This window comes from Spea bombifrons, chromosome 5 (genome assembly GCF_027358695.1).
Source record: "Spea bombifrons isolate aSpeBom1 chromosome 5, aSpeBom1.2.pri, whole genome shotgun sequence".
In the NCBI taxonomy this organism is placed as follows: Eukaryota; Metazoa; Chordata; class Amphibia; order Anura; family Pelobatidae; genus Spea; species Spea bombifrons.
In genome coordinates, this window is record NC_071091.1 from 2,213,848 (window position 1) to 2,337,135 (window position 123,288).

The 123,288-nt window shown below is 41.2% G+C and overlaps 186 non-coding genes across 186 annotated transcripts; all 186 read right to left on the bottom strand.

The window, feature by feature from the left end:
• Positions 1-17,076: 17,076 nt before the first annotated feature.
• Positions 17,077-17,159, bottom strand: TRNAP-CGG (transfer RNA proline (anticodon CGG)). Its single transcript has one exon. It is a non-coding gene; the product is annotated as a tRNA-Pro (tRNA).
• Positions 17,160-17,445: 286 nt separating this feature from the next.
• TRNAL-CAG (transfer RNA leucine (anticodon CAG)) lies at positions 17,446-17,528 on the bottom strand. Its single transcript has one exon. It is a non-coding gene; the product is annotated as a tRNA-Leu (tRNA).
• Positions 17,529-17,626: 98 nt separating this feature from the next.
• TRNAL-CAG (transfer RNA leucine (anticodon CAG)) lies at positions 17,627-17,709 on the bottom strand. Its single transcript has one exon. It is a non-coding gene; the product is annotated as a tRNA-Leu (tRNA).
• A 98-nt stretch (positions 17,710-17,807) lies between these two features.
• Positions 17,808-17,890, bottom strand: TRNAL-CAG (transfer RNA leucine (anticodon CAG)). The gene has a single exon. It is a non-coding gene; the product is annotated as a tRNA-Leu (tRNA).
• A 789-nt stretch (positions 17,891-18,679) lies between these two features.
• Positions 18,680-18,762, bottom strand: TRNAL-CAG (transfer RNA leucine (anticodon CAG)). The gene has a single exon. It is a non-coding gene; the product is annotated as a tRNA-Leu (tRNA).
• Positions 18,763-18,861: 99 nt separating this feature from the next.
• TRNAL-CAG (transfer RNA leucine (anticodon CAG)) lies at positions 18,862-18,944 on the bottom strand. The gene has a single exon. It is a non-coding gene; the product is annotated as a tRNA-Leu (tRNA).
• A 680-nt stretch (positions 18,945-19,624) lies between these two features.
• TRNAL-CAG (transfer RNA leucine (anticodon CAG)) lies at positions 19,625-19,707 on the bottom strand. Its single transcript has one exon. It is a non-coding gene; the product is annotated as a tRNA-Leu (tRNA).
• A 99-nt stretch (positions 19,708-19,806) lies between these two features.
• TRNAL-CAA (transfer RNA leucine (anticodon CAA)) lies at positions 19,807-19,889 on the bottom strand. The gene has a single exon. It is a non-coding gene; the product is annotated as a tRNA-Leu (tRNA).
• A 279-nt stretch (positions 19,890-20,168) lies between these two features.
• Positions 20,169-20,251, bottom strand: TRNAL-CAG (transfer RNA leucine (anticodon CAG)). The gene has a single exon. It is a non-coding gene; the product is annotated as a tRNA-Leu (tRNA).
• A 281-nt stretch (positions 20,252-20,532) lies between these two features.
• On the bottom strand, positions 20,533-20,615 carry TRNAL-CAG (transfer RNA leucine (anticodon CAG)). The gene has a single exon. It is a non-coding gene; the product is annotated as a tRNA-Leu (tRNA).
• A 99-nt stretch (positions 20,616-20,714) lies between these two features.
• TRNAL-CAG (transfer RNA leucine (anticodon CAG)) lies at positions 20,715-20,797 on the bottom strand. The gene has a single exon. It is a non-coding gene; the product is annotated as a tRNA-Leu (tRNA).
• Positions 20,798-20,896: 99 nt separating this feature from the next.
• Positions 20,897-20,979, bottom strand: TRNAL-CAG (transfer RNA leucine (anticodon CAG)). The gene has a single exon. It is a non-coding gene; the product is annotated as a tRNA-Leu (tRNA).
• Positions 20,980-21,077: 98 nt separating this feature from the next.
• Positions 21,078-21,160, bottom strand: TRNAL-UAG (transfer RNA leucine (anticodon UAG)). The gene has a single exon. It is a non-coding gene; the product is annotated as a tRNA-Leu (tRNA).
• Positions 21,161-21,259: 99 nt separating this feature from the next.
• On the bottom strand, positions 21,260-21,342 carry TRNAL-CAG (transfer RNA leucine (anticodon CAG)). The gene has a single exon. It is a non-coding gene; the product is annotated as a tRNA-Leu (tRNA).
• A 107-nt stretch (positions 21,343-21,449) lies between these two features.
• Positions 21,450-21,532, bottom strand: TRNAL-CAG (transfer RNA leucine (anticodon CAG)). The gene has a single exon. It is a non-coding gene; the product is annotated as a tRNA-Leu (tRNA).
• A 99-nt stretch (positions 21,533-21,631) lies between these two features.
• On the bottom strand, positions 21,632-21,714 carry TRNAL-UAG (transfer RNA leucine (anticodon UAG)). Its single transcript has one exon. It is a non-coding gene; the product is annotated as a tRNA-Leu (tRNA).
• A 99-nt stretch (positions 21,715-21,813) lies between these two features.
• On the bottom strand, positions 21,814-21,896 carry TRNAL-CAG (transfer RNA leucine (anticodon CAG)). Its single transcript has one exon. It is a non-coding gene; the product is annotated as a tRNA-Leu (tRNA).
• Positions 21,897-21,995: 99 nt separating this feature from the next.
• Positions 21,996-22,078, bottom strand: TRNAL-CAG (transfer RNA leucine (anticodon CAG)). The gene has a single exon. It is a non-coding gene; the product is annotated as a tRNA-Leu (tRNA).
• Positions 22,079-22,340: 262 nt separating this feature from the next.
• On the bottom strand, positions 22,341-22,423 carry TRNAL-CAG (transfer RNA leucine (anticodon CAG)). The gene has a single exon. It is a non-coding gene; the product is annotated as a tRNA-Leu (tRNA).
• A 122-nt stretch (positions 22,424-22,545) lies between these two features.
• Positions 22,546-22,628, bottom strand: TRNAL-CAG (transfer RNA leucine (anticodon CAG)). The gene has a single exon. It is a non-coding gene; the product is annotated as a tRNA-Leu (tRNA).
• A 281-nt stretch (positions 22,629-22,909) lies between these two features.
• Positions 22,910-22,992, bottom strand: TRNAL-CAG (transfer RNA leucine (anticodon CAG)). The gene has a single exon. It is a non-coding gene; the product is annotated as a tRNA-Leu (tRNA).
• A 99-nt stretch (positions 22,993-23,091) lies between these two features.
• Positions 23,092-23,174, bottom strand: TRNAL-CAG (transfer RNA leucine (anticodon CAG)). The gene has a single exon. It is a non-coding gene; the product is annotated as a tRNA-Leu (tRNA).
• Positions 23,175-23,273: 99 nt separating this feature from the next.
• TRNAL-CAG (transfer RNA leucine (anticodon CAG)) lies at positions 23,274-23,356 on the bottom strand. Its single transcript has one exon. It is a non-coding gene; the product is annotated as a tRNA-Leu (tRNA).
• A 98-nt stretch (positions 23,357-23,454) lies between these two features.
• Positions 23,455-23,537, bottom strand: TRNAL-CAG (transfer RNA leucine (anticodon CAG)). The gene has a single exon. It is a non-coding gene; the product is annotated as a tRNA-Leu (tRNA).
• Positions 23,538-23,636: 99 nt separating this feature from the next.
• On the bottom strand, positions 23,637-23,719 carry TRNAL-CAG (transfer RNA leucine (anticodon CAG)). Its single transcript has one exon. It is a non-coding gene; the product is annotated as a tRNA-Leu (tRNA).
• Positions 23,720-23,826: 107 nt separating this feature from the next.
• TRNAL-CAG (transfer RNA leucine (anticodon CAG)) lies at positions 23,827-23,909 on the bottom strand. Its single transcript has one exon. It is a non-coding gene; the product is annotated as a tRNA-Leu (tRNA).
• Positions 23,910-24,008: 99 nt separating this feature from the next.
• TRNAL-UAG (transfer RNA leucine (anticodon UAG)) lies at positions 24,009-24,091 on the bottom strand. Its single transcript has one exon. It is a non-coding gene; the product is annotated as a tRNA-Leu (tRNA).
• Positions 24,092-24,304: 213 nt separating this feature from the next.
• TRNAL-CAG (transfer RNA leucine (anticodon CAG)) lies at positions 24,305-24,387 on the bottom strand. The gene has a single exon. It is a non-coding gene; the product is annotated as a tRNA-Leu (tRNA).
• A 281-nt stretch (positions 24,388-24,668) lies between these two features.
• On the bottom strand, positions 24,669-24,751 carry TRNAL-CAG (transfer RNA leucine (anticodon CAG)). The gene has a single exon. It is a non-coding gene; the product is annotated as a tRNA-Leu (tRNA).
• A 99-nt stretch (positions 24,752-24,850) lies between these two features.
• On the bottom strand, positions 24,851-24,933 carry TRNAL-CAG (transfer RNA leucine (anticodon CAG)). Its single transcript has one exon. It is a non-coding gene; the product is annotated as a tRNA-Leu (tRNA).
• Positions 24,934-25,213: 280 nt separating this feature from the next.
• On the bottom strand, positions 25,214-25,296 carry TRNAL-CAG (transfer RNA leucine (anticodon CAG)). Its single transcript has one exon. It is a non-coding gene; the product is annotated as a tRNA-Leu (tRNA).
• A 281-nt stretch (positions 25,297-25,577) lies between these two features.
• TRNAL-CAG (transfer RNA leucine (anticodon CAG)) lies at positions 25,578-25,660 on the bottom strand. The gene has a single exon. It is a non-coding gene; the product is annotated as a tRNA-Leu (tRNA).
• A 99-nt stretch (positions 25,661-25,759) lies between these two features.
• Positions 25,760-25,842, bottom strand: TRNAL-CAG (transfer RNA leucine (anticodon CAG)). The gene has a single exon. It is a non-coding gene; the product is annotated as a tRNA-Leu (tRNA).
• A 107-nt stretch (positions 25,843-25,949) lies between these two features.
• On the bottom strand, positions 25,950-26,032 carry TRNAL-CAG (transfer RNA leucine (anticodon CAG)). Its single transcript has one exon. It is a non-coding gene; the product is annotated as a tRNA-Leu (tRNA).
• Positions 26,033-26,313: 281 nt separating this feature from the next.
• TRNAL-CAG (transfer RNA leucine (anticodon CAG)) lies at positions 26,314-26,396 on the bottom strand. The gene has a single exon. It is a non-coding gene; the product is annotated as a tRNA-Leu (tRNA).
• Positions 26,397-26,495: 99 nt separating this feature from the next.
• On the bottom strand, positions 26,496-26,578 carry TRNAL-CAG (transfer RNA leucine (anticodon CAG)). Its single transcript has one exon. It is a non-coding gene; the product is annotated as a tRNA-Leu (tRNA).
• A 99-nt stretch (positions 26,579-26,677) lies between these two features.
• On the bottom strand, positions 26,678-26,760 carry TRNAL-CAG (transfer RNA leucine (anticodon CAG)). The gene has a single exon. It is a non-coding gene; the product is annotated as a tRNA-Leu (tRNA).
• Positions 26,761-26,859: 99 nt separating this feature from the next.
• Positions 26,860-26,942, bottom strand: TRNAL-CAG (transfer RNA leucine (anticodon CAG)). Its single transcript has one exon. It is a non-coding gene; the product is annotated as a tRNA-Leu (tRNA).
• Positions 26,943-27,041: 99 nt separating this feature from the next.
• TRNAL-CAG (transfer RNA leucine (anticodon CAG)) lies at positions 27,042-27,124 on the bottom strand. Its single transcript has one exon. It is a non-coding gene; the product is annotated as a tRNA-Leu (tRNA).
• A 99-nt stretch (positions 27,125-27,223) lies between these two features.
• TRNAL-CAG (transfer RNA leucine (anticodon CAG)) lies at positions 27,224-27,306 on the bottom strand. Its single transcript has one exon. It is a non-coding gene; the product is annotated as a tRNA-Leu (tRNA).
• A 99-nt stretch (positions 27,307-27,405) lies between these two features.
• On the bottom strand, positions 27,406-27,488 carry TRNAL-CAG (transfer RNA leucine (anticodon CAG)). Its single transcript has one exon. It is a non-coding gene; the product is annotated as a tRNA-Leu (tRNA).
• Positions 27,489-27,768: 280 nt separating this feature from the next.
• Positions 27,769-27,851, bottom strand: TRNAL-CAG (transfer RNA leucine (anticodon CAG)). Its single transcript has one exon. It is a non-coding gene; the product is annotated as a tRNA-Leu (tRNA).
• Positions 27,852-28,504: 653 nt separating this feature from the next.
• Positions 28,505-28,587, bottom strand: TRNAL-CAG (transfer RNA leucine (anticodon CAG)). Its single transcript has one exon. It is a non-coding gene; the product is annotated as a tRNA-Leu (tRNA).
• A 99-nt stretch (positions 28,588-28,686) lies between these two features.
• TRNAL-CAG (transfer RNA leucine (anticodon CAG)) lies at positions 28,687-28,769 on the bottom strand. The gene has a single exon. It is a non-coding gene; the product is annotated as a tRNA-Leu (tRNA).
• A 99-nt stretch (positions 28,770-28,868) lies between these two features.
• TRNAL-CAG (transfer RNA leucine (anticodon CAG)) lies at positions 28,869-28,951 on the bottom strand. Its single transcript has one exon. It is a non-coding gene; the product is annotated as a tRNA-Leu (tRNA).
• Positions 28,952-29,050: 99 nt separating this feature from the next.
• On the bottom strand, positions 29,051-29,133 carry TRNAL-CAG (transfer RNA leucine (anticodon CAG)). The gene has a single exon. It is a non-coding gene; the product is annotated as a tRNA-Leu (tRNA).
• A 99-nt stretch (positions 29,134-29,232) lies between these two features.
• Positions 29,233-29,315, bottom strand: TRNAL-CAG (transfer RNA leucine (anticodon CAG)). The gene has a single exon. It is a non-coding gene; the product is annotated as a tRNA-Leu (tRNA).
• A 99-nt stretch (positions 29,316-29,414) lies between these two features.
• Positions 29,415-29,497, bottom strand: TRNAL-CAG (transfer RNA leucine (anticodon CAG)). Its single transcript has one exon. It is a non-coding gene; the product is annotated as a tRNA-Leu (tRNA).
• Positions 29,498-29,596: 99 nt separating this feature from the next.
• TRNAL-CAG (transfer RNA leucine (anticodon CAG)) lies at positions 29,597-29,679 on the bottom strand. Its single transcript has one exon. It is a non-coding gene; the product is annotated as a tRNA-Leu (tRNA).
• Positions 29,680-29,778: 99 nt separating this feature from the next.
• On the bottom strand, positions 29,779-29,861 carry TRNAL-CAG (transfer RNA leucine (anticodon CAG)). Its single transcript has one exon. It is a non-coding gene; the product is annotated as a tRNA-Leu (tRNA).
• Positions 29,862-30,137: 276 nt separating this feature from the next.
• On the bottom strand, positions 30,138-30,220 carry TRNAL-CAG (transfer RNA leucine (anticodon CAG)). Its single transcript has one exon. It is a non-coding gene; the product is annotated as a tRNA-Leu (tRNA).
• Positions 30,221-30,319: 99 nt separating this feature from the next.
• TRNAL-CAG (transfer RNA leucine (anticodon CAG)) lies at positions 30,320-30,402 on the bottom strand. The gene has a single exon. It is a non-coding gene; the product is annotated as a tRNA-Leu (tRNA).
• An 89-nt stretch (positions 30,403-30,491) lies between these two features.
• On the bottom strand, positions 30,492-30,574 carry TRNAL-CAG (transfer RNA leucine (anticodon CAG)). Its single transcript has one exon. It is a non-coding gene; the product is annotated as a tRNA-Leu (tRNA).
• Positions 30,575-30,673: 99 nt separating this feature from the next.
• TRNAL-CAG (transfer RNA leucine (anticodon CAG)) lies at positions 30,674-30,756 on the bottom strand. The gene has a single exon. It is a non-coding gene; the product is annotated as a tRNA-Leu (tRNA).
• A 278-nt stretch (positions 30,757-31,034) lies between these two features.
• On the bottom strand, positions 31,035-31,117 carry TRNAL-CAG (transfer RNA leucine (anticodon CAG)). The gene has a single exon. It is a non-coding gene; the product is annotated as a tRNA-Leu (tRNA).
• A 99-nt stretch (positions 31,118-31,216) lies between these two features.
• TRNAL-CAG (transfer RNA leucine (anticodon CAG)) lies at positions 31,217-31,299 on the bottom strand. Its single transcript has one exon. It is a non-coding gene; the product is annotated as a tRNA-Leu (tRNA).
• A 99-nt stretch (positions 31,300-31,398) lies between these two features.
• On the bottom strand, positions 31,399-31,481 carry TRNAL-CAG (transfer RNA leucine (anticodon CAG)). The gene has a single exon. It is a non-coding gene; the product is annotated as a tRNA-Leu (tRNA).
• Positions 31,482-31,580: 99 nt separating this feature from the next.
• Positions 31,581-31,663, bottom strand: TRNAL-CAG (transfer RNA leucine (anticodon CAG)). Its single transcript has one exon. It is a non-coding gene; the product is annotated as a tRNA-Leu (tRNA).
• Positions 31,664-31,762: 99 nt separating this feature from the next.
• On the bottom strand, positions 31,763-31,845 carry TRNAL-CAG (transfer RNA leucine (anticodon CAG)). The gene has a single exon. It is a non-coding gene; the product is annotated as a tRNA-Leu (tRNA).
• Positions 31,846-31,944: 99 nt separating this feature from the next.
• Positions 31,945-32,027, bottom strand: TRNAL-CAG (transfer RNA leucine (anticodon CAG)). The gene has a single exon. It is a non-coding gene; the product is annotated as a tRNA-Leu (tRNA).
• A 99-nt stretch (positions 32,028-32,126) lies between these two features.
• On the bottom strand, positions 32,127-32,209 carry TRNAL-CAG (transfer RNA leucine (anticodon CAG)). Its single transcript has one exon. It is a non-coding gene; the product is annotated as a tRNA-Leu (tRNA).
• A 276-nt stretch (positions 32,210-32,485) lies between these two features.
• TRNAL-CAG (transfer RNA leucine (anticodon CAG)) lies at positions 32,486-32,568 on the bottom strand. The gene has a single exon. It is a non-coding gene; the product is annotated as a tRNA-Leu (tRNA).
• Positions 32,569-32,667: 99 nt separating this feature from the next.
• TRNAL-CAG (transfer RNA leucine (anticodon CAG)) lies at positions 32,668-32,750 on the bottom strand. Its single transcript has one exon. It is a non-coding gene; the product is annotated as a tRNA-Leu (tRNA).
• Positions 32,751-32,849: 99 nt separating this feature from the next.
• Positions 32,850-32,932, bottom strand: TRNAL-CAG (transfer RNA leucine (anticodon CAG)). The gene has a single exon. It is a non-coding gene; the product is annotated as a tRNA-Leu (tRNA).
• A 99-nt stretch (positions 32,933-33,031) lies between these two features.
• On the bottom strand, positions 33,032-33,114 carry TRNAL-CAG (transfer RNA leucine (anticodon CAG)). Its single transcript has one exon. It is a non-coding gene; the product is annotated as a tRNA-Leu (tRNA).
• Positions 33,115-33,213: 99 nt separating this feature from the next.
• Positions 33,214-33,296, bottom strand: TRNAL-CAG (transfer RNA leucine (anticodon CAG)). The gene has a single exon. It is a non-coding gene; the product is annotated as a tRNA-Leu (tRNA).
• Positions 33,297-33,395: 99 nt separating this feature from the next.
• Positions 33,396-33,478, bottom strand: TRNAL-CAG (transfer RNA leucine (anticodon CAG)). The gene has a single exon. It is a non-coding gene; the product is annotated as a tRNA-Leu (tRNA).
• Positions 33,479-33,585: 107 nt separating this feature from the next.
• Positions 33,586-33,668, bottom strand: TRNAL-CAG (transfer RNA leucine (anticodon CAG)). Its single transcript has one exon. It is a non-coding gene; the product is annotated as a tRNA-Leu (tRNA).
• Positions 33,669-33,767: 99 nt separating this feature from the next.
• On the bottom strand, positions 33,768-33,850 carry TRNAL-CAG (transfer RNA leucine (anticodon CAG)). Its single transcript has one exon. It is a non-coding gene; the product is annotated as a tRNA-Leu (tRNA).
• Positions 33,851-33,949: 99 nt separating this feature from the next.
• TRNAL-CAG (transfer RNA leucine (anticodon CAG)) lies at positions 33,950-34,032 on the bottom strand. The gene has a single exon. It is a non-coding gene; the product is annotated as a tRNA-Leu (tRNA).
• A 107-nt stretch (positions 34,033-34,139) lies between these two features.
• Positions 34,140-34,222, bottom strand: TRNAL-CAG (transfer RNA leucine (anticodon CAG)). Its single transcript has one exon. It is a non-coding gene; the product is annotated as a tRNA-Leu (tRNA).
• Positions 34,223-34,321: 99 nt separating this feature from the next.
• Positions 34,322-34,404, bottom strand: TRNAL-CAG (transfer RNA leucine (anticodon CAG)). The gene has a single exon. It is a non-coding gene; the product is annotated as a tRNA-Leu (tRNA).
• Positions 34,405-34,503: 99 nt separating this feature from the next.
• On the bottom strand, positions 34,504-34,586 carry TRNAL-CAG (transfer RNA leucine (anticodon CAG)). The gene has a single exon. It is a non-coding gene; the product is annotated as a tRNA-Leu (tRNA).
• Positions 34,587-34,867: 281 nt separating this feature from the next.
• TRNAL-CAG (transfer RNA leucine (anticodon CAG)) lies at positions 34,868-34,950 on the bottom strand. The gene has a single exon. It is a non-coding gene; the product is annotated as a tRNA-Leu (tRNA).
• Positions 34,951-35,057: 107 nt separating this feature from the next.
• On the bottom strand, positions 35,058-35,140 carry TRNAL-CAG (transfer RNA leucine (anticodon CAG)). Its single transcript has one exon. It is a non-coding gene; the product is annotated as a tRNA-Leu (tRNA).
• Positions 35,141-35,239: 99 nt separating this feature from the next.
• TRNAL-CAG (transfer RNA leucine (anticodon CAG)) lies at positions 35,240-35,322 on the bottom strand. Its single transcript has one exon. It is a non-coding gene; the product is annotated as a tRNA-Leu (tRNA).
• Positions 35,323-35,525: 203 nt separating this feature from the next.
• TRNAL-CAG (transfer RNA leucine (anticodon CAG)) lies at positions 35,526-35,608 on the bottom strand. Its single transcript has one exon. It is a non-coding gene; the product is annotated as a tRNA-Leu (tRNA).
• A 99-nt stretch (positions 35,609-35,707) lies between these two features.
• Positions 35,708-35,790, bottom strand: TRNAL-CAG (transfer RNA leucine (anticodon CAG)). Its single transcript has one exon. It is a non-coding gene; the product is annotated as a tRNA-Leu (tRNA).
• Positions 35,791-35,889: 99 nt separating this feature from the next.
• TRNAL-UAG (transfer RNA leucine (anticodon UAG)) lies at positions 35,890-35,972 on the bottom strand. Its single transcript has one exon. It is a non-coding gene; the product is annotated as a tRNA-Leu (tRNA).
• Positions 35,973-36,071: 99 nt separating this feature from the next.
• Positions 36,072-36,154, bottom strand: TRNAL-CAG (transfer RNA leucine (anticodon CAG)). Its single transcript has one exon. It is a non-coding gene; the product is annotated as a tRNA-Leu (tRNA).
• Positions 36,155-36,253: 99 nt separating this feature from the next.
• TRNAL-CAG (transfer RNA leucine (anticodon CAG)) lies at positions 36,254-36,336 on the bottom strand. The gene has a single exon. It is a non-coding gene; the product is annotated as a tRNA-Leu (tRNA).
• A 99-nt stretch (positions 36,337-36,435) lies between these two features.
• Positions 36,436-36,518, bottom strand: TRNAL-CAG (transfer RNA leucine (anticodon CAG)). Its single transcript has one exon. It is a non-coding gene; the product is annotated as a tRNA-Leu (tRNA).
• Positions 36,519-36,617: 99 nt separating this feature from the next.
• TRNAL-CAG (transfer RNA leucine (anticodon CAG)) lies at positions 36,618-36,700 on the bottom strand. Its single transcript has one exon. It is a non-coding gene; the product is annotated as a tRNA-Leu (tRNA).
• A 99-nt stretch (positions 36,701-36,799) lies between these two features.
• TRNAL-UAG (transfer RNA leucine (anticodon UAG)) lies at positions 36,800-36,882 on the bottom strand. The gene has a single exon. It is a non-coding gene; the product is annotated as a tRNA-Leu (tRNA).
• A 99-nt stretch (positions 36,883-36,981) lies between these two features.
• On the bottom strand, positions 36,982-37,064 carry TRNAL-CAG (transfer RNA leucine (anticodon CAG)). Its single transcript has one exon. It is a non-coding gene; the product is annotated as a tRNA-Leu (tRNA).
• Positions 37,065-37,163: 99 nt separating this feature from the next.
• On the bottom strand, positions 37,164-37,246 carry TRNAL-CAG (transfer RNA leucine (anticodon CAG)). Its single transcript has one exon. It is a non-coding gene; the product is annotated as a tRNA-Leu (tRNA).
• A 99-nt stretch (positions 37,247-37,345) lies between these two features.
• Positions 37,346-37,428, bottom strand: TRNAL-CAG (transfer RNA leucine (anticodon CAG)). Its single transcript has one exon. It is a non-coding gene; the product is annotated as a tRNA-Leu (tRNA).
• Positions 37,429-37,535: 107 nt separating this feature from the next.
• On the bottom strand, positions 37,536-37,618 carry TRNAL-CAG (transfer RNA leucine (anticodon CAG)). The gene has a single exon. It is a non-coding gene; the product is annotated as a tRNA-Leu (tRNA).
• Positions 37,619-37,717: 99 nt separating this feature from the next.
• TRNAL-CAG (transfer RNA leucine (anticodon CAG)) lies at positions 37,718-37,800 on the bottom strand. The gene has a single exon. It is a non-coding gene; the product is annotated as a tRNA-Leu (tRNA).
• A 99-nt stretch (positions 37,801-37,899) lies between these two features.
• On the bottom strand, positions 37,900-37,982 carry TRNAL-CAG (transfer RNA leucine (anticodon CAG)). The gene has a single exon. It is a non-coding gene; the product is annotated as a tRNA-Leu (tRNA).
• A 99-nt stretch (positions 37,983-38,081) lies between these two features.
• Positions 38,082-38,164, bottom strand: TRNAL-CAG (transfer RNA leucine (anticodon CAG)). Its single transcript has one exon. It is a non-coding gene; the product is annotated as a tRNA-Leu (tRNA).
• A 99-nt stretch (positions 38,165-38,263) lies between these two features.
• TRNAL-CAG (transfer RNA leucine (anticodon CAG)) lies at positions 38,264-38,346 on the bottom strand. The gene has a single exon. It is a non-coding gene; the product is annotated as a tRNA-Leu (tRNA).
• Positions 38,347-38,453: 107 nt separating this feature from the next.
• TRNAL-CAG (transfer RNA leucine (anticodon CAG)) lies at positions 38,454-38,536 on the bottom strand. The gene has a single exon. It is a non-coding gene; the product is annotated as a tRNA-Leu (tRNA).
• Positions 38,537-38,635: 99 nt separating this feature from the next.
• Positions 38,636-38,718, bottom strand: TRNAL-CAG (transfer RNA leucine (anticodon CAG)). Its single transcript has one exon. It is a non-coding gene; the product is annotated as a tRNA-Leu (tRNA).
• A 99-nt stretch (positions 38,719-38,817) lies between these two features.
• TRNAL-CAG (transfer RNA leucine (anticodon CAG)) lies at positions 38,818-38,900 on the bottom strand. Its single transcript has one exon. It is a non-coding gene; the product is annotated as a tRNA-Leu (tRNA).
• A 281-nt stretch (positions 38,901-39,181) lies between these two features.
• TRNAL-CAG (transfer RNA leucine (anticodon CAG)) lies at positions 39,182-39,264 on the bottom strand. The gene has a single exon. It is a non-coding gene; the product is annotated as a tRNA-Leu (tRNA).
• Positions 39,265-39,363: 99 nt separating this feature from the next.
• Positions 39,364-39,446, bottom strand: TRNAL-CAG (transfer RNA leucine (anticodon CAG)). Its single transcript has one exon. It is a non-coding gene; the product is annotated as a tRNA-Leu (tRNA).
• A 99-nt stretch (positions 39,447-39,545) lies between these two features.
• On the bottom strand, positions 39,546-39,628 carry TRNAL-CAG (transfer RNA leucine (anticodon CAG)). The gene has a single exon. It is a non-coding gene; the product is annotated as a tRNA-Leu (tRNA).
• Positions 39,629-39,909: 281 nt separating this feature from the next.
• Positions 39,910-39,992, bottom strand: TRNAL-CAG (transfer RNA leucine (anticodon CAG)). Its single transcript has one exon. It is a non-coding gene; the product is annotated as a tRNA-Leu (tRNA).
• Positions 39,993-40,013: 21 nt separating this feature from the next.
• On the bottom strand, positions 40,014-40,096 carry TRNAL-UAG (transfer RNA leucine (anticodon UAG)). Its single transcript has one exon. It is a non-coding gene; the product is annotated as a tRNA-Leu (tRNA).
• Positions 40,097-40,195: 99 nt separating this feature from the next.
• On the bottom strand, positions 40,196-40,278 carry TRNAL-CAG (transfer RNA leucine (anticodon CAG)). Its single transcript has one exon. It is a non-coding gene; the product is annotated as a tRNA-Leu (tRNA).
• A 99-nt stretch (positions 40,279-40,377) lies between these two features.
• Positions 40,378-40,460, bottom strand: TRNAL-CAG (transfer RNA leucine (anticodon CAG)). The gene has a single exon. It is a non-coding gene; the product is annotated as a tRNA-Leu (tRNA).
• A 281-nt stretch (positions 40,461-40,741) lies between these two features.
• On the bottom strand, positions 40,742-40,824 carry TRNAL-CAG (transfer RNA leucine (anticodon CAG)). Its single transcript has one exon. It is a non-coding gene; the product is annotated as a tRNA-Leu (tRNA).
• A 99-nt stretch (positions 40,825-40,923) lies between these two features.
• TRNAL-CAG (transfer RNA leucine (anticodon CAG)) lies at positions 40,924-41,006 on the bottom strand. The gene has a single exon. It is a non-coding gene; the product is annotated as a tRNA-Leu (tRNA).
• A 99-nt stretch (positions 41,007-41,105) lies between these two features.
• Positions 41,106-41,188, bottom strand: TRNAL-CAG (transfer RNA leucine (anticodon CAG)). Its single transcript has one exon. It is a non-coding gene; the product is annotated as a tRNA-Leu (tRNA).
• A 107-nt stretch (positions 41,189-41,295) lies between these two features.
• Positions 41,296-41,378, bottom strand: TRNAL-CAG (transfer RNA leucine (anticodon CAG)). Its single transcript has one exon. It is a non-coding gene; the product is annotated as a tRNA-Leu (tRNA).
• A 463-nt stretch (positions 41,379-41,841) lies between these two features.
• TRNAL-CAG (transfer RNA leucine (anticodon CAG)) lies at positions 41,842-41,924 on the bottom strand. The gene has a single exon. It is a non-coding gene; the product is annotated as a tRNA-Leu (tRNA).
• Positions 41,925-42,031: 107 nt separating this feature from the next.
• On the bottom strand, positions 42,032-42,114 carry TRNAL-CAG (transfer RNA leucine (anticodon CAG)). Its single transcript has one exon. It is a non-coding gene; the product is annotated as a tRNA-Leu (tRNA).
• A 99-nt stretch (positions 42,115-42,213) lies between these two features.
• TRNAL-UAG (transfer RNA leucine (anticodon UAG)) lies at positions 42,214-42,296 on the bottom strand. Its single transcript has one exon. It is a non-coding gene; the product is annotated as a tRNA-Leu (tRNA).
• A 99-nt stretch (positions 42,297-42,395) lies between these two features.
• TRNAL-CAG (transfer RNA leucine (anticodon CAG)) lies at positions 42,396-42,478 on the bottom strand. The gene has a single exon. It is a non-coding gene; the product is annotated as a tRNA-Leu (tRNA).
• A 99-nt stretch (positions 42,479-42,577) lies between these two features.
• TRNAL-CAG (transfer RNA leucine (anticodon CAG)) lies at positions 42,578-42,660 on the bottom strand. The gene has a single exon. It is a non-coding gene; the product is annotated as a tRNA-Leu (tRNA).
• Positions 42,661-43,421: 761 nt separating this feature from the next.
• Positions 43,422-43,504, bottom strand: TRNAL-CAG (transfer RNA leucine (anticodon CAG)). The gene has a single exon. It is a non-coding gene; the product is annotated as a tRNA-Leu (tRNA).
• A 280-nt stretch (positions 43,505-43,784) lies between these two features.
• Positions 43,785-43,867, bottom strand: TRNAP-CGG (transfer RNA proline (anticodon CGG)). Its single transcript has one exon. It is a non-coding gene; the product is annotated as a tRNA-Pro (tRNA).
• A 281-nt stretch (positions 43,868-44,148) lies between these two features.
• On the bottom strand, positions 44,149-44,231 carry TRNAL-CAG (transfer RNA leucine (anticodon CAG)). Its single transcript has one exon. It is a non-coding gene; the product is annotated as a tRNA-Leu (tRNA).
• A 99-nt stretch (positions 44,232-44,330) lies between these two features.
• TRNAL-CAG (transfer RNA leucine (anticodon CAG)) lies at positions 44,331-44,413 on the bottom strand. Its single transcript has one exon. It is a non-coding gene; the product is annotated as a tRNA-Leu (tRNA).
• Positions 44,414-44,694: 281 nt separating this feature from the next.
• On the bottom strand, positions 44,695-44,777 carry TRNAL-CAG (transfer RNA leucine (anticodon CAG)). The gene has a single exon. It is a non-coding gene; the product is annotated as a tRNA-Leu (tRNA).
• Positions 44,778-45,492: 715 nt separating this feature from the next.
• TRNAL-CAG (transfer RNA leucine (anticodon CAG)) lies at positions 45,493-45,575 on the bottom strand. Its single transcript has one exon. It is a non-coding gene; the product is annotated as a tRNA-Leu (tRNA).
• Positions 45,576-45,674: 99 nt separating this feature from the next.
• Positions 45,675-45,757, bottom strand: TRNAL-CAA (transfer RNA leucine (anticodon CAA)). Its single transcript has one exon. It is a non-coding gene; the product is annotated as a tRNA-Leu (tRNA).
• Positions 45,758-45,855: 98 nt separating this feature from the next.
• On the bottom strand, positions 45,856-45,938 carry TRNAL-CAG (transfer RNA leucine (anticodon CAG)). Its single transcript has one exon. It is a non-coding gene; the product is annotated as a tRNA-Leu (tRNA).
• A 99-nt stretch (positions 45,939-46,037) lies between these two features.
• Positions 46,038-46,120, bottom strand: TRNAL-CAG (transfer RNA leucine (anticodon CAG)). The gene has a single exon. It is a non-coding gene; the product is annotated as a tRNA-Leu (tRNA).
• A 99-nt stretch (positions 46,121-46,219) lies between these two features.
• On the bottom strand, positions 46,220-46,302 carry TRNAL-CAG (transfer RNA leucine (anticodon CAG)). Its single transcript has one exon. It is a non-coding gene; the product is annotated as a tRNA-Leu (tRNA).
• A 98-nt stretch (positions 46,303-46,400) lies between these two features.
• Positions 46,401-46,483, bottom strand: TRNAL-CAG (transfer RNA leucine (anticodon CAG)). Its single transcript has one exon. It is a non-coding gene; the product is annotated as a tRNA-Leu (tRNA).
• A 99-nt stretch (positions 46,484-46,582) lies between these two features.
• Positions 46,583-46,665, bottom strand: TRNAL-CAG (transfer RNA leucine (anticodon CAG)). The gene has a single exon. It is a non-coding gene; the product is annotated as a tRNA-Leu (tRNA).
• Positions 46,666-46,763: 98 nt separating this feature from the next.
• TRNAL-CAG (transfer RNA leucine (anticodon CAG)) lies at positions 46,764-46,846 on the bottom strand. Its single transcript has one exon. It is a non-coding gene; the product is annotated as a tRNA-Leu (tRNA).
• Positions 46,847-47,127: 281 nt separating this feature from the next.
• TRNAL-CAG (transfer RNA leucine (anticodon CAG)) lies at positions 47,128-47,210 on the bottom strand. Its single transcript has one exon. It is a non-coding gene; the product is annotated as a tRNA-Leu (tRNA).
• A 99-nt stretch (positions 47,211-47,309) lies between these two features.
• Positions 47,310-47,392, bottom strand: TRNAL-CAG (transfer RNA leucine (anticodon CAG)). Its single transcript has one exon. It is a non-coding gene; the product is annotated as a tRNA-Leu (tRNA).
• A 99-nt stretch (positions 47,393-47,491) lies between these two features.
• Positions 47,492-47,574, bottom strand: TRNAL-CAG (transfer RNA leucine (anticodon CAG)). Its single transcript has one exon. It is a non-coding gene; the product is annotated as a tRNA-Leu (tRNA).
• A 99-nt stretch (positions 47,575-47,673) lies between these two features.
• Positions 47,674-47,756, bottom strand: TRNAL-CAG (transfer RNA leucine (anticodon CAG)). The gene has a single exon. It is a non-coding gene; the product is annotated as a tRNA-Leu (tRNA).
• Positions 47,757-48,026: 270 nt separating this feature from the next.
• Positions 48,027-48,109, bottom strand: TRNAL-CAG (transfer RNA leucine (anticodon CAG)). The gene has a single exon. It is a non-coding gene; the product is annotated as a tRNA-Leu (tRNA).
• Positions 48,110-48,208: 99 nt separating this feature from the next.
• Positions 48,209-48,291, bottom strand: TRNAL-CAG (transfer RNA leucine (anticodon CAG)). Its single transcript has one exon. It is a non-coding gene; the product is annotated as a tRNA-Leu (tRNA).
• Positions 48,292-48,390: 99 nt separating this feature from the next.
• On the bottom strand, positions 48,391-48,473 carry TRNAL-CAG (transfer RNA leucine (anticodon CAG)). The gene has a single exon. It is a non-coding gene; the product is annotated as a tRNA-Leu (tRNA).
• A 99-nt stretch (positions 48,474-48,572) lies between these two features.
• TRNAL-CAG (transfer RNA leucine (anticodon CAG)) lies at positions 48,573-48,655 on the bottom strand. The gene has a single exon. It is a non-coding gene; the product is annotated as a tRNA-Leu (tRNA).
• A 59-nt stretch (positions 48,656-48,714) lies between these two features.
• TRNAL-CAG (transfer RNA leucine (anticodon CAG)) lies at positions 48,715-48,797 on the bottom strand. The gene has a single exon. It is a non-coding gene; the product is annotated as a tRNA-Leu (tRNA).
• A 99-nt stretch (positions 48,798-48,896) lies between these two features.
• TRNAL-CAG (transfer RNA leucine (anticodon CAG)) lies at positions 48,897-48,979 on the bottom strand. Its single transcript has one exon. It is a non-coding gene; the product is annotated as a tRNA-Leu (tRNA).
• A 281-nt stretch (positions 48,980-49,260) lies between these two features.
• TRNAL-CAG (transfer RNA leucine (anticodon CAG)) lies at positions 49,261-49,343 on the bottom strand. The gene has a single exon. It is a non-coding gene; the product is annotated as a tRNA-Leu (tRNA).
• Positions 49,344-49,442: 99 nt separating this feature from the next.
• On the bottom strand, positions 49,443-49,525 carry TRNAL-CAG (transfer RNA leucine (anticodon CAG)). The gene has a single exon. It is a non-coding gene; the product is annotated as a tRNA-Leu (tRNA).
• A 99-nt stretch (positions 49,526-49,624) lies between these two features.
• TRNAL-CAG (transfer RNA leucine (anticodon CAG)) lies at positions 49,625-49,707 on the bottom strand. The gene has a single exon. It is a non-coding gene; the product is annotated as a tRNA-Leu (tRNA).
• A 99-nt stretch (positions 49,708-49,806) lies between these two features.
• Positions 49,807-49,889, bottom strand: TRNAL-CAG (transfer RNA leucine (anticodon CAG)). The gene has a single exon. It is a non-coding gene; the product is annotated as a tRNA-Leu (tRNA).
• Positions 49,890-50,170: 281 nt separating this feature from the next.
• Positions 50,171-50,253, bottom strand: TRNAL-CAG (transfer RNA leucine (anticodon CAG)). The gene has a single exon. It is a non-coding gene; the product is annotated as a tRNA-Leu (tRNA).
• A 463-nt stretch (positions 50,254-50,716) lies between these two features.
• On the bottom strand, positions 50,717-50,799 carry TRNAL-CAG (transfer RNA leucine (anticodon CAG)). Its single transcript has one exon. It is a non-coding gene; the product is annotated as a tRNA-Leu (tRNA).
• A 99-nt stretch (positions 50,800-50,898) lies between these two features.
• TRNAL-CAG (transfer RNA leucine (anticodon CAG)) lies at positions 50,899-50,981 on the bottom strand. Its single transcript has one exon. It is a non-coding gene; the product is annotated as a tRNA-Leu (tRNA).
• Positions 50,982-51,080: 99 nt separating this feature from the next.
• TRNAL-CAG (transfer RNA leucine (anticodon CAG)) lies at positions 51,081-51,163 on the bottom strand. The gene has a single exon. It is a non-coding gene; the product is annotated as a tRNA-Leu (tRNA).
• Positions 51,164-51,262: 99 nt separating this feature from the next.
• Positions 51,263-51,345, bottom strand: TRNAL-CAG (transfer RNA leucine (anticodon CAG)). Its single transcript has one exon. It is a non-coding gene; the product is annotated as a tRNA-Leu (tRNA).
• Positions 51,346-51,444: 99 nt separating this feature from the next.
• On the bottom strand, positions 51,445-51,527 carry TRNAL-CAG (transfer RNA leucine (anticodon CAG)). Its single transcript has one exon. It is a non-coding gene; the product is annotated as a tRNA-Leu (tRNA).
• Positions 51,528-51,626: 99 nt separating this feature from the next.
• Positions 51,627-51,709, bottom strand: TRNAL-CAG (transfer RNA leucine (anticodon CAG)). The gene has a single exon. It is a non-coding gene; the product is annotated as a tRNA-Leu (tRNA).
• A 241-nt stretch (positions 51,710-51,950) lies between these two features.
• On the bottom strand, positions 51,951-52,033 carry TRNAL-CAG (transfer RNA leucine (anticodon CAG)). The gene has a single exon. It is a non-coding gene; the product is annotated as a tRNA-Leu (tRNA).
• Positions 52,034-52,314: 281 nt separating this feature from the next.
• On the bottom strand, positions 52,315-52,397 carry TRNAL-CAG (transfer RNA leucine (anticodon CAG)). The gene has a single exon. It is a non-coding gene; the product is annotated as a tRNA-Leu (tRNA).
• Positions 52,398-52,678: 281 nt separating this feature from the next.
• Positions 52,679-52,761, bottom strand: TRNAL-CAG (transfer RNA leucine (anticodon CAG)). Its single transcript has one exon. It is a non-coding gene; the product is annotated as a tRNA-Leu (tRNA).
• Positions 52,762-53,031: 270 nt separating this feature from the next.
• Positions 53,032-53,114, bottom strand: TRNAL-CAG (transfer RNA leucine (anticodon CAG)). Its single transcript has one exon. It is a non-coding gene; the product is annotated as a tRNA-Leu (tRNA).
• Positions 53,115-53,395: 281 nt separating this feature from the next.
• On the bottom strand, positions 53,396-53,478 carry TRNAL-CAG (transfer RNA leucine (anticodon CAG)). The gene has a single exon. It is a non-coding gene; the product is annotated as a tRNA-Leu (tRNA).
• Positions 53,479-53,941: 463 nt separating this feature from the next.
• TRNAL-CAG (transfer RNA leucine (anticodon CAG)) lies at positions 53,942-54,024 on the bottom strand. Its single transcript has one exon. It is a non-coding gene; the product is annotated as a tRNA-Leu (tRNA).
• A 99-nt stretch (positions 54,025-54,123) lies between these two features.
• Positions 54,124-54,206, bottom strand: TRNAL-CAG (transfer RNA leucine (anticodon CAG)). Its single transcript has one exon. It is a non-coding gene; the product is annotated as a tRNA-Leu (tRNA).
• Positions 54,207-54,669: 463 nt separating this feature from the next.
• On the bottom strand, positions 54,670-54,752 carry TRNAL-CAG (transfer RNA leucine (anticodon CAG)). The gene has a single exon. It is a non-coding gene; the product is annotated as a tRNA-Leu (tRNA).
• Positions 54,753-54,851: 99 nt separating this feature from the next.
• Positions 54,852-54,934, bottom strand: TRNAL-CAG (transfer RNA leucine (anticodon CAG)). The gene has a single exon. It is a non-coding gene; the product is annotated as a tRNA-Leu (tRNA).
• A 99-nt stretch (positions 54,935-55,033) lies between these two features.
• Positions 55,034-55,116, bottom strand: TRNAL-CAG (transfer RNA leucine (anticodon CAG)). Its single transcript has one exon. It is a non-coding gene; the product is annotated as a tRNA-Leu (tRNA).
• Positions 55,117-55,215: 99 nt separating this feature from the next.
• On the bottom strand, positions 55,216-55,298 carry TRNAL-CAG (transfer RNA leucine (anticodon CAG)). Its single transcript has one exon. It is a non-coding gene; the product is annotated as a tRNA-Leu (tRNA).
• A 99-nt stretch (positions 55,299-55,397) lies between these two features.
• TRNAL-CAG (transfer RNA leucine (anticodon CAG)) lies at positions 55,398-55,480 on the bottom strand. The gene has a single exon. It is a non-coding gene; the product is annotated as a tRNA-Leu (tRNA).
• A 99-nt stretch (positions 55,481-55,579) lies between these two features.
• Positions 55,580-55,662, bottom strand: TRNAL-CAG (transfer RNA leucine (anticodon CAG)). Its single transcript has one exon. It is a non-coding gene; the product is annotated as a tRNA-Leu (tRNA).
• A 59-nt stretch (positions 55,663-55,721) lies between these two features.
• TRNAL-CAG (transfer RNA leucine (anticodon CAG)) lies at positions 55,722-55,804 on the bottom strand. Its single transcript has one exon. It is a non-coding gene; the product is annotated as a tRNA-Leu (tRNA).
• Positions 55,805-55,903: 99 nt separating this feature from the next.
• TRNAL-CAG (transfer RNA leucine (anticodon CAG)) lies at positions 55,904-55,986 on the bottom strand. The gene has a single exon. It is a non-coding gene; the product is annotated as a tRNA-Leu (tRNA).
• Positions 55,987-56,267: 281 nt separating this feature from the next.
• On the bottom strand, positions 56,268-56,350 carry TRNAL-CAG (transfer RNA leucine (anticodon CAG)). Its single transcript has one exon. It is a non-coding gene; the product is annotated as a tRNA-Leu (tRNA).
• Positions 56,351-56,631: 281 nt separating this feature from the next.
• Positions 56,632-56,714, bottom strand: TRNAL-CAG (transfer RNA leucine (anticodon CAG)). Its single transcript has one exon. It is a non-coding gene; the product is annotated as a tRNA-Leu (tRNA).
• A 59-nt stretch (positions 56,715-56,773) lies between these two features.
• On the bottom strand, positions 56,774-56,856 carry TRNAL-CAG (transfer RNA leucine (anticodon CAG)). The gene has a single exon. It is a non-coding gene; the product is annotated as a tRNA-Leu (tRNA).
• Positions 56,857-56,955: 99 nt separating this feature from the next.
• On the bottom strand, positions 56,956-57,038 carry TRNAL-CAG (transfer RNA leucine (anticodon CAG)). The gene has a single exon. It is a non-coding gene; the product is annotated as a tRNA-Leu (tRNA).
• A 281-nt stretch (positions 57,039-57,319) lies between these two features.
• TRNAL-CAG (transfer RNA leucine (anticodon CAG)) lies at positions 57,320-57,402 on the bottom strand. The gene has a single exon. It is a non-coding gene; the product is annotated as a tRNA-Leu (tRNA).
• A 99-nt stretch (positions 57,403-57,501) lies between these two features.
• TRNAL-CAG (transfer RNA leucine (anticodon CAG)) lies at positions 57,502-57,584 on the bottom strand. Its single transcript has one exon. It is a non-coding gene; the product is annotated as a tRNA-Leu (tRNA).
• A 59-nt stretch (positions 57,585-57,643) lies between these two features.
• Positions 57,644-57,726, bottom strand: TRNAL-CAG (transfer RNA leucine (anticodon CAG)). Its single transcript has one exon. It is a non-coding gene; the product is annotated as a tRNA-Leu (tRNA).
• A 99-nt stretch (positions 57,727-57,825) lies between these two features.
• TRNAL-CAG (transfer RNA leucine (anticodon CAG)) lies at positions 57,826-57,908 on the bottom strand. The gene has a single exon. It is a non-coding gene; the product is annotated as a tRNA-Leu (tRNA).
• A 281-nt stretch (positions 57,909-58,189) lies between these two features.
• Positions 58,190-58,272, bottom strand: TRNAL-CAG (transfer RNA leucine (anticodon CAG)). The gene has a single exon. It is a non-coding gene; the product is annotated as a tRNA-Leu (tRNA).
• A 99-nt stretch (positions 58,273-58,371) lies between these two features.
• Positions 58,372-58,454, bottom strand: TRNAL-CAG (transfer RNA leucine (anticodon CAG)). The gene has a single exon. It is a non-coding gene; the product is annotated as a tRNA-Leu (tRNA).
• Positions 58,455-58,553: 99 nt separating this feature from the next.
• On the bottom strand, positions 58,554-58,636 carry TRNAL-CAG (transfer RNA leucine (anticodon CAG)). Its single transcript has one exon. It is a non-coding gene; the product is annotated as a tRNA-Leu (tRNA).
• A 281-nt stretch (positions 58,637-58,917) lies between these two features.
• TRNAL-CAG (transfer RNA leucine (anticodon CAG)) lies at positions 58,918-59,000 on the bottom strand. The gene has a single exon. It is a non-coding gene; the product is annotated as a tRNA-Leu (tRNA).
• Positions 59,001-59,463: 463 nt separating this feature from the next.
• Positions 59,464-59,546, bottom strand: TRNAL-CAG (transfer RNA leucine (anticodon CAG)). The gene has a single exon. It is a non-coding gene; the product is annotated as a tRNA-Leu (tRNA).
• A 99-nt stretch (positions 59,547-59,645) lies between these two features.
• Positions 59,646-59,728, bottom strand: TRNAL-CAG (transfer RNA leucine (anticodon CAG)). Its single transcript has one exon. It is a non-coding gene; the product is annotated as a tRNA-Leu (tRNA).
• Positions 59,729-59,827: 99 nt separating this feature from the next.
• On the bottom strand, positions 59,828-59,910 carry TRNAL-CAG (transfer RNA leucine (anticodon CAG)). Its single transcript has one exon. It is a non-coding gene; the product is annotated as a tRNA-Leu (tRNA).
• Positions 59,911-60,009: 99 nt separating this feature from the next.
• On the bottom strand, positions 60,010-60,092 carry TRNAL-CAG (transfer RNA leucine (anticodon CAG)). Its single transcript has one exon. It is a non-coding gene; the product is annotated as a tRNA-Leu (tRNA).
• A 99-nt stretch (positions 60,093-60,191) lies between these two features.
• On the bottom strand, positions 60,192-60,274 carry TRNAL-CAG (transfer RNA leucine (anticodon CAG)). The gene has a single exon. It is a non-coding gene; the product is annotated as a tRNA-Leu (tRNA).
• Positions 60,275-60,373: 99 nt separating this feature from the next.
• Positions 60,374-60,456, bottom strand: TRNAL-CAG (transfer RNA leucine (anticodon CAG)). Its single transcript has one exon. It is a non-coding gene; the product is annotated as a tRNA-Leu (tRNA).
• Positions 60,457-60,515: 59 nt separating this feature from the next.
• TRNAL-CAG (transfer RNA leucine (anticodon CAG)) lies at positions 60,516-60,598 on the bottom strand. Its single transcript has one exon. It is a non-coding gene; the product is annotated as a tRNA-Leu (tRNA).
• Positions 60,599-60,697: 99 nt separating this feature from the next.
• On the bottom strand, positions 60,698-60,780 carry TRNAL-CAG (transfer RNA leucine (anticodon CAG)). Its single transcript has one exon. It is a non-coding gene; the product is annotated as a tRNA-Leu (tRNA).
• Positions 60,781-61,061: 281 nt separating this feature from the next.
• Positions 61,062-61,144, bottom strand: TRNAL-CAG (transfer RNA leucine (anticodon CAG)). The gene has a single exon. It is a non-coding gene; the product is annotated as a tRNA-Leu (tRNA).
• A 281-nt stretch (positions 61,145-61,425) lies between these two features.
• On the bottom strand, positions 61,426-61,508 carry TRNAL-CAG (transfer RNA leucine (anticodon CAG)). Its single transcript has one exon. It is a non-coding gene; the product is annotated as a tRNA-Leu (tRNA).
• Positions 61,509-62,142: 634 nt separating this feature from the next.
• TRNAL-CAG (transfer RNA leucine (anticodon CAG)) lies at positions 62,143-62,225 on the bottom strand. Its single transcript has one exon. It is a non-coding gene; the product is annotated as a tRNA-Leu (tRNA).
• Positions 62,226-62,324: 99 nt separating this feature from the next.
• On the bottom strand, positions 62,325-62,407 carry TRNAL-CAG (transfer RNA leucine (anticodon CAG)). The gene has a single exon. It is a non-coding gene; the product is annotated as a tRNA-Leu (tRNA).
• Positions 62,408-62,506: 99 nt separating this feature from the next.
• Positions 62,507-62,589, bottom strand: TRNAL-CAG (transfer RNA leucine (anticodon CAG)). The gene has a single exon. It is a non-coding gene; the product is annotated as a tRNA-Leu (tRNA).
• Positions 62,590-62,870: 281 nt separating this feature from the next.
• On the bottom strand, positions 62,871-62,953 carry TRNAL-CAG (transfer RNA leucine (anticodon CAG)). Its single transcript has one exon. It is a non-coding gene; the product is annotated as a tRNA-Leu (tRNA).
• Positions 62,954-123,288: the final 60,335 nt, after the last annotated feature.

Consider the following 123,288-nt stretch of genomic DNA (forward strand, 5'->3'; position numbering starts at 1 on the left):
AGATCTTTGCAGCAGACACTTGTGGGATCCTCAGCAGCAGCAGGGAAGATAAAGAAATATCTTGCTGCGTCCTTCGGTAGAGACAAAAAATCACCTATTATTTCTTCCACCTGCAGCAACACTTCTCTCTCGCTCCTCATTCTCCCTACCAACTGCAGCGAAGCAGCCTGGGAAAGATCCATTCACTTCCAATCGGTTGGGTTAGCATGAATGTGTACGTGTAAGCGTGTTGTTAGTATGTATGTGTAAGTGTGTGTGCGAGGGAGTGTGTGTATGTACGTGTATGTGTTAGCATGAATGTGTATGTGTTAGAGTGTGTGTGTATTTGCATGAGTGTGTTAGTAGGAGTGTGTAAGTGTGAGGTAATATCTGTACCGGTATGTATGTTAGTTACCCAGGTAGGGGCAAAGTGCCAGAAGGTGCCAGCCCTCCTCTGACTTATTATATTAATATCAAATTTATTTATTTTTTGATAACCGAAATAATGGCTATTTTTTCTAAAAAAAATTCATAGTCGCTTATTGTAATCTTATTCAAAAATGTAACACATTTCTTACTATTTTTATAAACTTCTATCTTTATTTTCTATTTCAGTTTATTTTTAATCAAATCGAGTTTGATTTGTCACGGACCAAGTAACATTTTTTTAAAACGCAGCTACTTGAACTTTCTGGGAAGTCTTGGACTCGACGTGACATGCAGGAGGAACCTTCTTCCTTAAAAAAAAAATCATTTTGGTGGAGATTAATAAACATTCTTTGAATTATTTTTTTGGTTTTAATACATTTTCCGCCTTAATTTCCAACTGCTAAATGACAGATTTGGATTTAATGTGGATGGGAATACAGAAAGCTGTTTCTGATGGATGGGGCCTTAAATAACCACATCACTTAGCGCCGAAATTCAATATTGGATATTGAAATTTAATCGCCGGGAAACAGTTGTCGATTATCAAATATTTTATTAATACAATAACAAGGTGATTTGTTTTCGTGGGAAATGTTCTGTAAAGGTTGATGATTCAGAGTAAAATCTGCTTTCTTTAACTAAAGCACAAAAAGGTTATTATACTAAAGGAATTCCCAGCAACTATTTCTATGGGAAATGATTTATATTCATGGTTTTACTTCCAAAGCATGTATTACATTTTGGTGCACCGGCGAAAAAAAAAAAGAGTATTAAAAAATTGACGTGGAACCGAGAGCAGAGGTTAAAAGAGCAAATAAAATAAATGATGTTATAGCTAGATAGGTAGATCAGAGGTTTATCTATCTCTGTAGCCACCGCCCAGCGCTCTCCATCCTCCAATGGAAAGTCGGGATATGATGTCATATCCTGTCGCGCTGTGTCTTATAGGCAAACAGCCCATGTGTTTACCTGTGGGATCGACCTAAGGCAGCGACCCCAACCACCACCCTTCAAGGTCTGCATCCCAAATACAATAAAAGGCGACGAGCACCCTTAACCCCTTAATGACAAAGTGCAAAAAATGCATTGTTTTCAATGGGTTTAGGGACCGCCCATTGTCCTTAAGGAGTTAAGAAATAGATCGCTGTGTATGATGTCATATCCCGCCTCCATAACAAATAGGCCAGTCGCAGAGTTCAAAGATCCCCTTGTGAGCTGAAACGAATGCCCAAAATGCCCAAAGCATCATGGCTGAAATATTTTGTATATATTTCAGGTGCGCCAGGCAAAAGTGAGTGAAAAATGGGAAGTTTCCATGGTAACTCTCATTTACTATTCAGCCAGCTCTACTCCCCATGCCTGTAGCTTATAAACAGTTTTTTATATAAAGAAGTACATTAAAATAACAAAATTACTAATTTGTACTGATTTGTCTCTTTCAATTGACCAAGGTGTCATTTTTAGGATTCATACATGATTCAACCCATTGCGTAATCCAAAACCCAAAGTTCAGCCGAAACACAGCATTTTAAATAATAAAATTTTACAAAAAAAATATAACTTTCTATTCTAAACTTCATAAAACAATCTACAAAATATTACATTATATTAATGACATTGTGACGATAGTTTTAATATTAATTTTATTATTAATACTAGAACAGTTGTTTTATTAATCTCTTGAAAATTAATATAAATCATTTTAAATTTCATATTAATTGAAAAAGATTAAAATTACATTATTTTCGTTAAAAAAAAAATGAAAATTCTTAATTCAGTTGAAAAAAGAACAACGTTATTGATTCTCAATCCAAATATATAAACCGTTTCTCATAGATCTGGGGAATAATTGAATTTTCGGTACATTCAAAAAGTTTACTGAAATCTGTCCACGTAATTTTCCATTAAGGGGAGGTCATGGAATGCAGAACAATGTGTCCTGCCATAAAATCAGCCGAATTAAACATTAAATCACAGAGAGCCATCAAAGCGAGTAACATGATGTTCGACACATTTCTTCTAGAGTTCAGTTCTTCTATACACCTTTTTTGGAGTCGGAACCTAAAATTAGCGGTTATTCTGAAATAATTCCCCGGCTTTGTCCAAATTAATAATTGGCATGGCAACCCACCCAAAACGCTCACTGGGAGGCTTCAAAAAAAAATGTACATTTTGAGTGATGGAACGATGTCCGATCTGCTAAACGTTTCTGTAACCGTTCATAATTCTTTGTTAAGAAATGTGTCAACAGAATGGACGATCGCTCAATTTATTGTTCTTTTCTTAAAAAAATAAAAATAAAGGTTCAAAGGAAGGCCGTTTTATATGAAAATTCACATTTACTTTTTTTTTATTTATTACTTTTAATTATTTTTCTAGGACCTAACGGATTAATATTATTATCATAATTATTATTATTATTATTATTATTATTATTATTATTATTATTTAAGCAATCATTCAATTTTGGGGCATACAAACATTTATTTGCATATGTTCGTTTCCTGTTAAGCGATCATGATTTGAAAAATGCCTTCTGATTGGCTGTAAAACCTAACTTTTTACTTATCTGTGTTCTCATTAATCTTGGTATGGCTCTTTATTTTAAATTAATATATTTTTACAGATCCAAATTCAAAATAATTTTCTCTAATCGGTGCCTTTTTTTTACCTTTAGGATATGAAAAGCGGCCTCATGATATTGGAGTGACCCCCAAAAAAGAATCCCGATTCCCACTCTCTTGTTCCAGTCAGGAGAATACAAATACCTCTCACCAAAAGATCAATTAATGTCTATTAATTTAACAAACATTATGAATTTCTATTAATTCCATCACATTTTGAAGGATAACATTTAACTCGTCTAGTCGCCCGTTTCTCCTGCTGTAAAGACTCAAACCTTAATCAGTCGTTGGTCTCGTCTTAGATTCAGGAGCCGTATGTCTATCCCATGCATGTTTAATACCCTCACTGTATTACCCTCTACCACTTCTGCTGGGAGGCTGTTCCACTTATCTACCACCCTCTCAGTAAAGCCTGCTTCATAAGTAACTCTTGCATGAGCAAGGTCGAGTAGTTAGGTTGATAGTTACATTTAGGCTTAATGATGATTTCTGCACATGCTCTGTAGCACTGCATTTGAAATCGATGGAAGTGACCGCCAGTCTCAGAGTCCGGTTAGTGTACATGGCATCAGTGGTCTTCTGTTCAGTTGCTTGCGCCGCGTCCTGGTGCTCATGAAGGACAGATACCTTGGTGTTCCTATGCCTTGAGGTCAGTATCTGATCCACCTGCTTATTTCTTTACATATTTGAATCACATGGTAAAAAAAATTACAAAAACTCAAAAAAGTAACCTCTAACTCGGGGAGGAGTGGTACCTTCTGGCCTGGTGAGCAGGTAAAACCAAGTGGTCCTGTCACCCCCCCTCAGACACACTTACACAAATTTACACACACTTTACAAATTTACAGACACACGCTAACACACATGAACACTTACATACACACATACTTACACTAACACACACTTACACCTGCTAACACATACGTTTACACATTCATGCCAGCAGACACTTACACATCCATGCTCACACACACACATTTACACATACACATCCATGCTCACACACACACACTTACACATACACATCCATGCTCACACACACACTTACACATACACAATCATGCTTACACACACTTATATATGCAAATTCATGCTCACACACACTTAAACATACAATGTCATATACATATACATACCCACTCCCCCGTCAGAACCTCGTGTTTCATGACCTCGCTGCGATCCCACCTCTACGGGCTGGTCCAAAATTCTTCACACACCCGTTTCGGTGTGTGACCCGTTCGGTGTGTGACCCGTTCCGATCTGTTGGCAATAGCCCCCTGCCCCTCGGGCCTTCTTGCCCCGGAAAAGAGATTGAAAAAAAAACAATATATATTTGCCAAACTGCCTTTTAATTAGAATTTCCACCATATTCCAAGGTGAGATTAAAGTGATTTTTGCTTCAGTTCCACTACTTTTCAGCTGCTAGAGACTCTAAACTGGTTAAAGTACTGAATGCTACAACGATTGGGAGAAGGTATTATACCAGCATACTGTATAAATCAAACAAATTTATTTCATTATAATTTAAACAAATATTATTAGATTTGGAAAGTAAAAAAGGCTCGGTTCTCGGGGACTCATTTTTGGGGCCTCTACTGAATAATTTGAAACTTCTGTAAAGTATTTCATTCTAATTTATTTTAGGTAAATACCCTCATTTGACATGTGAGTGCCATATACTTTGTTTGGACAGAAATGTATATCTTTCAGACATCTTCAAGCATTTAAAAATATCATTTTTCTAAACACAAGCAACCAGCAAAACAATGAATGCTTAGATATCCACAAACCCAGTTTTACAAATATTTCGAGGTTTCCAACCATTTTATATTTCATTTTCTGAATAAATGGTTTAGAGATGGAAACTGAACTTATAAGAGACAAATAATGTACTAAACAGGTTACAAAAACATATTGCTATTATGAAAAAAAATAATAAAAGAAACAATAATCATTTAATTATTAGAACCCAATAATTTTGGGTGCTGGAAATCGACCGTTTCCGGTGACTTTTAACGTTTCAAGTCTATAGTTTGTAATTTCAACCTCACGTGAGACGGCTACTGGATTGGAAATGAAAAAATAAAAATAAACTCAAACAACATTTATAGAAGGAAAGAAATTAGACACTTAAACCCACTTTTAACCCACACCCACTTAAAAGCAACTAGATTCCACCAATAATTCCACAACTGATGATTTTTTTTTTGTGAAAACTGTTTTTAAATATTGTTTTTCATCGGTGGGATCTATTTGCTTTTTACTGGATCTTTTAATTCGTTGAATTCTTAGAAGGTGAGGCTAGAAAAGTTTGTGATCCCTTTTAGGAGACCAACGGTGACAGAATAGGATGTAGAGTAAAATAAGCTTTCAAGATCTCAGAGGTTCCATCAATTCCTAGGTTTCAACATCAAGGTTAAAATGGCCTAAATTTAACCATAAGAAATAGGTAAATCCAAAGGTTAGAGCTCTGTGTACTTAAATTTGGAGCCACCCTAGGCCCGAACCTATGGCAGAGCCCCGGTACCCTCCACTTCCATGGTCGGCATCTCCGGTACAATAGAAGGCGCTGTGGAGGCCGTGCTGAGCCGGCGCTCTACCTATAGCATAAATAGGGTGATTGAGGATGTTGAACATCTGTCTTGTGACTGGACCATTGCATGGCAGGACACTGGGGGGTTAATCACCCCAGGCCGAAGGTATGATAAAAAAAAAAAAAAACGTATGGGAACATTTTTAGTCCATGAAGTCAACGATCTGGTTATGAGACTTTGTCACCTTCATCATATGGAGGCTGAGGAGACTTTCATCAGAAAATAACATTGGCTTATTATTCATCTCCCATTTATACTTTTTGAAAACAAAGTCCATACCTCATTGTCTCTAGTTGTCCGACTGATACGGCTGATGATGTAATCAAACTCTCCAGCCAATAAGATGCAGACTAATCTTCTCTCCCTGCTCCTGTAACCAGGAACACACCAGTTAAGGTTCCCTATTGACCTTGCAGGAGCAACACGTGGCGGTCGGCGACCAGATCAGTTTGCCAATAAGAAAGCAGCTTGTAAGTTCCTAAGTACACGCTGTTTTCTCAAATTTGTGGAAATTTCCCTTTAAATTCTTCACAAGAAGCCATTGCTATTTTAAAGTCTGGTGGCACTTTATGATACCAACCATTTTATTTCAAGGTTCCTTAACTTGATCCAGTTGTCAAAAAGTCTTACGGCCATTATGCCAGTATGTTATATTATATTATATATATATATTTTCTTAAAGGGTGCGCAAGAATTGGGTTTTGGGAAAATCTCGCTAAAGCCATGATGACATATTGAAAAGAATTAATCACACGCACATTCGCAAATTCTGCCAACGAGTCACTGGTAATCCACCCAACCATAACACAGGCCCCAATCCAAAAACCTATTTCACGGAAGAACTTCAGGAAATCGTTAAAATCCCCATTCCATTCCGTGTAAATACAGACACTAATGGTTGCGAGGCTTATGGAGACAATTGGAAAGTCCCAAATAAAGAGTGAAGTAAATCACCGTGAGGATCTAGCACCTTCAATCACTCGGGAACTGGTTTAACTGGAGCATTTGGCACGTAAGTCCTCTACAGTTTATAAAATATGTCCAACAGTTCCAAAAATATCATCCGAGTTTGGTATTCCTCTAACGGGTGGAATCAAAATATTAGTTGTTTTTTTTTTTTTGTAGAAAAGGTGACATTGAATTAAAAAGCAAATCTCCGTCCCCTAATCTTATCCAAGGACTAGGACCTGCTCCATGGGCTTACACATTAGATATATTTTGTTGATTGGCTTTGGAGGACTTTTAGGATACAGAACACCAGGATGTGACATCATATCCTTGTGCTCAAAAGAAGGATGCTTTGTTGATGGGGGTTGGGTGGCGACTCGTGATGCTTTTTGGGCTTAGACCTAGGGCAGCACCAAAAATATCTACGCCACTGACTGCATCTAATAGTTAAAGATAATCATGATGGCGTGAATTGAAGAAAACATTTACCGGTTATTCACTGAAATCACTTATGATGTCATAACAACCATTTCCTCTGACCATATTGGAAGCCAACAATTTACGATGTCTGTTGGTCAACAAGTCTTTCTTGCTAATGATTCTTCCTTACGCTTTTGGTTTATGTCCCTGGCATTCCCTTTCTGTATTAGTTTTATTTAATTTCCAACGTTTCCTGGGTTTTTTTCCCCCTCCTTTATATATTCCGTCCATTGTCTTTGGCCTCTGCGAGGGTTTCCTGAACTTCATTTTCTCATTATTTAAAAAAATTATTAAAGGCTTAATTGGAAGGAAAAATCACAAATACTAAAATGTTCTTTGGAATTTGGCGGACGAGTATTCTATAACCCCGAGTTAAGGCACTGAGCGGAAAACATTACAGATTTTAGCACAAAAAATGAATTTGATTTATCTATAGTTTGTGTTTTTTGTCGGCCAATCACTTACAATATTTTGCATTTCTTTTGTTTCCAAATGTCTCTGAGATCTGTGTCCTATGATATCAGCGCTTCTATTATCTGATCAATTTCCTATCCTGAACGTCTCTCCCTTCCCCCTCCTCCACCCACACAAAGGCTGCCTGAGCCAATCAGCAACAATCAGCAACTTAATAGAGGAGAGATAACTTAATAGAGAGGAATAATCCCGCCGATCCATGCTATACACATAATGCAAGAATGAGAAAGGAGAGAACTTCAGGTCATTATTTAGCTCATCCAGCAATTTATAATTTCTAAATACCGCGAAGACCCTAAATCCGGTTTAAGTCTAACATTTATTTTTTCAGAGTTTGGAATATCCCTCTATAGGTTGAACCATATGCAAAATGAAAATATCTGTTCCCAGCAGATTTCAGAAATGTTGCTTTTTTTTATAACCCGCCAGAACACCTAATTCTGGAAATTCTTTGTTTTATTTTGTCCATCATTTCTCGTTCCAAAAACATTGGGTTGTCTCGTCGAACGTCTCATGCCCTTGATTCTTAGCGGTAACAGGAACTAGATATTTTTAAGGCATATGCGTTATCCTCAAATATTTCAAGATAATATAAATCGCATTTTTTACACTTAATTCACGCTTTAAGTTAAAAAAAAAAAAAAAATAGATCAATTGTTAAAAGATGTTTGGCTAATTGAGTCATATTTTTACGGGGCTTGTCTTATCTATACATCCAAAAAAAAGTCATCCCCGATTCCCTATGATAATGATCCATTTTAACGTTTCTTGGCCGTTCTTTTGCCGTCTCAAAAAAACATTGCCTGAAAATTCCGTTCTGTATTTTCCACGATTCCGTCGGAGATGCGAAACATCTGAATTTAATTATATTTATATATATCTTAATTATGTCTTATTGTTGTAATATCTCTAATGAATGGAAAACGGTAACCTGGGCGAATCTCTTGTAATATTTGCGCTTTGTCCAAACTTATATTAGGTGCTGTCTTCAATGACAACGACTTGTTAATCCGCATTCCTTTTTAAGTCGAAATGAATCATCGGTGAGAATTGTCCTACGGATTCCAAGTCTGAAAAAGAAAAATAGAAAAAATAAGGGATCGGTCAAAATTTGATTATTTTGAAAGCTGTAACGCAGTTTTATTGAAATCCATCTTTCCTGCCCTAACAGCTTTGTGTATGAAAAAATATGGAGAGACGTAGAAATGAAAACATCATTTCTAATGTCATTAATAAGCCAGTTTCCCCTGGTTTAATCTCTCTCTACTCAGTAGTGGGCATTAAAGTATTTGTTTTTGTAAATTTGAACTTTTAAATATTCATGTTTTACGAAGAAAAAACCCAGAGACGGTAAAAGCCACCAACATACCTGGCCCAAGGATTCCGTAAGACTGTTTGACAATGAGGGGACCCTAACAATGAGGGGACATGGATAAAAAGACAACCTCCTAATGCGTTTTTTTGCCCCAAAGGACGCTTAATCATTGGCTCATTCGCTTCTTGGGATTCCAAATGGAGTCTTCAGTCGAAGGTGAAAACTGTTATTGGACCAGTAAACTTAAGGAAATATGGGACGGATCATTATATAGAAGAGGTGCTATGAGATAGAGACAGACTGACCTGCCAAGTCCTTCAAATATGAGCTTACAATTGTCCAAGAACCTCGGTGTATGCCCCGACGACAGCCGAATGTTGGCCAAAACTTACGTAGGCGTTATATGACCACCAATAAATTCATTTTACTACGTGCTTGACTTAGCGTGTGCTTCAAGTATTTTCTTGGGCCAACGCAGAAAAAAAAAATATATTGCGTAAGCTTTTGGGACCTCTTCTTTAGATGATTCTACGTCTTTTCTGTGTTGGCCCAATAAAAAGTTTGACTATGGGTTCGATCTTCTCCTTGATTAGTTAAAAATGCACAAGATTCAATACCGGAGCTTTTCTGATATCGTCTCATTGGTCTCAGAGAACATGGAATCGTTAGAAGGTCGTGATAACTTTTATTGGTCAATATATTGATAGAGAAGATGCCTCCAAGACCTTTGATATGAAGAAGGGATCACTAAGTTCTTAAAAAGCTGTTCCAACTGTATCATATCCTAAAAGTCTTGGACCGCTAAAGGCTCAGATATGTTAAGACAATTTGAGTAGAGATCCTACATCAAGCATTGGAAGGACATGGTCAAAGAAGAACCATGGAAGACAGGGTTTTAGCTTCAGCAGACTCCACGTTAAAAAATTCAATGTAAAAGTAATTCAATGAGCAGCGTATAAAAATAATTGGGAACTGTATTCATAAAAGATTTGCAAAATGGTCAGGAACGTCCAACAATGGTCTTTGAAGAGCTGACAGCCTTCTAGGACAATTAGCAGAAGTGGGTCAAGAGAGGCCAACTGTTTGGATCCTGCAGGTCAACCGAGGTTTCTACTGGCAGGATGGGAAAGCAACGCGCCAAAGATTCCTCGTTAGCCGTTTGATTACCCAAATCTCGAGGGTCCCGGAGAACGTTCTAAGCTCCAGGCAGGTGCTTTTTCTTGGCGTTGTTGAGGTTGAATGCACGTTCTGAGATGTCAGAGTCATCCCTGCCAGCGTCAACAGATAAGCAACCTGCTAAATCACAAGACTCCGTGTTTTAAGTCTAGAAAAGCAATGAGAATCCTATTTAGTCCCAGGTTACATTTGTTCTTTTGTGAGTATAATTCATCCCGTTGATTTACACAAACATTCCACTCCCACCGTATAATCCCATTTACCGCATGATATTCGCCTGGACTGTGTTTTATTATGTTTTTTTTTTTTTAAGGAATTTAAATCCGAAGACATATAAAGATGATCTCGTGCAGCAACTCATGGATTTATACCCAATATTTTTTTTATTTTTTTTTAATCTGCTAGGTATGAACAACAAATTCCAACAATATTCTGGCCAATGTTTACTTATTTAAAAAAGGATTAAAAAGATAAAATTCAGGGTAGACGTTCTCATTGTAAAGCATGAAATTTGATCTATGCATAATGGAAACAATTTGCAAGCACAGGGTTACGGAAAACGACCGTAAGTATTCTTTTCTTATCATATTAATCATCGTATCAAATACTTTGAGACTTGGTAATGGAAACGATCAGGGTGCACAGGGTGGTCCCTAATCTTTAATTTCTCAAAACCAATACGGAATATTTTGTAATGATTTTTGTATTAATTCTGTCTTGACTTTGACAAGATAACAAACCCCCATTTCCCCCCCCCCCAAAGAACAGCATAGTATAAGCTGAATAAATGATAAAATGGTACAATAAAGAAATATTGGATCCGTAAATATGTTTTAGTATTTGCTTTATTGAAAGGCGTTCATTCCTTGATAATTGGTGACTCGGCGGAATGTCAAATAATTATAATATATTAAATAGGGTGTAAAATATGATTTTCAGCAGAGTGTTTTGTGTACCCGGAAATGCTCAGGGGTTTTGCCCCAATCTCAGGGTGAAGGGGCAGATTCTCGGGGTCACACAGTCCTGCGCTGAGTCCTTTCTCTCCTACCCCCCCAGAATCATATAAAAGACTTCCAATGGGTCATTTTGTTCCTGCTATGGTTCAGCAACCCTGGAATCTGAATTTTTATGCCGTTTAAGCTTTTTTAGGTCGCGCTCCCCTTTCTGTATATTTTTTGTGAATATTTGCAGGTTCTGACCAAACCTGAGGGTTAACCCCCCACCTGCCACACAGGAGCCTCATTAATGGAGTCCAGAGAAGGCTTTAAGTTGCTTGAGAGTGTCAGCGGGGTTAAGGTGCAGTCCCACTGATTCAGCTCCTCGGTAAGCAACATAGCCGGGAAAAATTAGATCGGAATCGACAAGCTTGGGGTAATTTGACGTAGTGGCCGCCGAAGCCATATACGGTCATAAAGTGTGACGGAATCCCCAATATTTATGCCGCGGATAGATGTTTTTTGAATGGTATTCGCTGGGTATGCGCTGAATCCTTGCTTTGTTTTGTGGTATGGTTGATATGCCTGCTTGAATCCAGGTTGCTCTATTAAGTGTATTTTAAAGGATGACAGGTCAGGGTTTCCATTAGGGCTAGAAATAGAGTTATTTGGCATAGAACCTTCCCAATGGGCAATTAAAGGGTTAATACTTCAAGCGTCTCATCCAGACAGTTAGCAGGTATGATGCTACGGGAGTTTTGTTTCCTCGAGACGCTCCCAAAGCCCACCTTTGCAGTCTAAAAACATCTCCGGCTCCCGACGAAGCGTGGAGAACGTTGGAAGCTCCTCGTGATACCGTAACCTCCCCTAATCCTTTCTGGATGTCGGATCTGCTTCGGGTAAGCAAGCAAGTAACGAGTAAGCAGTAATTCGAGAAGCCGAACATGGACTAAATTGTATCGGTCAAAACGATACATATTCTGATTTTCTTTGGTTATGTTGGCGCTCGATGAAAAAGAAAAAAAAAAAAAAGCAGAAAGCTCTTTGGGGACAACAATTCCACATCTGACGGAACCTTCTCAAGAACCGTATTTTTCCTTCTGTGTTTTCTAAACAAATGCTACATAGCTAAGCGCGGCTCGGATAACATGCGCCGTTCTACACGATACGGCCACGGAATGTACGGGCACGCTGCCCACGGCTGTGGCTTTTAAAAAAGGTGAGCGCATGAAGACAATTGGCGGGCTCGGACGGATGATTTAATTATGTCGGATCCCTGTCTCCAGCGAACCTCTCCCTTCTTGCCTTAAATGATCTCATCCATTTGCCACTCAAGGCCTTCGATCGACACGCGTTACTTAATCCCCCGTCCGCAGACCGTCCTTTATGTCAAGCTTCCATTCCAAGATCATTTCATGGAAGTTATAAGGACAAGGTTGCTGAAATAATTACCTTCGCCTTTCAAAAAAACGTGTTTTGCTGAGATAGATATTTTTATATTTTAAACAGATTATGTCAACGCCGGCGGCGACTCCCAGAGACTTTCAAGTATTTCGCAACGCAGCATCCCGAAAGACGTTGGCATGGCGAACGCCGGCTTCCTCTTTTCGAATGACCCTTATAAATAATGTTAGTCCTCGAATGACACACTAAATGCATTTCATTCTGGGTCAAAACAGCGCTGTTTTGGGCAATTGGCGGAGGACATCTGTTTCTAATCCTCTCGTAATTTCCAGGGTAGGATGGCTGCATTCTGACTTTACATCATTGTTACAGACAATTTACATCTCATTTTCCTTGAGAAAAAAAAACGCCACTTAACCCATTAAAGGACAGGGAATGAAAACACACAATGGAAACTCCCTTAGGTTATTATTGAATGTATCTGATGAGCGCGTCGGGTAATAGATTTTGGGCTAAATCTCGTACTTTATGAAAAGAAGCTGTTTGTATCAAATGTTAGTTACTTAATTATCGTTTGCAGCATGGGGCGGTCATCATTTTGTTGATAAGTAATCCATCAATGTCAAAGAACATGTTTCTTTAGGGCAACATATCATTACATTACATAATCATACACCCCATAGGGTTATTTTAACATTAGTGTTACTCGGTGGAACAGAAGGAGTGGGGCCACTAGGTGGCTTTTATTACCCCAATGTCCTCTCTTTGTTATCGATATGGTTATCTAGCGATATACATGTAGTGTATAGAGTGGGGTTCAAGCCACCCACCCGAGTTATCCTGGGTCATCATGCGCGGGTTCGGCACGCCATGCTGGGTTCAGGCTTGGCTCCACCTTGATTAATGCCCCGCTAAAGCTGCCATCCCTACTGCCCCTGAGGGCCCTCAAAAACCATAGAGATCTGACCTTGTGATATATTCCATTCGAATCACCCTTCGTGTCATGAGGACAAAACCTAGGCCACTTTTTAAGGAGATCGGTTGGCGCGCTTGTCTAAAACATCTGTTTAATTATCTGTTAATTGTAGTCTCTAGTGTCACATCTATCATTTTATTCTTGCCACTGAAGCGTTACCACGGTTGTGTCACATGACAATTAAGTGTTCCTGGGAGAAATTACAGATAAGGTAAAATTTTACAAGATTAAAGAATCATTTCTGGGAACGGTTTGGACATTCAGCTGGACCAGGGATGATGCTTCTAATGTTGCATTTAGTTAGAAAAGGTGTTAAATTTAGCAGAGTAGAGATAACAGCGAGGTAAAGTGGATAAATCATTTAATCCATGTCCCTTTTTCATGTTCTAGAATGTTTTCAGTAATTACAGTTCCTAGAACGTCCAGTAGAGGTCAGTATAACACCACGTTAGGTATATTTTGTCTGAAATCCTTTGTAACAATGTTACTATGTTTTACAAAACAGATTGCATTTCTTGTTTAAATTTATATCAATTTGAAGCAATAAAATTATGGATTTAAAAAAACTACCGATACCGAATTTTCTAAGAATTCAATCGTCTAGAAAACAAAATTATTTCTATATACATGAAACTAACCTATTGTCAGAAACAAAATTGCTCACAGATACAAACATCAGTGAGCCGGCCCCTGTATAATGTATAGATAAATCAGTGAGCCGGCCCCTGTATAATGTATAGTTAAATCAGCGTGCCGGGACATGTATAATGTATAGTTAAATCAGCATGCCAGGCCCTGTATAATGTATAGTTAAAAAAGCGAGCCGGCCCCTGTATAATGTATAGATAAATCAGTGAGCCGGCCCCTGTAAAATGTATAGTTAAATCAGCGAGCCGGCCCCTGTATAATGTATAGATAAATCAGCGAACCTACCCCTGTATAATGTATAGATAAATCAGCGAGCCGGCCCCTGTATAATGTATAGATAAATCAGTGACCGGCCCCCTGTATAATGTATAGATAAATCAGTGACCGGCCCCTGTATAATGTATAGATAAATCAGTGAGCCGGCCCCTGTATAATGTATAGTTAAATCAGTGAGCCGGCCCCTGTATAATGTATAGTTAAATCAGCGAGCCGGCCCCTGTATAATGTATAGATAAATCAGTGACCGGCCCCCTGTATAATGTATAGTTAAATCAGTGACCGGCCTCTGTATAATGTATAGATAAATCAGTGACCAGCACCCTGTATAATGTAAAGATAAATTAGTGAGCAGGCCCCTATATAATGTATAGGTAAATCAGTGAGCTAGCACAATCAAACTAGAATACCTGGTTTCCATGGCAATAAGACCCCTTTACAAACATTGTATTTGCTTCAGGGAAATAGAGCACGTTAACATGACATTTATTGCACAAATTACAACGCTAAATTTGGGGTGGGTACCAAAAATGTCTAACACACAACATGATTAAAGATGATTACATCATCACTTCCTCAGTTTAACCTTTTAAACCGGGGGGCTCTCAGGCTGCCCTCCCACCTTGTTGTAGTTCGTAACGTGTAGTTGTTACAGTGGGTGTGGTAACATCTGCTCCGTCCGACCACTGATGAGGAACACATTGGAAACGGAGGAATTCAGGCACAGCTGTTATTTTCCGCTTTGAGCTTTGGGTCGGATTTATTCCTGCAGGTAGAGACCTTACAATAATATCTCAAATACGGTATATTTAGGCCCTTATGCAAAAACATGTTTTTGGAAGTTACAGGTTACAGGGCTTATGGCGTCTCACGATCACCTGACACGACTTGACTTATAGCAGGGTAGGCACACATAATGCAGGGTTAAAAGCCATAAATGTAGCAAAGGAACTTGCGCATCTTCAGAAGTATGCCCCTTTTTTGCACCAGGCGCACCCGCTCTTGTGGACTACAGCTACTGCGACCTTCATCATCATCAGCCTGGCTAATGGGAGTCGTAGGCTACAAAAGCGAATCTACCCTTTCCTGTGTACCGGATGGTCAGTCCGGGCCTGTTCATTACTGACGGCGTAGTAGCAACCAACCATTTTAGGCTGCCTGCTTCATGCGTTGATCGCTGCCTTTAGAGCACAGAACGATCCATCTTCACCTCCATAAGCACCATGCCAAAAGCAGTCAATGCATGCCATAAATGATTCAGTTGCCAGGACTGTCCTTGCAAATTCGGAACAGTCGCTTGCTATGAAAGCGAACACATTTTTTTACATTCCTTCACATCCCTGGTTGTGAATCAGAAGAAAATTCTCATCTGTAACACACAACTTTTCTTCCATTCTGCTCTTCTGGGAGGTCACCCAACACCCTTAAAATAACTTTACTCCATCCTTTTACGTGTATTTGTTAGCTGAAAGGGGATTAAATATCTTATATGAGTTTTTTTTTTATGTAAATTATTTTTAAGGTTATTATGGGGTTTTTTACAAAAAAATAATACTATTTTAAATATTGTTTGTCTAGCCAGATCCAGATTACTTGGTACTATAGCTGGTTTTATTTTAACCAATATCTAGTTTTCTTTCTAACTTTTTATAAAAAAATATATATATATAAAATGAAAATGTTCAAATCAGTTCAAAAACAATGACCTTTAAATAAAATAAGATACAATTTGTAATCTGTGAAATATAACGCTTTGTTAAAAAAAAGCAAATTCATGTATTTTACTGACATTTAGTGTTATAATAGGATCATTAGTTATGTCTTAGCCATATTATAAATATATTTTTTTGACCTCGGTCACAAGGCTTTTGACCTTCCTAAGACAGTTATCAGAATCTGCTGTTATCCCTTTAACTCCTTCCTTATCGCCATCTCTGAAACGGAAACGCGGCACACGACAGCAAAAAGACAATACATTGTAGTTTTCTTCACGACGATAAGGCACGAAAACAAAAATCTTAAAGGAAAAGGGAAATGGCACAATCTCATTTAGACAAAAGTTCAACCTCAATAATTTTGTAAATATTCTGAATTAAAAAAATAACAATTTTGTAATAAATAAACTAAACACAACACCTTCTAATACATATACATATATATATATACACACATATATATATATAAACACATATATATATATATATATATATATATATATATATATATATATACAGTATATATATATATTTATAAAGTATATTAAGTCTTATTTCATCATAAATGTTATAATTCAATTATTAATATAATAAAATCTATATTTTATAATATTAACTTTATATATATATATTAATATATATATAATGTATTACATATTATATATTTTAATATGTAATAAATAAGACCCGGGTCTAAATTCTAGCCAATTACAGTTCTTATATAGAAGGAAACGTCTACCCAAGTACCAAAGGGTTCTTCCCCACTGATATAATTTTGTGACACCGCGACCCAAACGCAACGCCTTAGACCGCTCGGCCATCCTGACTTGCTCTTGTGGTTTTGTGGAACACACCGGATTCCGTTATGAATTTGTCAATATTCTGTGCAGTTTAAATGTTCTTTCTTCATCATTAGAAAAATACGATGTTAGAAGTGGGATTTGAACCCACACCTCCAGTGGAGACTGCGACCTGAACGCAGCACCTTAGACCGCTCGGCCATCCTGACTTGCTCTTGTGGTTTTGTGGAACACACCGGATTCCATTATTAATTTGTCAATATTCTGTGCAGTTTAAATGTTCTTTCTTCATCTTTTGAAAAAAGTCAGAAGTGGGATTTGAACCCACGCCTCCAGAGGAGACTGCGACCCGAACACAGGGCCTTAGACCGCTTGGCCATCCTCACTTGCTCTTGGGGTTTCGTGAAACACACCGGATTCCGTTATGAATTTGTCAATATTCTGTGCAGTTTAAATGTTCCTTTTTCATCATTAGAAAAATATGATGTCAGAAGTGACATCAAACGTTGCGTTTGATGTCACTTCTGATGTTCACTTCTGGCGTTGCGCCTTAGACCGCTCGGCCATCCTGACTTGCTCTTGTGGTCTTGTGAAACACACCGGATTCCGTTATGAATTTGTCAATATTCTGTGCAGTTTAAATGTTCTTTCTTCATCATTAGAAAAATATGATGTCAGAAGTGGGATTTAAACCCACGCCTCCAGAGGAGACTGCGACCTGAACGCAGCGCCTTAGACCGCTCGGCCATCCTGACTTGCTCTTGTGGTGTGTGGAACACACCAGATTCCGTTATGAATTTGTCAATATTCTGTGCAGTTTAAATGTTCTTTCTTTATCATTAGAAAAATATGATGTCAGAAGTGGGATTCAAACCCACGCCTCCAGAGGAGACTGCGACCTGAACGCAGCGCCTTAGACCGCTCGGCCATCCTGACTTGCTCTTGTGGTGTGTGGAACACACCGGATTCCGTTATGAATTTGTCAATATTCTGTGCAGTTTAAATGTTCTTTCTTCATCATTAGAAAAATATTATGTCAGAAGTGGGATTTGAACCCACGCCTCCAGAGGAGACTGCGACCTGAACGCAGCGCCTTAGACCGCTCGGCCATCCTGACTTGCTCTTGTGGATTTGTGGAACACACCGAATTCCCTAATGAATTTGTCAATATTCTGTGCAGTTTAAATGTTCTTTCTTTATCATTAGAAAAATATGATGTCAGAAGTGGGATTCGAACCTACGCCTCCAGGGAAGACTGCGACCTGAACGCAGTGCCTTAGACCGCTCGGCCATCCTGACTTGCTCTTGTGGTGCGTGGAACACACCGGATTCCGTTATGAATTTGTCAATATTCTGTGCAGTTTAAATGTTCTTTCTTCATCATTAGAAAAATATGATGTCAGAAGTGGGATTCGAACCCACGCCTCCAGAGGAGACTACGACCTGAACGCAGCGCCTTAGACCGCTCGGATATCCTGACTTGCTCTTGTGGTTTTGTGAAACACACCAGATTCCGTTATGAATTTGTCAATATTCTGTGCAGTTTAAATATGATGTCAGAAGTGGGATTTGAACCCACGCCTCCAGATTAGACTGCGACCTGAACGCAGCGCCTTAGACCGCTCGGCCATCCTGACTTACTCTTGTGCTTTTGTGAAACACACCGGATTCCGTCATGAATTTGTTTTGTGGAACACACCGGATTCCATTATTAATTTGTCAATATTCCGTGCAGTTTAAATGTTCTTTCTTCATCATTAGAAAAACATGATGTCAGAAGTGCCTTAGACCGCTCGGCCATCCTGACTTACTCTTGTGGGTTTGTGAAACACACCGGATTCCCTTATGAATTTGTCAATATTCTGTGCAGTTTAAATGTTCTTTCTTCATCATTAGAAAAATATGATGTCAGAAGTGGGATTTGAACCCACACCTCCAGAGGAGACTGCAACCTGAACGCAGCGCCTTAGACCGCTCGGCCATCCTGACTTGCTCTTGTGGTTTTGTGGAACACACCGGATTCCGTTATGAATTTGTCAATATTCTGTGCAGTTTAAATGTTCTTTCTTCATCATTAGAAATATATGATGTCAGAAGTGGGATTCGAACCCACGCCTCCAGAGGAGACTGCGACCTGAACGCAGCGCCTTAGACCGCTCAGCCATCCTGACTTGCTCTCCTGGTTTCGTGGAACACACTGGATTCCGTTATGAATTTGTTTTGTGGAACACACTGGATTCCATTATTAATTTGTCAATATTCTGTGCAGTTTAAATGTTCTTTCTTCATCATTAGAAAAATATGATGTCAGAAATGGGATTTGAACCCACGCCTCCAGAGGAGACCGCGACCTGAACGCAACGCCTTAGACCGCTCGGCCATCCGGACTTGCTCTTGTGGTTTTGTGGAACACATCGGATTCCGTTATGAATGTGTCAATATTCTGTGCAGTTTAAATGTTCTTTCTTCATCATTAGAAAATTATGATGTCAGAAGTGAGATTCGAACCAACGCCTCCAGAGGAGACTGTGACCTGAACGCAGCGCCTTAGATCGCTCGGCCATCCTGATTTCCTCTTGTGGGTTTGTGTAACACACCGGATTCCGTTATGAATTTGTCAATATTCTGTGCAGTTTAAATTTTCTTTCTTCATCATTAGAAAAATATGATGTCAGAAGTAGGATTTGAACCCACGCCTCCAGAGGAGACTGCGACCTGAACGCAGCACCCTAGACCGCTTGGCCATCCTGACTTGCTCTTGTGGTTTTGTGGAACACACCAGATTCCGTTATGAATTTGTCAATATTCTGTGCAGTTTAAATGTTCTTTCTTCATCATTAGAAAAATATGATGTCAGAAGTGGGATTCGAACCCACGCCTCCAGAGGAGACTGCGACCTGAACGCAGCGCCTTAGACCGCTCGGCCATCCTGACTTTTTCTTCTGTTTTTGTGGAACACACTGGATTCCGTTATGAATTTGTCAATATTCTGTGCAGTTTAAATGTTCTTTCTTTATCATTAGAAAAATATGATGTCGGAAGTTGGATTCGAACCCACGCCTCCAGATGAAACTGCGACTTGAACGCAGCGCCTTAGACCGCTCGGCCATCCTGACTTGCTCTTGTGGTGTGTGGAACACACCAGATTCCGTTATGAATTTGTCAATATTCTGTGCAGTTTAAATGTTCTTTCTTCATCATTAGAAAAATACGATGTCAAAAGTAGGATTCGAACCCACGCCTCCAGAGGAGACTGCAACCTGAACGCAGCACCTTAGACCGCTCGGCCATCCTGACATGCTCTTGTGGTTTGTGGAACACACCGGATTCTGTTATGAATTTGTCAATATTCTGTGCAGTTTAAATGTTCTTTCTTCATCATTATAAAAATATGATGTCAGAAGTGGGATTTGAACCCACGCCTCCAGAGGAGACTGCGACCTGAACGCAGCGCCTTAGACCGCTCGGCCATCCCGACTTGCTCTGGTGGTTTTGTGGAACACACCGGATTCCGTTATGAATTTGTCAATATTCTGTGAAGTTTAAATGTTCTTTCTTCATCATTAGAAAAATACGATGTCAGAAGTGGGAGTCGTACCCACGCCTCCAGAGGAGACTGCGACCTGAACGTAGCGCTTAAGACCGCTCGGCCATCCTGACTTGCTGTTGCAGTCTTGTGGAACACACCGGATTCCGTTATGAATTTGTCAATATTCTGTGCAGTTTAAATGTTCTTTCTTCATCATTAGAAAAATATGATGTCAGAAGTGGGATTTGAACCCACGCCTCCAGAGGAGACCGCAACCTGAACGCAGCGCCTTAAACCGCTCGGCCATCCTGACTTACTCTTGTGGTTTTGTGGAACACACCGGATTCCGTTATGAATTTGTCAATATTCTGTGCAGTTTAAATGTTCTTTCTTTATCATTAGATAAATATGATGTCAGAAGTGGGATTTGAACCCACGCCTTCAGAGGAGACTGCGACCTGAACGCAGCGCCTTAGACCGCTCGGCCATCCTGACTTGCTCTTGTGATTTTGTGGAACACACCGGATTCCGTTATGAATTTGTCAATATTCTGTGCAGTTTAAATGTTCTTTCTTCATCATTAGAAAAATACGATGTCAAAAGTGGGATTCGAACCCACGCCTCCAGAGGAGACTGCGACCTGAACGCAGCACCTTAGACCGCTCGGCCATCCTGACATGCTCTTGTGGTTTGTGGAACACACCGGATTCTGTTATGAATTTGTCAATATTCTGTGCAGTTTAAATGTTCTTTCTTCATCATTATAAAAATATGATGTCAGAAGTGGGATTTGAACCCACGCCTCCAGAGGAGACTGCGACCTAAACGCAGCGCCTTAGACCGCTCGGCCATCCTGACTTGCTCTTGTGGTTTTGTGGAACACACCGGATTCCGTTATGAATTTGTCAATATTCTGTGCAGTTTAAATGTTCTTTCTTCATCATTAGAAAAATATGATGTCAGAAGTGGGATTCGAACCCACGCCTCAAGAGGAGACTGCGACCTGAACGCAGCGCCTTAGACCGCTCGGCCATCCTGACTTGCTCTTGTGGTTTTGTGGTTTTGTGGAACACACAGGATTCCGTTATGAATTTGTCTATATTCTGTGCAGTTTAAATGTTCTTTCTTCATCATTAGAAAAATATGATGTCAGAAGTGGGATTCGAACCCACGCCTCCAGAGGAGACTGCGACCTGAACGCAGCGCCTTAGACCGCTCGGCCATCCTGACTTACTCTTGTGGTTTTGTGAGACACACCGGATTCCGTTATGAATTTGTCAATATTCTGTGCAGTTTAAATGTTCTTTCTTCATCATTAGAAAAATATGATGTCAGAAGCGGGATTTGAACCCACGCCTCCAGAGGAGACTGCGACCTAAACGCAGCGCCTTAGACCGCTCGGCCATCCTGACTCGCTCTTGTGGTTTTGTGGAACACACCGGATTCCGTTATGAATTTGTCAATATTCTGTGCAGTTTAAATGTTCTTTCTTCATCATTAGAAAAATATGATGTCAGAAGTGGGATTCGAACCCACGCCTCCAGAGGAGACTGCGACCTGAACGCAGCGCCTTAGACCGCTCGGCCATCCTGACTTGCTCTTGTGGTTTTGTGAAACACACCGGATTCCGTTATGAATTTGTCAATATTCTGTGCAGTTTAAATGTTCTTTCTTCATCATTAGAAAAAAATGATGTCAGAAGTGGGATTTGAACCCACGCCTCCAGAGGAGACTGCGACCTGAACGCAGCGCCTTAGACCGCTCGGCCATCCTGACTTGCTCTTGTAGTTTTGTGGAACACACCGGATTCCGTTATGAATTTGTCAATATTCTGTGTAGTTTAAATGTTCTTTCTTCATCATTAGAAAAATATGATGTCAGAAGTGGGATTTGAACTGCGACCTGAACGCAGCGCCTTAGACCGCTCGGCCACCCTGACTTGCTCTTGTGGTTTTTTGGAACAGACCGGATTCCGTTATGAATTTGTCAATATTCTGTGCAGTTTAAATGTTCTTTCTTCATCATTAGAAAAATATGATGTCAGAAGTGGGATTCGAACCCACGCCTCCAGAGGAGACTGCGACCTGAACGCAGCGCCTTAGACCGCTCGGACATCCTGACTTGCTCTTGTGGTTTTGTGGTTTTGTGGTTTTGTGGTTTGTGGAACACACCGGATTCTGTTATGAATTTGTCAATATTCTGTGCAGTTTAAATGTTCTTTCTTCATCATTATAAAAATATGATGTCAGAAGTGGGATTTGAACCCACGCCTCCAGAGGAGACTGCGACCTGAACGCAGCGCCTTAGACCGCTCGGCCATCCCGACTTGCTCTGGTGGTTTTGTGGAACACACCGGATTCTGTTATGAATTTGTCAATATTCTGTGAAGTTTAAATGTTCTTTCTTCATCATTAGAAAAATACGATGTCAGAAGTGGGAGTCGTACCCACGCCTCCAGAGGAGACTGCGACCTGAACGTAGCGCTTAAGACCGCTCGGCCATCCTGACTTGCTGTTGCAGTCTTGTGGAACACACCGGATTCCGTTATGAATTTGTCAATATTCTGTGCAGTTTAAATGTTCTTTCTTCATCATTAGAAAAATATGATGTCAGAAGTGGGATTTGAACCCACGCCTCCAGAGGAGACCGCAACCTGAACGCAGCGCCTTAAACCGCTCGGCCATCCTGACTTACTCTTGTGGTTTTGTGGAACACACCGGATTCCGTTATGAATTTGTCAATATTCTGTGCAGTTTAAATGTTCTTTCTTTATCATTAGATAAATACGATGTCAGAAGTGGGATTTGAACCCACGCCTTCAGAGGAGACTGCGACCTGAACGCAGCGCCTTAGACCGCTCGGCCATCCTGACTTGCTCTTGTGATTTTGTGGAACACACCGGATTCCGTTATGAATTTGTCAATATTCTGTGCAGTTTAAATGTTCTTTCTTCATCATTAGAAAAATACGATGTCAAAAGTGGGATTCGAACCCACGCCTCCAGAGGAGACTGCGACCTGAACGCAGCACCTTAGACCGCTCGGCCATCCTGACATGCTCTTGTGGTTTGTGGAACACACCGGATTCTGTTATGAATTTGTCAATATTCTGTGCAGTTTAAATGTTCTTTCTTCATCATTATAAAAATATGATGTCAGAAGTGGGATTTGAACCCACGCCTCCAGAGGAGACTGCGACCTGAACGCAGCGCCTTAGACCGCTCGGCCATCCTGACTTGCTCTTGTGGTTTTGTGGAACACACCGGATTCCGTTATGAATTTGTCAATATTCTGTGCAGTTTAAATGTTCTTTCTTCATCATTAGAAAAATATGATGTCAGAAGTGGGATTCGAACCCACGCCTCAAGAGGAGACTGCGACCTGAACGCAGCGCCTTAGACCGCTCGGCCATCCTGACTTGCTCTTGTGGTTTTGTGGTTTTGTGGAACACACAGGATTCCGTTATGAATTTGTCTATATTCTGTGCAGTTTAAATGTTCTTTCTTCATCATTAGAAAAATATGATGTCAGAAGTGGGATTCGAACCCACGCCTCCAGAGGAGACTGCGACCTGAACGCAGCGCCTTAGACCGCTCGGCCATCCTGACTTACTCTTGTGGTTTTGTGAGACACACCGGATTCCGTTATGAATTTGTCAATATTCTGTGCAGTTTAAATGTTCTTTCTTCATCATTAGAAAAATATGATGTCAGAAGCGGGATTTGAACCCACGCCTCCAGAGGAGACTGCGACCTAAACGCAGCGCCTTAGACCGCTCGGCCATCCTGACTTGCTCTTGTGGTTTTGTGGAACACACCGGATTCCGTTATGAATTCAGGTCGCAGTCTCCTCTGGAGGAGACTGCAACCTGAACGCAGCACCTTAGACCGCTCGGCCATCCTGACATGCTCTTGTGGTTTGTGGAACACACCGGATTCTGTTATGAATTTGTCAATATTCTGTGCAGTTTAAATGTTCTTTCTTCATCATTATAAAAATATGATGTCAGAAGTGGGATTTGAACCCACGCCTCCAGAGGAGACTGCGACCTGAACGCAGCGCCTTAGACCGCTCGGCCATCCCGACTTGCTCTGGTGGTTTTGTGGAACACACCGGATTCCGTTATGAATTTGTCAATATTCTGTGAAGTTTAAATGTTCTTTCTTCATCATTAGAAAAATACGATGTCAGAAGTGGGAGTCGTACCCACGCCTCCAGAGGAGACTGCGACCTGAACGTAGCGCTTAAGACCGCTCGGCCATCCTGACTTGCTGTTGCAGGTTTGTGGAACACACCGGATTCCGTTATGAATTTGTCAATATTCTGTGCAGTTTAAATGTTCTTTCTTCATCATTAGAAAAATATGATGTCAGAAGTGGGATTTGAACCCACGCCTCCAGAGGAGACCGCAACCTGAACGCAGCGCCTTAAACCGCTCGGCCATCCTGACTTACCCTTGTGGTTTTGTGGAACACACCGGATTCCGTTATGAATTTGTCAATATTCTGTGCAGTTTAAATGTTCTTTCTTTATCATTAGATAAATATGATGTCAGAAGTGGGATTTGAACCCACGCCTCCAGAGGAGACTGCGACCTGAACGCAGCGCCTTAGACCGCTCGGCCATCCTGACTTGCTCTTGTGATTTTGTGGAACACACCGGATTCCGTTATGAATTTGTCAATATTCTGTGCAGTTTAAATGTTCTTTCTTCATCATTAGAAAAATACGATGTCAAAAGTGGGATTCGAACCCACGCCTCCAGAGGAGACTGCTACCTGAACGCAGCACCTTAGACCGCTCGGCCATCCTGACATGCTCTTATGGTTTGTGGAACACACCGGATTCTGTTATGAATTTGTCAATATTCTGTGCAGTTTAAATGTTCTTTCTTCATCATTATAAAAATATGATGTCAGAAGTGGGATTTGAACCCACGCCTCCAGAGGAGACTGCGACCTGAACGCAGCGCCTTAGACCGCTCGGCCATCCTGACTTGCTCTTGTGGGTTTGTGGAACACACCGGATTCCGTTATGAATTTGTCAATATTCTGTGCAGTTTAAATGTTCTTTCTTCATCATTAGAAAAATATGATGTCAGAAGTAGGATTTGAACCCACGCCTCCAGAGGAGACTGCGACCTGAACGCAGCGCCCTAGACCGCTCGGCCATCCTGACTTGCTCTTGTGGTTTTGTGGAACACACCGGATTCCGTTATGAATTTGTCAATATTCTGTGCAGTTTATATGTTCTTTCTTTATCATTCGATAAATATGATGTCAGAAGTGGGATTTGAACCCACGCCTCCAGAGGAGACTGCGACCTGAACGCAGCGCCTTAGACCGCTCGGCCATCCTGACTTGCTCTTGTGGTTTTGTGGAACACACCGGATTCCGTTATGAATTTGTCAATATTCTGTGCAGTTTAAATGTTCTTTCTTCATCATTAGAAAAATATGATGTCAGAAGTGGGATTCGAACCCACGCTTCCAGAGGAGACTGCGACCTGAACGCAGCGCCTTAGACCGCTCGGCCATCCTGACTTGCTCTTGTGGTTTTGTGGTTTTGTGGAACACACAGGATTCCGTTATGAATTTGTCTATATTCTGTGCAGTTTAAATGTTCTTTCTTCATCATTAGAAAAATACGATGTCAGAAGTGGGATTCGAACCCACGCCTCCAGAGGAAACTGCAACCTGAACGCAGCGCCTTAGACCGCTCGGCCATCCTGACTTACTCTTGTGGTTTTGTGAGACACACCGGATTCCGTTATGAATTTGTCAATATTCTGTGCAGTTTAAATGTTCTTTCTTCATCATTAGAAAAATATGATGTCAGAAGCGGGATTTGAACCCACGCCTCCAGAGGAGACTGCGACCTGAAGGCAGCGCCTTAGACCGCTCGGCCATCCTGACTTGCTCTTGTGGTTTTGTGGAACACACCGGATTCCGTTATGAATTTGTCAATATTCTGTGCAGTTTAAATGTTCTTTCTTCATCATTAGAAAAATATGATGTCAGAAGTGGGATTCGAACCCACGCCTCCAGAGGAGACTGCGACCTGAACGCAGCGCCTTAGACCGCTCGGCCACCCTGACTTGCTCTTGTGGTTTTTTGGAACACACCGGATTCCGTTATGAATTTGTCAATAGTCTGTGCAGTTTAAATGTTCTTTCTTCATCATTAGAAAAATATGATGTCAGAAGTGGGATTTGAACCCACGCCTCCAGAGGAGACTGCGACCTGAACGCAGCGCCTTAGACCGCTCGGCCATCCTGACTTACTCTTGTGGTTTTGTGAAACACACCGGATTCCGTTATGAATTTGTCAATATTCTGTGCAGTTTAAATGTTCTTTCTTCATCATTAGAAAAATATGATGTCAGAAGTGGGATTCGAACCCACGCCTCCAGAGGAGACTGCGACCTGAACGCAGCGCCTTAGACCGCTCTGCCATCCTGACTTGCTCTTGTGGTTTTGTGAAACACACCGGATTCCGTTATGAATTTGTCAATATTCTGTGCAGTTTAAATGTTCTTTCTTCATCATTAGAAAAATATGATGTCAGAAGTGGGATTTGAACCCACGCCTCCAGAGGAGACTGCGACCTGAACGCAGCGCCTTAGACCGCTCGGCCATCCTGACTTGCTCTTGTGGCTCTGTGGAACACACCGGATTCCGTTATGAATTTGTCAATATTCTGTGTAGTTTAAATGTTCTTTCTTCATCATTAGAAAAATATGATGTCAGAAGCGGGATTCGAACCCACGCCTCCAGAGGAGACTGCGACCTGAACGCAGCGCCTTAGACCGCTCGGCCATCCTGACGTGCTCTTGTGGTTTTGTGGAACACACCGGATTCCGTTATGAATTTGTCTATATTCTGTGCAGTTTAAATGTTCTTTCTTCATCATTAGAAAAATATGATGTCAGAAGTGGGATTCGAACCCACGCCTCCAGAGGAGACTGCGACCTGAACGCAGCGCCTTAGACCGCTTGGCCATCCTGACTTACTCTTGTGGTTTTGTGAAACACACCGGATTCCGTTATGAATTTGTCAATATTCTGTGCAGTTTAAATGTTCTTTCTTCATCATTAGAAAAATATGATGTCAGAAGTAGGATTTGAACCCACGCCTCCAGAGGAGACTGCGACCTGAACGCAGCGCCTTAGACCGCTCGGCCATCCTGACTTGCTCTTGTGATTTTGTGGAACACACCGGATTCCGTTATGAATTTGTCAATATTCTGTGCAGTTTAAATGTTCTTTCTTCATCATTAGAAAAATACGATGTCAAAAGTGGGATTCGAACCCACGCCTCCAGAGGAGACTGCTACCTGAACGCAGCACCTTAGACCGCACGGCCATCCTGACATGCTCTTGTGGTTTGTGGAACACACCGGATTCTGTTATGAATTTGTCAATATTCTGTGCAGTTTAAATGTTCTTTCTTCATCATTATAAAAATATGATGTCAGAAGTGGGATTTGAACCCACGCCTCCAGAGGAGACTGCGACCTGAACGCAGCGCCTTAGACCGCTCGGCCATCCTGACTTGCTCTTGTGGGTTTGTGGAACACACCGGATTCCGTTATGAATTTGTCAATATTCTGTGCAGTTTAAATGTTCTTTCTTCATCATTAGAAAAATATGATGTCAGAAGTAGGATTTGAACCCACGCCTCCAGAGGAGACTGCGACCTGAACGCAGCGCCCTAGACCGCTCGGCCATCCTGACTTGCTCTTGTGGTTTTGTGGAACACACCGGATTCCGTTATGAATTTGTCAATATTCTGTGCAGTTTAAATGTTCTTTCTTCATCATTAGAAAAATATGATGTCAGAAGTGGGATTCGAACCCACGCTTCAAGAGGAGACTGCAACCTGAACGCAGCGCCTTAGACCGCTCGGCCATCCTGACTTGCTCTTGTGGTTTTGTGGTTTTGTGGAACACACAGGATTCCGTTATGAATTTGTCAATATTCTGTGCAGTTTAAATGTTCTTTCTTCATCATTAGAAAAACATGATGTCAGAAGTGGGATTCGAACCCACGCCTCCAGAGGAAAGTGCGACCTGAACGCAGCGCCTTAGACCGCTCGGCCATCCTGACTTACTCTTGTGGTTTTGTGAGACACACCGGATTCCGTTATGAATTTGTCAATATTCTGTGCAGTTTAAATGTTCTTTCTTCATCATTAGAAAAACATGATGTCAGAAGCGGGATTTGAACCCACGCCTCCAGAGGAGACTGCGACCTGAACGCAGCGCCTTAGACCGCTCGGCCATCCTGACTTGCTCTTGTGGTTTTGTGGAACACACCGGATTCCGTTATGAATTTGTCAATATTCTGTGCAGTTTAAATGTTCTTTCTTCATCATTAGAAAAATATGATGTCAGAAGTGGGATTCGAACCCACGCCTCCAGAGGAGACTGCGACCTGAACGCAGCGCCTTAGACCGCTCGGCCACCCTGACTTGCTCTTGTGGTTTTTTGGAACACACCGGATTCCGTTATGAATTTGTCAATAGTCTGTGCAGTTTAAATGTTCTTTCTTCATCATTAGAAAAATATGATGTCAGAAGTGGGATTTGAACCCACGCCTCCAGAGGAGACTGCGACCTGAACGCAGCGCCTTAGACCGCTCGGCCATCCTGACTTACTCTTGTGGTTTTGTGAAACACACCGGATTCCGTTATGAATTTGTCAATATTCTGTGCAGTTTAAATGTTCTTTCTTCATCATTAGAAAAATATGATGTCAGAAGTGGGATTCGAACCCACGCCTCCAGAGGAGACTGCGACCTGAACGCAGCGCCTTAGACCGCTCTGCCATCCTGACTTGCTCTTGTGGTTTTGTGAAACACACCGGATTCCGTTATGAATTTGTCAATATTCTGTGCAGTTTAAATGTTCTTTCTTCATCATTAGAAAAATATGATGTCAGAAGTGGGATTTGAACCCACGCCTCCAGAGGAGACTGCGACCTGAACGCAGCGCCTTAGACCGCTCGGCCATCCTGACTTGCTCTTGTGGCTCTGTGGAACACACCGGATTCCGTTATGAATTTGTCAATATTCTGTGTAGTTTAAATGTTCTTTCTTCATCATTAGAAAAATATGATGTCAGAAGCGGGATTCGAACCCACGCCTCCAGAGGAGACTGCGACCTGAACGCAGCGCCTTAGACCGCTCGGCCATCCTGACGTGCTCTTGTGGTTTTGTGGAACACACCGGATTCCGTTATGAATTTGTCTATATTCTGTGCAGTTTAAATGTTCTTTCTTCATCATTAGAAAAATATGATGTCAGAAGTGGGATTCGAACCCACGCCTCCAGAGGAGACTGCGACCTGAACGCAGCGCCTTAGACCGCTCGGCCATCCTGACTTACTCTTGTGGTTTTGTGAAACACACCGGATTCCGTTATGAATTTGTCAATATTCTGTGCAGTTTAAATGTTCTTTCTTCATCATTAGAAAAATACGATGTCAGAAGTAGGATTTGAACCCACGCCTCCAGAGGAGACTGCGACCTGAACGCAGCGCCTTAGACCGCTCGGCCATCCTGACTTGCTCTTTTGGTTTTATGGAACACACCGGATTCCGTTATGAATTTGTCAATATTCTGTGCAGTTTAAATGTTCTTTCTTCATCATTAGAAAAATATGACGTCAGAAGTGGGATTCGAACCCACGCCTCCAGAGGAGACTGCGACCTGAACGCCACCCTGACCTCGGCCACCCTGACTTGCTCTTGTGGTTTCTTGGAACACACCGGATTCCGTTATGAATTTGTCAATAGTCTGTGCAGTTTAAATGTTCTTTCTTCATCATTAGAAAAATATGATGTCAGAAGTGGGATTTGAACCCACGCCTCCAGAGGAGACTGCGACCTGAACGCAGCGCCTTAGACCGCTCGGCCATCCTGACTTGCTCTTGTGGTTTTGTGGAACACACCGGATTCTGTTATGAATTTGTCAATATTCTGTGCAGTTTAAATGTTCTTTCTTCATCATTAGAAAAATATGATGTCAGAAGCGGGATTTGAACCCACGCCTCCAGAGGAGACTGCGACCTGAACGCAGCGCCTTAGACCGCTCGGCCATCCTGACTTGCTCTTGTGGTTTTGTGGAACACACCGGATTCCGTTATGAATTCTGTGCAGTTTAAATGTTCTTTCTTCATCATTAGAAAAATATGATGTCAGAAGTGGGATTCGAACCCACGCCTCCAGAGGAGACTGCGACCTGAACGCAGCGCCTTAGACCGCTCGGCCATCCCGACTTGCTCTTGTGGTTTTGTGAAACACACCGGATTCCGTTATGAATTTGTCAATATTCTGTGCAGTTTAAATGTTCTTTCTTCATCATTAGAAAAATATGATGTCAGAAGTGGGATTCGAACCCACGCCTCCAGAGGAGACTGCGACCTGAACGCAGCGCCTTAGACCGCTCGGACATCCTGACTTGCTCTTGTGGTTTTGTGGTTTTGTGGTTTTGTGGAACACACCGGATTCCGTTATGAATTTGTCTATATTCTGTGCAGTTTAAATGTTCTTTCTTCATCATTAGAAAAATATGATGTCAGAAGTGGGATTTGAACTGCGACCTGAACGCAGCGCCTTAGACCGCTCGGCCACCCTGACTTGCTCTTGTGGTTTTTTGGAACACACCGGATTCCGTTATGAATTTGTCAATAGTCTGTGCAGTTTAAATGTTCTTTCTTCATCATTAGAAAAATATGATGTCAGAAGTGGGATTTGAACCCACGCCTCCAGAGGAGACTGCGAACTGAACGCAGCGCCTTAGACCGCTCGGCCATCCTGACTTGCTCTTGTGGTTTTGTGGAACACACCGGATTCCGTTATGAATTTGTCAATATTCTGTGCAGTTTAAATGTTCTTTCTTCATCATTAGAAAAATATGATGTCAGAAGTGGGATTCGAACCCACGCCTCCAGAGGAGACTGCGACCTGAACGCAGCGCCTTAGAACGCTCGGCCACCCTGACTTGCTCTTGTGGTTTTTTGGAACACACCGGATTCCGTTATGAATTTGTCAATAGTCTGTGCAGTTTAAATGTTCTTTCTTCATCATTAGAAAAATATGATGTCAGAAGTGGGATTTGAACCCACGCCTCCAGAGGAGACTGCGACCTGAACGCAGCGCCTTAGACCGCTCGGCCATCCTGACTTACTCTTGTGGTTTTGTGAAACACACCGGATTCCGTTATGAATTTGTCAATATTCTGTGCAGTTTAAATGTTCTTTCTTCATCATTAGAAAAATATGATGTCAGAAGTGGGATTTGAACCCACGCCTCCAGAGGAGACTGCGACCTGAACGCAGCGCCTTAGACCGCTCGGCCATCCTGACTTGCTCTTGTGGCTCTGTGGAACACACCGGATTCCGTTATGAATTTGTCAATATTCTGTGTAGTTTAAATGTTCTTTCTTCATCATTAGAAAAATATGATGTCAAAAGCGGGATTCGAACCCACGCCTCCAGAGGAGACTGCGACCTGAACGCAGCGCCTTAGACCGCTCGGCCATCCTGACGTGCTCTTGTGGTTTTGTGGAACACACCGGATTCCGTTATGAATTTGTCTATATTCTGTGCAGTTTAAATGTTCTTTCTTCATCATTAGAAAAATATGATGTCAGAAGTGGGATTCGAACCCACGCCTCCAGAGGAGACTGCGACCTGAACACAGCGCCTTAGACCGCTCGGCCATCCTGACTTACTCTTGTGGTTTTGTGAAACACACCGGATTCCGTTATGAATTTGTCAATATTCTGTGCAGTTTAAATGTTCTTTCTTCATCATTAGAAAAATAAGATGTCAGAAGTGGGATTTGAACCCACGCCTCCAGAGGAGACTGCGACCTGAACGCAGCGCCTTAGACCGCTCGGCCATCCTGACTTGCTCTTGTGGTTTTATGGAACACACCGGATTCCGTTATGAATTTGTCAATATTCTGTGCAGTTTAAATGTTCTTTCTTCATCATTAGAAAAATATGATGTCAGAAGTGGGATTCGAACCCACGCCTCCAGAGGAGACTGCGACCTGAACGCCACCCTGACCTCGGCCACCCTGACTTGCTCTTGTGGTTTCTTGGAACACACCGGATTCCGTTATGAATTTGTCAATAGTCTGTGCAGTTTAAATGTTCTTTCTTCATCATTAAAAAAAAATGATGTCAGAAGTGGGATTTGAACCCACGCCTCCAGAGGAGACTGCGACCTGAACGCAGCGCCTTAGAACGCTCGGCCATCCTGACTTGCTCTTGTGGTTTTGTGGAACACACCGGATTCCGTTATGAATTTGTCTATATTCTGTGCAGTTTAAATGTTCTTTCTTCATCATTAGAAAAATATGATGTCAGAAGTGGGATTCGAAGCCACGCCTCCAGAGGAGACTGCGACCTGAACGCAGCGCCTTAGACCGCTCGGCCATCCTGACTTGCTCTTGTGGTTTTGTGGAACACACCGGATTCCGTTATGAATTTGTCAATATTCTGTGCAGTTTAAATGTTCTTTCTTCATCATTAGAAAAATACGAGGTCAGAAGTGGGATTCGAACCCACACCTCCAGAGGAGACTGCGACCTGAACGCAGCGCCTTAGACCGCTCGGCCATCCTGACTTGCTCTTGTGGTTTTGTGAAACACACCGGATTCCGTTATGAATTTGTCAATATTCTGTGCAGTTTAAATGTTCTTTCTTCATCATTAGAAAAATATGATGTCAGAAGTGGGATTCGAACCCACGCCTCCAGAGGAGACTGCGACCTGAACGCAGCGCCTTAGACCGCTCGGCCATCCTGACTTGCTCTTGTAGTTTTGTGGAACACACCGGATTCCGTTATGAATTTGTCTATATTCTGTGCAGTTTAAATGTTCTTTCTTCATCATTAGAAAAATATGATGTCAGAAGTGGGATTCCAACCCACGCCTCCAGAGGAGACTGCGACCTGAACGCAGCGCCTTAGACCGCTCGGCCATCCTGACTTGCTCTTGTGGTTTTGTGAAACACAGCGGATTCCGTTATGAATTTGTCAATATTCTGTGCAGTTTAAATGTTCTTTCTTCATCATTAGAAAAATATGATGTCAGAAGTGGGATTCGAACCCACGCCTCCAGAGGAGACTGCGACCTGAACGCAGCGCCTTAGACCGCTCGGCCATCCTGACTTGCTCTTGTGGTTTTGTGGTTTTGTGGAACACACCGGATTCCGTTATGAATTTGTCTATATTCTGTGCAGTTTAAATGTTCTTTCTTCATCATTAGAAAAATATGATGTCAGAAGTAGGATTCGAACCCACGCCTCCAGAGGAGACTGCGACCTGAACGCAGCGCCTTAGACCGCTCGGCCATCCTGACTTGCTCTTGTGGCTTTGTGGAACACACCGGATTCCGTTATGAATTTGTCAATATTCTGTGTAGTTTAAATGTTCTTTCTTCATCATTAGAAAAATACGATGTCAGAAGTGGGATTCGAACCCACGCCTCCAGAGGAGACTGCGACCTGAACACAGCGCCTTAGACCGCTCGGCCATCCTGACTTGCTCTTGTGGTTTTGTGAAACACACCGGATTCCGTTATGAATTTGTCAATATTCTGTGCAGTTTAAACGTTCTTTCTTCATCATTAGAAAAATATGATGTCAGAAGTGGGATTCGAACCCACGCCTCCAGAGGAGACTGCGACCTGAACGCAGCGCCTTAGACCGCTCGGCCATCCTGACTTGCTCTTGTGGTTTTGTGGTTTTGTGGAACACACCGGATTCCGTTATGAATTTGTCTAAATTCTGTGCAGTTTAAATGTTCTTTCTTCATCATTAGAAAAATATGATGTCAGAATTGGGATTCGAACCCACGCCTCCAGAGGAGACTGCGACCTGAACGCAGCGCCTTAGACCGCTCGGCCATCCTGACTTGCTCTTGTAGCTTTGTGGAACACACCGGATTCCGTTATGAATTTGTCAATATTCTGTGTAGTTTAAATGTTCTTTCTTCATCATTAGAAAAATATGATGTCAGAAGTGGGATTCGAACCCACGCCTCCAGAGGAGACTGCGACCTGAACGCAGCGCCTTAGACCGCTCGGCCATCCTGACTTCCTCTTGTGGTTTTGTGGAACACACCGGATTCCGTTATGAATTTGTCAATAGTCTGTGCAGTTTAAATGTTCTTTCTTCATCATTAGAAAAATATGATGTCAGAAGTGGGATTTGAACCCACGCCTCCAGAGGAGACTGCGACCTGAACGCAGCGCCTTAGACCGCTCGGCCATCCTGACTTGCTCTTGTGGTTTTGTGGAACACACCGGATTCCGTTATGAATTTGTCAATATTCTGTGCAGTTTAAATGTTCTTTCTTCATCATTAGAAAAATATGATGTCAGAAGTAGGATTTGAACCCACGCCTCCAGAGGAGACTGCGACCTGAACGCAGCGCCCTAGACTGCTCGGCCATCCTGACTTGCTCTTGTGGTTTTGTGGAACACACCGGATTCTGTTATGAATTTGTCAATATTCTGTGCAGTTTAAATGTTATTTCTTTATCATTAGATAAATATGATGTCAGAAGTGGGATTTGAACCCACGCCTCCAGAGGAGACTGCGACCTGAACGCAGCGCCTTAGACCGCTCGGCCATCCTGACTTGCTCTTGTGGTTTTGTGGTTTTGTGGAACACACCGGATTCCGTTATGAATTTGTCTATATTCTGTGCAGTTTAAATGTTCTTTCTTCATCATTAGAAAAATATGGTGTCAGAAGTGGGATTCGAACCCACGCCTCCAGAGGAGACTGCGACCTGAACGCAGCGCCTTAGACCGCTCGGCCATCCTGACTTACTCTTGTGGTTTTGTGAAACACACCGTATTCCGTTATGAATTTGTCAATATTCTGTGCAGTTTAAATGTTCTTTCTTCATCATTAGAAAAATATGACGTCAGAAGTGGAATTCGAACCCACGCCTCCAGAGGAGACTGCGACCTGAACGCAGAGCCTTAGACCGCTCGGCCATCCTGACTTGCTCTTGTGGTTTTGTGAAACACACCGGATTCTGTTATGAATTTGTCAATATTCTGTGCAGTTTAAATGTTCTTTCTTTATCATTAGATAAATATGATGTCAGAAGTGGGATTTGAACCCACGCCTCCAGAGGAGACTGCGACCTGAAGGTAGCGCCTTAGACCGCTCGGCCATCCTGACTTGCTCTTGTGGTTTTGTGGATGTCAGAAGTGGGATTCGAACCCACGCCTCCAGAGGAGACTGCGACCTGAACGCAGCGCCTTAGACCGCTCGGCCATCCTGACTTGCTCTTGTGGCTTTGTGGAACACACCGGATTCCGTTATGAATTTGTCAATATTCTGTGTAGTTTAAATGTTCTTTCTTCATCATTAGAAAAATATGATGTCAGAAGTGGGATTCGAACCCACGCCTCCAGAGGAGACTGCGACCTGAACGCAGCGCCTTAGACCGCTCGGCCATCCTGACTTATTCTTGTGGTTTTGTGGAACACACCGGATTCCGTTATGAATTTGTCAATATTCTGTGCAGTTTAAATGTTCTTTCTTCATCATTAGAAAAATATGATGTCAGAAGTAGGATTTGAACCCACGCCTCCAGAGGAGACTGCGACCTAAACGCAGCGCCCTAGACTGCTCGGCCATCCTGACTTGCTCTTGTGGTTTTGTGGAACACACCGGATTCTGTTATGAATTTGTCAATATTCTGTGCAGTTTAAATGTTCTTTCTTTATCATTAGATAAATATGATGTCAGAAGTGGGATTTGAACCCACGCCTCCAGAGGAGACTGCGACCTGAACGCAGCGCCTTAGATCGCTCGGCCATCCTGACTTGCTCTTGTGGTTTTGTGGAACACACCGGATTCCGTTATGAATTTGTCAATATTCTGTGCAGTTTAAATGTTCTTTCTTCATCATTAGAAAAATACGATGTCAGAAGTGGGATTCGAACCCACACCTCCAGAGGAGACTGCGACCTGAACGCAGCGCCTTAGACCGCTTGGCCATCCTGACTTGCTCTTGTGGCTTTGTGGAACACACCGGATTCCGTTATGAATTTGTCAATATTCTGTGTAGTTTAAATGTTCTTTCTTCATCATTAGAAAAATATGATGTCAGAAGTGGGATTCGAACCCACGCCTCCAGAGGAGACTGCGACCTGAACGCAGCGCCTTAGACCGCTCGGCCATCCTGACTTGCTCTTGTGGTTTTGTGGAACACACCGGATTCCGTTATGAATTTGTCAATATTCTGTGCAGTTTAAATGTTCTTTCTTCATCATTAGAAAAATATGATGTCAGAAGTGGGATTTGAACCCACGCCTCCAGAGGAGACTGCGACCTGAACGCAGCGCCTTAGACCGCTCGGCCATCCCGACTTGCTCTTGTGGTTTTGTGGAACACACCGGATTCCGTTATGAATTTGTCAATATTCTGTGCAGTTTAAATGTTCTTTCTTCATCATTAGAAAAATATGATGTCAGAAGTAGGATTTGAACCCACGCCTCCAGAGGAGACTGCGACCTAAACGCAGCGCCCTAGACTGCTCGGCCATCCTGACTTGCTCTTGTGGTTTTGTGGAACACACCGGATTCTGTTATGAATTTGTCAATATTCTGTGCAGTTTAAATGTTCTTTCTTTATCATTAGATAAATATGATGTCAGAAGTGGGATTTGAACCCACGCCTCCAGAGGAGACTGCGACCTGAACGCAGCGCCTTAGACCGCTCGGCCATCCTGACTTGCTCTTGTGGTTTTGTGGAACACACCGGATTCCGTTATGAATTTGTCAATATTCTGTGCAGTTTAAATGTTCTTTCTTCATCATTAGAAAAATACGATGTCAGAAGTGGGATTCGAACCCACACCTACAGAGGAGACTGCGACCTGAACGCAGCGCCTTAGACCGCTCGGCCATCCTGACTTACTCTTGTGGTTTTGTGAAACACACCGGATTCCGTTATGAATTTGTCAATATTCTGTGCAGTTTAAATGTTCTTTCTTCATCATTAGAAAAATATGATGTCAGAAGTGGGATTTGAACCCACGCCTCCAGAGGAGACTGCGACCTGAACGCAGCGCCTTAGACCGCTCGGCCATCCTGACTTGCTCTTGTGGTTTTGTGGTTTTGTGGAACACACCGGATTCCGTTATGAATTTGTCTATATTCTGTGCAGTTTAAATGTTCTTTCTTCATCATTAGAAAAATATGATGTCAGAAGTGGGATTTGAACCCACGCCTCCAGAGGAGACTGCGACCTGAACGCAGCGCCTTAGACCGCTCGGCCATCCTGACTTGCTCTTGTGGTTTTGTGGAACACACCGGATTCCGTTATGAATTTGTCAATATTCTGTGCAGTTTAAATGTTCTTTCTTCATCATTAGAAAAATATGATGTCAGAAGTGGGATTCGAACCCACGCCTCCAGAGGAGACTGCGACCTGAACGCAGCGCCTTAGACCGCTCGGCCATCCTGACGTGCTCTTGTGGTTTTGTGGAACACACCGGATTCCGTTATGAATTTGTCTATATTCTGTGCAGTTTAAATGTTCTTTCTTCATCATTAGAAAAATATGATGTCAGAAGTGGGATTCGAACCCACGCCTCCAGAGGAGACTGCGACCTGAACGCAGCGCCTTAGACCGCTCGGCCATCCTGACTTGCTCTTGTGGCTTTGTGGAACACACCGGATTCCGTTATGAATTTGTCAATATTCTGTGTAGTTTAAATGTTCTTTCTTCATCATTAGAAAAATATGATGTCAGAAGTGGGATTCGAACCCACGCCTCCAGAGGAGACTGCGACCTGAACGCAGCGCCTTAGACCGCTCGGCCATCCTGACTTGCTCTTGTGGTTTTGTGAAACACACCGGATTCCGTTATGAATTTGTCAATATTCTGTGCAGTTTAAATGTTCTTTCTTCATCATTAGAAAAATATGATGTCAGAAGTGGGATTCGAACCCACGCCTCCAGAGAAGACTGCGACCTGAACGCAGCGCCTTAGACCGCTCGGCCATCCTGACTTGCTCTTGTGGTTTTGTGGTTTTGTGGAACACACCGGATTCCGTTATGAATTTGTCTATATTCTGTGCAGTTTAAATGTTCTTTCTTCATCATTAGAAAAATATGATGTCAGAAGTGGGATTCGAACCCACGCCTCCAGAGGAGACTGCGACCTGAACGCAGCGCCTTAGACCGCTCGGCCATCCTGACTTGCTCTTGTGGCTTTGTGGAACACACCGGATTCCGTTATGAATTTGTCAATATTCTGTGTAGTTTAAATGTTCTTTCTTCATCATTAGAAAAATATGATGTCAGAAGTGGGATTCGAACCCACGCCTCCAGAGGAGACTGCGACCTGAACGCAGCGCCTTAGACCGCTCGGCCATCCTGACTTGCTCTTGTGGTTTTGTGGAACACACCGGATTCCGTTATGAATTTGTCAATAGTCTGTGAAGTTTAAATGTTCTTTCTTCATCATTAGAAAAATATGATGTCAGAAGTGGGATTTGAACCCACGCCTCCAGAGGAGACTGCGACCTGAACGCAGCGCCTTAGACCGCTCGGCCATCCTGACTTGCTCTTGTGGTTTTGTGGAACACACCGGATTCCGTTATGAATTTGTCAATATTCTGTGCAGTTTAAATGTTCTTTCTTCATCATTAGAAAAATATGATGTCAGAAGTAGGATTTGAACCCACGCCTCCAGAGGAGACTGCGACCTGAACGCAGCGCCCTAGACTGCTCGGCCATCCTGACTTGCTCTTGTGGTTTTGTGGAACACACCGGATTCTGTTATGAATTTGTCAATATTCTGTGCAGTTTAAATGTTCTTTCTTTATCATTAGATAAATATGATGTCAGAAGTGGGATTTGAACCCACGCCTCCAGAGAAGACTGCGACCTGAACGCAGCGCCTTAGACCGCTCGGCCATCCTGACTTACTCTTGTGGTTTTGTGGAACACACCGGATTCCGTTATGAATTTGTCAATATTCTGTGCAGTTTAAATGTTCTTTCTTCATCATTAGAAAAATACGATGTCAGAAGTGGGATTTGAACCCACACCTCCAGAGGAGACTGCGACCTGAACCCAGCGCCTTAGACCGCTCGGCCATCCTGACTTGCTCTTGTGGTTTTGTGAAACACACCGGATTCCGTTATGAATTTGTCAATATTCTGTGCAGTTTAAATGTTCTTTCTTCATCATTAGAAAAAAATGATGTCAGAAGTGGGATTTGAACCCACGCCTCCAGAGGAGACTGCGACCTGAACGCAGCGCCTTAGACCGCTCGGCCATCCTGACTTGCTCTTGTGGTTTTGTGGAACACACCGGATTCCGTTATGAATTTGTCAATATTCTGTGCAGTTTAAATGTTCTTTCTTCATCATTAGAAAAATATGATGTCAGAAGTAGGATTTGAACCCACGCCTCCAGAGGAGACTGCGACCTGAACGCAGCGCCCTAGACCGCTCGGCCATCCTGACTTGCTCTTGTGGTTTTGTGGAACACACCGGATTCCATTATGAATTTGTCAATATTCTGTGCAGTTTAAATGTTCTTTCTTTATCATTAGATAAATATGATGTCAGAAGTGGGATTTGAACCCACGCCTCCAGAGGAGACTGCGACCTGAAGGCAGTGCCTTAGACCGCTCGGCCATCCTGACTTGCTCTTGTGGTTTTGTGGATGTCAGAAGTGGGATTCGAACCCACGCCTCCAGAGGAGACTGCGACCTAAACGCAGCGCCTTAGACCGCTCGGCCATCCTGACTTGCTCTTGTGGCTTTGTTGAACACACCGGATTCCGTTATGAATTTGTCAATATTCTGTGTAGTTTAAATGTTCTTTCTTCATCATTAGAAAAATATGATGTCAGAAGTGGGATTCGAACCCACGCCTCCAGAGGAAACTGCGACCTGAACGCAGCGCCTTAGACCGCTCGGCCATCCTGACTTGCTCTTGTGGTTTTGTGGAACACACCGGATTCCGTTATGAATTTGTCAATAGTCTGTGCAGTTTAAATGTTCTTTCTTCATCATTAGAAAAATATGATGTCAGAAGTGGGATTTGAACCCACGCCTCCAGAGGAGACTGCGACCTGAACGCAGCGCCTTAGACCGCTCGGCCATCCTGACTTGCTCTTGTGGTTTTGTGGAACACACCGGATTCCGTTATGAATTTGTCAATATTCTGTGCAGTTTAAATGTTCTTTCTTCATCATTAGAAAAATATGATGTCAGAAGTAGGATTTGAACCCACGGCTCCAGAGGAGACTGCGACCTGAACGCAGCGCCCTAGACTGCTTGGCCATCCTGACTTGCTCTTGTGGTTTTGTGGAACACACCGGATTCTGTTATGAATTTGTCAATATTCTGTGCAGTTTAAATGTTCTTTCTTTATCATTAGATAAATATGATGTCAGAAGTGGGATTTGAACCCACGCCTCCAGAGGAGACTGCGACCTGAACGCAGCGCCTTAGACCGCTCGGCCATCCAGACTTGCTCTTGTGGTTTTGTGGCACACACCGGATTCCGTTATGAATTTGTCAATATTCTGTGCAGTTTAAATGTTCTTTCTTCATCATTAGAAAAATACGATGTCAGAAGTGGGATTCGAACCCACACCTCCAGAGGAGACTGCGACCTGAACCCAGCGCCTTAGACCGCTCGGCCATCCTGACTTGCTCTTGTGGTTTTGTGAAACACACCGGATTCCGTTATGAATTTGTCAATATTCTGTGCAGTTTAAATGTTCTTTCTTCATCATTAGAAAAATATGATGTCAGAAGTGGGATTCGAACCAACGCCTCCAGAGGAGACTGCGACCTGAACGCAGCGCCTTAGACCGCTCGGCCATCCTGACTTGCTCTTGTGGTTTTGTGGTTTTGTGGAACACACCGGATTCCGTTATGAATTTGTCTATATTCTGTGCAGTTTAAATGTTCTTTCTTCATCATTAGAAAAATATGAGGTCAGAAGTGGGATTCGAACCCACGCCTCCAGAGGAGACTGCGACCTGAACGCAGCGCCTTAGACCGCTCGGCCATCCTGACTTACTCTTGTGGTTTTGTGAAACACACCGTATTCCGTTATGAATTTGTCAATATTCTGTGCAGTTTAAATGTTCTTTCTTCATCATTAGAAAAATATGATGTCAGAAGTGGGATTTGAACCCACGCCTCCAGAGGAGACTACGACCTGAACGCAGCGCCTTAGACCGCTCGACCATCCTGACTTACTCTTGTGGTTTTGTGAAACACACCGTATTCCGTTATGAATTTGTCAATATTCTGTGCAGTTTAAATGTTCTTTCTTCATCATTAGAAAAATATGATGTCAGAAGTAGGATTTGAACCCACGCCTCCAGAGGAGACTGCGACCTGAACGCAGCGCCCTAGACTGCTCGGCCATCCTGACTTGCTCTTGTGGTTTTGTGGAACACACCGGATTCTGTTATGAATTTGTCAATATTCTGTGCAGTTTAAATGTTCTTTCTTCATCATTAGAAAAATATGATGTCAGAAGTAGGATTTGAACCCACGCCTCCAGAGGAGACTGCGACCTGAACGCAGCGCCTTAGACCGCTCGGCCATCCTGACTTGCTCTTGTGGTTTTGTGGTTTTGTGGAACACACCGGATTCCGTTATGAATTTGTCTATATTCTGTGCAGTTTAAATGTTCTTTCTTCATCATTAGAAAAATATGATGTCAGAAGTGGGATTCGAACCCACGCCTCCAGAGGAGACTGCGACCTGAACGCAGCGCCTTAGACCGCTCGGCCATCCTGACTTACTCTTGTAGTTTTGTGAAACACACCGTATTCCGTTATGAATTTGTCAATATTCTGTGCAGTTTAAATGTTCTTTCTTCATCATTAGAAAAATATGATGTCAGAAGTGGAATTCGAACCCACGCCTCCAGAGGAGACTGCGACCTAAACGCAGAGCCTTAGACCGCTCGGCCATCCTGACTTGCTCTTGTGGTTTTGTGAAACACACCGGATTCTGTTATGAATTTGTCAATATTCTGTGCAGTTTAAATGTTCTTTCTTCATCATTAGAAAAAAATGATGTCAGAAGTGGGATTTGAACCCACGCCTCCAGAGGAGACTGCGACCTGAACGCAGCGCCTTAGACCGCTCGGCCATCCTGACTTGCTCTTGTGGTTTTGTGGAACACACCGGATTCCATTATGAATTTGTCAATATTCTGTGCAGTTTAAATGTTCTTTCTTTATCATTAGATAAATATGATGTCAGAAGTGGGATTTGAACCCACGCCTCCAGAGGAGACTGCGACCTGAAGGCAGCGCCTTAGACCGCTCGGCCATCCTGACTTGCTCTTGTGGTTTTGTGGAACACACCGGATTCCGTTATGAATTTGTCAATATTCTGTGCAGTTTAAATGTTCTTTCTTCATCATTAGAAAAATATGATGTCAGAAGTGGGATTCGAACCCACACCTCCAGAGGAGACTGCGACCTGAACGCAGCGCCTTAGACAGCGCGGCCATCCTGACTTGCTCTTGTGGTTTTGTGAAACACACCGGATTCCGTTATGAATTTGTCAATATTCTGTGCAGTTTAAATGTTCTTTCTTCATCATTAGAAAAAAATGATGTCAGAAGTCGGATTTGAACCCACGCCTCCAGAGGAGACTGCGACCTGAACGCAGCGCCTTAGACCGCTCGGCCATCCTGACTTGCTCTTGTGGTTTTGTGAAACACACCGGATTCTGTTATGAATTTGTCAATATTCTGTGCAGTTTAAATGTTCTTTCTTCATCATTAGAAAAATATGATGTCAGAAGTAGGATTTGAACCCACGCTTCCAGCGGAGACTGCAACCTGAACGCAGCGCCCTAGACTTGCTCTTGTGGTTTTGTGGAACACACCGGATTCCGTTATGAATTTGTCAATATTCTGTGCAGTTTAAATGTTCTTTCTTCATCATTAGAAAAACATGATGTCAGAAGTGGGATTCGAACCCACGCCTCCAGAGGAGACTGCGACCTGAACGCAGCGCCTTAAATTCCGTTATGAATTTGTCAATATTCTGTGCAGTTTAAATGTTCTTTCTTCATCATTAGAAAAATACGATGTCAGAAGTGGGATTTGAACCCACGCCTCCAGAGGAGACTGCGACCTGAACGCAGCGCCTTAGACCGCTCGGCCATTATGACTTGCTCTTGTGGTGTGTGTGGAACACCAGATTCCGTTATGAATTTGTCAATATTCTGTGCAGTTTAAATGTTCTTTCTTCATCATTAGAAAAATATGATGTCAGAAGTGGGATTGTAACCCACGCCTCCAGAGGAGACTGCGACCTGAACGCAGTGCCTTAGACCGCTCGGCCATCCTGACTTGCTCGTGTGGTATTGTGGAACACACCGGATTCCGTTATGAATTTGTCAATATTCTGTGCAGTTTAAATGTTCTTTCTTCATCATTAGAAAAATATGATGTCAGAAGTGGGATTGGAACCCACACCTCCAGAGGAGACTGCGACCCGAACGCAGCGCCTTAAACCGCTCGGCCATCCTGACTTGCTCTTGTGGTTTTGTGGAACACACCGGATTCCGTTATGAATTTGTCAATATTCTGTGCAGTTTAAATGTTCTTTCTTCATCATTAGAAAAATATGATGTCAGAAGTGGGATTTGAACCCACACCTCCAGAGGAGACTGCGACCTGAACAGAGCGCCTTAGACCGCTCGGTCATCCTGACTTGCTCTTGTGGTTTTGTGGAACACACCGGATTCCGTTATGAATTTGTCAATATTCTGTGCAGTTTAAATGTTCTTTCTTCATCATTAGAAAAATATGATGTCAGAAGTGGGATTTGAACCCACGCCTCCAGAGGAGACTGCGACCTGATCGCAGCGCCTTAGACCGCTCGGCCATCCTGACTTGCTCTTGTGGTTTTGTGGAACACACCGGATTCCGTTATGAATTTGTCAATATTCTGTGCAGTTTAAATGTTCTTTCTTCATCATTAGAAAAATACGATGTCAGAAGTGGGATTTGAACCCACGCCTCCAGAGGAGACTGCGACCTGAACGCGGCGCCTTTGACCGCTCGGCCATCCCGACTTGCTCTGGTGGTTTTGCGGAAGACACCGGATTCCGTTATGAATTTGTCAATATTCTGTGCAGTTTAAATGTTCTTTCTTCATCATTAGAAAAATATGATGTCAGAAGTAGGATTTGAACCCACGCATCCAGAGGAGACTGCGACCTGAACGCAGCGCCCTAGACCGCTCGGCCATCCTGACTTGCTCTTGTGGTTTTGTGGAACACACCGGATTCCGTTATGAATTTGTCAATATTCTGTGCAGTTTAAATGTTCTTTCTTCATCATTAGAAATATATGATGTCAGAAGTGGGATTCGAACCCACGCCTCCAGAGGAGACTGCGACCTGAACGCAGCGCCTTAGACCGCTCAGCCATCCTGACTTGCTCTTCTGGTTTCGTGGAACACACTGGATTCCGTTATGAATTTGTTTTGTGGAACACACTGGATTCCATTATTAATTTGTCAATATTCTGTGCAGTTTAAATGTTCTTTCTTCATCATTAGAAAAATATGATGTCAGAAATGGGATTTGAACCCACGCCTCCAGAGGAGACCGCAACCTGAACGCAACGCCTTAGACCGCTCGGCCATCCGGACTTGCTCTTGTGGTTTTGTGGAACACATCGGATTCCGTTATGAATTTGTCAATATTCTGTGCAGTTTAAATGTTCTTTCTTCATCATTAGAAAAATATGATGTCAGAAGTGAGATTCGAACCAACGCCTCCAGAGGAGACTGGGAGCTGAACGCAGCGCCTTAGACCGCTCGGCCATCCTGATTTCCTCTTGTGGGTTTGTGGAACACACCGAATTCCGTTATGAATTTGTTTTGTGGAACACACCGGATTCCGTTATGAATTTGTCAATATTCTGTGCAGTTTAAATTTTCTTTCTTCATCATTAGAAAAATATGATGTCAGAAGTAGGATTTGAACCCACGCCTCCAGAGGAGACTGCGACCTGAACGCAGCACCCTAGACCGCTCAGCCATCCTGACTTGCTCTTGTAGTTTTGTGGAACACACCGGATTCCGTTATGAATTTGTCAATATTCTGTGCAGTTTAAATGTTCTTTCTTCATCATTAGAAAAATATGATGTCAGAAGTGGGATTCGAACCCACGCCTCCAGAGGAGACTGCGACCTGAACGCAGCGCCTTAGACCGCTCGGCCATCCTGAATTTTTCTTCTGGTTTTGTGGAACACACTGGATTCCATTATGAATTTGTCAATATTCTGTGCAGTTTAAATGTTCTTTCTTTATCATTAGAAAAATATGATGTCGGAAGTTGGATTCGAACCCACGCCTCCAGAGGAAACTGCGACTTGAACGCAGCGCCTTAGACCGCTCGGCCATCCTGACTTGCTCTTGTGGTGTGTGGAACACACCAGATTCCGTTATGAATTTGTCAATATTCTGTGCAGTTTAAATGTTCTTTCTTCATCATTAGAAAAATATGATGTCAGAAGTGGGATTTGAACCCACGCCTCCAGAGGAGACTGCGACCTGAACGCAGCGCCTTAGACCGCTCGGCCATCCTGACTTGCTCTTGTGGTTTTGTGGAACACACCGGATTCCGTTATGAATTTGTCAATATTCTGTGCAGTTTAAATGTTCTTTCTTCATCATTAGAAAAATATGATGTCAGAAGTGGGAGTCGAACCCACGCCTCCAGAGGAGACTGCGACCTGAACGCAGCGCCTTAGACCGCTCGGCCATCCTGACTTGCTCTTGTGGTTTTGTGGAACACACCGGATTCCGTTATGAATTTGTCAATATTCTGTGCAGTTTAAATGTTCTTTCTTCATCATTAGAAAAATACGATGTCAAAAGTGGGATTCGAACCCACGCCTCCAGAGGAGACTGCGACCTGAACGCAGCACCTTAGACCGCTCGGCCATCCTGACTTGCTCTTGTGGTTTGTGGAACACACCGGATTCTGTTATGAATTTGTCAATATTCTGTGCAGTTTAAATGTTCTTTCTTCATCATTAGAAAAATATGATGTCAGAAGTGGGATTTGAACCCACGCCTCCAGAGGACACTGCGACCTGAACGCAGCGCCTTAGACCGCTCGGCCATCCTGACTTGCTCTTGTGATTTTGTGGAACACACCGGATTCCGTTATGAATTTGTCAATATTCTGTGCAGTTTAAATGTTCTTTCTTCATCATTAGAAAAATACGATGTCAAAAGTGGGATTCGAACCCACGCCTCCAGAGGAGACTGCGACCTGAACGCAGCACCTTAGACCGCTCGGCCATCCTGACATGCTCTTGTGGTTTGTGGAACACACCGGATTCTGTTATGAATTTGTCAATATTCTGTGCAGTTTAAATGTTCTTTCTTCATCATTATAAAAATATGATGTCAGAAGTGGGATTTGAACCCACGCCTCCAGAGGAGACTGCGACCTGAACGCAGCGCCTTAGACCGCTCGGCCATCCTGACTTGCTCTTGTGGTTTTGTGGAACACACCGGATTCCGTTATGAATTTGTCAATATTCTGTGCAGTTTAAATGTTCTTTCTTCATCATTAGAAAAATATGATGTCAGAAGTAGGATTTGAACCCACGCCTCCAGAGGAGACTGCGACCTGAACGCAGCGCCCTAGACCGCTCGGCCATCCTGACCTGCTCTTGTGGTTTTGTGGAACACACCGGATTCCGTTATGAATTTGTCAATATTCTGTGCAGTTTATATGTTCTTTCTTTATCATTCGATAAATATGATGTCAGAAGTGGGATTTGAAGCCACGCCTCCAGAGGAGACTGCGACCTGAACGCAGCGCCTTAGACCGCTCGGCCATCCTGACTTGCTCTTGTGGTTTTGTGGAACACACCGGATTCCGTTATGAATTTGTCAATATTCTGTGCAGTTTAAATGTTCTTTCTTCATCATTAGAAAAATACGATGTCAGAAGTGGGATTTGAACCCACGCCTCCAGAGGAGACTGCGACCTGAACGCAGCGCCTTAGACCGCTCGGCCATCCTGACTTGCTCTTGTGGTTTTGTGGAACACACCGGATTCCGTTATGAATTTGTCAATATTCTGTGCAGTTTAAATGTTCTTTCTTCATCATTAGAAAAATATGATGTCAGAAGTGGGATTCGAACCCACGCCTCCAGAGGAGACTGCGACCTGAACGCAGCGCCTTAGACCGCTCGGCCATCCTGACTTGCTCTTGTGGTTTTGTGAAACACACCGGATTCCGTTATGAATTTGTCAATATTCTGTGCAGTTTAAATGTTCTTTCTTCATCATTAGAAAAAAATGATGTCAGAAGTGGGATTCGAACCCACGCCTCCAGAGGAGACTGCGACCTGAACGCAGCGCCTTAGACCGCTCGGACATCCTGACTTGCTCTTGTGGTTTTGTGGTTTTGTGGAACACACCGGATTCCGTTATGAATTTGTCTATATTCTGTGCAGTTTAAATGTTCTTTCTTCATCATTAGAAAAATATGATGCCAGAAGTGGGATTTGAACTGCGACCTGAACGCAGCGCCTTAGACCGCTCGGCCACCCTGACTTGCTCTTGTGGTTTTTTGGAACACACCGGATTCCGTTATGAATTTGTCAATAGTCTGTGCAGTTTAAATGTTCTTTCTTCATCATTAGAAAAATATGATGTCAGAAGTGGGATTTGAACCCACGCCTCCAGAGGAGACTGCGACCTGAACGCAGCGCCTTAGACCGCTCGGCCATCCTGACTTGCTCTTGTGGTTTTGTGGAAGACACCGGATTCCGTTATGAATTTGTCAATATTCTGTGCAGTTTAAATGTTCTTTCTTCATCATTAGAAAAATATGATGTCAGAAGTGGGATTCGAACCCACGCCTCCAGAGGAGACTGCGACCTGAACGCAGCGCCTTAGACCGCTCGGCCATCCTGACTTACTCTTGTGGTTTTGTGAAACACACCGGATTCCGTTATGAATTTGTCAATATTCTGTGCAGTTTAAATGTTCTTTCTTCATCATTAGAAAAATATGATGTCAGAAGTGGGATTCGAACCCACGCCTCCAGAGGAGACTGCGACCTGAACGCAGCGCCTTAGACCGCTCGGCCATCCTGACTTGCTCTTGTGGTTTTGTGAAACACACCGGATTCCGTTATGAATTTGTCAATATTCTGTGCAGTTTAAATGTTCTTTCTTCATCATTAGAAAAATATGATGTCAGAAGTGGGATTTGAACCCACGCCTCCAGAGGAGACTGCGACCTGAACGCAGCGCCTTAGACCGCTCGGCCATCCTGACTTGCTCTTGTGGCTTTGTGGAACACACCGGATTCCGTTATATATATGTCAGAAATATGATGTCAGAAATGGGATTCGAACCCACGCCTCCAGAGGAGACTGCGACCTGAACGCAGCGCCTTAGACCGCTCAGCCATCCTGACTTGCTCTTGTGGTTTTGTGGAACACACTGGATTCCGTTATGAATTTGTCAATATTCTGTGCAGTTTAAATGTTCTTTCTTCATCATTAGAAAAATATGATGTCAGAAGTGGGATTCGAACCCACACCTCCAGAGGAGACTGCGACCTGAACGCAGCGCCTTAGACCGCTCGGCCATCCTGACTTGCTATTGTGGTTTTGTGAAACACACCGGATTCCGTTATGAATTTGTCAATATTCTGTGCAGTTTAAATGTTCTTTCTTCATCATTAGAAAAATATGATGTCAGAAGTGGGATGCGAACCCACGCCTCCAGAGGAGACTGCGACCTGAACGCAGCGCCTTAGACCGCTCGGCCACCCTGACTTGGTCTTGTGGTTTTTTGGAACACACCGGATTCCGTTATGAATTTGTCAATAGTCTGTGCAGTTTAAATGTTCTTTCTTCATCATTAGAAAAATATGATGTCAGAAGTGGGATTTGAACCCACGCCTCCAGAGGAGACTGCGACCTGAACGCAGCGCCTTAGACCGCTCGGCCATCCTGACTTGCTCTTGTGGTTTTGTGGAACACACCGGATTCCGTTATGAATTTGTCAATATTCTGTGCAGTTTAAATGTTCTTTCTTCATCATTAGAAAAATATGATGTCAGAAGTGGGATTCGAACCCACGCCTCCAGAGGAGACTGCGACCTGAACGCAGCGCCTTAGACCGCTCGGCCATCCTGACTTGCTCTTGTGGTTTTGTGAAACACACCGGATTCCGTTATGAATTTGTCAATATTCTGTGCAGTTTAAATGTTCTTTCTTCATCATTAGAAAAAAATGATGTCAGAAGTGGGATTTGAACCCACGCCTCCAGAGGAGACTGCGACCTGAACGCAGCGCCTTAGACCGCTCGGCCATCCTGACTTGCTCTTGTGGTTTTGTGGAACACACCGGATTCCGTTATGAATTTGTCAATATTCTGTGTAGTTTAAATGTTCTTTCTTCATCATTAGAAAAATATGATGTCAGAAGTGGGATTCGAACCCATGCCTCCAGAGGAGACTGCGACCTGAACGCAGCGCCTTAGACCGCTCGGCCATCCTGACTTGCTCTCGTGGTTTTGTGGAACACACCGGATTCCGTTATGAATTTGTCTATATTCTGTGCAGTTTAAATGTTCTTTCTTCATCATTAGAAAAATATGATGTCAGAAGAGGTATTCGAACCCACGCCTCCAGAGGAGATTGCGACCTGAACGCAGCGCCTTAGACCGCTCAGCCATCCTGACTTGCTCTTGTGGTTTTGTGAAACACACCGGATTCCGTTATGAATTTGTCAATATTCTGTGCAGTTTAAATGTTCTTTCTTCATCATTAGAAAAATATGATGTCAGAAGTGGGATTCGAACCTACGCCTCCAGAGGAGACTGCGACCTGAACGCAGCGCCTTAGACCGCTCGGCCATCCTGACTTACTCTTGTGGTTTTGTGAAACACACCGGATTCCGTTATGAATTTGTCAATATTCTGTGCAGTTTAAATGTTCTTTCTTCATCATTAGAAAAATATGATGTCAGAAGTGGGATTCGAACCAACGCCTCCAGAGGAGACTGCGACCTGAACGCAGCGCCTTAGAACGCTCGGCCATCCTGAGTTACTCTTGTGGTCTTGTGAAACACACCGGATTCCGTTATGAATTTGTCAATATTCTGTGCAGTTTAAATGTTCTTTCTTCATGATTAGAAAAATATGATGTCAGAAGTGGGATTCGAACCCACGCCTCCAGAGGAGACTGCGACCTGAACGCAGCGCCTTAGAACGCTCGGCCATCCTGAGTTACTCTTGTGGTTTTGTGAAACACACCGGATTCCGTTATGAATTTGTCAATATTCTGTGCAGTTTAAATGTTCTTTCTTCATGATTAGAAAAATATGATGTCAGAAGTGGGATTCGAACCCACGCCTCCAGAGGAGACTGCGACCTGAACGCAGCGCCTTAGACCGCTCGGCCATCCTGACTTGCTCTTGGGGTTTTGTGAAACACACCGGATTCCGTTATGAATTTGTCAATATTCTGTGCAGTTTAAATGTTCTTTCTTCATCATTAGAAAAATATGATGTCAGAAGTGGGATTTGAACCCACGCCTCCAGAGGAGACTGCGACCTGAACGCAGCGCCTTAGACCGCTCGGCCATCCTGACTTGCTCTTGTGGCTTTGTGGAACACACCGGATTCCGTTATGAATTTGTCAATATTCTGTGTAGTTTAAATGTTCTTTCTTCATCATTAGAAAAATATGATGTCAGAAGTGGGATTCGAACCCACGCCTCCAGAGGAGACTGCGACCTGAACGCAGCGCCTTAGACCGCTCGGCCACCCTGACTTGCTCTTGTGGCTTTTTGTAACACACCGGATTCCGTTATGAATTTGTCAATAGTCTGTGCAGTTTAAATGTTCTTTCTTCATCATTAGAAAAATATGATGTCAGAAGTGGGATTTGAACCCACGCCTCCAGAGGAGACTGCGACCTGAACGCAGCGCCTTAGACCGCTCGGCCATCCTGACTTACTCTTGTGGTTTTGTGAAACACACCGGATTCCGTTATGAATTTGTCAATATTCTGTGCAGTTTAAATGTTCTTTCTTCATCATTAGAAAAATATGATGTCAGAAGTGGGATTCGAACCCACGCCTCCAGAGGAGACTGCGACCTGAACGCAGCGCCTTAGACCGCTCGGCCATCCTGACTTGCTCTTGTGGTTTTGTGAAACACACCGGATTCCGTTATGAATTTGTCAATATTCTGTGCAGTTTAAATGTTCTTTCTTCATCATTAGAAAAATATGATGTCAGAAGTGGGATTTGAACCCACGCCTCCAGAGGAGACTGCGACCTGAACGCAGCGCCTTAGACCGCTCGGCCATCCTGACTTGCTCTTGTGGCTTTGTGGAACACACCGGATTCCGTTATATATATGTCAGAAATATGATGTCAGAAATGGGATTCGAACCCACGCCTCCAGAGGAGACTGCGACCTGAACGCAGCGTCTTAGACCGCTCAGCCATCCTGACTTGCTCTTGTGGTTTTGTGGAACACACCGGATTCCGTTATGAATTTGTCAATATTCTGTGCAGTTTAAATGTTCTTTCTTCATCATTAGAAAAATATGATGTCAGAAGTGGGATTCGAACCCACGCCTCCAGAGGAGACTGCGACCTGAACGCAGCGCCTTAGACCGCTCGGCCATCCTGACCTGCTATTGTGGTTTTGTGAAACACACCGGATTCCGTTATGAATTTGTCAATATTCTGTGCAGTTTAAATGTTCTTTCTTCATCATTAGAAAAATATGATGTCAGAAGTGGGATGCGAACCCACGCCTCCAGAGGAGACTGCGACCTGAACGCAGCGCCTTAGACCGCTCGGCCACCCTGACTTGGTCTTGTGGTTTTTTGGAACACACCGGATTCCGTTATGAATTTGTCAATATTCTGTGCAGTTTAAATGTTCTTTCTTCATCATTAGAAAAATACGATGTCAGAAGTGGGATTCGAACCCACGCCTCCAGAGGAGACTGCGACCTGAACGCAGCGCCTTAGACCGCTCGGCCATCCTGACTTGCTCTCGTGGTTTTGTGGAACACACCGGATTCCGTTATGAATTTGTCTATATTCTGTGCAGTTTAAATGTTCTTTCTTCATCATTAGAAAAATATGATGTCAGAAGAGGTATTCGAACCCACGCCTCCAGAGGAGACTGCGACCTGAACGCAGCGCCTTAGACCGCTCGGCCATCCTGACTTGCTCTTGTGGTTTTGTGAAACACACCGGATTCCGTTATGAATTTGTCAATATTCTGTGCAGTTTAAATGTTCTTTCTTCATCATTAGAAAAATATGATGTCAGAAGTGGGATTCGAACCCACGCCTCCAGAGGAGACTGCGACCTGAACGCAGCGCCTTAGACCGCTCGGACATCCTGACTTGCTCTTGTGGTTTTGTGGTTTTGTGGAACACACCGGATTCCGTTATGAATTTGTCTATATTCTGTGCAGTTTAAATGTTCTTTCTTCATCATTAGAAAAATATGATGCCAGAAGTGGGATTTGAACTGCGACCTGAACGCAGCGCCTTAGACCGCTCGGCCACCCTGACTTGCTCTTGTGGTTTTTTGGAACACACCGGATTCCGTTATGAATTTGTCAATAGTCTGTGCAGTTTAAATGTTCTTTCTTCATCATTAGAAAAATATGATGTCAGAAGTGGGATTCGAACCCATGCCTCCAGAGGAGACTGCGACCTGAACGCAGCGCCTTAGACCGCTCGGCCATCCTGACTTGCTCTCGTGGTTTTGTGGAACACACCGGATTCCGTTATGAATTTGTCTATATTCTGTGCAGTTTAAATGTTCTTTCTTCATCATTAGAAAAATATGATGTCAGAAGAGGTATTCGAACCCACGCCTCCAGAGGAGATTGCGACCTGAACGCAGCGCCTTAGACCGCTCAGCCATCCTGACTTGCTCTTGTGGTTTTGTGAAACACACCGGATTCCGTTATGAATTTGTCAATATTCTGTGCAGTTTAAATGTTCTTTCTTCATCATTAGAAAAATATGATGTCAGAAGTGGGATTCGAACCCACGCCTCCAGAGGAGACTGCGACCTGAACGCAGCGCCTTAGACCGCTCGGCCATCCTGACTTACTCTTGTGGTTTTGTGAAACACACCGGATTCCGTTATGAATTTGTCAATATTCTGTGCAGTTTAAATGTTCTTTCTTCATCATTAGAAAAATATGATGTCAGAAGTGGGATTCGAACCAACGCCTCCAGAGGAGACTGCGACCTGAACGCAGCGCCTTAGAACGCTCGGCCATCCTGAGTTACTCTTGTGGTCTTGTGAAACACACCGGATTCCGTTATGAATTTGTCAATATTCTGTGCAGTTTAAATGTTCTTTCTTCATGATTAGAAAAATATGATGTCAGAAGTGGGATTCTAACCCACGCCTCCAGAGGAGACTGCGACCTGAACGCAGCGCCTTAGAACGCTCGGCCATCCTGAGTTACTCTTGTGGTTTTGTGAAACACACCGGATTCCGTTATGAATTTGTCAATATTCTGTGCAGTTTAAATGTTCTTTCTTCATGATTAGAAAAATATGATGTCAGAAGTGGGATTCGAACCCACGCCTCCAGAGGAGACTGCGACCTGAACGCAGCGCCTTAGACCGCTCGGCCATCCTGACTTGCTCTTGGGGTTTTGTGAAACACACCGGATTCCGTTATGAATTTGTCAATATTCTGTGCAGTTTAAATGTTCTTTCTTCATCATTAGAAAAATATGATGTCAGAAGTGGGATTTGAACCCACGCCTCCAGAGGAGACTGCGACCTGAACGCAGCGCCTTAGACCGCTCGGCCATCCTGACTTGCTCTTGTGGCTTTGTGGAACACACCGGATTCCGTTATGAATTTGTCAATATTCTGTGTAGTTTAAATGTTCTTTCTTCATCATTAGAAAAATATGATGTCAGAAGTGGGATTCGAACCAACGCCTCCAGAGGAGACTGCGACCTGAACGCAGCGCCTTAGAACGCTCGGCCATCCTGAGTTACTCTTGTGGTCTTGTGAAACACACCGGATTCCGTTATGAATTTGTCAATATTCTGTGCAGTTTAAATGTTCTTTCTTCATGATTAGAAAAATATGATGTCAGAAGTGGGATTCGAACCCACGCCTCCAGAGGAGACTGCGACCTGAACGCAGCGCCTTAGAACGCTCGGCCATCCTGAGTTACTCTTGTGGTTTTGTGAAACACACCGGATTCCGTTATGAATTTGTCAATATTCTGTGCAGTTTAAATGTTCTTTCTTCATGATTAGAAAAATATGATGTCAGAAGTGGGATTCGAACCCACGCCTCCAGAGGAGACTGCGACCTGAACGCAGCGCCTTAGACCGCTCGGCCATCCTGACTTGCTCTTGGGGTTTTGTGAAACACACCGGATTCCGTTATGAATTTGTCAATATTCTGTGTAGTTTAAATGTTCTTTCTTCATCATTAGAAAAATATGATGTCAGAAGTGGGATTTGAACCCACGCCTCCAGAGGAGACTGCGACCTGAACGCAGCGCCTTAGACCGCTCGGCCATCCTGACTTGCTCTTGTGGCTTTGTGGAACACACCGGATTCCGTTATGAATTTGTCAATATTCTGTGTAGTTTAAATGTTCTTTCTTCATCATTAGAAAAATATGATGTCAGAAGTGGGATTCGAACCCACGCCTCCAGAGGAGACTGCGACCTGAACGCAGCGCCTTAGACCGCTCGGCCACCCTGACTTGCTCTTGTGGCTTTTTGTAACACACCGGATTCCGTTATGAATTTGTCAATAGTCTGTGCAGTTTAAATGTTCTTTCTTCATCATTAGAAAAATATGATGTCAGAAGTGGGATTTGAACCCACGCCTCCAGAGGAGACTGCGACCTGAACGCAGCGCCTTAGACCGCTCGGCCATCCTGACTTACTCTTGTGGTTTTGTGAAACACACCGGATTCCGTTATGAATTTGTCAATATTCTGTGCAGTTTAAATGTTCTTTCTTCATCATTAGAAAAATATGATGTCAGAAGTGGGATTCGAACCCACGCCTCCAGAGGAGACTGCGACCTGAACGCAGCGCCTTAGACCGCTCGGCCATCCTGACTTGCTCTTGTGGTTTTGTGAAACACACCGGATTCCGTTATGAATTTGTCAATATTCTGTGCAGTTTAAATGTTCTTTCTTCATCATTAGAAAAATATGATGTCAGAAGTGGGATTTGAACCCACGCCTCCAGAGGAGACTGCGACCTGAACGCAGCGCCTTAGACCGCTCGGCCATCCTGACTTGCTCTTGTGGCTTTGTGGAACACACCGGATTCCGTTATATATATGTCAGAAATATGATGTCAGAAATGGGATTCGAACCCACGCCTCCAGAGGAGACTGCGACCTGAACGCAGCGCCTTAGACCGCTCAGCCATCCTGACTTGCTCTTGTGGTTTTGTGGAACACACCGGATTCCGTTATGAATTTGTCAATATTCTGTGCAGTTTAAATGTTCTTTCTTCATCATTAGAAAAATATGATGTCAGAAGTGGGATTCGAACCCACGCCTCCAGAGGAGACTGCGACCTGAACGCAGCGCCTTAGACCGCTCGGCCATCCTGACCTGCTATTGTGGTTTTGTGAAACACACCGGATTCCGTTATGAATTTGTCAATATTCTGTGCAGTTTAAATGTTCTTTCTTCATCATTAGAAAAATATGATGTCAGAAGTGGGATGCGAACCCACGCCTCCAGAGGAGACTGCGACCTGAACGCAGCGCCTTAGACCGCTCGGCCACCCTGACTTGGTCTTGTGGTTTTTTGGAACACACCGGATTCCGTTATGAATTTGTCAATATTCTGTGCAGTTTAAATGTTCTTTCTTCATCATTAGAAAAATACGATGTCAGAAGTGGGATTCGAACCCACGCCTCCAGAGGAGACTGCGACCTGAACGCAGCGCCTTAGACCGCTCGGCCATCCTGACTTGCTCTCGTGGTTTTGTGGAACACACCGGATTCCGTTATGAATTTGTCTATATTCTGTGCAGTTTAAATGTTCTTTCTTCATCATTAGAAAAATATGATGTCAGAAGAGGTATTCGAACCCACGCCTCCAGAGGAGACTGCGACCTGAACGCAGCGCCTTAGACCGCTCGGCCATCCTGACTTGCTCTTGTGGTTTTGTGAAACACACCGGATTCCGTTATGAATTTGTCAATATTCTGTGCAGTTTAAATGTTCTTTCTTCATCATTAGAAAAATATGATGTCAGAAGTGGGATTTGAACCCACGCCTCCAGAGGAGACTGCGACCTGAACGCAGCGCCTTAGACCGCTCGGCCATCCTGACTTGCTCTTGTGGCTTTGTGGAACACACCGGATTCCGTTATATATATGTCAGAAATACGATGTCAGAAATGGGATTCGAACCCACGCCTCCAGAGGAGACTGCGACCTGAACGCAGCGCCTTAGACCGCTCAGCCATCCTGACTTGCTCTTGTGGTTTTGTGGAACACACTGGATTCCGTTATGAATTTGTCAATATTCTGTGCAGTTTAAATGTTCTTTCTTCATCATTAGAAAAATATGATGTCAGAAGTGGGATTCGAACCCACACCTCCAGAGGAGACTGCGACCTGAACGCAGCGCCTTAGACCGCTCGGCCATCCTGACTTGCTATTGTGGTTTTGTGAAACACACCGGATTCCGTTATGAATTTGTCAATATTCTGTGCAGTTTAAATGTTCTTTCTTCATCATTAGAAAAATATGATGTCAGAAGCGGGATGCGAACCCACGCCTCCAGAGGAGACTGCGACCTGAACGCAGCGCCTTAGACCGCTCGGCCACCCTGACTTGGTCTTGTGGTTTTTTGGAACACACCGGATTCCGTTATGAATTTGTCAATAGTCTGTGCAGTTTAAATGTTCTTTCTTCATCATTAGAAAAATATGATGTCAGAAGTGGGATTTGAACCCACGCCTCCAGAGGAGACTGCGACCTGAACGCAGCGCCTTAGACCGCTCGGCCATCCTGACTTGCTCTTGTGGTTTTGTGGAACACACCGGATTCCGTTATGAATTTGTCAATATTCTGTGCAGTTTAAATGTTCTTTCTTCATCATTAGAAAAATATGATGTCAGAAGTGGGATTCGAACCCACGCCTCCAGAGGAGACTGCGACCTGAACGCAGCGCCTTAGACCGCTCGGCCATCCTGACTTGCTCTTGTGGCTTTGTGGAACACACCGGATTCCGTTATATATATGTCAGAAATATGATGTCAGAAATGGGATTCGAACCCACGCCTCCAGAGGAGACTGCGACCTGAACGCAGCGCCTTAGACCGCTCAGCCATCCTGACTTGCTCTTGTGGTTTTGTGGAACACACTGGATTCCGTTATGAATTTGTCAATATTCTGTGCAGTTTAAATGTTCTTTCTTCATCATTAGAAAAATATGATGTCAGAAGTGGGATTCGAACCCACACCTCCAGAGGAGACTGCGACCTGAACGCAGCGCCTTAGACCGCTCGGCCATCCTGACTTGCTATTGTGGTTTTGTGAAACACACCGGATTCCGTTATGAATTTGTCAATATTCTGTGCAGTTTAAATGTTCTTTCTTCATCATTAGAAAAATATGATGTCAGAAGTGGGATGCGAACCCACGCCTCCAGAGGAGACTGCGACCTGAACGCAGCGCCTTAGACCGCTCGGCCACCCTGACTTGGTCTTGTGGTTTTTTGGAACACACCGGATTCCGTTATGAATTTGTCAATAGTCTGTGCAGTTTAAATGTTCTTTCTTCATCATTAGAAAAATATGATGTCAGAAGTGGGATTTGAACCCACGCCTCCAGAGGAGACTGCGACCTGAACGCAGCGCCTTAGACCGCTCGGCCATCCTGACTTGCTCTTGTGGTTTTGTGGAACACACCGGATTCCGTTATGAATTTGTCAATATTCTGTGCAGTTTAAATGTTCTTTCTTCATCATTAGAAAAAAATGATGTCAGAAGTGGGATTTGAACCCACGCCTCCAGAGGAGACTGCGACCTGAACGCAGCGCCTTAGACCGCTCGGCCATCCTGACTTGCTCTTGTGGTTTTGTGGAACACACCGGATTCCGTTATGAATTTGTCAATATTCTGTGTAGTTTAAATGTTCTTTCTTCATCATTAGAAAAATATGATGTCAGAAGTGGGATTCGAACCCATGCCTCCAGAGGAGACTGCGACCTGAACGCAGCGCCTTAGACCGCTCGGCCATCCTGACTTGCTCTCGTGGTTTTGTGGAACACACCGGATTCCGTTATGAATTTGTCTATATTCTGTGCAGTTTAAATGTTCTTTCTTCATCATTAGAAAAATATGATGTCAGAAGAGGTATTCGAACCCACGCCTCCAGAGGAGATTGCGACCTGAACGCAGCGCCTTAGACCGCTCAGCCATCCTGACTTGCTCTTGTGGTTTTGTGAAACACACCGGATTCCGTTATGAATTTGTCAATATTCTGTGCAGTTTAAATGTTCTTTCTTCATCATTAGAAAAATATGATGTCAGAAGTGGGATTCGAACCCACGCCTCCAGAGGAGACTGCGACCTGAACGCAGCGCCTTAGACCGCTCGGCCATCCTGACTTACTCTTGTGGTTTTGTGAAACACACCGGATTCCGTTATGAATTTGTCAATATTCTGTGCAGTTTAAATGTTCTTTCTTCATCATTAGAAAAATATGATGTCAGAAGTGGGATTCGAACCAACGCCTCCAGAGGAGACTGCGACCTGAACGCAGCGCCTTAGAACGCTCGGCCATCCTGAGTTACTCTTGTGGTCTTGTGAAACACACCGGATTCCGTTATGAATTTGTCAATATTCTGTGCAGTTTAAATGTTCTTTCTTCATGATTAGAAAAATATGATGTCAGAAGTGGGATTCGAACCCACGCCTCCAGAGGAGACTGCGACCTGAACGCAGCGCCTTAGAACGCTCGGCCATCCTGAGTTACTCTTGTGGTTTTGTGAAACACACCGGATTCCGTTATGAATTTGTCAATATTCTGTGCAGTTTAAATGTTCTTTCTTCATGATTAGAAAAATATGATGTCAGAAGTGGGATTCGAACCCACGCCTCCAGAGGAGACTGCGACCTGAACGCAGCGCCTTAGACCGCTCGGCCATCCTGACTTGCTCTTGGGGTTTTGTGAAACACACCGGATTCCGTTATGAATTTGTCAATATTCTGTGCAGTTTAAATGTTCTTTCTTCATCATTAGAAAAATATGATGTCAGAAGTGGGATTTGAACCCACGCCTCCAGAGGAGACTGCGACCTGAACGCAGCGCCTTAGACCGCTCGGCCATCCTGACTTGCTCTTGTGGCTTTGTGGAACACACCGTATTCCGTTATGAATTTGTCAATATTCTGTGTAGTTTAAATGTTCTTTCTTCATCATTAGAAAAATATGATGTCAGAAGTGGGATTCGAACCCACGCCTCCAGAGGAGACTGCGACCTGAACGCAGCGCCTTAGACCGCTCGGCCACCCTGACTTGCTCTTGTGGCTTTTTGTAACACACCGGATTCCGTTATGAATTTGTCAATAGTCTGTGCAGTTTAAATGTTCTTTCTTCATCATTAGAAAAATATGATGTCAGAAGTGGGATTTGAACCCACGCCTCCAGAGGAGACTGCGACCTGAACGCAGCGCCTTAGACCGCTCGGCCATCCTGACTTACTCTTGTGGTTTTGTGAAACACACCGGATTCCGTTATGAATTTGTCAATATTCTGTGCAGTTTAAATGTTCTTTCTTCATCATTAGAAAAATATGATGTCAGAAGTGGGATTCGAACCCACGCCTCCAGAGGAGACTGCGACCTGAACGCAGCGCCTTAGACCGCTCGGCCATCCTGACTTGCTCTTGTGGTTTTGTGAAACACACCGGATTCCGTTATGAATTTGTCAATATTCTGTGCAGTTTAAATGTTCTTTCTTCATCATTAGAAAAATATGATGTCAGAAGTGGGATTTGAACCCACGCCTCCAGAGGAGACTGCGACCTGAACGCAGCGCCTTAGACCGCTCGGCCATCCTGACTTGCTCTTGTGGCTTTGTGGAACACACCGGATTCCGTTATATATATGTCAGAAATATGATGTCAGAAATGGGATTCGAACCCACGCCTCCAGAGGAGACTGCGACCTGAACGCAGCGCCTTAGACCGCTCAGCCATCCTGACTTGCTCTTGTGGTTTTGTGGAACACACCGGATTCCGTTATGAATTTGTCAATATTCTGTGCAGTTTAAATGTTCTTTCTTCATCATTAGAAAAATATGATGTCAGAAGTGGGATTCGAACCCACACCTCCAGAGGAGACTGCGACCTGAACGCAGCGCCTTAGACCGCTCGGCCATCCTGACTTGCTATTGTGGTTTTGTGAAACACACCGGATTCCGTTATGAATTTGTCAATATTCTGTGCAGTTTAAATGTTCTTTCTTCATCATTAGAAAAATATGATGTCAGAAGTGGGATGCGAACCCACGCCTCCAGAGGAGACTGCGACCTGAACGCAGCGCCTTAGACCGCTCGGCCACCCTGACTTGGTCTTGTGGTTTTTTGGAACACACCGGATTCCGTTATGAATTTGTCAATATTCTGTGCAGTTTAAATGTTCTTTCTTCATCATTAGAAAAATATGATGTCAGAAGTGGGATTCGAACCCATGCCTCCAGAGGAGACTGCGACCTGAACGCAGCGCCTTAGACCGCTCGGCCATCCTGACTTGCTCTCGTGGTTTTGTGGAACACACCGGATTCCGTTATGAATTTGTCTATATTCTGTGCAGTTTAAATGTTCTTTCTTCATCATTAGAAAAATATGATGTCAGAAGAGGTATTCGAACCCACGCCTCCAGAGGAGACTGCGACCTGAACGCAGCGCCTTAGACCGCTCAGCCATCCTGACTTGCTCTTGTGGTTTTGTGAAACACACCGGATTCCGTTATGAATTTGTCAATATTCTGTGCAGTTTAAATGTTCTTTCTTCATCATTAGAAAAATATGATGTCAGAAGTGGGATTCGAACCCACGCCTCCAGAGGAGACTGCGACCTGAACGCAGCGCCTTAGACCGCTCGGACATCCTGACTTGCTCTTGTGGTTTTGTGGTTTTGTGGAACACACCGGATTCCGTTATGAATTTGTCTATATTCTGTGCAGTTTAAATGTTCTTTCTTCATCATTAGAAAAATATGATGTTAGAAGTGGGATTTGAACTGCGACCTGAACGCAGCGCCTTAGACCGCTCGGCCACCCTGACTTGCTCTTGTGGTTTTTTGGAACACACGGGATTCCGTTATGAATTTGTCAATAGTCTGTGCAGTTTAAATGTTCTTTCTTCATCATTAGAAAAATATGAAGTCAGAAGTGGGATTTGAACCCACGCCTCCAGAGGAGACTGTGACCTGAACGCAGCGCCTTAGACCGCTTGGCCATCCTGACTTGCTCTTGCGGTTTTGTGGAACACACCGGATTCCGTTATGAATTTGTCAATATTCTGTGCAGTTTAAATGTTCTTTCTTCATCATTAGAAAAATATGATGTCAGAAGTGGGATTCGAACCAACGCCTCCAGAGGAGACTGCGACCTGAACGCAGCGCCTTAGAACGCTCGGCCATCCTGAGTTACTCTTGTGGTTTTGTGAAACACACCGGATTCCGTTATGAATTTGTCAATATTCTGTGCAGTTTAAATGTTCTTTCTTCATGATTAGAAAAATATGATGTCAGAAGTGGGATTCGAACCCACGCCTCCAGAGGAGACTGCGACCTGAACGCAGCGCCTTAGACCGCTCGGCCATCCTGACTTGCTCTTGGGGTTTTGTGAAACACACCGGATTCCGTTATGAATTTGTCAATATTCTGTGCAGTTTAAATGTTCTTTCTTCATCATTAGAAAAATATGATGTCAGAAGTGGGATTTGAACCCACGCCTCCAGAGGAGACTGCGACCTGAACGCAGCGCCTTAGACCGCTCGGCCATCCTGACTTGCTCTTGTGGCTTTGTGGAACACACCGGATTCCGTTATGAATTTGTCAATATTCTGTGTAGTTTAAATGTTCTTTCTTCATCATTAGAAAAATATGATGTCAGAAGTGGGATTCGAACCCACGCCTCCAGAGGAGACTGCGACCTGAACGCAGCGCCTTAGACCGCGCGGCCATCCTGACTTGTTCTTGTGGTTTTGTGGAACACACCGGATTCCGTTATGAATTTGTCAATATTCTGTGCAGTTTAAATGTTCTTTCTTCATCATTAGAAAAACACGATGTCAGAAGCGGGATTCGAACCCAGGCCTCCAGAGGAGACGGCTACCTGAACGCAGCGCCTTAGACTGCTCGGCCATCCTGACTTGCTCTTGTGGTTTTGTGGAACACACCGGATTCAGTTATGAATTTGTCAATATTCTGTGCAGTTTAAATGTTCTTTCTTCATCATTAGAAAAATACGATGTCAGAAGTGGGATTCGAACCCACGCCTCCAGAGGAGACTGCGACCTGAACGCAGCGCCTTAGACCGCTCGGCCATCCTGACTTGCTCTTGTGGTTTTGTGGAACACACCGGATTCCGTTATGAATTTGTCAATATTCTGTGCAGTTTAAATGTTCTTTCTTCATCATTAGAAAAATATGATGTCAGAAGTGTGGTTAATCAGGGAGACTTAATGACTTACGCCAACCCTGCCTGAAGACCCAAACAATGTCCAACACAAAGCTTCAAGGAATATTTATCACTGCCGAGCTGTCCTTCCAGAAAATATCCCTTCCGTAATTTAGGTGTTAGCACCTTCAGGATTACTGGAACCTTGGAGGTTTAATATAAAGTCTAAAGAATGAAAGGAAAAGACAAGAGATAAGAAGAACGAAATTTGGCAACATTCCAGATAGACATAAAACTTCACTATATCCACCGTTAGATTTTTGTTTAGATTTAAAATCTTGAAGCCCGGGACATAATTATACCAAATGAATTCAAATTCTCCCCGCTTAATGAAGCAAATACGCTACAGTCTACATTGTAACCTTTATAAAAAAATGATTAGCCCTTAAATCATTTTACCGCGTTTTTGTCCCCCCCCCCCCGTTTATCTGTTTCCAGGAAAATACGGTTTGTTGTCATTAAATAACAAAAAAAAATAAAAAATTGGGGTTTAGAAGTTTAAACTCGCATGAACTAAATCCCAGAAGTCAGGGCAGGTTCGCTCCTCGCTCGGCTGATACATTTTATGGAAAGTGAGAAGAAGGTCGAGGGAAACCAGACAGCGGAGAGAGAGAGAGGAAAAAAAAAACGATACAAGGCGAAAGCGATCCGCAGACGTCAGAATTGGCAGACAGAGCGCTACGGGCTTCCAGAAATGAGGCTGCATTATTTGACAGAAAGGACGGATATTTCATACTTCCAGCAATGTACTTTTTTTTTTTTGCTAATGTTGATACAACGTTAATGTTTTGCACTCTTTTTTCCTGACAACTTTCCCTCTGTTTAAGAACAGAACAATTAAATCCACGAATATTGCTTTCTGTTTAGTCTGCCCGCCGTGTGCCAAAGACGTAATCAATGTTTTGTCACCTGTTTGGCACGCGTAGAGTTAAAGGGAAGCCGGAATGTTCAGACTAATGTTGGGTTTGTTGATGGTAACGACTATTAGAATTCTGTCTTTGACAGCCCCAAACCCACTCGCCGGGCTGGTCAGAGGTGGTCAGAGGATCCCCCCCAACCGGCCCATAATCCCCACAGTCAATAAAAGCAGCGCAGTAGGGCTGGTCAGTTGGACAGGTGGAATGTGACCAAAAATTGGGACTAGTAGATAAATGGAAGAGCCCCCCCAGCAGAAGTGGTAGAGGGTAATACAGTGAGGGCATTAAACATGCATGGGATAGACATACGGCTCCTGAATCTAAGACGAGACCAACGACTGATTAAGGTTTGAGTCTTCGCAGCAGGAGAAACGGGAAGACTAGACGGGGGCCAAATGGGGGCCGATCTGCCGGCAGGTTCTATGTTTCTTCAGAAAGGTTTTCAGATGCCCTGATGGTCCATCTGGCCCTTTTTTCACTGGTGTAACATTTCTGACGTGTGCAATTTCCAGAATTCCTCTTATTCTCTTCTCTAGGAGGGGTAACAAAGTTTCACAACCAATGGATACGTCTGATGGGGTTAGGGGGTAGTTCAGTAACTTTTTTCGGACCTCAAGACCTTGGAATCTACATTGGAAGGGGTGTGAAGGACAAATGGTTGATGTAGAGGGACTTTCTTGGTAGGACGTGTCGTTTGACCCATTGGACTCTGCCTAGTTTTGAGACTTTTTGCTGCCAACGCGACGCTGATATACTCGCGTTCCGAGCTGAAACTCACGCTGGTAGCTTGAGGCATTACTCATTGTGATGAGTTCATTCTTGGAGGACTTTTTAACACTAAAATCATCACGACTTTTAATGCAGGATCGTATTTCTAGCCCGTCGCTTCGCCTGGCGTAATATCTTCGTATTCCAACTCCATAATAGAATTAGAATTTTGGATTTAATTGGGAGATTACGAGTAACAGAAATTTCCACTGAAAATAAATGTATTCCTAACGACAAACAGAAATAAATTAAGTGATTAAATTCAGTTAGGGCTGAAAAAAGGCAAACTTACAGCTGTATTCCATCTGTTAACCAGGGAATCCCCAATAAAGACATTCAATTAAAAAAAAATACCCCGTCGGTGAATTTAGCGCTACGCCCAGAATGATAAATATCTGAAATACGTGCCCGTAACTTTGTGTTCTTTTTTTATATTAGGGGGAAAAAATGCAACATTTCTAAATAATAAAAAAATGAAATAATTAGTAGCTAGAATATGAATTTGAACGATTCTGCCTAATAATGGTCAATAGATCCTGTAAATGGAAGCGTCCATTCTGAACGGCCTGTAGATGTCACGGAAAGCATTGTTTAAAGATTTTAGATACATTTCCTATAAAAAAGTATAAATTTAGAAAACTGTTAATTGAATTTAGTTTCACTGGTACCCATGCTGTATAATTTAACACAAGCCTGTCCTAATTAAATCTCATCAAGAAATCACAATTTAATGTCCTATATAAAAATGACATTCTAAAAGCAAACAAATAAGTAAAATCGTTGAGCATAGCTTCCAATTCAAAAATATTTAAGTTATTCGTATAAAATATTTTGTCGGGTCCTTTAAGGAGCCCAGAAGAGGCAATATAACCTTGTAGGTATCATTGGGGTCATTAGATAATAATAAAACCAGATTAAAAGTCATTCAAACGTCATCCAAAATATCAAAACTCTTAAAAGGGCAGTTTAATGTCTCTGGGCGCTGTTGCAAAGAATAATATTTAATATATCCTTTAAAGTCCTTTAATATGCATTATTGAAAAAGTTAAAAAGAATGATCTACTGTAGGGATAAGCTGCAGCTACAGTGCTGCAGCTTCCCGCCTCCTTTGTGGTCTGACGATTCTTGCTACTGGTTGGTTGCATGAGGCAGCCAATCAGTGGCAGCAAAGCACTTCCATTAAAATGACTGTGAGTGCTTTCCACGCATTTTCATGGGGGGTCTCAGACCCACCCAGGGAACGTTTGCCAAGCAAACACTGGAACTGACTGGAAGTAAGTATTTCACATGACATGAAGAACAGTGGAGCAGGGCAGGGGATGGGGCAAATGGATCCTGCGTTTACATGAGGGGGGGTTCCAGAAAAAATATAGGACCCCTGAGCTGTCTTAAGCATTAAAGTGTCTATGATGGCTGGAGTGTCCTCTCTCCCACGCTGTCTCAGGAGCGCTGCCTGACGGGGTATACATCACGGCGTTGGGCTCTGATGCTCTCCATCTGTTCTGTGGATGATGTGGTCTGTGGCGTCTGAATCGGGCCGGTAATTTGTGGTATTTAAAAAGACATTTAGGGAAAGGATTATTTATATAAATTGCAAATCCTGGCACAAAGGGGAGACAATCTGATACAGGACATGGCTTTCGAAAGAAGCTATTAAAATGATGGGGCCGGGTTTCATAAATAATAGGTCAGGAACAAAAGTAAATTCTGAAAAAAAAGGAGCTTCTGCCAACATAGTAAGGAAAATAGTTTAGGCATTGTCAAAAAAGGACATTATTCTATTCTTACTCGTAACTTCACCTTCTCCGACGGTATCACCACATCCGAAAACCAGACTAGACACTCTTTCCTTTTTTTCTTTTATAAATGTCATGGTTCTTCTTGATGGATCTTCTAAGACACGATGTTCTACCTCCTACCAAGACCCCTTTTTTTTCCACCGGGACGCCAACATGTTTTCAGTTGTCCCCAAACAAATCACCCATCTCCAAAAAACGAGCTGAGAGGAGCACTTTCGACCCCAAGGGTCTTGACTCTAAAATTGTGCCGACATCTGAATTGTCACCTACATAAAAGTCAAAAGTATTGTGATGGATAGGTTGTGTGCCCGCTATTGACGTCCGGAGGCACTCCTTTGTATATAATGTGGAATGACGTCAGTGGATGGAAACCATCCATTGGTAAAAAAATCGAAATCTGAGCCTTGTCAGTAACGATTTCACCAAATTGTCCTCTTCAGTCCTTCTTCAGTTGAAGATCATTGGTCGAGAGCCATCAATACCTAGTTTGCTCTCGTGAATTTGAATCTCGCCTCCTCTTATAATAATCACCCACCAGTAGTAGAGCTACTGTTTCCCTTCTGTTATACCCTTGCTGGATGCTCTTCACCGATATTCACTCTTCCGTAACACTTTGAAGTGCTTTGGCTTAACCTCTAAAAAAATAAAGTTACGTTACTTCCAGCAATTCACATTTTGCCTATTTTTTTCTGGCCAACATTATAATATATTGGGCCAGGTTATACAGCGAAGGTCTTCTCCTTAAACACCTATATTTGGCTACTAATTCCCTTTGTTTTCCCATTTAATTTCCCCTTCAGAATGGAATCAAGCAGATCCCAGGTTCTACGCTACCAAACTTTATTATTCAAATCATCTCATTTTTATAAAAAAAATTCTAAAAAGTTGTGCATCTTTATTATAGATTTCAGAAGGAAGAAAACTCCCGCCCGTCGCTTGGCGAGGAATAATTCTATATCTGGTATATCTGCTAATTTAACGAATATCTCGACGCTCGAAGCCGACAACAGTATTAGATTCAAGGATACGAAGATGACCTCTGTTTCACATAACAAGTACTTTTAAACCATATCATAAGAAAATGTTCATCATTAAAATAATATTCTGTTTGGTTAGGTTCCCCTTCTATATCGTACCAAACAAAACAGATTCAAGGCCAAATGGATGTTCCTCCATAAAAGACCTTCGCTGTAAACGAAATTATATCACATAAAGCTTACTTCAAATTATATCTTTTTGAAAACTAGCTTTGTCGAAGGGATCTGTCTGGTTTAGCTTAACAAAGTATCATAAAAAAAAAAATCTGTTTTAACAGCTGTTAATACATTGACGTCGGACTTTCTCATGGAATCATTCTTAACCGATGATCTCCTGTCTCAAAAGTTGGTAACATATAATATAATAATAATATGTATAATATAATAATATAATAATGTAATAAATTAAAAAGTGCCAATAATATCCATTGTTAATGTATGGAAATGTATCTAATATTAATATTTTACAATATTCTCTTCTTTTTGGTTGAAAATTTTGGGTAGGAAGGTCGTTGGTCCTGTTGGCCACGTCTTGCTAATTAAAAGTTCTGGAGGATCTTACCAATAGTTTATCATGTGCAATATATTATTCAATTTTCTAAATTTATAATGTATGGAATTTTTCGTTTTCTGTATTTTTTTCTCTTTTATATCTCTGTATACATTTTCAGACAACGCTTTCATCACAGTTGTATATTTTGCGGTCGGATGTGGTCGAAATACTCAGTTTCTGGTGGTAGGATCATAGATCTGCCTTTTTTTTTTTTGCCAATGCCGATCTGGAACAGATTTCACATTTTAGAAAATGTGAGCAAAATGACTAATGGTTTCGTGGAGCTCGAGGAATAGTCAGACCCGCGGAAAATGTTATTTTATGCCAACAAGTGCAAAAATAATGACGACCAAAAGAACCCAAAATCAAGATAAATGATTTTTTTTTTTTGCAGGTAAAAACAAAGGAAAAAGAATCTGGGGTTATTAGTTCAGATGACTGTAGGTAAGAAATATAGGCAGAAGACTGTAGAGTTCTAGAAAATGGCATTACGGATTACTCGCTGAACAACACCTAGGACCAACTTTGAAAAGTTTTACAGTTTGGTTTTCCACTAAACTCAACTTTTTGTTAAACCACTGGTTTATCTGATAGACATCCTCTACAACTAAAATCCTTCTTCCAACATTCCACCATTTGGACCATCCAGTTGGGCAGACTGGACGGCCAAATGGTTCTCATCTGCCATCACTTTCTATGTTCACAACATCACAAATCGTCCACCTTCGATTATATTGGAATCCTTATCATTAACTAATTAGTAACGTCTTACCATTCTTGAAGGCAATAGAAAATCATAACTCATGTTTCTTGGGAACTAAAATGGCTTCCTTTGGAGCAGCCATCTTAGTTTTCTATTCTCAGGATAAACTCCCATAAAGTTATCTCTCCTCTGTTGTTGCTGAGTGTTGCTCGTTGGTTCAGACGGCCTTTCTAAGGATGGGAGAGGGAAGAGAACTTCAGGACAGGAAATTGATTAGATAATTCTGGAAAAAATAAAAAAAATCTAGCTAAAATAATATATTATTTTGAAATCAAGTAAAACTTATTATCAAAACTATTATATTAAAGTTTTTTTTTTTTATAATAAATAGTTTTCAAATCAGTTCTTGTTTAATGTTCCCAAGTGTCTTGGGATATCTCTATTTGGACTCCCAGTTTGAGATATCTTTGGATTTTCTTCTACGAAATTATTTATTTTTCCGGTCTCTTGTCCTTTTTATTTGGGAATTTCTCGAAGAATAGCTTTATTTCTTACTATCACAAAATATCTTGCCAGAATATGGATTAAATATGGCGATACATTAGTTTCATTAATTCATGCTTCCGCAATGTCACCGAAAGTTCATAATTTAGAAATTCATTTTGGCAGTAATAAAAAAAAACCACAGTAATATAACTGCAATTCATTATTCACGGTAAGCCGTCTATGACTTATTGTGATCCACAATGTTATTTAAAGATATTTTACAATTAAATTAATCTTTTTGAATGTTTCTGCCTGGATTTCTTTTTTTTTTCCCCCGTCATCGTAATGTTTTATGATATTGAATTTTTATTTAGTTTGGATAAAGCCTAAATGTGGGAGAAAAGTACAGTAATCATATAATAAATGTATAGTTTATCACAGACACAACGAAAATTACAAAAGCCATTTGTGTTCAAGAATATCATAAGAAAATGGAGTTAAGGAAACTTGAGAAAATAACATTGTGCAGAACATTACAGAGGTTGAGCTAAAGCAGCGTCCAAGATGTCCAGCCAAGATTACCTGATCTGCGTTTCTATTAACTGCATAAATTTAGTAGCAGGGAAGGATTAACCCAATTACCCGAAATGTTCACATTAGGAATAAAACATATGAAAAAGGGCAAAGTATGTCATAGACCTTTTGTTGCATCCCCTATATATCCATTCTTAACACATAGGGCCATATCATAAGAGAGTGGAAGAGAAGAAGCTAACATAGCAGGTACATTTAAATATACATGGGATAGAATTCAACAGTCTTGTGCATTCAGATTTGTACGAATTGCAAAATTACCGAATTTTGGTAAATTCCGGGATTCTTAAGACCCCCTCCCAAGAACCGGATCAAAACAAAGCGAAAAGCTCAGAATTTTCATCCAAAATACGTGGGACCACATTCACTTATTTTCACTCACACACTCATTCACTCTCATGCTCTCATTCATCTTCATTCACATCTCCACGGACATAACCCGGTGCTGCTTTTTATTGCTGACAATACAGTACCTCCAATCGTATATTTTTATTTTTTAGGGCCTAAGTGCATTATTTTACATTTATCAACATTAAACTCTAGTTGCCAGACTCTCAAACATTCTTTTAATTTACTTAAATCAATAGCCATTTCGCTTTTTCCTCCTAGAATATCAGTTGCAGATTTCTGCATCATCTGCAAGAAGACATACTTTATCTTTGAGACAATATAGATATGTGACTCTTGAATCTAAGACGATACCAAGGACTTGGTCCGAAAAAAATGGGCCTAATGGGAATGGTCTGACATCAAATTCTACAGTATGTTTCTATGGTTTTTCTACAAAATATAGGGCATCATCAGAAGATACATGCTCCTTTGTATGTGTTGGTCACCTATGGAACCATCAGATTATATACCAATTATTATTATTTATTTATACACACTAAGACATCAGCTATCCTGATTAAAGTAATTGATTCTATCCTGCCATCCTGACAATTTGGACAATTTGAAAATTGATGAGAAATTCTGAGACCCTTACTGTATTGCAGTGTGTGACCCAGAGGAAGCTCTCTCTGAGGAAGGGCTCAGGTTTTGTGTAGCCTGGGGAGGCGCATTTATGGGTCCCCTTAGTCCTTAGGAATGGGCAAGCAGAGATCACTTGCGTGTTTGGTGTATCCCCACTGTACCATACCTTGTACAAAAGCTTGAAGGTATTGAAGGCACAGCATGGACTTGGCCAACACTATAAGTCTTGACTCTGTTGATGAGGTCCAAAGTGTAAAATCTGTCTGTGCTGGCCTCAGTAAATACACAAAGAGAAAATACCTGTCCCTGTCTATGACCCTACTTTTCATTTGCAGAATGCATGTAGTCCCCTGACCTATGGGCTTGTGTGCTTTAAGTGACAGGGCCTACGTTGGGTTTCAGCTGGCTCTGGACTCTAATCTCTCCAACCTCTTCTGCCTACAAGGAATGATTATTATATTTCCAGCCATTACTTTTTATGTATAGCCTTGACTAGCCGTTCGGCCGGTACAATACACAGTTAAGAAAATTATGAACATTCTTCGGTAGAGTCGCTTTATAAATTCTAGAAGATGTTTGGAGAAGTTGGTTGAATTAACTGGAAGGAGAAAGAATTTTCAGGATCAACAAGTTGACCACTGAACATTTTTCCGCCGAGGAAACGATGCCCATATGAATGTTGTAGTAAAGTTTGGGTTATAAACTGCTGTGCAAACCTTAAACACAGGCTTGGTTTCTTTGGCTTTCCATAACCGTCAACCCTACTACAGAATATCAAAAGTATTTCAAATATGATAATGAAAGACTCTCTTATTTACACATTTTTTTGTAATAGCTTTACGTTTAGTTTTCAAAATTCTGAAAAATGTAAAATAACCAAATTCTCTCGATTATTTTTCGGGATATTGCACAATTGCTCCCATACATTTTTCCATCTTGTGTTTGCTTGTAAATCCTTTAATTGGGGGTTAATACCAACATATTGTGTGACTACATCGCAAGTGGTGGAATATAGTTATCATACAGTGGGAAAACCCCCCCATATTATTTAAGATTCCTGTGCGCTCGTAGAATAGAACATATAGATATCTGGACAGAGTCATCTGATGTTGTTATTGAAATTTGTTGGAGCCACTCTCCCATCTTAGGAGTCGCAGCCCGAGTGTTCCTATGCCACAGGGACCACTTTGGCCTTCAATCTCTACATCTTCTCCAGTTCCTCTTTCAGGCCCTGGTACTTCTCCAGCTTCTCATACTCCTTCTTCCTGATGTTGCTGTCACTTGGCTACATCTATCACCACTGCTGTCTTCTGGTGCCTACCACCACAATGTCGGGTTGATTGGCCAGTATCTTCTTGTCTGTCTGGATCTGGAAGTCCTACAGGATCTTTAGCCCTGCTATTCTCCACAACCTTCTGTGGAATCTCCCATTTGGACTTGGGAGGATTTAGTCCACACTCTGTGCAGATGTTCCTGTACACAATGCCAGCTACGTCACCTGGATTAACAAGGTCCTCTTTAGGTGTTGAGGAACCAGGACAATCTGACAACAAGTGGGCTACTGCAACAAACGATACATGGACAAGACAAATATATAAACAACAACAAAAAAATCAGCTCACACATTCAGTAAATACTGTTTAAAAGTTGATGCCAGTGGGTGATCCTGTTGAGGTTGCATGCGAGACTAGCCACATATACAAGTAAACTAGTCTGCAATAGGACAGAGCCACTGGGAGAGAGGGAAGAAGGCGTGCCTAGAAGCTCTGCACTTTAGCGGAAGTGCCCCGGGAGTCATGGTTCACGAAGACGTGGACGAAAAAAGAAGACCTGGAGAGAAGCAGACAAAGAAAGACGGCAGAAAACAGAAGAAGAGGCAAGAGAAGTAGCAGAGCTGCAGGGTAAGGAGACGGGGACACGGAGAAGTTAGGGGGACATTGAGAGAGAGTGTTAGAGAGCATGAGTGAGAGTGTGTACGAGAGCATGAGAGAGTGAATTTGGGTGAGTGACAACAAATATAATTTGGAAAATGTAAAAAGTCCTCTGAATTTTATCTGCACCGAAAGGGCAGGCAACGAAATTCGTTATCGGAAAACTAATTTGTCCAAACCGTTTTTGGTCCTTTTGCACATAATAATATATATATAATATATATATATGTTGTTGAATATATTTTGTTGTGTATATAATATATATGTATTGTTTGTTCCAGTATATATAATAATGCACATATGCACTTGGTATTACTTTCAAGATCAACCTTTAATAGCAAACTCTTAGTGATATCCTCCACATTTAGGGATAGTCTTGAGAGATAAAGAAAAAGTCCTCTACGCTCTTCAACGTACAAAACTGACAATGTAAAACCTTTAATCCATGGAATATGGACGTGGCTACCGTGGAAACAAGCCAGCGCCATAAGCAAATTGTGGAAATTACCCAACAAGCTACACCCGGTCTTTGCGAAAAACCACGGGGCTTAATGTTAGATAGCTTTAGACAGCAGCTAACCATAATGAATTCCATATGCCGGATGATCAAACGGGATCAGGGAAGGCCGTTTCGCAGTTTCTGCACACCAGGGAATCCAAAAAAATTGGTCCATGGCTTTGTTCGGCTTTTCACTTCTGAAAGTGGTGGGCATTTATCATTCCTATCAATGCCGCACATTGACCAATCGCCCGAATCAAGCATTTTGAATTATTTTGCATAACTTAACAGCTATAAAAGTGTGAAAAATGAGCTCCAGCTATTTCTTTTAAAAAGAAATATTCACAGTCATTTTTTTTCAGCTTATGTTTGTTGGCAAGTGTTTTAAGTTGGCTGGTTGCACAAAAAATGAATAAAAGAAAAAAAAAGTTAAATAAAAACATTTTTATGCCAAGAGCAGTTGTTTTTTTTTTTATAATATATATATATTTCCATTCATTCTTCATTTTTAATAGAGCTGCCAGATTCATTATCCCATACAACAAATGTCAAACTATTTCAATGAACTATTTCCAAATATTTCTATTCTATTTACGCTCATGTTTTTATTAACTTGATGTTTTTCCCAACTTTTTTTTTTTAAATGGCATATTGCACATGAACCTGGCACTGATATGGTTAATTCTATTTAACGGGTGTTAATGGACCTGCGTTGGACCAGCCTGAAAGGACTCATTACACGGGATTCATGTTTTAAGGTGGAACATGTAGGATTTAATATTAAAAAAAATGTTTTTCATTTATATAGCCTTGAACAGATTGTACAGATATTTTTATTAATAATAACTATTATTATATAATATTAACTATGTATCCAGATTTAGAATCCAAATAAAAATAATATTTTATATTAATAAATATGAATTTATATTTTTATTTATTTTTGTGAAAAACCAAACAATGCATTTTTCAGATGGAGTTTATAAATTTTTATTATTTAAATTTTTATTATGAAAATAATTTCGGGGTTAATAATGATCATCTTACATATTTTTCTAATTAACACTCTACTTGATGGATTCATAAATGGGTTTATGTGAACACTGAATTTAAAACTCAACTAGAATTATCTATTTAATTTCCTTTCCCTTTTGCCCTCTCCATCCTCCTTACTAAGGCTGCCTGAACCAATTAGCAACAATAAGCAACAACAGCAGAGAGATACCTTAATGGGGAGGAAAAATCACACAGATCTTGAGAACAGAGAGCTAAGAGCCAGAGTGTCTGCATGGGTGATTAAAACCGAGCCGTTCTACTGTTTCTCACAGGCAGTATGATAAATGGGTGGGCGCTCCCCTTTAACAGCAATCAGAATTATATTCATTATTAAGCACTTCTGGGGCACAAGGAATATTTTAATGGAGTTCCAAAAATTCAGTGAAAATTCCATAAATTCCAAGAAATGTATACCTGGTGAAAAATGTGTATTATGAAGCAAGGTATGAAAGCAAATTTGGTGAAGATAATACTTTATTGGCCAACGGACGTACATTAGCTTTCGGCTGTCCTTACTGCTAAGCACTCGGATATGAGCGCACTCTTTTAACGGGATCTCTGTGCTAAAGGGAGTCTTATTGCCAACTAGCTCCCTGTTACACGGCAAGGAAGCGGCCACTTCTTCGTACAGGTAACCCGACCTCCACATGTGGCTAGCCCCACCCACAAATAAAGCCACTCCCCATAAGAGGAAGTGCTCCAGGTGGCCTACCCAGGTATGGCAGCTGGCACCCAAGATCAAGATAGCACACATGAGTAAATTCTTAAGATGACCATATGGAAGGGAGGAGCCCTGAGTGGATACAGTCAAGGTGTAACCAAATTTATAACCTAATTCTGCCAAATTTAGGCAAAAAACCCGGAGAGTTCCCAGGTATGGGTTTTTTCGAAGCCCTATTCATTAATATAAGGGTCAGCCTGTGATACAGGGAACACCAAAAGTTTCACAATCATTTTCCTACATATTTTTCTTTACTGAACGATTATGATTCATGTGAAAGCCCTCCCTATAAAACGCAATCCTGGGAAGAAAGTACTTTTTCCACCAGACTTGTGGGTTTTCGAGATAATGATCTGATTGTAATCTTTCCCATGTTTTTTTATGTGTTTGTGGGTGTTTTTCTTAGAGTCTCTGAGATAAGTCCAGCATACACGTGTCAACGGGGTAGATAGAAAATTGAAAAGAAAAAAGAAATTTGGAAAAAAAAAGAGAGAATAAACTGGAAAATAGCCAGGGAATGCCGGGTGGGGTCAGACTGTGGGTACGGAATAAAATTCCTCCTATCTCTTTCCTCAAACAATCTAACAGACTAAATATATTCTCGTACAGTCGGAACACCCAGGCTCACGGTCGTAGGAATCCTGACAGTACGAGGCTATTATATCTCTTTGGAATAATGGTCTTCATTAAGAACTGGCTTCCCTCCAGATCCCTGGCACTTACGATGAAATGCCAATCTCCATCTCTCTGATATTTCCTCCCCACCAGGTTTTTATGTTTTCATTTTCGGAACGCTCTTTGTTTTTAAGGTTCTCTTACGCAAATGTTTGAAACGGCAGATTTGTTTAACCGTGTTCTTTTTATAATCCTCATCAACATTTCTCTGTTAATAGAAACCATGTGCCTGTGCCTTAATTACACATTCCTATCTGGGCAAAGAAAAAAAAAAAAAACTCAATTCTTTATACATCACACATGTCAGATGTCTTCTACTTTCTTATGTCAATTCGGTAACGGTGGAAAACGCAAACCCTTTTCCCGAAGTTTGTGACCTAGCTGGTTGGGTCATATGGACTGCATTTTCTCAGATTTTTTATTTAAGCTGGAACTCTGACAAGATAAGATACATCCATTTGGATTTTGTTTCTATTTTATGTTGGAGTACAGGCCCTACAGGTGAACTAAACTTTGCAGCCTCTTTTACCCTCTCTCAACCTCTTTTCGGCTTTTGAGAGATTCTTGTATACCTTTTGTAGTCCCATGACCTTGTTCTTGATAACCTTCCCAGTTGTGTAGGTTCTACCTCCACATCACCAGTGTCCAATCCACGAAATGTTGTCTCAAGGCTCAACAAGGTCCTTCAAGAAGGTCCACCTTCCTTTTTTCTATCCCTGTCCTTCATCAGATCTGGAGCATCAAGTTGCATTTCTCAGATTCAGTGATCATTAGATGCTATATCCTTATTTAGCTGGACTCCACTAAGGAATCCACTGGTAGATGTTCCAGGAGCTACAAAGGGTCGGGAGCTGTCCAGATATATTGTTGGATCAAGCAAGCCACATCTGAAGCTCAACCAGCAGCTCGGAAAGAGTCCTCTGGGGGCCTTAGGGTTCATTCTTCTATATGGATCATGGAATCCTGAGCAGAGAGAGCTGATGCTTCTCAAGAGCTCACACGCTGAGCCATGACCTGGAGAAGATGGCATTCCTTCAAGAGGCACTACTGATTGGACTCTTTATCATCTATGGACACAGCCTTTGGCAGAACAGTTGAAGTTCTGAGATAGCTCCTCTATCTATATCTATCCTGTTTTCTGTGGGGAATGGCAATAAAAATACTGTATTGGCTCGAATATAGGTCGCACCCGATTATAGGCCGCACCCTAAAAGTTTGGTGCTATTTTAAAGAAAAAAGTATTTTAAAGAAAAAAAAAAGATTAAAGATTAGTGGAATAGTAAAACAATATTTAACCTAATACACAAGAATACGTGTATTTTAACATTTTTGGCATCTATTTTGCAGTTAGTCAACATAGTCAACCATTCCCAAATGGTGATTATTTCACTTTACCCCATTTTTTCCCAAATTGGACATGAGTGTTGAACAATGAACTTGCACAACCTCGCCTGAAACTTGCATCATTTTGTCGCATATCCTGCCTTCACAAGCAATTCAGGTATTAGTGAATCTGTGAGTGTGAAAGTGTTGAGTTAACTCTCCACTGACCACTCAGCGTTTTAGTGACTAGATCCCTATTCCTAGGATCAGTACCACAGGACTGGAGAAATTCTAATATGATCCTGTTGTTTAAAGGGGGATCATAACCAGAACCCATATATTATAGACCACTGAGATTACTACATATATTTTGAGTTTCACATCCATATTAGGCATAGTACTTGAAGGAGACTAATCCTGAAACAAAGCAAGAAGTGCTAATGTGAGTTGGCTTTTGACTTGAGTGAATTTTCAAGTTAAATTTCTCTAATTTGCTCCACACCATTTTGCCCTTGCACTTTAGTGAATAGAGCCAATAGATTTATTTATTTTTTAATAAAAACTTACCAATAACTCCTTAGTGAATGCCATAAGGGCATGGTGTCCTATTGATCTTTTGCCCATTTACTCCTTGACCACTTTCTACGAATGAGGCTTGTTTAGAAATGTTCATTACCAAATGAGTTATTCACTAAAATAGATTGTTTTCTATAATGAAATTGACTGTTAAAAAAATAACTTTTTAATTAAAAATGAAAGCTAAAAACTTTATTTGCTTTACTTTTAGATTTAAGAGGGTTCTTGGGACAGTATTGGTGATAAATAGAAACCTCTGTTAGAATAAGAGGTCATAATATGAAATGAGAGGGTATTAGATATAAAGTAAGGAAGTTTTACTTTAGTGAGAGGGTGGTTGATAAGCGGAACAGCCTCCCAGCAGGAGTGGCAGAGGGTAATACAGTGAGGGTATTAAACATGCATGGGATAGACATACGGCTCCTGAATCTAAGACGAGACCAACGCCAATGTCCGTCGCTATTGCATGAGAAAACTGAACATTAACAAAAGGGAAACGTGCATTTTCCCTCCCATGGGCTGCTTTCAAAAACACGGCATTTATCAGTTTATAGTAATTTCGCTTCTCAGATAAACATTTTGAAAACCTTGCTGCAGACAAAATATCGGCTCCAAAAATATTTTTTGGCCCTTAGAAGTTATTATCGCAAGTAATTATCTGCTACAAAATAACATTAACCTGCATGTAAAAATCGGTACCTGGGAACAAGAACGCCTAATTATATTTATATTTCTAAATTAAAACAAATCCACGAAATACAAGAATGTAAGAAAGACAATCTGAATATAAATGACCAATATGTACATACAGCAAAGCAAGGAATCAGCGCACACCCAGCAAATACTATTCAAAAGCCCCCGTCTGGGTTATTAATAAGGGGGATCCAATCCCACTATATGGCCGTATATCGCTTCACCCGCCACTACGTCCAAGGAAACCGAGACCGATCTAATTTTACATGGGTGTTTTTCGTACCAGTGAATCAGTGGGACTGCACCTTAACACACGGAGAATCTCACAGAAACCAAAGCCCTCTCTGGATACATTAATGAGGCAACTTTGTGGCCGGTCGGGGTGCTTAAAAAAAGTCTGATCAAAAGCTTCCAAACATACTCCAAAAAATAAAACACGGAAAACAAGCAAACAGAACAAAACAATATATATATATATATATATAATTACAAAAATAACGGAACGGATATGGGCATGTCCTGCTCTAAATCGTATAGATATTAGACATATAAAATATTTACAGTATAGTATAGGGTTAAATATAAGTTCAGCCTCCCTAACAAACACCAGGAGTCCCTGGCAAACAACATAACCTTAGGGGTATCAGGCTGTTGTGAGGAGGGGGCACCTATGTAGGCGGAATGGAAGGGAGCCCAGTCATCGTTACTCGATAATTGCCCTTACGGAAAAGAAAAAAAGGTGAATTTCTTTTTTTTTTAAGAAAAGCATCTTTTTGTCAATATGATAGAAAAAGCCAAATAAAAGCAGTAGACAAAGAAAGGAAACAAGTAAAAAATGAACATGACCCGAGAATCGTGGAGTCCATTGTCTGGAAACATCGGTCAAAAATGAAACAGAATTCACTGATTCTCTTTGTTTAAACTAAAATGTGTTCTATTAAGGGTCTAATGGTTAGAACAAAATTATCGATTTCCTAAATATTAATATTCTAAATAAAATATTTAGTTTTATTCTTCTCCAGGTGTCCCATAACTGGTTAGCCGGACAGAAGATGGCCCTAGGCGGTTATATCAAACCAATCATTGGTGGAAGACGTATAGTTCTGGTTTCAGATGATCAGTACCGTACATGTTCATCTAGAAGGTCAGAAAATGTAAGGAAATGGGAAAAAAAATCTAGGAGGACTAAGAATTCAGTTTTTGGCCCAAGCTCTTTGTAAATATGGTTGTATAGCATAATGTCTCGAGATCTTGGCTTCTGACAGGGTGAATAATGATGAGCGTGGTAGCCTATTAATCGAGTCAGATCCATTTTTATTAAAGGAATTTTAATGATACATTGTTACTTGATACTTTTAAAGCATAGTACATGGCACCTGATCTCTTGTCATAGAACCTTCACAACGTACGTTGCGTGGCCTATGGATCCAAACCCTACAAACTGTACGATACACAAACATGGTTGCTTTAGATGATATCGAAGAATTGCTTACGCAGAAACAGGATCCTGGTCAGAGCGAGTTCACTCGTAAGAGACCATGTTTTGCAGGAACGGTTCCAGATGAAAGGGAAGCAGAGATCCAAAAGTTCAAAGTCGGTTTAGGAAATGTAATGTTTCCTCCGAGACCTCTGAGGGCCAAGGTGGTTGACCACAAAAGGAAGACAGGGCTCAGATTCAAGTGTCAGCCTATGCTCGCAGGTTAAGGGAGGGCACCTGTGGATGCCAAACACCACGTAGTGCCAAAACAAACCCTGACGAGGTTAGAAGTGTAACATGTCTTCTTCTATGGAAGCCAGGCTCACTTCGACTTTCTTCTTTTCAGTAATAAAATAATTCATCGTTTAATATGCCGCTTCCTTTCAAAATATTTTTAGCAAGTAGGAATGTTGAAGAAGGCAGAAATTATTACTTTGGGTTAGTCCAGGGCAAGGCCAAACGATTAAACCTTTACAAGATATGCCAATATGAAAAATGCACTTTTATATACATATATATATATATATATAGTAATAATGCGTATTTGTTCTCTTATATTGTTGCTTGTGTCCTAAAAAACTTTTTTAGAAATATACATACAACGACAACTAAAATTTCTAACATTTTATTTTAAAATGTCCATTTTTTTTAATGCAAGGCTATTTTCTTTTCTTTTTTAAAAAAAAATCTAATCTGCAGACTTTTTCCACTTGTAAAAACTCCACACCCGGACCTGTCACACCTGCTCTCTATGTCGGTGCCGTGCGATGGAGGTTTTGACCGCCAATAGTTAATTTTACATTTTCTGTTTTCCAGCTCATGCTGAATTATAGGGTATGATGTCATCATAACCCAACGCTCCACAACATCGAGTGGCGCATGGACCGTGAAGGCCAAAACGCTAGCGGGCAATCTATGCCAAAGGCGCAACACCTCTTCTATAGAGCTTTGCAGACCTCTCGCTCCCGACCAAGGCCCATAGGACAGCTGTCACGGCCTCCTGAAATACGCCAAGGCCCAGGGGCAGATGCCCATTTTGCCCTGTTAAAAAGCCACCCCACTCAGCTGGATGATCAGTCTGCTCTGCTACAGTATGATTAGATACATACATTACAGTAGCTTCAGAATTCAGAAGTTTTTTGATCATGTATTTTGGCCGCATATTATTGATACTTTACCTCTACTATTATGTTAATTTGGTAATTTACACCGATCAGCCATAACATTATGACCTCCTGCCTGATATCGCGTCAGTCCCCCGTTTGACCCATCGAGGCTCGGACTCCACTAGTCCTCTGAGCTGTGGTATCCGGCGCCGAGACGTTTAAGTCGTGTAAGCTGCGAGGTGCGGCCCCCGTGGACGCGTCCCGGTGCCGGGTGTTCTCCAGCGACGCACCCGGCCATCCCCGTGATGTAAAAGAAAACGGGATTCATCAGGCCGCCTTTGATGTTATGGCTGATCGATGTATATATCTATATATACACAAAATACCGTTTGATTACAGGCCGCACCAATTATAGGCCGCACCCTTAAAATTTGGTGCTATTTTAAAGAACAATTATACTTTATTGGAATGGTAAAACAGTATTTGCCCGACGCCTGTTGTGGTCCCCAGCCCTGTATACAGTAATATAACCCCCAGCGCTGTATACAGTAATATAACCCCCAGCGCTGTATACAGTAATATAACCCCCCAGCGCTGTATACAGTAATATAACCCCCCAGCGCTGTATACAGTAATATAACCCCCAGCACTGTATACAGTAATATATCCCCCAGCGCTGTATACAGTAATATAACCCCCCAGCGCTGTATACAGTAATATAACCCCCAGCACTGTATACAGTATTATAACCCCCAGCGCTGTATACAGTATTATAACCCCCAGCGCTGTATACAGTAATATAACCCCCGGCGCTGTATACAGTAATATAACCCCCCCCGCGCTGTATACAGTAATATAACCCCAGTGCTGTATACAGTAATATAACCCCAGCGCTGTATACAGTAATATAACCCCCAGCGCTGTATACAGTAATATAACCTCGCAGCGCTGTAGACAGTAATAACCCCCCAGCGCTGTATACAGTAATATAACCCCCCAGCGCTGTATACAGTAATATAACCCCCAGCGCTGTATACAGTAATATAACCCCCCAGAGCTGTATACAGTAATATAACCCCCAGCGCTGTATACAGTATTATAACCCCCCAGCGCTGTATACAGTAATATAACCCCCCAGCGCTGTATACAGTAATATAACCCCCCAGCGCTGTATACAGTAATATAACCCCCAGCGCTGTATACAGTAATATAACCCCCCCAGCGCTGTATACAGTAATATAACCCCCAGCGCTGTATACAGTAATATAACCCCCCAGCACTGTATACAGTAATATAACCCCCCAGTGCTGTATACAGTAATATAACCCCCAGCGCTGTATACAGTAATATAACCCCCCAGCACTGTATACAGTAATATAACCCCCCAGTGCTGTATACAGTAATATAACCCCCAGCGCTGTATACAGTAATATAACCCCAGTGCTGTATACAGTAATATAACCCCAGCGCTGTATACAGTAATATAACCCCCAGCGCTGTATACAGTAATATAACCTCGCAGCGCTGTAGACAGTAATAACCCCCCAGCGCTGTATACAGTAATATAACCCCCCAGCGCTGTATACAGTAATATAACCCCCCAGCACTGTATACAGTAATATAACCCCCAGCGCTGTATACAGTAATATAACCCCCCAGCGCTGTATACAGTAACATAACCCCCAGCGATGTATACAGTAATATAATCCACCCAGCTCTGTATACAGTAATATAACCCCAGCACTGTATACAGTAATATAACCCCAGCACTGTATACAGTAATATAACCTCCAGTGCTGTATACAGTAATATAACCCCCAGCGCTGTATACAGTAATATAACCCCCAGCGCTGTATACAGTAATATAACCCCCAGCACTGTATACAGTAATATAACCCCCAGCGCTGTATACAGTAATATAACCCCCCAGCGCTGTATACAGTAACATAACCCCCAGCGATGTATACAGTAATATAATCCACCCAGCTCTGTATACAGTAATATAACCCCAGCACTGTATACAGTAATATAACCCCAGCACTGTATACAGTAATATAACCTCCAGTGCTGTATACAGTAATATAACCCCCAGCGCTGTATACAGTAATATAACCCCCAGCGCTGTATACAGTAATATAACCCCCAGCACTGTATACAGTAATATAACCCCCAGCGCTGTATACAGTATTATAACCCCCAGCGCTGTATACAGTAATATAACCCCCGGCGCTGTATACAGTAATATAACCCCCCCGCGCTGTATACAGTAATATAACCCCAGTGCTGTATACAGTAATATAACCCCAGCGCTGTATACAGTAATATAACCCACAGCGCTGTATACAGTAATATAACCTCGCAGCGCTGTAGACAGTAATAACCCCCCAGCGCTGTATACAGTAATATAACCCCCCAGCGCTGTATACAGTAATATAACCCCCAGCGCTGTATACAGTAATATAACCCCCCAGAGCTGTATACAGTAATATAACCCCCAGCGCTGTATACAGTATTATAACCCCCCAGAGCTGTATACAGTAATATAACCCCCCAGCGCTGTATACAGTAATATAACCCCCAGCGCTGTATACAGTAATAACCCCCAGCACTGTATACAGTAATATAACCCCCCAGCGCTGTATACAGTAATATAACCCCCCAGTGCTGTATACAGTAATATAACCCCCAGCACTGTATACAGCAATATAACCCCCCAGCGCTGTATACAGTAATATAACCCCCAGCGCTGTATACAGTAATATAACACCCCCAGCGCTGTATACAGTAATATAACCCCCAGCGCTGTATACAGTAATATAACCCCCGAGCGCTGCATACAGTAATATAACAACCCCAGCGCTGTATACAGTAATATAACCCCCCAGCGCTGTATACAGTAATTTAGTCATGGGTGATACTTTTTATTAAACCAACAAAGAAAAAAATGCATAAACTTTGAGGACCTCAGAGGTCCCTTCTTCGGATGGAACGATTATCATATCATACACCCCCTTATTCATTACTATAAAGATTTTTATTGGTCCGCTTACGGTTCTCTAGCGTTCTTCGTTTTTAAACAATGTATCACTTGATTCGCCCCTTTTAGAGATCTGATGAAAATAATAAAGCTGCGCCATCAAAAGAAATCATTTCTCACTCGTTCCAAATAATAACATTTTTATTATACGCGCGCGGCATTCACAGAATCGTTTATTCCGCAAAGAATGAAAAATGAGGCTTCAGAGTTTTTTTACGGGGTATATTTTTAAGGAGTATGTCACGGAATAGAGAGCGCGCTGATACAATGGCTAATGGCTGAGTGCATTTGATATTTAAATTGTGGGCCTGCGTTGCGTTATATACGGTGGTTATAATATGTCAGAGAGCTATGGATTTATTGCCTGTTTTTGGAGAGCTGCTCGGTAAATTATACATAAATATTAGTACAGAATATAAATTTACTGCGGGATCTCCAAAAGTCACGGTACAGATTTATCAGGATATGAAACATCAATTTTTTTTTAATGTTTAAGGAATAGGGCTTCACAGGGGGCTTATTGGCATTTTTATTTCGTCCTAAGATGCAGCAACTTCCACGCTTTGCGATCTTTGTGCCAAGTGTGCGGATAAAGTCCTCCTACACAAAATTGGCTGAAAAAAAGCCATTATCTTCTGGGAAAAAAAGAAAAATTTTTGGCCAAACATGTCACTTCCTAACACCTGTCCTCTCCCAAGGAATCGGGAGGTTTGTGTTCTGATATGAATGGTTTAAGTGCAAAACAGCAAAACTGGGGAAGCAGATCACACTTTTGGGGCGATCATGCACCCCCGGTATGCTGTTGTCCAATGGGCAAGTTACATGGGAGATCTTTGCCTGAGACACTGGAGTCCCCCATTAATTAACTGTGAGATGGCTGAAGTTAAGAACCTAATAGCATCCACCTGCCACAATTTTAACCCAGTGGAGCGAGGACCACAACCTGAGACCACCCAACATAGTCGCTAAAATGAGAATAAATTCATAGCTCTGCAGGGTTAGCTGGGGTTAAATTAGGGGGGGGGGTCACATTTTATTTCTGCCATTCAGTGACACGGTATAGAGGAGATGAAATTACACGCGCAGGTGTATATTCTATATGGAAACAGACCGTCACGTACACATAAAATTTTGTATTAATTATTAGGAAGCCTTGGGAATTTTCAGAGAATTAACCCCTCTATTACCAGACATGAACAGTTTCAGAGAACTAACCCCTCTGTTATCAGACATTATACACACAGTGACACAAACAGACAAACACTGCCGCATACACACACACCTAGTGCTGGCTGCAGCTTACACTGGGTTCTGTTGTGAAGGAAGGGCTCAGCCAATCAGATGACGCTTCTGAACTCTCAGCCAGTCAGGACAGTTAGGAAGTCTCTCCTGATTGGCTGAAACCTCCTTCACTCAGATTTCTCATTCCGGGACAATGCATTTTCCATGATTAAGGCTTCCCTGACCTGGGACTTAAATATGTGGCGTCGTTGCCAAGCACCAGGACCTGAAGCTGCGACGTCATTGCAGAAAACGCACAGCGAGGGAAGGCGAAGGAAAAACCTAAGACATGATGAATAAGTGCTCCTGAGCCAGCCCTACTCACACCGTAGCCTTGTGTAACAGCGTTACGTTTAAAGCCCTAATTACTTGCTCCAAGCCCTATCATGCAACCCAGGGCATCTCTGCAGCATGGATGTGTAACTGTGTGTGTGAGAGGATAAATGTGTAACTGTGTGTGTGAGAGGATAAATGTGTAACTGTGTGTGTGAGAGGATAAATGTGTAACTGTGTGTGTGAGAGGATAAATGTGTAATTGTGTGTGAGCATGGATGTGTAGTTGTGTGTTAGCACAGATGTGTAGGTGTGTATGGATGTGTAAGTGGGCTGAGATTGAGTCTCTGTTAGAATGAATGTGGACGTGTGAATACGTGTGTGAATATGAGTAAGTGTGTGTAATTTGCATAAGTGTGTTTGCATACGTGTGCCAGAGGGTATGTTGCATGGGCAAAGAAGGCACAGACAAGTTGTTTGGGGGCAATGATGGCAGAGATCAGCTGTTGGGGGAGCCGGGGCACCTTTTGCACCAGGCCCCCATGGTTTCTAGTTACGCCCCTGCATGTAACATAGGTTTGTGAGCCGAGACACAGGCTGCACATGAGCTCGTACCCTGCTGGGGAAACGAGTGCAGGCCCCAGACATTAGAGAATGTCCATTGATATACCTCCCAAATGCCCCTTAATAGTTATGTTCAGTCCCTCTTTTGATCCTAAATCCATGTGCCCTTCTTTCTTCCCTACTGTCCCTGTTTCCTCCCCTGTGTCCCTCTTTTCTCCCCTGATGCCCCCTCTCTCCTCCCCTGATGCCCCTCTTTTCTAGTAGATCAGAATGTTTGCTGGGTATGAGGGGATCGCAGGGTTCTACAGCCCTAAAACCCCCCGATAATGTGTATAGAAACAGCAGGGAATGACTTTATAAATTTAATGGGTAAATAAACCTCATTCTACTTTTAAATGCCTCTCTCAGAAGAACAGTTGGCTTGCTCTCGACTGCCTCCCCAGGCCCCTTCCTGCCCCTCGCTAGAACACCCATGGTGGGCTCTATATCGATACCCTGCCTAATACTCCATACAGTCTTCCCCTCGCTCTGAACGATACCCGGCATCAACGACATAACACGCATTTCATTTTTGCATTTGGTCTTCCAGTAGAATGGGCCATTGTAAACTCGTTCATTACCCTTTTTTTTCTCAAAAATAAAGGATATGATTTAATTTGACACATGCGACCGCAGGGAATGCCGTGCATCTGAACTCATGTCCTTACGATCTTGTATTTATTTTAGTTGCAAAAGAGCTCACGGCTTAACACATTTCCAACTTCCAGACGTTAAAAAAAAAAAGAAAAAAAATCCCACCAGGCTCCCTCACAATGCGGCTGTCCGTCAAAACACGCTACCGCCAACGCACTCATCCCGAAGACCCTTATACATTACACGGAGTTACGAACGGGCTCCCAACGTTCCTTTAATCAACGTATTTCCAGGACGGAAATATTATCTCACTTATTATCTCAGCCTTCCCCGGTGGTGCTAGTATTTAATAAAAAATAATAAAAAAAACCCTATTAAGTGAAAGGAAATTTCTAATTTTTCCTACCGCATTTAATACATTTTGCCAAATGAATGTCACTTTTGAGCCGAAATGGCAAGGAGAACAGGACTGCAATTAGCGCATAATATTTGATGGGAGCGTTTGCCACATATTTCGGAGAAGATATTTAGGGTATTTAATCAGCTGTTAAAATCTGGACGTAAAAAAATAACTTTTTTTTTTTTTTTGTCTACATTTAACTGTTTATTTCATTTTCTGTTGTGAATAATGTGTTGGCGATTGAAACTGAATAAATAATAAATAATAATAATACATTTATTGCTGAATAAATAATTTATCTCTGGAGTAATCTTAATATTTGGCACTAAATCTGTCTCCTTGATAATGAAGAAGATTTTTACAGAGGAACGTGCAAGAAGTAGAGCTGGGTTTGCAAATGTTGGTTGGCATAAGAAGAACGCAAGCTGATGCTTCCGCCGTCTCATCTTTGAGTTCTCATGCACAAATAGAAGGATCCTAAGAAGGTTCTATGTACGCAGTTGGACAAAGTGTTATTCTTGAAGGCACCTAAAAGCTCATAACTTTGCCCACTTTCACAAAACTCAGCATCGACAGTGTCCTGTTTAGTTGGAGTCAGACAGATCCCAGTTGACTCCCTGGGTCAACATTCGAGTCCGACGGATAAGTCTGAGGTCAATGGGAAAAAAATGACACAGCTGCCATATAGGATTTATCTAATGGGCCTTTATCACCTGCCCAGTTATCCAATCATTTTGGGGAGAAGTTGTTAATTATATGCGACAGGTTACCTCGGTTCTTGGAGTGGGCTTTCCATCCGATATCCGCCATGCCAACTTGACCCATATCACCTTGGCAGTGGCCTGGAAGCCGATCAGTGGATTTATGGCTACTCCCCTACCATGGGTTTATTTCATGCAACAGATGGTTTTTTTTGGTTTCGAATGGCCTGGTTAGACACCATCTCACATAAAAAAGACCACATACATGCCTGTTTATTAATGTAAAGTCACAAGATGTACGGCAACGGCTAAAAGTGATGTTCAAACTCACTACATGGCAATAGGCCAACGCTTCCGCGATTGCAGGTAGGCTGAGAAGTTTGGCTTGGACCTCTTTTCTTATTTTCCGTTCCCCTTCTTTTCTCTATTCACCAGAATAGTGCATAGAAGATGACAGAGATGCTGATGGGGATGGGCGCTCACTGGTTATTGTTCATATGATGATTGTAGGGTGCTTGCTTATTGTTAGGCTCTTGATTCCTGGCGCTTAATATACTGGAAGCGATGATTCTGTTTTATTACCAAGTTGATAGTTGAGTTGGGTTGTTGAGTTTTTCCATCTTATTACGTTTAATTGAGTTCTGGCCAACTCAACTCAAGCCGAGCTCATGTGACTAGACTGGTTTGTATGCTTTTCATACTAACCTGCAGTCAGGTCGACATCAAGTGTTGAGTTGGTAAATCAAGTTACATTACATTACATGGCATGTCTAGAGGACCAGAGGACTCAATGAAGGACCTGTTTGTTGAGTTACCCAATTCCATCTTGCCTAAACTCAGCTGTCAAAATTAAAACTTTAAGAATGGACCCCAGAATGAAAACAACAAAATCCATTTTTCCCCCAAAAAATCTGCTTTAATAAGCAGATAAGTAAGTTAGCAAACCAGCAGAAGTGGTAGAGGGTAATACAGTGAGGGGATTAAACATGCGCGGGATAGACATACGGCTCCTGAATCTAAGACAAGACCAACGACTGATTAAGGTTTGAGTCTTTACAGCAGGAGAAACGGCGCGACTAGACGGGGGCCGGATGGGGCCGATCTGGCGGAAGATTCTATAATTTATTATTTTGAAACGGAAAGATCTGCATACCTATGAAATCCTGCTTCTTAAGTAATACTAACAACAATAATAATAAAAAAAATAACGATAAGAATAAGAATAATAAAATATCATTGTAAAGAATAATATAAAATTGGATAAAAATCTAATTTGTTTTCCTTTGATATGTGGCACAAAGCTACATTCCGGACACACCATTTATTCTTTTATGAGTGATTTATACGGTAACGGCTAAATCCTTTTCACATGACGTGGCTGTTTGTTATAAGTTGATGTAATCAATGCAGTCAGTCCGCTTAAGGTGTGTAGTATTTTTTATTAGACTATGATTCAACGAGGTACTTAATAAAACACCTTTATGTTACACGTTTTATTGTGCAGTCGGAATGAAAGTGAAATTAATACAGAAGGGATAATGGATCCCATGGTGAGGCCGCGGCGCGGACGGGCCCTGAGCTTGTTATTGGAACGCTCCTGTTCATGGGAGACTAGTTTGTATTATTTGCGGCTAAAGAAAACACCCCTTTGTTTACGGCAATATCTGAAAAACACCTTTGTCCTTCGAGAAACCCCTTCGCTTTAGTGTGAAAATTCTCATTTAGCAGCTAGAATCAATTCATTCATTTCTTTATTTTATTATATTTAAAATAATAATAATATTATAGTTTTTTTATATTTAAATTGAATATCGTCACATGTTTGTAATTTTTTATACTTCAGAATATTTAGTAACTTTTTGTGCTAGAATTTGATCTCATGGAGTTTGGCTGAAAATATAAAAAAAGCTGCGATACGGAAGCTTAGTTTAAAAAAAAAATCATAACTTTATGTTTCCACTTCTTGGTTTCTCATCACCATCGTGTAACACTTGTGATATCACAACATGCAGCTTTTGAGGAAATACATGAAAGATAGCGTGTTTCTTGTGGTAACATCCATGGGAACAACTTTTCACTTTTGCCCAGTTGCCATCACAGAGACATAGAATCTGCCCGGCAGATTGGCCCCATTTGGCCCCCGTCTAATCTCCTGCTATAACGACTCAAACCTTAATCAGTCGTTGGTCTTGTCTTAGATTCAGGAGCCGTATGTCTATCCCGCGCATGTTTCACCCTGGAGCCAACAAGCCTGACGCATCTTCTCACTTTTTAGTTTTGGGTCTCTTCTACTTTTGTTATCTGGCTCGGTGGACTTGTGTCTAGCTCAGCGCCACTTTGGCTTATGCTTTTCCATGTCCTGGCTGGCCTGTCCACCTCTACCCCCTTTCAAAATTGGGTCCAAACATGGGCCGTAGGGAGGAGTAGTATAGATAAGGACGTTCCAAAGTTGTCTTGTTATTAATTGAGCTCCTGCTGTGATGGATCAACCCCATTATGTGTGGGCATTACAGACTCTAAATCCATCTTCTATTTGTAGAAATGGTACATTTTAACCCCTTAATGACACTAATCAAAATGCATTGTTTTCAATGGGTTTTGGGACTGCCCATTGTCCTTAAGGGGTTAATGGACCAAAAATATCTAATTCAGCTGTCACCAAAAAAAGAAAAAAAGCTAACTTTCAACACACGTTAATCATCCCTACCCGGATTTTCATGTTAATTACAAGAGTCCTATTACTCTGCCGGCACCTGCTGTATCTAATGGGAGTCTGAGAGCGTTTCATGCCCTCGACTAATTCAGTTGTTAAAAACCCACGTTCTTTGCCAAACGCTGGATACAGACTTTCTCTTCGGAGCCCATGATGATGGAAATAACAGCATGGAACACGTACAATAGAGTCTAAATAATATGTCTACCTTCCATTGAGTATAAGGGCTCTATATTGTTGGAGATGCCAACCGTCACGGCTTTTAAAATAATTTATTAAAATTATCTCGAGCTAGTGAGTGAGTTTTGGTCGCCGACCAATATTATCACATTGGAGATATTAAGTTTCGAAGCCAAGGACTCATTCCTTCTGGTGAAGCTGACTTCCCTGAGAAGTCTTGAAGTCTCTTCTTGACCCCCAGCCAGCAGTAAACGGGCCACACAGTTTGTCTCAGCGGAACCGTGCAATTTACAGCTGGTAATTCGTAGACAGGAAAAGTCAGCGCGGTTTGGTTGGATTAGAATTCATTAGTAAATGTGATTTGGGAAAGAAAATAACAAAACATGAAGAATGGCCATCTCAACACTAGGTTTAGCAAAATTTGAGAGCACTAATATTGTACAAATAAGACAATAATAAATAAAAAGAGGCCATTAATAGAAAAAAAACCCCCACCAGATTACTGGATCAGTTTTCAGTGGCTTCTGATCTAGTATCTAAGTTATAAAGAGCGGAGAAACAGACTTGGGCATTAAGAAGCTCTAACACTTTACTTCTAGAGGGCCAGAAGAACCCTAGATCTTAATTGGTTCTTGTGAAAGTTGAGATGTGGGGTGATTTTCCTAAAAAAAAATTTTTTTAATGCAAAATTGAGTCGGGGATGGCAATATGCCCCCCCCTGGCTAGTTATGCCCCCCACAACACAACAGCTCATGGGGTAAGAAAACTGTGTTTAAGTACCCAGGTTTGTGATGTGACTAACAATGATTGCATCTAGTTGGGAGCAATATTGTTGGAAATAAGGTGGATAATTAAACTTTCTGTACCTTACCCTCAGTTGCGGACATTTCCATTGGAGGTTCTATGAAAAGTAGTAACGTTTCGAGGTCTTTGAGATGTTATGATAGCGCTATTGGTCCTGCAGGGCCATACGAAGGTAACGTGAAGACACCAGAAGTAATATTTAGAACATGGGGACATCTGAAAGTTTTGATATCAGCTCTTTCACTCTTGGGTACAAACATCCATTGCTTGGGGTGCTACGCATGCCGACCTGTTTTGGGTCAATTTCCACCAAACATACAGCATGCGGGGAGCAGAAGGGACTCAAGTCCGCTGTTTTATGTATTCATCACCACCTTGACTTGAATGGCAATCCGGGGCTCCATAAATCAACCCCTTTCCATGGAATCTTGGCTTCTGCCTAGGAATTCCTGTTGCGATGTTGTAGCAGCGAGGGAAATGAGAATAAATAAAACATAAATTAAATTTTATCTGCCCTGCCATATCCTGAAACATTAACCTAGGAACCGAAAAGTAAAAACATTTTGTCATGAGCTTATTCTTTTTTCTTCTGCATGACCCCGTGTTAATAAAATATATAAAATATCAAAACATTTCTAGAACCGAGTTCATCAAATTAATTATATTGTCCTCATTCAACCCAAACACATTAATTAGATATTAAGATCATTAAGTTGTGAAAGAGTTGAGTTGGTTTATTCATTTCTTTGTATTTTTAGTTGAAAAAAAGACTCTTATGTTTGTATGTTTTGAATTAGAGGACATGTCATCCACAGGGTGCAGATCACATATCCTACTCCTTAAACGTGGATTCTGAACCATCACACAAGTTAAGGGTTAACATGACTAACCAGATTCCATAGTGTTATCACAATAAGGGAAAGTGCAAATGTACAATAACATTAAATTCAACTATATACAAGATTAACATACAGAAAAAGTATCTGGGCTTGAGAACTTACAATCTAATTAGCATAGATTCAGCTTGTCCTGAGTGTAGTTGTAACATAAATATCTCCAAAGGAATAAGCTTACAATCTATAGCAAATTTTCTATTTACTAATATAATAGTTGTTTGGGAGCTCATGCAACCTTAAGTGTTGTGTCAGCTGAATGGCAACTTGCATGTTCTCGCCTTCAACTCACAAAATGAGCACCGAATATATAAAAAAAAACTAGAGAAACTAGGTCCCCCAGACTCACTAACAATCATGAGTGAGGTGCAATTAAAAAAAGAAATCCTGAAGGGGGTATACGGCCCACCTATACCCCCCTCACCCTTCATTCAGTGGGATGAGTTAAAACTAAAGAAGAAAATATATTGGAGGTATGGAGCCCACCTTTGCCCCCTTGGCCATGGGGATAGAGAGGCACTATGCCTACCCCATACTTCTTAGTGGATCAAAGCCAAAAACGTATAAGCAAAAACAACTCAAATTCATTTAGGGTTTAAATATGTTAAAGAGTTAGGCTCATTTTGGATCCACTGATCACTGCGGAGAGCTGGAAGAAAAAGAAGGAAAAGAACAAGAAGCGGAGAAGAACAAGAGGAAGTAGAAGATCAAGAACAATGGGAAGAACAAGAAAAAGGAGCTGCGGAGAAGGAGACACGCAGGCGGTTGTAGGCAAACATTGAAAGAGAATGTGAGAGAGAGTAAAGTGTAAAAGAGTGAGTGAGAGTGAGTGAATGACAACGAATTTTGTGTCCAAATCAAAAAAGCCCTCTGAATTTCAGCCGAACTGAAACAGCAGGAAATAAAACTCATTGTCTGAAAACAAGTAGGTCAAAAGTGAAAATAAAACTTTGTCTGAAGCGGTCCATGTGCACAAGTCTATTGGTTAGTTATGATGTGGGACAATTGCTTTTACTGCTCAGTTGGTGTAGAAACCTACTTTGAATGTTTATATTGTTTTGTAGATGACATTGTTCTTTCCTCATTAAGTCAATTCTACCAGAGGAATGCCTCTTAACTAAGTATCAGCTTGTTTTTGGGTGGGTTTTTACTATTTGGCAAAAAAAGGTAACATTACAGAACTTCTTCAGGACCTTCAGAGGAGCAACAACCATGACTGCCCAGGAACCAACAGCCCCAAAAGTGTCTGGTGAGCCTGGTCCCTTCACAACACGATGTAGCATTAGCTGTCTAGTATGTACGTATAACAACTGGCTATTTTTGTGATTAAACAACATGATCCAATATATAGAAGTCAGTGTGGGTAGGGGCTCTTGGCTTTACACCCCCCCCAGGCCAGAAGGTGCCAGCCTTCTCGTTAAAGGTTTAGTCCCATTATTCAGGGGAGTAGACATAAATTCAGCCGATTTCCGCCTGCTTTGTCACTATATAGGACTTTTTCACTGTTGTTTGTGTGCCAGCAGTTACAGACAAAATATAATAATATAATATTTATAATGCAAGAATATATATACAACATATAGATTTGTTGGATCCGATGGGAAATCACTCAGCGATCAAATAATTATAACATGCTCCAACTATGCTATTCTTAACAAAACACATTGATTCTTTCAGACTTCATTAATTGTAATTACAGTCACTTTTGGTTACCTAAAAAAATGTGTCCTTGAGCAAAATAGGTTAAAATTAAGTTTACATTTCTATATATCGGATCATGTTTATTGAAAAAATAGCCGGTTGTTTAAATATACTTACATACTTGGCAGCGAATGCTACATCATGTCATGTGCATTATATATTTTAAAATATATCTAAGTTTTGGCACCAGGATGACGTGATCGGTGGATCCCAAATGGACCTGACCTAACAGGATGCCAACTTTTTAACTTATTTAAACACAAGGTGAACTTGAATTGTTTTTGCTTGTATGGAGTCTTTGGCTTTGATTAACTGTTTCCATTTATCTTTTCATTCCTTCAGTCCTGCAGTTTAAAAATATGCCTCATATTTTATTTTTCATAAAGAAGAAGAAGGAGGAGGAGGAGAAGATGGAGCAGCAGGAGAAGAAGAAGAAGGAGGAGGAGAATGAGAGGCCAAACAAGAAGAACAAGAGGAGCAGGGAGAACAGGAGGAGGAGAAAAAGAAAAATGAAGAGGAAAAGAAAGGAGAAGGAGAAGAAGATGAGGAGAAAAAGAAAAATGAAGAGGAAAAGAAAAAGGAGGAGGAGGATAAAAAGAAAAGGGTGGAGAAGAAGGGAGGATATGAACAAGAGAAGGCGAAGAAAGGAGAAGGAGAAGAAGATAAGGAGGAGAAACAAAAGGAGGAGGGAAAGAACAATGATGAGGAGAAGAAGAAGAAGAAGAACAAGGAGAACAAGAAGAAGAAAAATGAGGAGGAGAAAAAAGAGGAAGGAAAAAACAATGATGATGAGAAGAAGAAGAAGAAGAAGAAAGATGAAAACATAAAGAAGCAGGAGAAAAGTAGAAGGGTAAGGAAAAGATACAATATTATGTTTAAGCACAACATACTGTGAACATATACAGAAAAGAGATACAGGAAACGATCATCTTGTTGGCCCTCACAATAGAAGTAAAAAGCTGACAGCTTGAGTCAGGTTGAGTTCAGTTGAGTTGAGATGGCTTAAAATGTAAAAAAATATTTGTGAGAATTAACTTTGAGAGAATTAGTCAAAACGAGTCAAGTTTGTAGAGCTATAGGTTAATCACATCCTAGCGGTATTCTGTAGTATTGGTGCTCAAGAAAAAATATTCAGTCTGCTACAGAAATATAAAACTTTATAGGCTGCACGTATTACACAGACCACAGGAACCATTCTGGGAGGTAACGTAGTAAATGAGGAGCAATCGATTTATTATAATTTTCCCTGAAGGGCTGTCCCACTTTTATCTTGATGCATGCGCCAAGCTGGATATGTCCGAGATGTTGGACCCAGCAGTCCTCCCATTGAAAATCAAATAAGAGCAAGGTAATGGGAACAAACATTGGGGGTGGGGATGGGGGGTAAGAATAGTTAGAAAAATAATAAAATATAACATTGCTGTCTCCTAATATATCAAATGTATAAAAAATATATTAAAAAAACGAATAAGTATTCTGCCAAGATGCAGCGCCAGAAAACAATGTTCTAAGTTGTGACTGCGGTATGATTTTCTTTTGTTCGCGGTAAGCAAATGAAATTAGATTTTATTAACTGCTAAATAAATGAGATTTAATGTTTCCTTGAAGAATATGACCAGCTGCTTGTTTAAGTGAATTATTGCTTTTCGTTCATTACAAGCTGGCTGATTTTCAGCTCACTGATATAGTTGGGGTTTTGATAAATTTCTCAAATGAACCCCCAAAAACCTTCAAGAAAACAGAAATGAAATTGATAAAATATTTTTTTTGTTCTTCTAACGCCAATAAAATTCATTGTTATTGCCGAATCTTATAAAACTAAGACCTTAATCAGGATATTCTGAACGAAAACCCTGCTGTTTCAAATCACCGATATGGAATTGATCTTGAAAATCTTTAGAAGGGGGTGATTTTTCAGATGGTTGAGTTTATCCCGACACATATTTTACATGAAAAAAGAATTAAATCACTCCGGCCATGGGATGGATTTCGTCATAGCAAATTTCACATTGGAAGTATTGCCCTAAAAATCAACGTAACAGCTTGTGTTTTGGACAGGTTTGAGACAGCACAACATATTGGGTCTATTCACTGAGAAGTGAAGTTGCCCGTTGAGTTAAGGGTTAACTTGATTGATCAGACTCAACTAAGGTTGACTCAGCTGAAGTCTCAAAACTACAAATTCACTAATTGACCAAGTACTTGCGACTTTAACATTTTTGAGTCACAAGTCATTCATGTGAGTTGAATGACTTGTAAGCCCTCGCCTCAAACTCACAAAATTTTGCAAGGAGTATCCGGAGGATGGCCAGCTGGGTACTGCTGCCCGATTAAACCTGCGCTCCAGCCTTCTTTATTTAAAAAAAACACTGGAATTTTGTAAACTAATTACTTCTTTTAGATGAAGACACAAGGAACTAATTAATTTTTGCTGAGTGGCAACTAAAAGGTAGCTTTTACATTACTGCTGGCACCCAAATGGTGCTTGGATTGCCCTCATCACAGATGGTGCGGGAGGGTATAGTTGGGTCCTATACCCCCTGGTGCTATTTATCACCCTCCTTCACCCCATTGAATATGGTGTGTGGAAACGGGAGGGTAATTGTCAGCCCCCTTAGTAAATAGTAAGTCCTGGGGACCTTTAACTGGTTTATTTCAACCCGCTTCTCTTACCCAGCATGCAAAGTGTAAAGTTCCACTCACAACATGGAATTTTTTTTTTTTGGATTCAGCCGAATTAGATGCAATTTAGCAACGTTGCCATAGCATCGCCACAAAAATGTAATTAGTCTCATTATAGAGAGTTCTCTTGCTATAGGTTCCCCACATTGTTAATTTAAAGTAAATTTGAGCCATAGTAACTGATTTATTTTGAGATTTTGTTACTAATTGTATCCAGCGAGCAAAAACTATTATTGTCAAAATAATTTCACAAATACGTTTCATACGATGCGGAGCCTTCGTGCGGCTCGGTGAAACATTATATCCCATCTCCAGTGGCTGTAACAATGCTTTTCAAAAGCAAATATTTATTTTAACACAGATCTTCCAAATTTAGAGCATATTATTAAACAAAAATATAAAGTCTTAACGTTTCAGCATCACCTTAAGTCGCTTCGTGAACGGAGTGGTTGATGAATGGAACAGCCAATCAGCAGAGGTGGTAGAGGGTAATACAATGAGGGGATTAAACATGCATGGGATAGACATACGGCTCCTGAATCTAAGACGAGACCAATGACTGATTAAGGTTTGACTCTTTACAGCAGGAGAAACGGGCGACTAGACGGGGGGCCGAATGGGGCCGGCAGATTCTATGCTGAGATTTCTTACATCCAGGCATTTAAACCGCGTCCGTCAAAAGGGTTTTAATATCATTTAATGTGTGTAAGTCCATAAAAACGGTCAGGATGTGATTTATGTGAAGCCGTTATGGAGTTTTTGAACCGTATCAGCTGTAGAGAAGGAGGAATTGTTCCCACTGTTTATATAAATGAATGCGAATTAGAATTAAAGAGGGCTACTTGGCCCAAACGGACTCACTTACGGGTTTATTAAGTGCTGATTATGAAGGAAAAACAATCTCCAGTTTAAGAGCCATTTTTGTTACCAACGAGCCTAAAAACACCCGATGTGCATTTCGGAGGCTCTTTAGATGTTAAGTTATGAATTGTCCTCTTCGTCCTTCGCAACTCGACAATAAAAATTAGCTCTGTTATGACACCTGAGAAGAGGGGCTACGCAGACCCCCCGCAGTGAAACCCAATGAAAGACCCCCAACAATGCCCCAAAGTGCACACCTAGGCCAATGAATCTGCTCTAATGCCGCTTGCTGCTAATGACTTCTATACGTGCCACGGAGCATGTAGTTGAGGTTGAGGTGATGGACGTGAAACCGTTTGGCATCTCCCCGTACAGTGTGAAAACCTGCTAACCAACCGTTTACTCCACCGCTAGGCATTGGTATGACTGTAAACTAAAAGAAGCGTATTTTATGAGGGCAATGGGACCAATACCTGCTGAGTACATTTCTGAAACGTAATCAATATAGGCTTAAATGTAATAGGGGAAACTTTTACTTTACTGAGATGTTGGTAGATAAGTGGAGCAGCCTCCCAGCAGAAGTGGTAGAGGGTAATACAGTGAGGGGATTAAACATGCATGGGATAGACATACGGCTCCTGAATCTAAGACGAGACCGACGACTGACCAAGGCTTGAGTCTTTCCAACGAGATAAGATGGGGCTTACCTTCCGTCAAATGTTAATATTTATTAGCAGGAGTGTTAAAGGCACCTTGTGCTTATCTGTTCCACCAGTATAAGATTCTTGAAACAGGGCTGGTTTGAATTGGAACGCGATGCTACCCGACCCTGATAACGGAGTGGCCTCCTGCACTCTGTATGAGCAGCTAGAAAAGAAAATGGCTCCAAACAAAGTAAAGCTGGGGAGGTGCGATAATGTGTGAGTATTAGTGTATGAGTATGTGTATGTATGTGTGTGTGTATAAGTATGTGTTAGTGTATGTGTATGTGGAAGCATGTGTGTGCTAGTGCGTATGTTAGTTATGGGGAGAAGGCAAAGGGCAGGAGAGGCCACTGAGCTTTCCCTGCCCCCTGGGCCAGAAGGTGCCAGCCCCCCCCCCACCGTGTTCCATAATAAAAATGCACATCAGCAAGCACTGATTTCACAAATACACAGCAACTCAGACACTTAAATCTAAACAAAATACATCCAGTAATTACATATTATTAATCGAGCTCCAGCGGGTTCTGTAGAGCAACCGGGAGAGCGCGGTAGGGAGGAGAGAATGTTTTTTCGGGTGTTTGGAATGAGGATAATAAAAAGACGTATTTTCCCTAACACAGCAGGAATGGGAAATAAAATTTTTGGTTGATTAAAACATATTTACTAAAACAGTCTACATCGGCTCGAATCATTACAAACGCATACAGTAGAATCATTTATTACAACATAAAAAAGGCATAAAAAAAAGGATTCCGACACTTTTCACGTAAGCGTTTTGGATACTTTTGAAAATAAAATCGATGGCTTCGTCCACCAAAAACCCGGTAGTCAAGAATCTAAATATTTGTGAAAAGTTACAAGATGCTTAAATAAAATAGCCTAGGGGTCTGAACGCTCAGTAAATCAACCCGACGCATTTCACATCGTTATTATTTACTCTGTGCAAATACTATGAGTACCTTTTTTCCCTCTATGTGCCGGAACAACAAATATTCACTTTATATATATGATCATTTTTGCTTCTTGTGTTGAGTGTCCCAATAATGAATTTTAATTTTCATTAGAATATAAAAGCTCTCGATTTCCGAGTAATTAAACCCGTCACACTCTCGTTTCCTAGGTGGGCCGCTGATTATTAACAAAAAGCGTCATTCAACGCGCCAACGATTGACCTTCAATGTAGACCGGGGATATTTTCTTAAAATATCGTATTATAGAATTAATTGATGCTGTTAACAGACGACGGGAAATCTGAAATCGACATCTGAAAAACGTCTTTTCTGCGCCCTTGAGCACAAAAGATTTAAAAAATTATTAGTTAATTTTAGTGCGAATTTTCACTTTTTGTTTATTCTTTCACGTAGAGACGATGTCGGTAGTTAGTCTGGACTAAAACCAAGTTATTTTTCCATGTACACATTTCTAGCAGTTAATGAAATGATCCAAAATCCATCGAAATGGAACTCATAGAAACAGAATCTGGAATGCTCGGATTTTACCCCAAACGTGTCATCGACCGCCATGAGAAGGACATATAATGAAAGCTACCCCTCCCCCTCAACGTAAATTACCTTATTTGCTCGATTATAAGACACGGTTTTTGCAGAGCAAATGCTCTGAAAAATACCCCTCAATCTGCAGGCATTTAACCCCTTAATGACAAAGGCCGTACATGTACGTGCTCAAAATGCATTGTTTTCAATGGGTTTAGGGGCCGCCCATTGTCCTCAAGGGATTAATTTAAAAATGTACAAAAAAAAATTAGGAGTAAACTTCCACTTTCTGCCTTTTTAGATTATTCCCGGGACAAATTTTATTTTGTTTTTTTTTTTATTTTGTGCTTTATTCTGCTCTGGGAATTTTTGGGGTTTTCTATATCAATGATTATAATATCCCCCAATGGGGACATTTATTAATCTATAAACTTTAAAAAAAAAACTGCAGATATTTAATTAAAAATTTTACACTAAAGAAATTGGGGTAAACTTCCACTTTAAAGTAAAAGTAAAAAAAAAATACCAAAACAGGATAATTTTTTATGTTGTGATATTCCGTGTGTTTACAATTTTTGATGACTTTGTAGCAAAATTGGGTAATGGTAAAGAAAAAAAAAAAAAATTTATTTACTTTTCCAATTAACGATTCGACAATCCAAATGTAAGGTGAGAAATTGGAGAATTTCCACCCCAAAACTTTTCACATTTTGTACAGCCAACTATAAATGACAAATCAATTCTTTTAACGTTTATCGAAGTTAAATATGTAAAACAATCCCAAAAAATATTTATGTAGCATATTTAAAAAATAAATTACCGGTAATTAGAAGAACATTTTTGGGAAACATTAATTTCAGGTGAAATGTAAACAACATTAGAACTGAATATATAAAAAACACATACGGTGTGTACTTTTTGCTTGAAATCAGTATAATTTGGATATATTCCATTTTAAAATACACTGAAAAATATTTTAGTATATATATTAGTATCTCAAGTAAACTTTACTCCGTAGCATCAGACCATGTTATTCTATCTTCTGTCCTGAAGTTCTCTCCTTCTCCCCTTCTGATATAAAGGCTGCCCGACCCAATCAGCAACAATCAGCAACTTAGGAGAGAAAGGGATAGCTTAAGGGGGATGAATAATCATGTAGATCCTTTGGAAGCAGTGTACTTGGTTTTGCACACATGGCTTCTCCATTTTGGCTTTATTTTTGTTGAATAAATCATGACACAGTGTTATATGCCTTGCGTTGTTGTTCATCTTAGAAACCATAAAACTTAAAGAGGGTGTATTTTCTCTTTCACGCGACTGTATATAGAATCTGTCGGCCGGCGTGCTTTTCATAATCCCCTGCTGATCGCCCGGAGATTCTCCATGAAGAGCTACAGGTACGGCTGAAACAATTTGAAAGCAAGTTGAAAGAGCTTCTGTATTTATCAAGGGATGGGATTTAAGTGGAATAATCATAAAATCAAACATTACTTATATAAAATATTAATGATTTCTTTAACGTGTTTTGCCAACACGCTCTAAAATGATTTAAGTCTCACGCGTGACATCATTTCCCATATAATCATAATATTTTGTCTAATAGCTTTTTTTCCTTAGAAATGAAATTTAGGCTTCGGCTCCGGCTGGCAGGAGTGTGGTAGCCACATTAATACCACGGGCGCTGTGAATGGGAGCACTCGTGGTGGTCCCCATAAAACGTGGCCGCGTTGCAGCTACAAGGAAACTACTTCATTATCCTTCACAGTAAAAAGTAACAAAAAATTTACAATATTATTATTGAGTTGAATAGAAGCAATTTGTTTTCCAGAAACTAGTAAAAACACGGCTTACGTCTCTGCTATTTTAGTTTTAAAATGCATTTTCACATCATTTTGCACTTTAAGTGTGTTTACATCATAAAAAAAACAATGTTTAGATTGCCAGCTCTGGAGATCACACTTCTGCAAATAGTCTCTATATATATATTAACAGTACATTTTCCGCACTATAAAGCAATGCCGGGTCTGTCTACATGTTATATGTCCGGTAAATAATAATTGTAAGCTTTTGGTAATAAAAAATGCACGCTGCTAGGCCATTCTTTTTAATTACTTTTCTATGCATTTCCACACACAGCCACCAGGGGAGCTATAGAAAAGTGCACCAAGTTGCAAATCATTAGTTTAACCCTTACTTGATTCATTGCAGGCTCTTATAGGTTTAATACAGGGCTCTTCTTCATGGTAATTGGGCTACAGGCTTTCGGTCATACGATTCAGGAGATACTGTAGGGATTAATAACGTCCACATACACATTCTAACGTTTATTCTCTATGTAACCGTAGAAGAGGGAGGAGGTTCTGACACGTTACAGATCTCTGGTCAGACCTCACCTAGGGTATTGGGGACAGTTCTGGAGACCCCCATCTCCAGAAGGATATTGAGGTATTAGACAGAGTTCAGAGGAGAGAGAGGGGATGGAGAGAGAGAGACATTTAAACACATAAAGGGATTTAACAAAGGAATTTTATTTCAAACGAGAGACCGGAATCTTACACTAGAGGATCAGAGACTGAGATGGAATGGAAGGAAGTTTTACTTTACTGAGAGGGTGGTAGATAAGTGGAACAGCCTCCTGGTAGAAGTGGTAGAGGCTAACACAGTGAAGGAATTTAAACATGCATGGGATGGGCATATTGCTCCTGTATCTAAGAGTCTTTAGAGCAAGAACAATAAGGGCCGAATGGGGCCAATCTGCAGGAAAATTCTATGTTTTAAAAATAAAACCTTATTACAGCATATTTGATTTGAATCAAACAGATAACATCCCCCCCAACGGTATCATCACGCATAGAATGTACAAAATGATTTGATGGTCCGATGGGATATGAATGGTTAATAACAGAAGACTATATGTATTTATTGCTTCATTAACTCCATAACGTCCTGCTCTACGTATCAAGGTCAAAATAACAGCTTTACGAACACAGAAATTGTAACCGGTATCCAGAATACTCTCTTTCCCTAGCGACTCGCGTGTTAGCAATCAAACACAAACCACGTTAAAACAATGTGTTTCCATGGTAATCAATAGTTGACGTTTTTATTATCTTAGTCTACGATTTCATCTGTACAAATGACCTGGCAGTGAAGCGAAGTATCGGAAACACCGCCAGATGAAGATTAGCAGATATGAGATGAGACGCAGACAGCTAGAAGTCAAAACACCTCTTTAAGAAACTTCTCTTTTAGTTTTGTCTGAAATCACATATATTTATGTAGGAAAAAAAAAGATTATTTCATGACATTGTGACCGTATCAAGAAGGAGCTGAGATGTGGAGTGAGCCAGGAGTCTCTGTTTTAAATCTGAATGAGCGGTGGGGTTTCTAGAAGGAGGCCATCTTGGGTCTGTATTGTATCTCACCGGGTAATCGTAAAACGGCCATACGTTTATTAAAACAGCGAGGGGGATAGAGAAAAAAAATAAAAAATTAAATACACTGAATATATAATAATACGATACTAAGTAGAGAGATCCAGAAACTCTACAACCCAAAATTAGTTTGACTCATGTGCACAGAGTTATACACACATAGTAAATAGAGTTCGATATCGGATTTATTGTTTGGTTATCTGTCAATGTGCAACTTGGCCTGGAATGGCCAAGATATGCCTGCCCGACGCACTTACATCTTCAGGTGCCACGGCCGCCTCATCATAGCCAGTCTGGTCCCGTTCAGGCCTAAAACCCGATTAATAGATTGTAAGCTCAAGAGAAAGAGGATATTCTATTGCGCAAGGAGGGACTTCGACTGACCTTCTTGTTATGGACTCAAGGACCAACTTACATAACCAACTCAACTAAGGGACTTGACAGCCAACGACAGATGAGTTGAGCTTCATAGCTGCTTGACAATACTGAACAATATTGTCAAGAGATTCACAAAGTCAAACTCGGCTCTTTAACGAGTGGTTGTTGTTTGACTTTTCCTAGTTTTGAGTAAAGTGGCGTTTCTGCCTCTTTATCTGCTTCAGTTATCTAAGGGCCGGCATTAGAAGCCTTCATAGGTTTAAGTTACATTACATTTTAATTATTTAGCGCCAGCAGATTCCGTAGAGCTATTAAAATTAACAATAACATTCAAATTGACAATATCCGAAACTGAATGTAAGATTAACACACATTAAATCCGATTTCTTTGAGTGTAACCTCCGGTGCTGTATACAGTCATAACCACCAGCACTCTATACTACACCTGTGCATTTTTTATTTAAATTCAATTAGCCAGTTTCATTCATTTGTATGAATGTCTGGAAACGAGGAGGGATCCCGACAGAACAAACGAAAACAAAGCAAACAGTTACGAATTTTCTTTTGCATTTCAGTTTTTTTCTCACACTCTCTCTCATTCTCTCTCACACTCACTTGCTATCTCTCACACTCTCTTTCTCAGGCCCTGTCTCTCAGTGTCTCCCTACCTTCTCCACCAACCACTTACATGTCAGTGTCTCCTTTTTGCAGCTGTGCTTCTTCTCTTGTCTCTTCTTGTCTTCTTTCTTCTGTCTTCGTCTGCTTCTCCCCGCTATCAGTTCCGTTAACCTGACCTCCCAGAGCACTTCTGTAAAAGGGTGATTGGAGGAGTGGGGGAGAGGCTGTCCTTTCGTGGAGGTAATCCCAGAGGTCAGAATAATGCAGATTCACGAAGAAAGAGAGGTTCAGAAATGGGTGTCTTTCTCCTTGAATCCCTCTTGGTTATTCTAATAACGGATGGAGAGGAGGAGCTACGGAGACAGCCTCTCCCCATTCCCCAAATATTACACTGGGCTGCTCTTATATGTCCTTTCATCCACAGACTTTCATTAGTCAGAGAGTCTGACTAAGTGATTAAGATCGAGCCATTCTATTGTTCCCCACAAGCAGTATGATAAGGAGTCGGGGTGTTTGTTTAGATTGGGGGTCAGATAACAGAACGAGAATCATACAAATGGCTGATATGCAGCTGCCTGAAAACGTTATATTATGGGGCAAAAAATACAACTGGGGAGAAGAAAACAGAACGATATTTTCTTAAACCTTATTTTTAATCTGATACAAGAAATAAAATAGTGGGAGATCCGCTTTAGGACATGGTGCTGCGGAAGGAGATCTCTCTTGATCCTAGGAGTCGAGGAGTTCTCGGATTAACCTCTTAAGGACAATGGGCGGTCCCATGTACGGGCTTTGTCATTAAGGGGTTAATAAATACCGCTCTCTATATGGTTTCTTTCTGGTTGGTTCTAAACATTTCTGTAAATCAAGCAAACGGAAAAAAAACTTGTCCCCTAAAGCATTAAGTCATATATCCATATATTTTTATGTCAGTTCCTTTCAACTAAGGCATCCTAAATTCAACACACGAATTCATAAAAAAAAAACATTTTTAAAACGTATTACCGTTTAATAAATAAAATTCTGGCCATAGATGTAAAAAATAAAAATGTACTTAAAATTCACAAATTCATTTGTATGATTTTTTTTCATACAATATATTGTATTTATATATATTTCTATTTTTGTATTTTTTTTTCGGGAGCATCTTTAAACAATTTTTTTTTTTGTATGAAACATTTGTGAGGCGGCACCCGGAATTCTGTGAAACATTGTCTGGCGGGGGGCCAAGAAAGCCCGGCTTGAAAGAATGCGGTTTTATAAACCTGGTGCTTCTATTTTTAAAGTTCCTTTCTCGCTATGAGAAATTTCGGGGATAGCCATAAATTTGTTAAATATCATCGCAAGTGCTGGAGGCTAAATGCAATATTCCCTCGGTGAGACCTCGCTGAGCGGAAATGCATGCCTTAAACACCTAGCAGCCCAAATTTGTAACAAGTCATCACTTTTTTTTTTCCTACATTCTCTGCTTTTTTCTTTTAAAGCCCCCAAAGAAGTGGCTTTCCCCCGGTGGAACGGCTCAACCAATCACACGAAGCGCTGCGTGCGGACTGGGTGACGTCGTGTAAACCAGGCGAGGCCGTTTACGGAAATCGATACACTTGATCCTCGTATATTTTCACAAGTGGGATTATTCCGGCGCGTCCTGTTCCCGTCGCGAAGCCCACTCCCTGGTTGGTAATTGCGTTCATGCTTTCTACAAACAGATAAAAGTGTTTTCCCCAAAATCACGGTAATTTGCAGTGGAAATTGTAAGATCCCAGGAATGTAAAGTTTTACGTAAAAGTAGCCATCCATGTGGTTTTATTTTGTGTTTCATCTCCCGCGAAACGACGCCAAAGACGGTTTCTAACCCAAAATAGAATCCAACACTGAAAGTTACTCTTTCCTTGTGTTGTTATTATTAACTTCACGCAATGTACCATTTTTTTCTATATAAATATATAATTATGATATCACATCTGCTCTAACAGAGGCATAACCGGGCATTTTCTACCCATTTTCCATTATTTCCCATGATGTCTCAGTCAGGGCCGGCCCGACAATGGAGCCGAGTGGGGCAACCAAGCTGTGAGTACCCGCTCGGCGCCCCTCTCTCCTCTGCGGCGAGTCTCCCTGTTCGGTCTCGGTGCCGGCTTGTAATGCTGAGTGCCGGAAGATGACGTCATTTCCGGTGCTCAGCATTTCAAGCCGGCACCGAGACCGCACAGGGAGACTTGCCGCAGGACTGCTGAAAGGTAAGTACAAGGGGGGGGGGAGAGGAAGGGTAGATAATGGGGGGCGGCAGGGACGGAGGGAGAGGAAGGGTAGATAAGGGGGGGAAGGGTAGATAATGGGGGGGCGGCTGGGATGGAGGGAGAGGAAGGGTAGATGGGGGGGCAGCATTTTAAAATTCGCCCCAGGCGGCATTTTGCCTTGGACCCGCCCTGGTCTCAGTGGAGATTGTTTGGAACGCTCTTCTTGTGGTCTGTTCCTGTCCTTTCTATCTTATTCTCATAGATGGACTCTGTGGTGTAAGAATTAGGGCGAGGGGGTGATAGTTCTTCTCAAAGCATATAACCCCCAACATTTCAGGTGCCACACAGGACAACTATTCAGGGGGGGTACTAGTGTACTGAACCCAGCTGAGAAGGGAGGTCTGACCGCCCTGCTCTCTCTCCTAAACCAAGGAGGCAGGGCACCAACGCTTTGCCGCGGAGGGGCATTTAAGCAGGCGAGTAACTGAGGCTCCTAGCCTACCTCTGTGAGGTAGGGGATCAAGATGTACGTTCTTACATATGTAACTATGTGTACTCTACTCCCAGTGGGTATGTAGAGTGTGAGAACAGTGTGACTATTAGTATATGATTGTGGTGTTAGCATGTGTGAGTGCATGGTTCTGTGTGTGTGTTACCATATGGCATCAGCGTGAGAGAGTGTTAGAGAGCTTGTTAAAGAGTGAGATAGAGCATGAGAGACTGTAAATGAAAGTATGAGAGAGCGTCAGTAGGAGTGAGTGAGAGTGAAAACATTTCGGAGCTCTTTCTCAATGTCTCCCTACCCTCTTCACATACCACTTCTGTGTCCCGATCTCCTTTCCCGCAGCTCCGCTTCTTCTTTGGCCTCTTCTTGTTTTTCTGTCTTCTTTTTTTCTGTCTTCTTTCTTTATCCGCTTCAGAAACCTTTCCCAGCAGCCTGCCCCATGTCCATCCTATACTTTCTTTTTCATTGGTTTCATTGGGGTCCCTCCTCGATTTTGGAAATGAGTCAGAAATTGACAAATTGTGTTTAAAATAAAATTTCGTACAAATCCAAATATATAAGTATAGTTGATATCCCTGCTTGAATGCAGGTGACTCAACTAAGTGTATCTTTCAATGATGACAAGTCAAGGTTCCCTTGAGGATGGTTATTTAAGCCACGTGGTTAAAAACGAGTCACCGCATACAATCTTCAAGATGGGCTAATAAAGGGTTAATATTCTCAGGGCCCATTCATTTAGAAAGTTCCCGGGTCTGGGGATAATTTACTAGCACCAATTTCTTCCAGTAAAATACAGCACCTCCTCTGAATTACAAATAATCCCAAATTCCTGCACGCCGTCAGATATGTTTTTATAAAGTCCTGTTTATTTCTGCCAATAAATAATAGGTTTCCCAAATTACGGGCCGTGCCCAAAAAACATAACGCGCCGAGTTTCACTAATAAAATAACAGCGTTAAGTGTTTCTATTGGCATTTGCCTGATACTTAACACCCCGATACTGTAAAAACACAAATCCTCCGATATTACCGATCAGATTCCATAATCGCTACCGCATTTTCCTTTCTCCTTCCCTTTGATTGATAAATTGCCGCACGTTCGAGCAAAGGGAAGCAAGTAATAAGGTCAATTCGTCATCATAAATATTCAGAAGGTGGTCTTTACGAAAAAAATAAATTGCACATTTATTTTGTAACATTAGAAAGTGCGAATGTCAGTAGAATTTAAATTTAAAGAGAACGTTGTGATATATCACAATATTCTAGTAAAAGTTATAAATCTAGTGTCATCTAATTACTTATTAAGATTTATGCAAATTAGGGATTGGGATATTCGGTAAATGTACTAAATGTATGACAGTGGTCGGTTTTATTCAGAGTCTGGCTGTTCAAAGCACATTTGTCATGCACTAGCTTAATAAACCTTATCCCATTGTACAGCTCTATGGAATATGATGGTGCTATATAAAAAAAAAAAAAACGTATATACCGGTAATATATAATATGAGAAATATACAGGGATATAAAAGGTTAAAAGGACGGGATTAGTTATACGACCGGAGAGTATATAATATATAATATGAGGAATATACAGGATATAACGGGTTATAAGGACGGGATTAGTTATACAGCCGGAGAGTATATAATATATAATATGAGGAATATACAGGATATAACGGGTTATAAGGACGGGATTAGTTATACAGCCGGAGAGTATATAATATATAATATGAGGAATATACAGGATATAACGGGTTATAAGGACGGGATTAGTTATACAGCCGGAGAGTATATAATATATAATATGAGGAATATACAGGGATATAACGGGTTATAAGGACGGGATTAGTTATACGGCCGGAGAGTATATAATATATAATATGAGGAATGTACAGGGATATAACGGGTTATATGGACGGGATTAGTTATACGGCCGGAGAGTATATAATATATAATATGAGGAATATACAGGATATAACGGGTTATAAGGACGGGATTAGTTATACGGGGGGAGAGTATATAATATATAATATGAGGAATATACAGGGATATAACGGGTTATAAGGACGGGATTTGTTATACGGCCAGAGAGTAAATAATATATAATATGAGGAATATACAGGGATATATAACGGGTTATAAGGACGGGATTAGTTATACGGCCGGAGAGTATATAATATATATAATATGAGGAATATACAGGGATATAACGGGTTATAAGGAAGGGATTAGTTATACGGCCGGAGAGTATATAATATATAATATGAGGAATATATAGGGATATAACGGGTTATAAGGATGGGATTAGTTATACGGGGGAGAGTATATAATATATAATATGAGGAATATACAGGGATATAACGGGTTATAAGGGCGGGATTAGTTATACGGCCGGAGAGTATATAATATATAATATGAGGAATATACAGGATATAACGGGTTATAAGGACGGGATTAGTTATACGGCCGGAGAGTATATAATATATAATATGAGGAATATACAGGGATATAACGGGTTATAAGGACGGGATTAGTTATACAGCTGGAGAGTATATAATATATAATATGAGGAATATACAGGGATATAACAGGTTATAAGGACGGGATTAGTTATACGGCCGGAGAGTATATAATATATAATATGAGGAATATACAGGATATAACGGGTTATAAGGACGGGATTAGTTATACGGCCGGAGAGTATATAATATATAATATGAGGAATATACAGGATATAACGGGTTATAAGGACGGGATTAGTTATACGGGGGGAGAGTATATAATATATAATATGAGGAATATACAGGGATATAACGGGTTATAAGGACGGGATTTGTTATACGGCCAGAGAGTAAATAATATATAATATGAGGAATATACAGGGATATATAACGGGTTATAAGGACGGGATTAGTTATACGGCCGGAGAGTATATAATATATATAATATGAGGAATATACAGGGATATAACGGGTTATAAGGAAGGGATTAGTTATACGGCCGGAGAGTATATAATATATAATATGAGGAATATATAGGGATATAACGGGTTATAAGGATGGGATTAGTTATACGGGGGAGTGTATATAATATATAATATGAGGAATATACAGGGATATAACGGGTTATAAGGACGGGATTAGTTATACGGGGTGGAGAGTATATAATATATAATATAAGGAATATACAGGATATAACAGGTTATAAGGATGGGATTAGTTATACGGCCGGAGAGTATATAATATATAATATGAGGAATATACAGGATATAACGGGTTATAAGGACGGGATTAGTTATACGGCCGGAGAGTATATAATATATAATATGAGGAATATACAGGGATATAACGGGTTATAAGGACGGGATTAGTTATACGGCCGGAGAGTATATAATATATAATATGAGGAATATACAGGATATAACGGGTTATAAGGACGGGCTTAGTTATACGGGCCGGAGAGTATATAATATATAATATGAGGAATGTACATGATATAACGGGTTATAAGGACGGGATTAGTTATACGGGTTGGAGAGTATATAATATACAATATGAGGAATATACAGGGATATAACGGGTTATAAGGACGGGATTAGTTATACGGCTGAAGAGTATATAATATATAATATGAGGAATATACAGGGATATAACGGGTTATACGGACGGGATTAGTATATGGGCCGGAGAGTATACAATATATAATATGAGGAATATACAGGATATAACGGGTTATAAGGATGGGATTAGTTATACGGCCGGAGAGTATATAATATATAATATGAGGAATATACAGGATATAACGGGTTATAAGGATGGGATTAGTTATACGGCCGGAGAGTATATAATATATAATATGAGGAATATACAGGGATATAACGGGTTATAAGGACGGGATTAGTTATACGGCCGGAGAGTATATAATATATAATATGAGGAATATACAGGATATAACGGGTTATAAGGATGGGATTAGTTATACGGCCGGAGAGTATATAATATATAATATGAGGAATATACAGGGATATAACGGGTTATAAGGACGGGATTAGTTATACGGCCGGAGAGTATATAATATATAATATGAGGAATATACAGGATATAACGGGTTATAAGGACGGGATTAGTTATACGGGGGAGAGTATATAATATATAATATGAGGAATATACAGGGATATAACGGGTTATAAGGACAGGATTAGTACATTTTTTAAATGAGACATATGATATCTCTTATCGATGATATTCCTTATTCTTGTCTTCCACAGTGTACTGAAACATCCAAAAAATAATAATTACATGAAAATTGAATAATACTTTTTATTTCTATATAAATATAAAATAAAGATAAATAAAGTGAAAAGTGAAGACGTGATAATTAAGAAGAATCTATGAAAGTTAGAAAAGGTCAACGTGGCAGATGATACGGTGTTCCTTAAGACGGCTGTTAATCTCTGTGTCCTTTTAAAATCTGCTGTCACCAGGTTTAAATTCCCGATGATTAATAACGGCGAGTGTGATCTGTGGTGTAAGGACATTTCTGTGACACGGAGCGGAGAGAAATCACTGGAACCAGCGATAATTTCTATGCTTTTTCCTCAGGAAGGACAATGGATTAGAAGGAAACCGAAAAGACAAGAGTATCATCAGAGGAGACACCAACACCCAGAGGTACAGCGAGAGAGCCTTACCCAGCCGGTGTCACGACGGGACAGTCATCCAAAGGACACGGCCGGGTTAACCCACTCAATTCCAGGACGCAGAGCAATTGACTTGTAACATTTTGCCCTTCAAACACAAAGGGTTAAAACACTGTATTAGATAAAGTTTTATAACATGAATACTTGTAGATAGTAGATACATTGTAAAACGTTTACAGTGTTTTTTTTCTTTCTGAAGACTTTTTTGTTTATTTAGCACAATTATCCTTGGAACCAATTTTGATATGAATGCAATATTTTATTAAAAAAGTTATCTTTTTGCAAATAACATCTTTTTTTAAAGACTATATATATATATATATATATATATTCGGTATATATGTATGTGTGTATATACCGTATATATACATTTATATATATATATATATATACCGTTTTACTGAAATTTAACCCAAAAGTAATTTCTTGAGCCACCCTGATGGACCCGTTGACCAGTTGGTCAGCCTCCATCCTCCCAAGAGAACTTATTTTGGACACAACATTGTTTTAAAATACCTGAAGGGGGAAAAAAAGAACAATTAAGGCGGGCCGTGGACATTCTTAAATGTGGTTATTTTTACAAGCTGAAACCTTTACTGTTTTTTTTTTTTTTTTTTTTTATTTATTTTTATTTTATTTATTTTCTTTACTGTAGTTGCTGTAGTTTCTTTACTGTAGGTAAAGGAGAGGTGCTGAAACGTACTGAACATTTTTAAGTTGTAATACAAACTATTTGGTTACGCTTAAAATATTCATACCTGAAAATATTCACACCCAACCTGCGAGGGAATAGTCATTCTAATTGGCCATTCTTTGACTTTGTTTCCTTACTTTGTAAGAAATCGTATACTATGTTGCACTTGGGTAATGATGATGACATACACCCAAGTATCCTAGTTTTTAGAGGACAGTCCCAATTTTCAGGCATTCTCCCTGGTAGGGGATCATGAGTCAGTTGGGGGCGATGCTCGATTGTGCCATTGCAGTATAGACCTTGACTGGCCTCCTCACAACGCTCTGGCGCCGAGTGTCACAAGTTGGCTCTTCTGGTAGGCCAGGAAGGTGGCCACACCCCCAGCCCTGCCCACTCCAGCCTACAGCCCCACCTACTCCATCCATCCTCTAGACACGCTTATCTTGACATGTTCTGGAGATATATTCTTCGGAGGACATCTTTTTTTCCAGTGGTAGACTTAATGTAGCCCCATCTCAGAACTCTGGCTTTTATCTAATGGTGCATTATTTGAAGATTTTTTTGTAATTTTTTGATCGATAAAATAAAAATATTTATATCGAATCAACTCTCCTTTAGTTTATACTTTTGAATCAACTTAATTACAGGGAAAAAAATCTGAGAATATGAACTTTAGATAAAAGAAAGGTGCCATATCATAAATATGCGAAAACAAAAATCTGATCCTGAATAATAAATAAAATTTTGAAATTCAAACCGGAGTAGATTTGATTGAAACACTAATTTGTAGACCTGTTTTCATTCCTTAGGTGGGCTGACTGGTTTGGAGGCTTTGGATTTATTATATTAAAGTGGTTTTAAAACTCTGCTACAATTAAATTTTTTCCACAATTAGAGGAAAATTCATTTTTTTTTATATATAAAACACATTTTAAACCCAAAAGGATCTTAAATGTCATCTCTGTTTTATATCTACTGACACATTTCCCTGGTCTCTCACAATGTTATATAATTTTTAAACGTATTTTATTAACTGTTAAATTATTGTTAATTTTTTTATTGATTTTTAGTAAAATATAAATATTAAAATTTCAAAAAAATATAAAAATATTTTTTTTATAATTTTTTTGTATTTTTAAATCTGACTTTAATTAAGAACCATGCGCCACCATGATACCCTTCCCTTTGGTATCTTAGAATAATTAAATTAAAAAAAAAATAAAATATCTATTGCATTCATTTTAAAAAAAAATGCAGAGCATAAACTGTTATGTAAAATACCGCAAATATTTTTCCGAGGAAAAAATTCAGTCATCATCTAAAGCTTAATTGCCACTTCCATGAAAACCACCTTCAAATAAATGTTGCTAAAATTATCATTTAAGAATTCTTACGTCCATCTGGAACAATTCAAGGTAGGAGGTATATTTAAAGAACTCTTAATCCAGTTATTAATGAACAGGAAATGTTTGACACCGGGATCGTTACTGCTGTTTAAACTCGTAAAACTAGCTTCCCGATGTTTGTAACAATTAATCCTCCTCTCTCTCGTTACGATTTGCTGATGTCGGCCATTTTGAAGCGACTCTAAATCAATGTAAACGTTGCGAGTTATTTATTTTAGCAATTCATTTAAGACGATACAAAGTTACTGGCTCCTCTCGCTGGCAATGGAGGCAGACTAAACACTATTGCCCCTTATTCTAATGAGAATTTTGTATTTTCTGTCTTTTCGTTAAAATTGGAAAGGCCACTGCCTGTAGGGCAAAGTTTGGCTTCAACTGCAGTCGTCGTCACTGTTTAATGAAGGTGATATTTCAGGCGATTCTAGGATTATGTGTCAACTTTATAGAGTACTACTAATCCCTTTATTTTTTACTTTAAATCTGGAATCTCCTGGTTTTCACCACAAAAGTTTCTTTGCATTAAGCAAGAAATCTACGTTGCTTGTTTGTTCCAGAAATGAAAAGGTTAATGTACTACAGGATGGAGCTCAAAATAATTGGTAAGTGGACACTTGATCTTTGTATGTTTTTTTGGGTAAGAATGAATAAGAATCATATGCTAGCCGAGGCTGACTAGGCCTACGGCGGGAGGCATAGCTGGGAACTTTCAGGGTTTTCACCCCGGGTGGAGCGGTGGTTCTCCAGGACACCACAGAGAATTTTGACCGTTGCACGCCCTGTTTCGCGCCCCATTTGCCCTCTTACTACTCCCTATATTTTGGCATTTGGGGCTAGCCCCGCCCACAACTTCAAAAGAGAGCTGGAAGGGCGGACACAAGCATAAGGGCAATTCAGGCAAATCTATGACTGTTGGCAGCTATGACATATCCTCTCAACCCATTATCTCAGCTCTCTCTGCATGACAAAGAAGTCCCTTCCATAGCGGTCCAGGCCAAATCACCATCATTTCCTCCCATGCGCGGCAAAGCACCGCAATACACAGGAAGAGAAGCTCGTGCAACATCGAACAATGTCCCAGATGAAGGAGGCCTGGTACCTATTATTAAAAAAAATGCAAATGCTTTCTGTTCCTTAATAAACAGCAGGTTTTAAGATGTCTGAAAAGGTCAAATGACATTAAAAACAACAATAAAGGGCTATAATTGACTTGTTTTTGGATGGAACGTGTTCTGCCTCTATTGTGGGTTTTCATGGAAAATGAGTCGCTCAGAAGCACAAAAATAAAGGTTTTTTGGAAACTTAACATTAGACCTAAATAGCTTCCCATTAAATTAGTAAAAATATATATATATGTATATCCCGGATACGTGTGCCCCAAAACGCGGGTGATGTCATCATCAGACGGCAATAAATGGTTTGGCAATAAGGAACAGAAATTTTGTAAAAAGTATGATTTTTTTTATGACTCTCAGAATAGTTTAAAATACTCTAAAAGTCTAAAATACATTCCTGTGACGGATCGGATAGTTTTGCTCAATGTGCGTTTATGTTAAAAGGGAACCCAAAAATGTTTTACGGGCTCATTGTTGGTGATCTACAGTAAATAATAATGAAATTCCATAATAATATAGATGAACCTGATGAAGAAAGGACACTGGAACTCATAGAGAATTCTCAGAATTGGGATGAAATTTTAAATTGCTATTTTATTTTTCTGTCCATAGATAAATATTATTATTATTTTTATTAACTGTTTTATAAAGCGCCATCATAGTGTATAAATTAACTATAACTGACGAAATAACATAGAAGAAAGAACAAATTTCCAACAAATACTTGTCATTTTCTATCGTATACGTCGCTTAATTGAGTAAATTTTCCAGATTTTTGGGATCTGAACACATTGTTCGCTGTAAAACAAGAACATTTTTTCCTGTTTCTGCCAAATATTATTTCCCAGAACGTGGGGTTAAAGGTCGCGCCTTTCTTAAATCAGGAACGCCAAACGTTGAAGGGTTTCGCTTCATCTTGTAAGAACCAGACGAGATCGATTGAGTGATTGGGCGGCTGCCTCCAATCTATCGGCGATGGCGTTTAACGATATGAGGGGCTTGATTGGCGTCAGCAATACAACGGAAGAGGTGCCGTCCATCTGTTGCATGTTTTACCACCATCCGAGATGACTTTTGACAAATGAGCCCATATTATAGAGAAGTTAAAGGATCGTGGACATTTGGAATGCCACAAATAGATACAATGTAGTGTTAATTTCGTAATTAAAGGGAAAGTAATCTTCATGACGGCCCCACCGTAGAATAATGGCTATTAAAATACTCTGTGAGTAACCCGAATGCTCTGGAAGTGTCTTAATATGCATTCTTTAAAATGAAAAGAAACTAAAGCTCTTACCTGACCTGGAAGTTGCAGCCCTGCTGCTGCAGCTGCCCTCTTCCTCGGCAGTCTGACACTTCTTGCCACTGATTGGCTACTTAAAGCCGGTGGAAAGTATACAACATGCAACCAGATCAAAATAGTCATGGGGTGGGGGACAGGACAAATGCATATGGGGGGGGGAATTAAGGAAGCAAATTTAAAGGGCCAGGCAACCATGATATGCATGAAAGTGGATTTGATGCCTTATTGCCCCTTTAAATCGTAGCTTTTATCATAACTTAACTTTAAACCATGTATAGGTTGTTCATTTTTGCTTATTTTAATGTATAAATTAATTTAAACTAAATTCGTTTATTTGGTGGATTGAACTAAAAGCTGCAGGAATTGGTTAAAGTGACAGATCCCTTTTTTTATATAAATCCATTTAAAATCCTAACGCTGCCTTTAGCTACATATATTATGTACTTTTTTAATGGCATATCCCACTATAAATTAACTATAACTGACTAAATCAGAATTCCTCCTCTTTTTATATATTAAAAAAAAAAAGTATTCCGCTTAAATTATTTCCAGGTGCAAGAAATGATATCTGATTTATACAAATAATATTTCGATTTTATCGAGGCCATCATCACAGCTGATCTATTATCTGGAAAAGTAATAATATGTTTTCTCGTATTATAGTTCTGGCACGATAGGCTGAATACAAAAAAAATGGCCAAAAATCATTCGTGATCCATCAAACTGCAGCTTCTAATAGCACGTCAGGGTTTAAAGGCGCAAGTATTTCAAGAATCTCCGTCCAATAATATGTGAGTATTTAAAGGGGCGGCGTCAGCGCTCAGCATTCATTAAATTAAGCATTATTTGAATATTCTCGTTTTTTGTAACGTCAGTTGCTATGTAGGAATTCGATTTCTGTGTTTGAGGAAACTTTGTATCCAGTCTGTCTCTTTAATAGCCCAATAGGGCCCTTTTATTTTAGCGGGACATTTTATGTGACGGCCTGTCGGCAGCTGTTTATGTAAGACAAAGAATACACTTTACTTTGAGAATTAAATTTTCAACCCCTTTTCTGTCTTTTTCGATAGACATTTTCGCTTTTAGTCAAAATGTGAGCTCCAGAAAAGGAATTCAGAGGATAGAGGGGCACAGGGGGAGAATAAAGGGGCTCCGAGGAGGATAGAGGGGCACAGGGGGGGATAGAGGGGCACAGAGGAGGATAGAGGGGTATCAGAGAAGAAAGAAGGACGCAGGGAAGGATAGAGGGGCACAGGGGAGAATAGAGGGGTCAGAAGAGGATAGAAGGGCACTGAGGAGGATAGAGGGGCACAGAGGAGGATAGAGGGGTACAGAGGAGGATAGAGGGGCACAGAGGGGAATAGAGGAGCACAGAGGAGGATAGAAGAGTATCAGAGAAGAAAGAAGGACACAGGGAAGAATAGAGGGGCACAGGGGAGAATAGAGGGGTCAGAAGAGGATAGAAGGGCACTGAGGAGGATAGAGGGGCACAGAGGAGGATAGAGGGGCACAGGGGAGGATAGAGGGGTCAGAAGAGGATAGAAGGGCACTGAGGAGGATAGAGGAGCACAGAGGAGGATAGAATGGCACAGGGGGGAATAGAGGAGCACAGAGGAGGATAGAGGGGCACAGAGGAGGATAGAGGGGCACAGGGGAGGGTAGAGGGGTATCAGAGAAGAAAGAAGGACACAGGGAAGGATAGAGGGGAACAGGGGAGAATAGAGGGGTCAGAAGAGGATAGAAGGGCACTGGGGAGGATAGAGGAGCACAGAGGAGGATAGAGGGGCACAGAGGAGGATAGAGGGGCACAGAGGAGGATAGAGGGGCACAGGGGAGGATAGAGGGACACAGGGGAGGATAGAGGGGTATCAGAGGAGGAAGAAGGTCACAGGGGAGAATAGAGGGGCACAGAGGAGGATAGAGGGACTTCTGGAAGGTATGTGTTTGGAGTCAGGAGACACAATGGAGTAAGGGAAAAACTAATAGGCAGAGGGAATATAAATACAAGGACTAGTATTCATTGTTAATACAGAATGAGACAGAAACACAGCTCATTGAAGCTTACATTCTAAAGGAATAACAATATAATTAATGTAGCACAAGTAATTTGTTTTTTAATTTGTAATTAATAATAAGAGATTGAGAGATGATGTACCCAAATTTCCTTATTTTTGTTTCAAAAATTTGCATTGTAATTTAAAGTATATTTTTTATATATAATCCGAAGTTTTTTTCATTACGGCAGCTCTAAATTCAGCCATGTTTTGCTTTTTGGTGATTCTTGGTTTTCTTTGCATTTATTAAAAGCTCTGCGAGACTTCCATCTACAATTAAAAAAAACAGTATAATTTAAGTAGTACACATAATATATACATATATCTCTATATATATATTTATTATTATTTTTGAGTATTGTAATGTATAGGTTTTTTTAAGTCAAATACATTTTCCATAGCAAGTCAGCCATATTTCCTTTTTATATTTAAATTAATAAAAATTATATATCATATTTCCTTTTTTTATTTAAATTAATTAAAAGCTCCTTCTACAATGAACAAAATGCAATTTATGTTTAAAAAATAAACAGTGTCATTTATATTCTATTTTTTAATATCGACGTATTTTTTTCATTATGTTGTCTCTCAATCCACCCTTGTCTTATGCGTTTTTTTTTTTTTTTTTTTTTTAATTTAATTTAAATTTATTGGCAGCTCCTGCTAGACTTCCATCTTCAATTAACAAACCGCAAAGGATCTGCAATATTTTTCGAGTATTTTCAAACGCTTGAAGCAAACTCATTCCCCCGGCGGTAACGAATGTTTGTTGTGGGCCCGTCCACTCTCACTTTATAAATATTTCTTTTACTGAGGTTTCCATAAAGCAAACAAACATTAGAGTGAGCGTGCGGTCTGAAGTGGTAAATTAACATCGAAACAAATTCCCGATCGGAGAGAAGAGATGTTTACATGCCCCACTGATTCCTCTAATCCACCTATTGCTAAGGAAAATATCCGTGTGTCTTGGAAAAAAAATGTATTTACCTCCGTATTATCACGTTTACTATTTCACTTTTTTTTTATTATTATTATTTTTTGTTAGTATTTTTCCACTTAAGGTATATGGTTGTATTTAGTGTAACCAGAAATAGCGCATGTCTTAAAATCTAAACTTCGGCTCCCGAGCAGAGATATTTATTGAATAACAGAAAGTATGTAAAAAAAATCAATAAAAATTATATATGAAATGTCTTTGATATTTATATGTTGAGCCCAGAATAATAATAATATAAAAGTAAATGTTAATGGAGCATTGGGTAATTTTAATGATATTAGTCATTGCTTATTTTTCACTTATTTCTCCCCGTGGATGTAGGGTTGGCCATACCGTAGAGGCCAACTGGGCAGCCGCCTAAGGAGGCAATATGGCATCCTGGCCCATGCTGACTAAGTCCAGGGGGCCAGTCCTGCTCCAATACAGATTCTCCTACAGTTCTGAGGTATTTTGAAACAAAATGTAATTAAATCCATTGGGATTTCTGTCTAAAAAATTATTCTGGTGCACAATTTGGAGCAATGGAATGCAATATTCCATTGGTTGCTATGGTGATAAGAAGTGGTAGAGGGTAATACAGTGAGGGGATTAAACATGCATGGGATAGACATACGGCTCCTGAATCTAAGACGAGACCAACGACTGATTAAGGCTTGAGTCTTTACAGCAGGAGAAACGGGCGACTAGACGGGGGCCGGATGGGGCCGATCTGCTGACAAATGCGATGGTTTTACCCACCGATGATTCATTGCAAATCACAGCAAACAATTTAAAAATTGCGGAGACGAATGACACCGAGGACGATGCGATGTGAGAAGGAATCTCTGAGCAGACGGTCCGATCTTTTCTTTACACGTAATTAATATGATTTAAGCTCCGGCTCATAACACGCTATAAAACATGTATCTGGCGTTCCGACCACGTTAACAACTCATACATTCTTGCGCATTATTAGGAATTAATCATAGAACAGGTGTACCATGAGTCATAGTAAAGCACATATATTTACCGTACACTCAGAAAGGAAAGGACTCTTTTTTTTATAACCAAATCTATTCATGCGTCCCGCATTTTATACTCTCCCCGGAGCCTAAAGACTTGTAAAACTCTCTTTTATTTAACTGTTTTCTTAAAGGATAGCATGAGATCTGCTTGCGTTTAACCTTAAATCAGCCGTATGCCTATCCCATGCATGTTTAAATTCCCCTCACTGTATTAGCCTCTACCGCTTCTGCTGGGAGGCTGTTCCACTTACCGACCACCCTCCCAGTACAGTAAAACCTCTTGCTCTGACATAATGGTGTAAATTCCAATCTTGCGTACACCTGGCAGAGACAGAACATGTTTTATAATTCTAAGAACGACTCTTATCTATCGTATAATGCAACTGGTTTTAATTTGCAATCTCTATAGCTGCATCTGGCCAAAGAATCACAGATAATATATATTTAACATTGAAATCATAAAATGTTTCCCTTTATTTCACCCCATCAGACGTTGTTGGTTTCCAGTGTCAATAGATATACGCCAATTATGCAATGATGCCAAATGAAACAAGAAGCATTAGAAATATGGGGAGTGGAATAAATCTGCCCAGAGCTAGACGAAAAAAACTCCCCTATCCCCCCAAAAAATTCATTCTCTAGCTAATAGAGGATGTCCCAGATACTTGGGTGTTCAGGTGCCATCTGCGTCCTTGAAAAGATAAGGAGGACCAACCATGATGGTGTCATGATCCTGAATTACGTCCGTGGTGGGTGCCCAATATCCGCCGCACGCCGGGTCTCCCTCCGCCCCGCAGTGTGGCGTCAAACCTCGGGTTCGGGTCTCTAGGTCCTCCCTAAAATGGGCAGCGTTGCACTACCCTCAACTTTAACCCATCATGCCGTCTGGTCACTCGCCCTGCATTATGGGGCTTTTAAAGATGAAGTGATCCAATTCCAGGAGGCAAGTACCACCATATTTGAACCCCGAACACCCGTGGACAGGTGCTCGGTTATTGCCTGCCTGCCTGCACGAGTGTGACTTAGTGTTCTGTACCGCTTGGACCAGATTTTCCCTGCCCTGTGACCTGTCCGATTACCTGTTCCTGTTACCTGTCCTGAGACCCACGTGTCTCTAGTGTCTTCGTTTGGACTGCCCGCTTCCGACCTTGGACTGTCTATTGGACTTTTGTTTCTGGTTTCCCCTTTTGCTGCTTGACCTTAGTTGCTGACCCGTGGCCTGGCTTGAGCTTGGTTTTTTGGAATACCGTTGTGACCCGGGTCTTCTGACCCTCTGGTTGTTGGCGACACTCCTGAATTATTTCTCCGTCTTTGATTCTGTGGTCTGTCTACAACCTTTGCCCATCTCTGAACTACGCGTATCGTACAGCTGGTTTCTTGTTTCCTGCTCTTGCTCACTCGTAAGGGCACGACTATGGCGGTCACCACCGATGGGGGACCACGGTTCATGGCCACTTCCACGCACGGTTCCTCTCTCTGAGCTACGGACCAGGTAAGGTCCTGATAGAGGGGCTTCATCTCATAACATCAGAATAAAGAAATACCCCAGCCCATCATATACATAGACTAATAATAACTCATTTATAAGCCGTAGGGAAAAGTTACTAACCTTTAGGAGAAGCTTCAGTTCCAGAGCTGGAACCCAACTTTCCCTTTAGTGGCCAAGGATGATGGCTGAAGTTCCATGGTTCCATAAAATGTTACATAAATTTACAAATGTTTCACAATAAAGAGAATATTAATCCCGCAAGAACCTATAAAGGGACAGTACCGCTATAAATAATAGTAAAGATAATAAGGCTTTTGTTGTAATAAATCTATAAGGCTTTATTTAAAAAAAACCCTAATTGTTACAATTTACAAAAACTACGACTAAGCAGATCAGTGAGTATGAAGAATATTATTTCGAAAATACTTCCGACGAGTGCCAGTGTTGTAATAATTTCTTGAATAAAACCAAATAAATAAACTTTTAAGGACAAATCAGGAGAGACACTTTTAGAATCCCCCGTATAGCTAAGCAGAAATAATTGCAGAAATGATTGTCGAGGCAGAGAGTGTGAGCTTAAATTTAGGAAAAAGCCGAAAGGATTATCTCGGATTTTACTTGTTTTCCCAGATGGGAAGGAAACCTTGAACCTCAATCGCAGGACTTTACGGCTCATTTGTTTTTTTCTTTAATGGAAATTGTCTGTACAATGTGTAAAAACCCATAATTACACACTTTCAGACTTTTTTCTTCCTCTAAAAGGAATTCTGGATATCATCTATATCTTATTTCAGGTCCTCTCCAATGCCGAAGCTTAATATATGACCGGTCTCAGGTATCACAAAGCACATTATATTTATATTCAGAGTGCCGGCAGTGCGTTTATAATAGAGGGAAGTGGAAATTAACAATAATATAAGACATGACAATAATAATTACACGTTTATAATGTGAATGACACCCGTATTGGAACGGAAGAAGAAGACATCCCTGGTCTTTCAAGATTACGACCTAGTAGGAGATTGAGGGAGAAGGAGACATTGACTTCTCAACATGAGCAAGCTGTTAGTTGAGTCATTGGTCAACACGACTGACTTGGCTCGACTTGTAAGTAGTGTGCATTTTAAAATGGATGAAGTGTGTAGGTAGCCAGCTGCTCCACCTTGGGATATCGCTTCATTCAGGGGACTGGGAGATCTGTACGTCAGAGTAGAAACTGGGTGGGCATTGGATGTTATCAATCCTCGTTCCCCTGCCCAAAGATTGAAAACGCTGACTTTGAGTGCCAGTGCTTCAACCGGAGACTCCACATCAAACCTGACACGTCCAGGTTTGGTAGTAAAATGTCTGTAAATGTACCTCATACACTATGATGTCATAGATACGTAGGAATTCCTTTTTGAGTGCTTTAAAACTATTCTTCCACCTCACCCAAGCTATCCATTTCCTCATAAGCCGACATTCTTGGAAAGCT